Source organism: Emydura macquarii, unplaced genomic scaffold, assembly GCF_026122565.2.
Source record: "Emydura macquarii macquarii isolate MOO-44397 ecotype Brisbane River unplaced genomic scaffold, CSIRO-AGI_Emac_v2 contig_67, whole genome shotgun sequence".
Classification (NCBI taxonomy): Eukaryota; Metazoa; Chordata; order Testudines; family Chelidae; genus Emydura; species Emydura macquarii.
The window spans coordinates 975,576-1,098,937 of record NW_027130204.1 but is presented as its reverse complement, the minus strand read 5'-3'; the positions used below and the strand labels follow the sequence as shown (position 1 = coordinate 1,098,937).

Genomic DNA, 123,362 nt, shown 5'->3' with positions numbered 1-123,362 from the left:
GGGAGCAGGAAGGAGGCAGCTTCCTGTGTTAAATGTACGGGAGCTACCTTGACAGTGCCTCCTGGAACGGGAACCCAGATGACCTTGGATGCTCTGTAATTTCATGGCTGAATCCTACCAGTCAGGTGCCCTACAGGAACATGACTGTCTTCAGGAACCTAGTGCTTCTTTAAAATCAGCTTGACTTCGTTCTGCAGGGGCTACATTTGAAACTTCAGCTTCCAGTAAGCAGGCCTGGGACATATGGACAGGGTGGGGTATCTGGCTTAGCCAAGGGGCTATGCAGATGATGATGGATGTTTGTATGGCTAGCAAGAATATCCTGAGTTCTCAGCATAATTAATTATGACAAACATCCTTGTCTCTCCACAAACATTCTGGCCGGGATATTAAACCTCCCACTTCAGGACTTAAGTCAACTTCAAACTATTAGAGACCAGGATGAGACCTACTGCAAGTGACAGATTATCCCATACCTGCAACTATGGGGCTCTTATTCCTTCCTCTGAAGCATGTGCCGCTCTTGGGATCCTGATGTAGATGGCCGTCTGCATGGAGGGTCCAGTCTGGCTATTCACATGTTCCTACAAAAGTGCCAATTAAAAGCAGCAGAGACTTAGCAACCGCCCTGCTAAGAAGACACAGCTCTGTGTGGGGCAAGCGATGCAGGGTCTGCTCTGTGCCGATCTACAGAGGACAGGTGTTGCTATAGCCACTGCCCACAGAGGCTTGGCTTTTTAGCTCCAGCTAATTCATGCTTTTAGCTCTGGGGTCCCTGGTTCAATCCCCGGTGTGTCAGCCGAGCGGGGTGTCGACATATAAGCTTGAAATAATTCACTTAAAATGGCAAGAGATGTCATTTGGCATTTACCTGATGGTCAAAGGCATATATTTTCAGGTCCCTTCAGACTGAGGGGAGGGGTTGCATAATGGTTAGAGCTGGTGCCTTGGTACCAGCCTCCTGGCTTCTATTCCAAGCTGGCATACTCTTTGACCTTGGCAAGTCATTTAACCCCTCTTTGCCTCAGTTTCCCCATCTGTGCTGCGAGTAGCATTTTCCATTTCAGAGTGGTGTGTTGAGGCTGAATTCTTTTTCAGGAGGCACTTTGGGGACCTGGCTCTCAGAGGGGTGTGGTGTGGAAGCCCCAGTGTTAATGTATTACTAGGAGGTCAGTGCCACACCAGAACAAGTCCCCTTCTTCCCTGAGAGAGAGAGAAGGCGACTGAGAGAGAGCTCAGCAGATGCCCCTGGCTGATAGAACAAGCTTTTTGCCTGGCAGTGAAGTTGGTGGTATTCCCTGTGAGCTTGTCGATGCAAACGTTTAGTCTGCAGCAAGCCAGGGGGTGAATCTACCCTGCATCAGCCTGCTGTGTGCATGCTAACTGGCCACGTGGCTGCTGCTGCCCCATGCAACAGTTCCCTGGTGCTCTTTGACCTATTCCCATTTCAAAACAGCATAGATCAAAGCTAGTGTGAGCAGCAGGGTCCAGGCACCACGTGCTGTATTATTATTATTATGAATTATGTGCATTACAACAACAGCAACTGAGACTAGGGCGCCATGATGCGAGTGGCTGCACAAACAGAGAGTGGGAGACAGCCTTTGCTCCAAGGAGCTTGGTATCTAACTAGGCAACAAGACCAACACACAGTGGGAGGAGAAAATGGGCACCAGAGACCTGAAGTGGCCCAAGGTCACACAGCAGGTCAACGGCAGGGCTGGGACTAGATCCCAGCTCTCCTGACTCCCACTTCAATGTGCAAGCCACTGGCCCCTATTGCCTTAGCTTTGCCCTGTTCCATAGTTGCAGAATCATTAGTAACTGGTACTGTTTTCTTCACGGCTGTGGGAGAGAGATTGACCAGACCCCAGTGTAAACTGAGAGACGCTGAAGTGAAAGGTCAGACGTGAATCCAGCCAGCGTATCAACAGTCAAACATAAAACACTTGCTTCGTGCAAAGCAAAGCTTAAGAAAAGCTTCAGCTGGTTTTCCTAGAGCTGTTATAGTAGGAGGAAGCAGGGCTCAGATGAAGATGGGATGGGCCCTGGATTAGCCAACCCAGCCCGTCATCCTCTCCTCTTTCCTCCCCCCACTTACTCTGTTCCCTGCAGAAATTTCATAAAGGTAGTTGGAGGTAAGCAGGAGTTTTCAAAAGGGGTGCAAGCGCGTTAGTCCCAGAATACTTTTTCCCTTTGCAAGTGTGTGGAGGCAGTGAAGTCAGGACCCCTGGTTTCTATTCCTGGCTATGGGAGTGTAATCTAGAGGTTTAGACAGGGGACTGAGTCAGGACTCCTGGGTTCTATCCAAGACCTGCTGTGTGACTTGCGGTGACTCAATTAACCCCCCTGAGCTTCTTCACTAGTCAGAAAACAGAGGTAACAATGCTCACCTCGCGGGGGACGTAATTAAGGCTGGATGCTGGTCTCAGTGACACCTGTTGCAAAACACCCATTGATGTCAACAGGAGCAGACGCAGCCCTTCACGTTCACCGTTGGCGTTGTGCAGCCAACTAAAGGTGCCATGGGCAAGCCAAGTCCTGACCTTGTTACTCTGCCTGAGGCTCTCCTGCAGCAGTGTGCTGCCCAGGTGGCAGTTTCCAACACCCATGTTCGCCCCAGAGAGCACATTTGCACCTGCTTTCAGAAGATGAGGTCTGTGCTCAGGCAGCAGAGCTTGCCCTGGGAAGGAAAAGATGCGTCGCTGAGTGGGAGGAAGTGTTGAATGGAGTAGAGCTGATGATAGCAAAAGTGCCTTATTCCCATTGGGCAGGCAGGGACGTCAGTGTGTTTCAGCCTCTGCTGCTCAGTGGAGCCTGATGCTGCTGGCAACATTATTTTTAGGCCCAGATCCCCCAAGGTCTTTAGGAACCTAACTCCCATTCAAATCAATAGGTGTCAGGCACCTAAATACCTTTGAGGCTTGGCACCTTAGCGCCTCGTGCCTGGTCCTGTCACATGGCCACAATCCCACCCTTCGAGATGACCCAGCACTTGCCTGGACATTGAGGGGCATTAACAACCAGCTGGGCCGAACTACAAACAATGTAGAACAGGGAGCCACTCGTGTCACAACCCTGCGGGGACTCGTGGGGGTCTTGAGCCGTTACCGAGCAAGCTTAGGCTTCCACGAGAGAAGGAAGCAGCTGGAAACGTCTCCCCTATTCTTGTTGCTCCAGCAGGGGTGAGAGGTGGCAGGCTGAAGCCTCTCTGTATAGATGTAACAGATGCAGGATGGGCAGTGGCAAGGCAAACTCCACACATCAGCCTCCCTCAGACTCTGCCTGGAGGACCCGACTCTGTCTGTGAGCATGTGGTAGTTCTGTCTCCAACCCCAACCCACTCCTGGGCCCCTGGGCCGAAACCCCAAACACGGGGCTCAGTTGTGCCAGGTTTGATTGCGGTCTGCAGTCCACCAGGTGCTGGACCAGCACTCCTCAGCTCTCTTCCCAAAGGCCACACAGCTGTTTCCGTGGCTCCTCTCCTGGGCATCAGCCAGTAACCATTGTCCCCCACACTGTCCCCTAAGCCATCCAGCCCTCTCCCCAGTATTGTCTTTCGTCACAGATATCATGAGGATGCTGTGGCGCTGGGGTTGGTTCTCTGACTGTTTTCCCCAGTCTCGCCCCTGTCCTCTTTCTCTCAGCAAGACTCTTCACCTCTCAAACCTCCCTTCCACAAATGCCATCGACCGGGGACCGACTGGCTAGGCAGCAGTTCTGCAGAAAAGGACCTGGGGGTTACAGTGGACAAGAAGCTGGATATGAGTCAGCAGTGTGTCCTTATTGCCAAGAAGGCTAATAGCATATTGGGCTGCATTAGTAGGAGCATTGCCAGCAGATCGAGGGAAATGATTATTTCCCTCTCTTTGGCCCTGGTGAGGCTGCATCTGGAGGATTGTGTCCAGTTTTGGGCCCCCCCACTACAGAAAGGATGTGGACAAATTGGAAAGAGAGCAGCGGAGGGCAACAAAAATGATTAGGGGGCTGGAGAACATGACTGATGAGGAGAGGCTGAGGGAACTGGGCTTGTTTAGTCTGCAGAAGAGAAGAATGAGGGGGGATTTGATAGCAGCCTTTAACTACCTGAAAGGGGGTTCCAGGGAGGATGGAGCTAGGCTGTTCTCAGTGGTGGTAGATGACAGAACAAGGACCAACGGTCTCAAGTTGCAGTGGGGGAGGTCTAGTTTGGATATTAGGAAAAGGTTTTTCGCTAGCAGGGTGGTAAAGCAATGGAATGGGTTACCTAGAGAGGTGGTGGAATCTCCATCCTTAGAGGTTTTTGAGAAGCGCCTCGACAAAGTCCTGGCTAGGATGATTGAATTGGGGTTGGTCCTGCTTTGAGCAGGGGGTTGGACTAGATGACTTCCTGAGGTCCCTTCCAACCTTCATCTTCTGTGAGTCTATGAATACCTGAAGCTTTTCGCTCCTGGAGACGGATTCTTCCAGTAAATCCCTCTGGGATCAATCTTTCATCCGTGCAGACCTCTGGGGACCTGGGGCTACTGGCGTGGCATCAGTAGGCGTTGGCACCAGAGAGTTAGGCTGTGTATATGCTACAGACTCTGCACTGGCACAGCTACAGCACTGGTGCTGCTGCACCATAATGGAGACGCCTGTTGCAGTGACAGCAGAGGTCTTTCCATCGCTTGCGTAAATCCAGCCCCTGAAGCAGTGGTAGCTAGGGCAACAGAAGAATTCTTCCTTGAACGAGTGCTGTCTCTACCAGGGCCTAGGTTTGCTTAACTACATCTCCCAGGGGTGTGACTTTTTTTCACATGTCTGAGCAACATAGGTAGATCCACGGTGACCTAAGTTTTAGGTGCCATCCAGACCTCAGCCCACATTTTGGTAGGCCACATCATTAAGAAATCACTGGTGTAAGTGACGTCACTGAAGTCAGTGTCATTAAACAGGAACAGATTGAATGTCCTACCCTCACTCCAGCCGCAGAGCACAAATCATGCCAGCTAGCAAACGATTCTCAGGCCCCTGGCATAGCTCTACCCACCAGCCACTGTGGAGAGAGATTTCTTTTGTTCAATAAATATGCTGTCAGAAACCACACTGGAGTGCTGTCCCACCCCCACTCTGCATCCAAAGCGGGATTCTAACACGGGTGGGAAACTTAAGTGCAGTTGCAAATGGGGGGTGGACAGAACGTGGCTGACGACAGGTCACTGAGGCTGTTGAAGTGCCAGGCTTCCTGTTACCATTCCCCGGGGGGCTGCGTGCCTTTTCCTACTCAGGGCTTCGTTCCATCCCCCTTTTCCTCTCCTTCAGCACCTGCTTCTCAGGACATAAAATACTGAGTATGGGCCTGAGCTTGTCAGGTGCTGACAGCTGGGTAATTGTGTATGCCTTCTGTCTGTCTCAGAGGGAAACCTGCTAGCCCATTGCGGGACTGCAGCAGGAAGATTATACCAAAGCAAGCTTTAGTTTCTCTAGGTGCAGATTCTTTGCCACAGTGCCGGGGATCATATAAATACCTCATTACTGCTGCTTCAGAGCTCCCGATACACTGGATCCTGCTGTTAGCCGCTTTCACTAACTTCTCCCCACAATGATCTGAATTTTCCAGGCTGTCAGGCTGGGCTTAAAACAACTTTCTGTGCTGAGTTTAATTTTTAATATTTAAATTGCTGCTTTTAACAGCCAACATCATTTTGTGTCACCTCTGAGGTAACTCAACATACATGCTCTGTCCTTATCTCTCCTATCAGAGCACCACAGTGTGGTACACACACACGAGTCAGTATTATCATCCTATTACAGATGCAGAAACTGAGGCACAGTGAGGGTAAGCCCTGCTTTTCAAAAGGGCCGAGCACCCACTGCTCCCAATTGAACTCCTCTCTGAAAATCTAGCCTTAAGTGACTGGCCAAGGTCACGGAGTGAGTCTGTGGCAGAGCCAGGTCTCCTGACTCCCAGCCCAGTGCATCGCCCACTAGAACCTGGATATTATAGGTAGAAAACTGTGATAATGGAGCATGAAGTTCTGAGATGTGAATGGTCAAAATCCTGAAACTCAGAGCTATCAGGGTGCCCCCACTATGGGGGAATGGGTCTCCCCTCTGCCTGACTCCTGGAGATGTTGAGGTGACCCCATCCTTTCCCAGCATAAGAGCTAGAAAACTTGGGAACCCATTGGCCTGGGAAGCTCCCTGCATCCAGGGGAAAGTACAGGGTGGCACTTTGTAGCCCCAACATCAACGTGGGGGGGGGGGCTCATCTTGAGTTCCCCCTCCATTGTTGAGTGCCCCCTCTCTCTAGCCCATGCACCCCATGCAGCAAAGCCCCTGCATAGGGCACCAGGATCCAGTGGGTGCTGGGAGCTGATTCACATGTGCTCTTCTTCCCACCCTGTGCCGCCGTGGCTCCTGACCACAGAGCAGCTGAGGACCCCTCCGTCTCCCCTTCTGCACTGGCCTGTCTATCCTCAAGAGGGAGGCTGGTGCCTGGCTCCCCTGCAGCAGGAGAAGCGCCCCACTCCAGCCCATTTTCATTAGCATAGATGGAATACCTCTGAAGAGCGATGACTGTGGTGAGGAGGGAAAAGTGCTGCTTTCACCACGCAGGGACCATGTTTGGGCTGCTCCCAAGTAGGCTAGTTTCAGGCTGAGCTTCCATTTCCATCACACCAAAAGTCCCCAGAGTGCTTCACTGCTGACCAAATCCCACCAGCCCACACTGCACACCTGTGGGCCAGAAAACCTGCAGGGAGAGCTGGGGGTGGACTGTGAATTGCCTTCTCTTATCCCAGCTCCACTCCAGATCCTTGATGGTTTGCTTGGCAGTCCCTTGGCTACCAGAGCTGCAGAGAGAGGTCCAGAGCAGAGCTTGAGGGTGGCCCACATGTCCATGCAGAGTCCTGCAATGACAACTGGGCAGGGTCACCCTGTGCAGATTATTCCTGCTGCTAACAACCAGCAGATTATGGACAGAGGTTAATATTGCCTCTATGGCACAGCCCTGCACCAGCTTTGGAGGGAAGGCAGCATTTGGCCAAGTATGTAGAGAAATCACTTTTTATGTGCATCCACCTCTGGGGTGGAACATGGTGACTTTCTAACAGCACATAGCAACATTGAAAAGAGTCCAGGGCAGGAAGTGATGCGTGAAAATGACTAGGTTTGTTTGGGGACTTGAAGGAGGAAGAGTGTGCTGACCCTATTCCTCATCTCTGTTTGCTCAAAGTATGGTGTACAGTGAGATCTGGGGAAGAGTTGGCCAAGAAAGTGTATCTTCACTGTTTATCCATAGCCACCAGACTGGTGGAGGTAACAGATGTGTGTATCATCAGCCCACTAAAGATTTGGTTTACCTAGCAGCCACTTTTTAAATAGACAGCTCGGGTATTTGGTGGTTTCACATGGTCCCGAGAGCAGAAGGGGTTACTCTGAGGTGGGGTCTGAACTGCAGTCAGCTCTCTGCAGTACGGTAACCCACATCAGCCCAGGTTTAGTGCCCGGACTCTGGCAAGATGCTGGAGCTGCCAAAGGCTCTTGATTCCCAACGACTTCAATAGGAGTTGGGGGCACTCAGCATGTTGCGGTGTTTGGCACAGTGGCCTAAGCTAGACAGGAGATGAAAGATCATTAACACGGCGGCTGCCAAAAGATACAGAGCTAAGCTGTTCTCTACCATGTGAGCACAGCTCCGGGTGACTTCAGTAGGAGTCGTGCAGGTGTGTCCAGAGGCAGAATCTGGGCCACAGAGCCTGCTCCATGCATTGACAGCCCCCCTGCCTCCAGACAGAAAAGCACCGTTTGGTCCCCATAAGAAATGACAGATGATCCCCTAGAGGGCGTGAACAGCATCTGTGGCCTCTAGCCCTGAGCTGCATCCTGGCATAGCTGTTCCATGACAAACCAGAGGATGAAAGCAGCCCAGCTGTGGGAGAAGGTGGCTGCGCTGGCGTCTGGGTCAGGCCTGCCCAAGGGAGTGGAGGGGACAGCTGTGTCCATGTTAGTGACAGGCTGTGTGAGGTGGGGAAAGGGCATGGGGCGGAGGGGGCGATTCAGGACTGGAGAAGTGGGAGAGGGGTTCAGCCTAGGACTGCGCCACATTGGCAGAGCTGCGATGAACCTGGGAAATGGAGCAGAGGTCGGCTCCAAGGTCGATTGCCAGGGCAAACCCGGGACTCAGCTTCTCACTTAGCATGAGTTCTAAACCCACTCGCGCTGTGCAGGTGAAACAAATACACAGGGAAGTCGGAAAGCGGGGTGCAGCGGCCAATGATCCGCCAGACAGGCAGGTCCAGACATGGGAAGTGCAGCCTTTTATTTGAATTGAATTAACAGTTCTCTGATCAGTTACGGCTCCTGCTGCGACAGTTCTAAGATCAACAGCGTGAGAATCCCTTTTCTTAGACTGGGGGGCTCTGAACACACAAGGAAAAAGGACAGCGACCACAAGCACAATTACAAGTAAAAAATCTCGTTCATGTTATTGAAGTTACACTGGCAAAAACAGCTCTAACACCGGAGAAAGTCCATGCACTGGCCACATTCACATGCCCAAGATCTCCTGCAGCCAGGGAGCTCTCTCAATAGGTGGTCAGCGATTGGGGAGGGGGGTGTCCTGCTGGGATCTTCCCTTGATGGCTCTTCCCACATTTGCCCAGCCAGGGAATCTTTTTGTATCCTATTGTTCTGACCACACCTAACTGCTTATGCATATGCATGAGGGTTTCCACCCTCCTTTCCTTATCTCTACTTCCACACCCTTGGAACGATGGGGGGGCCCTGGTTTTCATAGGTTGTTTTTTTAATTCCCCTTATTCTCATTAGCATCTATGCACATCATGTATCCATGGCAACCTATGATCAAAGCAGGACATCCCCGGATGTTACAATCAGGTGTCCTATGGTCTAGACAGTCTAGACGGGCACCTTACAACGTATTTCTGGAGCATCACCTATTGATACAGTCTTTGCAGTAATCCGGTAACCTTACAGGCCTACTTATGTCAAACATCCTTAAACCTGTGGCCCAGTGTGGCTAAGGTAAAGTCATAGAGGCCTCAGCCCATAGGGCTTCCATTGTAGCCATGCTCTATTTATATATCTAATACATACTCATCTCTCCTAAATAATTGTTATTCTTACTTCTATCTGTACCTGCAACTTAAATCTATTTATCACACACTGAGCACATCTGAAATAACATTAACAGAGGCCTAGCACGCAAGTCACAGGAGGTGATAGCACTGCTCTGCTCGGCGCTGGCTGGGCCTCAGCTGGAGTACTGGGTCCAGTTTTGGTCAACGCTGTATAGCAAGGATGTAGAGAAACTGGAAATGATCCAGAGGCGAGTGGGAAGGGTGATCAAAGGGATGGAGGAACTGGGTATGTTTAGTTTGGAAAAGAGGAGATTCCGGGGGGGACATGATAGCCGTCTTCAAATAGCTGCCATAAAATAGTGGTCTTGAAAGGCTGCCATAAAAAAGATGGAGAAAAACTTGCCACAGAGAGCAGGACAAGAGGCGATGGGTTCAAGCCACAGCAGAGCAGATTTAGATTAAATCTCAGGAAAGACGTCCCAGCCAGTAGGCCAATGGAACAGACGGCCTAGGGAGGTTATGGAATCTCCTTTACTGCAAGTTTTCAAAAGGAGGCTGGATAGCCATCTGTCCTGGATGGATTAGATGCCACAATCTTGCATCTTGGCTGGAGGGTTAGACTAGATGTACTTTGCGGTCCCTTCTAACCCAGTAGTGCTATGATTCTAGGAGTCTACCATACCACCAGCCAGATAACTTGATAATAAATGAATGAAAAAACTAATAAATTGCCACAGAAGTGTCGGCATCGCGGCATCACGTGTACAGTTAACCCTTCGCGAGCTCCCAGCTTTGTGGTCTGCCTTTCTTCATGCTGGTACCGATGACCCAGCCATTGCAATATATCCAGAGAACCAGCAAAGCCTGTGACCGCAGCGATCCCTGGAGTTTGTTCAAGGGGAGACGGTTCCTTGCTTGCTCCCCTACTCAAGCCAGGGCTGAGGCCAGACATACTGGAAAGATTGAGATAAATGGCAGAGAATTCTGCAAAGAACAACAAAAACGCTGCCGGGCTTGAGGGAGGGGCTGAGAAAGAGAGAGACGGGATTGCATGTGGTTAGGCAGAACTATGAGTAAGAAGGACATAACAGTGTGCAAGGACTGAAAGGGGGTGAATAATGAGGAAGAGGAATCATTTAGTGGAGGTGATTAGGGGAAATGAGATTAAATTGAGCATTACATTTTAGCTGGCTATTACAGCGCTGCAATCACACCTCTCTAGTTAAGATTGTCTCTAGCTTTTCATTCCAAGCCTAATTTTGACTCTCCTTCTTGGTGCAACTTCCTCCATCTATTCTGCAGGATGTTTCGGATGCATGAAGGTTTAATGTGACCCACAAAACACAGCTGTCCACAAAGAGATGGCAGTCTGAAGATGCTAATGCCCTTCCAATCAGAGCTGGGCCAAAGACAAAGGTTGAGGCCTGGAACTTGACCAATACTTATTCAAAGTTCCAGGGGGGTTGGCTCCCATGGGCCAGTGCAGCTCCTCAGTATTCAGGGCTCCTAACTTCCTAAATACCTTTGAAAATCTAAGCCCAAATGTCTGAACTTGGGCACCCAAAATTAGAAGCCACTTTTCAAAATGTTGACCCTAAGTAACTCTCAACATTACACAGCAAGACAATGGCAGAGCCAAGAACAAAGCCTGTGAGTTGTGGAAATTATCAGGCAAATTGTTCAGGAGGCGTCTTACACAAAAGCTCAGCTTGGGGAAATAGGGTCAGAATCAAGGTTGTCTGGAAAGGTCTAACATTTGGATTTGTTTGGTTTGTCTTTTGTGTGTGGGTGGTTTTTTAAGATACTAGGCTTGATTTGTGCTCCCCGTCACTTTGTATCTTCTGTCAGGTGTACTGGTCACATGGCTGGTGATTTAATGATGTGCAGAAGGGTTGGGGTAGGAGAATTTCTGCTGCTTTGGATGGTTTTATGTTAGGTGACCCTTTTAGGGAGACGGCCTCTTTAAGAGGGGGATGGAAGGCTAGAAGCTGATGGTTCAGTGGTGCTATTTGGGTTCCGGGACACCCACCCAGAGCTAAAAGCCCCTCCCCCAGCCTAAGGGGAGGAGCTACTGTGCCCGGGACTCAACTGATTATGGGGGACAACTAATGAGAAACCAGGAGCAGGCATGGGGGTCACAGGTCAAACAGAGGGAACCAGAAAGGGACACCGAGCAGAGAACCCCGGACAGTGCCCACTGCTCCCCGAAGGTGTCTACGGAGCCAGCAGATGCTGTCCAGAGGAACTCTGCCCAGATGCATGAATGGACGGAGGAACGGAAATAGGCCCCACAGTTGCAGAGCGACCCCCCTGCCAACCGCCTCTGTCTGGTGTTGTAGATGGCCACTTTGGCCAGCACTAGGAGGAGGGTGATGAGAAGGTCCCGCAACTTTGTGGGGCCCTGGATGAGGTGTACCGGGAGGGACTCTGACACCTGCACACGGAGTTGAGGGTTGTGTAGCAGCCGCTCTGTGAGGAGATCCATCCCCTCGGCGGCCGTCATGGACCTGGTTGCTGAGACCAGCCTCCAGGCCCGGAGAAGGTCCTGCTAGAAGACTGGCAGCTCGGAGAGGTCTCGCAAAAGACCCCTCAGGTGGAGATAAAGAAGCTGCTGGTTGTATCGGCGCCCTTGAAGGCAGTGAAGGAAGGCGTGCACCAGTGTGCTCCATGCCGGACTACGTGCACTATAAAGGAGTCTCTGCAGGGCCTGGAGGTGGAAGGTGTGGACCTGGCTGTGGAGACAGCACAGGCCCTGCCCTCCTTCCTCCAGGGAGACACTCAGGATCCCTGCAGAGACCCAGTGCAGTCCTGGCCAAAAGAACTCCAGAATTGTCTTCTGGAGGTGGGCCGGGAACCTTGGGGGTGGGACCAGGGTCTTGAGCCGGTGCCAGAGCATGGACAGGACTAGCTGGTTGAGCACTGGTGCCCACCCCCAAAGGGAAAGGCACCAGAGCAGTCCTGTCCATCTTCGCAGCTGTTCAGACACCCCGCTCTCTAAATCATGCCAGTTCTCTGCCGGGGAGGGATGGGTGGCAGAAAGGTAAATGCCCAGATAGAACAGCGGATCCACATTCCACCGGATGGCTTGTAACGCGGGTGGGAGGGAGCTCGTCCGCTACGCGGCCCCTACCATCAGGCCAGAGCTCTTGACCCAGTTGACCCAGGCGGAGGAGGATGCCAAGTAAATGGCCAGGCAGGCCTCCAACCGCACCAGGTCATCCGGGTCCTGGACCACGAGGAGCACATCATCAGCATATGCTGACAGGACCAGCCTCAGCTCTGGCTGGCGGAGGAAACGGAGGAAGGGCTCAATGGCCAGAGCGTATATATACTCCTCCCATATGCTCTGCTGGCCAGGCGGGGAGTGGGATTTACCCCTGGAAATGAAGGTGCTGCCCAGGAGGGAACATAAACTGCAGGCACAGCATGACTGATGGAGGCAAATCCTGGTCAGTGTGTGTGTCTGGGAGGGGTGCCACTTGGGTGATCTAGAGACTGGCCCCAGAAACAAGGGGATTTTGTTTTCCAGCTGGTTGTTTATGGGAGAACCTGAATGATTTAGAAGGGAAGCTGCTTTCCATTGGTTTTACATTACTTTCCCCAGGGGTTGGGGAGGCATTTCAGGAGAGATGGTTCAGGCAAGGCTGCCCCCCTCCCCGTATCAGTGTGGGAGCTCAGTTGCCCAGTGGGCCCCATGCTCTACTTACACACACTCACACCTGCCGCTCTCCTTTCTGTGTATACCCTGAGCAGTGTCTTGAATGTGCCTGCACTTTCCCACTGTTTTGAGTCATGGTACCACTCACCTCTTCCACTTGGTTAAACTTGTCTCTTGGGTTGCAAATTAAAGAAAAGCCCCTCCTGTCTCTCCCCCACCCCACGCCAAGCTTGGAAGCAGCTGAAAAAATCAGCCGTTGATCATGGGGAAACCAGGCCCCCTAATTAATCAAAATCACAAGGGTGTGGTGTGAGACCTGTGAGCACTGGGCAGTTCAGGGAGACATGATCCCAGACACAAGGGGGAGCTTTGCTCCCCATATGGGAGACTGGTGAAAAGGAGAGAAAATGGCATCTCTCCATATGGTGCATTAAAAATGGGCAGATGATCTCAGCCTGTTGCTTTCCTTCCCCATCCATTCTCCCTGGGAGGTGAGGCTCTGCCTGCCCTCCTAGGAGACACCTGGGCTGGAGGGAATGAGCGATTGGGCTGAACTCAAGCAGAGGGGGCAATGGGAAGTGGAAGAGGAAAGCGTTCCTGACTCCCTTCTTAAAGGATTACGTAGGTGCTGGCAGTCTGCTCTCCCCGGCCCCTCCCCCCAGAGATTTACTATCGATTCCTGGGGCTGCACAATAAAACACAGTTTAATTAAGAATTGATTCCAGAGCCTCATGAGGAAGATTGTGGTTTCCCCCTACAAACTAATGCACTGACAGGGAAACATGCTGCAGGGGTTCATTCCTTACCAAAGAGAGATGGTGACCTCCAGGGACATATCCTGGTGCCCAGAGACTGGGGAGTGACAACTAGAAGAGAGCAACTGAATGAGAGAGAGATCCCCACTCTCAAGAGAGCAAAGCATGTTGCCCCCATTCTAGAGAGAGTGACTGAGGGATCATCCCAGTCTAGAGAGGAAAAACCCTAGATCACTCTATGAGATAGGGGTGCAGGGGTGGCATCATTTTATACACGAGAGCAGGAGAGATGGTCCCATCCCAGAATGCACAATGTGAAAAGCGCCCTCATTTAAGCAGTCCTCATGCATGGTACATGATCCTTAGTCAGAGATTTTATAAAACTGTGCCCTACTAGGCTGTGGTGTGCACAAAGAGATAAGTAAACCCTCTAGCAGGGATTGTGTAAGGATCACACTGCATTGCCATCACACAGAAGGTCATTAATACACCGGGCTGCCTGAAATATGTCCAGATTATCAGTCGTTTTACAGGCAGTGGGACTGGTTCACAGCCTAGCCACAGTCAGGTTTCCCAACGTACCAGGATTTCCTGTTAGCCTCATCCAGTAAACACAACTGGCCAAGAGGAAAAAGGTCATTTCTGGGCGCCGTAGAGTACTCCCCTCTGACCCAAGCAGGTGGCCTTCCCTTCTTATATTAGAAACCCCCATCCATGGCAGCACAGGGGTGAGGTCCTGCTCTCCAGAAAAAGAGTGAATCATTCAGTCCCAGGAAAAGACATGCCCAGCCCAGGGTCCCCTCATCCCATTAGTTGACATCAGTGGGGTTTGCATGGGTGCAACTAGATGGAAAGCTGGGGCCCAGGACTTCCCATTTCACTGATAGAAACACATGGTCCCATTCTAGAGACAGATTGTCTGGGTGGGTGGGACAGAGAGCAAATCTGTTCCCCGAAGAGTCTACAAGAGAGAAAATGTCCTCAGACAGCATTTGTGTGAAACACAGAGAGAACCTGTTTCTTAACGTGGGTGTGAGAAGCAGACGCACGCCGGGAACCCAATTCCTGGAGTGTGTGTGAGACACCCAGAGAGAGCCTGTTTCCAAGGGAATGTATGTGAGGCACACACCCAGAGGGACCCTGTTCTCTAGGGGGAGAGAGAGAGAGAGACATTGACACCTGGAGAGACCCTGTTTCCTAGGGATGGTGTGTGTGAGAGAGACACCCGGTTCCCTAGGGACAAGAGAGAGAGAGAGAGAGAGAGAGTGTGTGTGTGTGAGAGAGAGAGAGAGAGAGAGAGAGAGAGAGACTGACACCCATAGGTGCTGGAACTAAGGGTGCTGGGGGTGAGGTAGCACCCTCTGGCTTGAAGTAGTTTCCATCATATCCAGGGTTTACCGTTTCTTCAATGGCTTTCAGCACCCCCACTATGAACTTGTTCCAGCACCTCTGCTGACACCCACAGAGACCCTGTTCCCTAGGGACAGTGTGTGTGTGAGACACTGACACCCGAGAGACCCTGTTCCTAGGGACAGTGTATGTGAGTGTGACACTGACATTCAGAGAGACCCTGTTCCTAGGAATAGAGTGTGTGTGTGCATCTGTGTGTGTGAGAGAGAGAGAAAAAGAGAGAGAGAGAGAGACACTGACATCAAGAAAGACCCCGTTCCCAGGGACAGTGTGTGTGACACTGACACCTGGAGAGACCCTGTTCCTAGGGTCTGTGTGTGTGTGTGTGTGTGTGTGTGTGTGACAGACACCCAGAGAGACCCTGTTCCTAGGGACTCTGTGTGTGTGTGACAGACACCCAGAGAGACCCTGTTCCTAGGGCTAGAGTGTGTGTATGTGAGTGAGAGAGAGAGAGAAAGCCCCTGTTCCCAGGGACAGTGTATGAGACACTGACACTGGGAGAGACCCTGTTCCTTAGGGAGCGGCTGCCCCATGCACCAGTGCAGGAGGACGCCTGTCTCCAGCACAGCGCACCCCTTTCCCGTCGACCCCCTCCCCAGTCCAGCTCGCCCGAAGGGGCCGGGCCAGGACCCCCGCTGTCCCCGGGCCCCCGCCGCATCGGTCCGGGTCCTGCCCCCCCGGCCAGTCCCCGCTGAGCGGCGGCAGCGAGCCCGGAGCTCTGGGGCGGGCCCGGCGCCCAGCCCCGATTGGCTGCCGGCGGTGTCGGGCCGCGGCGCGGAGTGACGGCGGAGGCGGGGGCGCTGGAGGGGCCGCTCCGCGGGGCGCAGGCAGAGCGCTGGGCATCGCCGCCGAGGCTGGGACTGGCCAGGGGAGGGCGAATCGGGGCCCGCCCAGCCAGCCACCTGCTCCCGGAGGGAGCTGTCCCGGGGCTGCGAGGATGCAGGAGCGAGCCAGGCGCGGGTAAGCTGGGCCGGGGGGCAGGCGAAGGGGCTGCGGTCGCGGGCCGGGAGCGCCGCGGTGGGGCGAATAGTCGGTGAGAGCCGGGAGCGTGGGGCAGAGGCAGGGGGGCGCCCGCCGCAGCCTTCTCCGCCCTGGAGCCGCCCTCCCCCCCATTGCTGGTTCTTGCGCTGGGCTTTGTGCAGGGGATCGCTGGAGGATCGCCTGCGCCGGGAGGGGGGGTCGGATCCCCTTTGGCCGCGGCTCTGGAGGGGCGCTGAAGTTTGTCCCGTCCTGGCTGCGGGGGGTGGGGGGTCGTCCGCATCAGCCTCTGCTCCGCCCGGGAGGCTGCTGGTCCGGTGCCGGGGAGCGGGACCCGCGGGCGCTTTGACCAGGGAGCCGGGCGATGAGCCCCCCACGCCGGCTGCTCCCGGCTGGAGGGAACCGGGCGGGAGTGTTGGGCATAAGGACGTTGATCCGGGGCTACTCGGTCTCAACCATCTGCCCCAACAGCCGGTGTGGGAGGGATGGTTTAGAAGCCCTGGCTTCGGAGAATCCCCAGCTGCGCCAGTCCCAGTCTCTACCAGCAGGAGGCGCTGCAGGGGCAATGGGGCAGGAGCACTAGGTATGGGGCGCTCACGGCTGCGCCAGTCCCAGCGGGGTCAGCAGCATTCCTCAGGAGCAGTGAGGCTCCCTTTTTTCCTCTTTGGTCAAGTAGCATAATGAGCTGCTGCTATTTGTTGCCCGGCTCCCTCCCCTCGTGACTCCAGGCAGCTCTTGCCCTGCCACCTCTAGGGGAGAGGTGGGGTGCAGGGAAGGCAGTCTGTTGACGGTCTGGGTGTCCTGAATTCTCTGGGAACTTGCTTCCTCCTGAGCCGGATGGATGTCACTTCCACTCAGTGCTGATCCTGGCTGAGCTGAGGGGAGGCCAGCCAGGCTAGGCAGAGGGCGAGACGGGACTGAGGGGGGCCAGTCTGGCTGGCTGGAGGGATTGGCAGGGCAGAGAGCCCTGTTTGGCTGAATGCAGGACGTGGGAGGATCTGGCAGGAGTGGTTCTCAGCACAGGCTCTGCCCAGGATGGGGACTGGCACATCCCCTTCCATCCAACTTGCCTTGTGAACAAATCCGACTTTAGGGCATACTCAGTGTCTATATGTCCTACATCCTGCAGCCAGACCATCAGCCGGTGCTTCTTAAAGCCCACATCACACCTGCTCCCCGTGTCCTTCAGACACTGGAATGCCCTTCACAACACCACTCCATGCTCCCATCCCTGCCCCCCATTCCCTTCAGATATTCCCTCCCCTCACACCTCGAAACCCCAAGTTCTCCGCCTCCCACATCCCATAGCCAAGCACCACTTTCCCTCTTATACCTGCGGGCACCCCATCTTCCACACTGCACGTGGGCATCACACCCGACAGCACGCTTTCCCCCTGCCACAGCCCGTACCTCTGCCCTGCACTCCTGTAAGTTCTCACCTGTTACCTGAGCTGCCCCGCCTCCTGCATCCCATTCTGGAAGCTGAGCCTGGGCGTGACAGGGCTGGGGTATGTGAGGGCAATGGCTGTGGAAGGGATGGGGTTTGGGGGTGCTTGGGGTTACAGTTCGGTGGGTGGCGCAAATGTAGGGTGCGCAGATGTGTGTGACGAGGCGGGGGTGCTCAGAATGGCCTTAGTTGTGATGGGGGCCTAGGGGTCCCGGCCCAGGAGTTGCAGCCTGAATGTACTTAATGCCTACAGCACTTGAAATCAGTGACTCTGGGCCAAATGGGGAGCTGGGAGCAAAGTGCCTGGACATAATGGAGGCCGGGGACTCTTGGAAGCAACTGGCCTGAATTTCCTGGGCGTAAAGGGCATAGATGTGGTGGAAGCCAAGAGCACTTGATGATCAGGACTGTACACCTGTTGTAACACGTGAGATAAAGGCAACGGATGAGTTGGAGGGTGGTAGGACTGGCTCTGTCATGGGCCTGGCGTGCTGGGAATAAATGCCTGGGCTAGCACAGTAGCTTGAGGGTAACTGTCCCCGCCGCCCCAGACAGGATGCGGCGCTAGCACTGATCAGTGAGGCTCCCATCCTGTTGGGGGCCCAGAATGTGCTAAGGCAATGGACATCTTGCTCGAGAGCTACACCATGTTGGCAGCCTTTGCTTTAGTTCTGCAGGAGCAGGGGTTGCTGCAGAGTTGGACAGCAAAATCTAACCTCTCATTTAAAAACAAAAACCAAAACAAAACAAAACAAACCTCTTTGGAGGACAGAAAACCTTCCTGACGTGAACCAAGGGTAAACTGATGTGGTGGCTTCTGCTTGAGTTTGCAGACAGCCTGAAACAGTAGCTCGGGGAGCAATGGGTGACCTGAGGTGTTAACTTTGAAACGTAATGATGACAACTTAAACATCAATATTATTAACTATGTCACTGCTGTTCACTTTAGGAGAAACTTCCTGCTCCCTCCCACATACCCAAACCCCCATCTGCCCCCTGTCTAACTACTCAAACCTCCAGCTTCCCCCATGGCAACCAGTATGATGTGCTCAGGCATTGCTGGCACCGAAATCTAAAATGAATTGCATTTAATATCAGGTGAAATCACACAAGGAATTCTGTCTTGGTTGTATTATTTGCTTCCTTCTTTAATTCAGTCAAAGCCTCTGTGCTTTCATTTTTCTAAAGCTGTTCCAGAAACTCCTGTCAGCCTGCCCAGAGTGCCTTGGAATCCAGGTGCCTTTGGTTGTGGAGCTTCAGGTTCTTCCCCTTGGAAACACTCTGGTTATTGGGAATTTGTGTAGAAGGAACTGAATGTGAAAATGAAGATGGAGTGCAGGCACTGCCCAGTGGGCCATAGGAGGCCGTGGAGCTGGCCTAATTGGCCATCCTCCACCCCTGCTCAAAGGAAAAGAGCATCGAGGATTTGGGGGCATTTTGGCCCTTGTTAGCAGGGCCTCCTGTACCTCCTGGGTGTGAGACTGTGTGGGATAAACCCCCCGGGATCCCTTCTGAATGTCTGGAAACAGCACGTCCGTCCTGACGTGTGACTAAATCCTGTGTCTGACACCTCTGCTGCCCACAGCCAGTGAATAATACCCAAAGGCCAGTTTCAGACTGCAAACCCTTGCAGTTGTGGTGCTAGTGAGGAACTGGGTGCAGAATCAACAAAGGCCTCCCCAGCAACTCTGTCAAGAAAGCAACTGCATGGTACAAAGAAGGGGAAGCTTCTATCTGGCATCTTCTATCAAACTTAGATTTTGCTGAGTCTGTTGTTGTGGAATCTAAGCAGGGCTTCTTAAAAGCCCTTTAGAAAGGACTTGTTTTCCATAGCCTGCCTAGAAGTTCATAGGTTGGTGGTTCTCTGTCTTCCCGGTGTGCATTGACCAGTTGCTGTGTCTTGGACGTAACATCCCAGGAAGATGGTAGTTTTGCTGTCTTCCATCACAGGGTGACTAGTATGCAGTGTCAAATAGTGTATGTAGGTAATATCCCTGAATGCTGGTTTCTTCCTTTATCTTTCTGGTGCCCAGTGTATGTTTTTTGTTGCCCTGCGGCCTGTGGATAACATCTCTGTAGTCTTTTAATGAGGCAAAGGATTATTTTAAATTGCTTTCTTTGTAGAAGGAGCCATTTCCTCCCATTGTCCCCGTTTCCTTTATTATTTAACATGTGACGTGTGGTCCATGCCCAACATATGCAGATCGGCAGGCATGAGGGGGCTGAGAGAGATGGATTATAGTGGATAGCCGCATGCATCACCCAACACAACATGTGTTCTTCCTAACCAATAAATCCACGTAACTGGAATGTTTCTAGGATGGAGGTAAACAACTCAAGGAACTGTAAACTCAATGGAGAGTTTTGTTGTTGTTTCTTGAAGTGCCCCTGTGAGCTAGAAGGATGTTGGCCCACAGTTTGAAAGTCAATGGACTACGAGCGCTTGCTATTCAGGAATAGCTCCATGTGCAGACAAGCCCTTAGACTCCTCTCATAGTTGACACTGGCAGCCCCATTTTGTGAGCTTCCCAGGCATCTTCAGACCACAGAATCAAGTGGATCAGATCTGGCTTGTCCCCCCAGCGTCTCGGTGGGACATCCTTCGTTATTTTGAATCTCATCCTGATCGATGGGGGGCCGCCGGTGATCATGATTCCTCAACCTCCTTGGCAGCTTGTTCTGTAGCTGAGCGCTGTGCAGAGTTACAGTAGGTCCAGAACAATTCCTCCTGTGACATCAGTGGAGTTTCCCCAAGGATGACCTTGATCCATAAACACGCTTGCTGTCTCACCAAAACTTTTCTGATGCAGCTGGAGCCTATTAGTTCTAGCCTGTTATCTATTGCTTCTTCCATTTTGACTAAGGAGAGTAATTGGCCCCTGTGACATTCCCCAGGGTACAATCTGGACTATTATTGTGTAGCTGTGTCCCCCTGTGCACAGCCTCCAGCATGCAAAATCGCTTCCAGCTATGTTGCACAAATGCTGTGCCAGCCACTAATGAATTGTATTGCAGAGTGACGCCAGCAAGTTCCCAGTCCCAGCCTTGCCCCAGAACTGTGCGGCTTGTATCATCCAGCACTCTACTGGACAATGCAAGCTCATAGGTAGTCCGCCATTTCAGCAAAGGAAAATTCATAGAATCATAGAATATTAGAGTTGGAAGGGACCTCAGGAGGTCATCTAATCCAACCCCCTGCTCAAAGCAGGACTAACCTCAGCTATATCATCCCAGCCAGGGCTTTGTCAAGCCTCAGCTTAAAAACCTCTAAAGATGGAGATTCCACCACCTCCCTAGGTAACCCAGTCCAGTGCTTCACCACCCTCCTAGTGAAAAACATTTTTCCTAATGTCCAACCTAGACCTCCCCAACTGCAACTTGAGACCATTGCTCCTTGTTCTGTCATCTGCCACCACCAAGAACAGCCTAGCCCCATCCTCCCTGGAACCCCCTTTCAGGTAGTTAAAGGCTGCTAGATCCCCCCTCATTCTTCTCTTTTGCAGACTAAACAAGCCCAGTTCCCTTAGCCTCTCCTCATAAGTCCTATGCTCCAGCCCCCTAATCATTTTTGTTGCCCTCCGCTGGACTCTCTCCAACTTGTCTACATCCTTTTTGTAGTGGGGGGCCCAAAACTGGACACAATACTCTAAATGCGGCCTCACCAATGCTGAATAGAGGGAAATAATCACTTCCCGCATCCTGCTGGCAATGCCCCTTCTAATGCAGCCCAATATGCTATTAGCCTTCTTGACAACCAGGGCACACTGCTGACTCATATCCAGCTTTTTATCCACTGTTACCCCCAGGTCCTTTTCTGCAGAACTGCTGCCTAGCTCGTCGGTCCCCAGTCTATAGCTGTGCATGGGATTCTTCCTTCCTAAGTGGAGGACTCTGCACTTTTCTTTGTTGAACCTCATTAGATTTCTTTTGGCCCAATCCTCCAGTTTGTTTAGGTCCTTCTGTATCCTATCCCTACCTTCCAGGGTATCTACCACTCCCCCCAGCTTAGTGTCATCCACGAACTTACTGAGGGTGCAATCTACCCCATCCTCCAGATCATTAATGAAGATGTTGAACAAAACCGGCCCCAGGACTGACCCCTGTGGAACTCCGCTTGTGACTGGTTGCCAGCTAGACATGGAGCCATTGATCACCACTCGTTAGCCCTATGCTCTAGCCAGTTCTCTATCCATTTTATAGTCCATTCATCCAACCCATACTTCTTTAACTTGCTGATAAGAATACTGTGAGAGGCAGTATCAAAAGCTTTGCTAAAGTCAAGGTATCACATCCACCGCCTTCTCTACATCCACAGAGCCAGTCACCTCATCATAGAAAGCAATTATATGCATAGACCCTGTTATCTCAAGTAGTGGTTCCCAAACGTTTCAATCTAAACCCTCACTGGTCTAGGTAAAACAATGAACAAGTTTATTAGCTACAGAAAGAGATTTTAAATGATTACAAGGAGTAAGGCATAAAAGTCAGAACTGGTTACAAAGAAAATAAAAGAAACTGCAAGCTAACACCTAACTTCACAAGCAAAGTGAACATAAAAGCACAGAAGTTTGGTCTCACCGTGTGCTTACGGCAGTCTGGAGTGGCTAAAAAGCCTCCCAGCCAGGACCTCCCTTCTCCCAGTTCAATGATGCTTCCTTTGTCTTTGAGAGACAGGTGATGTGTGGGATCTCTTTTCTCTCCTCATAATTTTCTCCCCTCTTTGAGGATTATCTCCTACTGGGGTGCAGGCAACAGCAGGCCTGGGGAATGGAAACCCCCAAGTGTGTCTTTGCCAATATGTAAAGTTCTTGCTCACGCCCTTCTTCCTCCCAAAGAATTACTGCTTCACTTAGTGGTAGCCCTCTTGACTTTGTTGACACCTGGCATGGGTGTTGGTCTGTCTTTTGTTTCTGAGGAACTGGTTTGTCTCTGTTTTTCTAAACTTGGAGCATGTTACAGCAATGTGGTATAGTAGACTCTTATAACTTTACACACAGTGTTGATACACATATTTTACCAGGCCAATAATATTGAGCAGATTATGAGTTTTCAAATGATACCTCACAAGGCATACTTTGTATAAAATTTATCATAGTATAGCATATAAAAGCAGTGAACATAATGGTATAGACAGACAATCCCTGTCCTCTTTCTAATGTCTCCTCACTTCTGTATGTAGACAGTTCTTATGACTTGTCTTAGATGAAGACCCCATGGTCATTCTCTTGAGTAGGAGTAGAGAGATTATTTTACCTCTGTATTTGGCAGTGGTGAGACCGTTACTGGAATACTGTGTCCAGCTCTGGTATCCACAATTCAGGAAGGATGTTGAAAAATTGGAGTGGATTCAGAGAAGAGCCATGCAAATGTTTAAAGGATTAGAAAACATGCCTTACACTGATAGACTCAAGGAGCTTGATCTATTTGGTTTAATAGAAGATTAAGGGGTGACTTGATTACAGTCTAGAAGCACCTACATGGGGAGCAAATACTTAATAATGGGCTCTTCGGTCTAGCGGAGAGAGGTATAACATGTTCCTATGGCTGGAAGTTGAAGCTAGACCAATTCAGACTGGAAGTAATGTGTAATTTTTTAACAACGAGCGCAATTAACCATTGCAACAATTTACCAAGGGTTGTGCTGGATTCTTTATCATTGACAAATTTTAAATTAAGATTGGAGGGGGGAAAAAAACCTCTGCTCTAGGAATTATTTTGTGGAAGATCTCTGGCCTGTGCTATACAGGAGGTCAGACTAGACGATCACCAGGATTGCTTCTTTGAAGCTGTTTCGAGAGCCGATCATGCAGGCTCTCAAAACCTTCTCTAGAGCTTTAGTGCATGTAGGGGTCCAGAATTCTGCACTTCCAGAATTCACCATCTGTGCCAAAAGGCAGGGTGTTTTGCAATCTCTTTCAAACCCATGTATGGTCCACCTCTTCTCCCCACCACCCTCCTCATATGTGCCAGGCCTGACGATCCCATTCAACACCGAAAAGTGTGGAAGAAACCCTTCAACATATGCTAGAATGGGGAGTGCAGGTTACGGCCTTCCACTGATGGAGTGCTGTTGTATTAATTTAGATGGAATAGATGGGCTAAAGGCATTAACATAACCCAGTCACTAGCCAACATTAAACAGTGTTAAACAAGGTTCAGGGTTTGGTATCTAGAGACCTCGGTCTGCTTAGTACCAAGACGCACATGCCATTTTAACCTTTTATTAACAATATAGAAAAGAGGAAAGCATTTGAAATGTAAAGTATGAAGTAAGACTTTAATTTTAACAACATTCCTTGTTCCCTTTCCCTTTAGCTGGTGACAGTTTTAGAAGGAAAATCCCCCTTGTTTGACAGTCTCTTAGTTGATACCAGTGATGATGATAACTGTCCCTTTGGGGAAAAGAGAAGTAGTTTGTTGAGCTGGTCTGGAGCTGCTGCTGCTGCTGAAGCTAAAGTCTTTTCCTCCCAGGTGGTTGAGATTCAGCTGGAGCTGGTAGGGGTGGTGATACGATCGGAGTCCCTCTCTCTGGCCTGATCTGGTCAGGACAGCCCTCAGGATGAAGACGAAGAGGGTCCGGTATCACAGGAGATGGTGGGGTTGGCAGCCATGGTGGTGAAGCAAACCCCAATAGCCTCTGTTCATTCTCCCTGAGGCTTCTTCCTTTTTGTTCTTTCAGGTGTTCTTCCCTCCCCAAAAATCTCTTTCTATAAGGACTCAGAAAGGGAGTGCTGGGTGGAAGAGACAAGCCCCTCATTATTTTGGTCACCAATTAGGCCTAATATCCGACACCCCTTGGATCATTGCAACATGGCCTTTTTGGTTTAGACTAATTCTGTTTTTCTGTCTGCTTTTCCTGCACTCTTTCCCATTAACGTTTGTTGTTGCAGGTTATTGGGACATCTTATGAACTCTCACTTCGTGCAGTCCAACTCAGGATTCGGGTAAATGAGTAGGCCCTCTTATCACAACAGCACCCAGGTATCCCTGCGTGGGTACTGCTTGGGCAAGTGGGCTTGGTACTTGCTTCTGATTAAGCTGTCAGCACTCAGGATTGCGAAAGCCGTTTCCCACCGTGGGTAGCTCTTTGGGGTGGGATTTGACAGCTTCAGCGGAAGCTGATAGGAAGGTTCTCTTGGCTTATCATACAGCTTCAGCATAGCTTGTAGGAATGTATTCTATTCCATCCTGTCTGTATCAGCCTTTGGTTTCTGCCCTCGGTGCTCGATTTCCCACCCATCTCTTCTCATCAGGCACAGAGTATCAGAAAGCCAAGGAGAGCTGTGTGGGCAATGGGTAGGGATGAAGTCCTTTGGACCAGAGATGACCAATGAGAGTCCTAGGGAGGCACATGGGGAGATGTTTTTGGGCTTCTCAACATATCTGCTGAAATACCCCAGGACGACCCCCCGACACACCATCCATGAGCTCCTTGATAAATCCTTCTGTTTGTGGTGGTCTCTAAATGAGCATAAAATCTGTTAGCTTTGGCTCTGCTTTCTATTGTCAGATGAGTGAACTTGTCTCACCGGAGGCACCTCTCGTGGATTTGAAGTTTGCGGAGAGCCACCTGCTGTCTTGTCCTGTCTGGGTCTGTGATGTACCAAGTATCCCGGGGAGCCCAGGGCTCGCAGTGTCATGTAGGTGTCACAGGCTATCTCGAGTGTTTCATTCCAGAAGAGGTTGCGTATTGTCAGTTGGCAGCTCTTGTGCTGATCAGCATTAATTTGATTCATCTTGCTTTGTGCTTCCTGCTTCTGGTCCATGCCCAGGGAAGGGTCCTGTCATCTGCAATATGGTTTCTTCCATCTGCTTTGTTTCCTAGGAGAACTGTGATAGGTGAGTGGGTCAGTTGTGCAAGGGATTACCTGAGTGGAGCAACGCTTGTCTAGGTTACCAGATGCCATGGGAAGGGCAAGCCTGTTGCATGCCTTCAGGAGCTAGAACCTGGTTGAGTCCTTGGAATGAGTAGAGCTGGATCAGAGTCCGTTCCTGGGGTAGAGGTGATATGCTGGAAGCATGGGGGTATAACAACAACAGAAATAAGTGGCAATAACAACAGGCCGGGTGGAGACCAGCAGAGACGGGAGATATCAGTGGCATTAGGCATCCATTACCTTGAAATAAGCTGCCTGTGTTGTCATGATGCCTGTGTTGCTCTTACCAACTTGTGGAGGGGGGGAGAGTTCGGACTTGAGGGCCACACCTCATTCCTGGCTGAAGGGTAAGTGGTTCTGGCTCTGCAGGCGGTCCCTATAGAGGATCAAGCCGCACCTCCACCTCTCTCTCTCTTTCACACTACCTGCCTTATACACAAAGGGCCACATTCTCCTCTTGATGCCGCTCATGTGCCCGCCCCCCCATGCGTGCCCCTTCCTCGCTGTTTCCTTCCACTCTCCCGCAGCTCACAGCTGCACGTGAAGAGCAGGTAAGTTCTCTCCGGGGTGTCTCCCTGCACATGCAAGTCATGTCTGAGAATGAGACAGGACCCTCGTTGCCGGGCTGATGGGTGCACCTGGTCACGAGTGGGTGCCCAGCTGGCAAATGAAATGGCTACAGCTGAGGCATGCAAGTGTCAGCCCTGCCTGGGGAATACCCCCTCTGATTGGTTGTTTCCCCCAACTCCTGGGGAAGAGCAGCCGATCAGGCTTCCTGCAGCAGGCAGGCAGATCTGTCATGAAGAGCCAGGCACAGTCTCCCAGGAGCCTGACATCTCAAGGCAGCTCCACTCCCTTCTTCCCCCCTTGCTCCTGGGAGCAACCGGGTGCTGCCTCTGCTGCTCCCCGCTTCCCTCTGCAACACCCAGTCTGGGGGGAGAGGCAGCTCCCCTGCAGTTCCCCCAGAGCTGGGTGATGGAGGGAAGGAGGAGCAGAGGTGGGGCTGGGAGAGCAGAGGAGATGGGGGTGGGGGACAGGCAGCTATGATGGCATTTTAATGTATAGGACATGATAGATTCCCACCCCTCCTCCCATGCATGCTTTTTCCAGGCCACGTTCAGCACTGCCTCATTGTGCCATTTCAGTGGCCGGTTCTGAGACTGTAGTCCTGTTTCCTCTCTCTTTACGCCAGCTGGGCCAAATTCTGCCTTCACTTACGCCAGTGTGATGCCGCTGCGGGGAGCTGCGGTGGATCAGGACAATGCTGGGCCCCGGTCCGGCCCATGTCTCTCATTGCATCGTCTCTCTAACTTGCTGCTCTTTCCTTTGTTTCAGGGCCGCTGCGTAAGGATGCGTCTCCCTCTGGCGGAGCTCTTGGCTCACGGGTGTTGGAAAAGCTCCTCCTCCCTGCCCTGCCCCTTTTGGCTTCCAACCTGATTCCTCCTGCGCGATGGCCCAGACTGGGGGAGTTGTCCGCTTCCGCCCCGAAGGCGACTGCGCTGGATCGTCCCCACGGTTGGCCCGTGACCTGGATCGGAGGCCCTGGCTGCCTGCTGCCAAAAGCATGGAGTCCGCTGCCTGCAGCCCACAGCGCTGCCTCACACCCAATCTCAGCCCGGGCAGGGTCCAGTTACTGCGCAAAAGCCTGGTTCCCGACGCCCGGCGGTGCCAGCTGGGCATGTATAACAGCACCGGCTCCCTAATCCGCAAGGCTCCCGACACTGGCCCCTTTGGCGATGGCAACTGCCCAAGCTCTGGGCGGGTGACGGCGCCGTGCACACCGCTGAGAAGCAGGCAAAGCTCCTTGCTTTGCTCCCCCGGCAGCCGCAGCCCGCTGGTGGCACCGATGCCCGAGGGGCAGAGCTCTGTGGTGACGTTCCGCTTCATCGAAAAGGCCAGTGTGAAGACCCTCAATGGCCTCCCACCAGGCGAGCCCAAGAGGGAGAACGGGCCAAGCCCCCATGGCCTGAGCCGCAGCTTAGAGTTCGGGGAGGCCGTCCACTGCGGCTCCAGCAAAGAGGGGAGCTCCTGCCCCACCGTGCAAAGTCAGCCCTCCCCACAGCGCAGAGCCCCGGGACCTGCAGGAGGCGCCAGGCAGGGCATGAGTGAGAGCCCCCGGGTGACAGCCAGGCCGCCCGCGTGCGGCTCCCTGACTGGGCATCCCAGAGGCACACGCCCCCCGCCCACCCAGAACAGCCCGTTCCAGGAGCACCTCAGTCGGAAGCTGAAGCTAGAGGTCTCTGCCTCTGATCCTTTCCTGGCCGGTAGCTGGTCTTCAGTGGGGAAGCAGCTCCCTCTGAGTCCTGGCAATGGAAGGGTAGCAGGACACCCTCACGCCCTGAATGCCAACTGCCTCTTCAGCTCCCTCTCCAATGGACTGGGAACCCCATCAGAGCACCTCTCGGCACTCCTGCACACCCCCTTGTGCACGGAGCCTCCTGATCAGGTACTGCCCCGCATGTGTCTGAGTGAGGGCCGGGCCCTCGCCTCCAGAGACCCTGTCCCCTCTGGGAGGCTCCCAGCTGATCTGCTCTTTCGTTCCTGCAGGGGGGCTCGTGGGCATATTCCCGGGAGAGCTCAGCTCATGCTCAGCGCATCGCCAGGGCCAAGTGGGAATTCTTCTATGGCTCTTTGGACCCTCCGGGGACAGGTAACAAGCCCCTGCGGGTCGGGGTGGGGGTTGGGGCTGAGGACAGACTCACCTTCCACTGTGACTGACAGCTGCTTGCTAAATCCAGCTGACCTTTTCTTTGTGCTGGTCCAACCGAACCCGCCCCAGAACCGAGCCCTCCCACGCCAAGCTTTGTGATGGGGGCGTTCTGCAGCTTGGGCCCTGCTAATAAAATCCAGGCTTGAAATGACCAGGCCTTGCTCCTCGGAGGCCCACGGCTCTGCCGCCATGGAGTCTGCTTGTACAAACCCCTAACCCTGGCTTTGGCGTCTCTGCTGGCTCATATGAGTGCAGGGGGCTTCAGGTTAGAAAGGCCGGTTTGGGTCAATTGAGAGCTAGGTGGGCTGCACCTGTCCAACTCTGGGTACATCTAGCCACCCCAAACACTCAGACTCACTGGCAGAGGTGAATCTCCTTTTGGGCACTGCCCCGATATCTCCTTTCTTACCTCTGTCCCTCTGGTCTCTCTCTTCTTCATGCCTTCTTTCATGTCCCCCCTTTCTGTGTGCAGCCACTCCAGGCTGAACTCAGCGGGAGTGTACGTACGTGTCAGCTGCAAAATGGGTCCCTCTGTGTTTCTCAGACGCAGCTGGGTTGCTCTTAGAAGGTTACAGCTGCCGGCATGTAAATGCTCTGGGATCTCTCTATTCCAGGAACCTCCCCCCAGAAACCTCTTGAGCCTCCTTCACTGGCAAAGCCCCTGCAGAAGCCCAGCCACCTGTTGCCGCCAGAACCGGAGACGCCAATGGCCGAGCGCAGTTTGTGTCACGTCGAGGTGGAGATAGAGATGGCTCCAACAAGCAGCAAGAAGCCAGGATCCTGTGAAACTGGCATCATAAAGAGGACAGTGAAGTATTCGGAGACGGATCTGGACTCAGTGCCTCTGCGATGCTATCGTGAGACCAACATTGACGATATCCTGGCTGAGAAGGACGAGGTGGATTCAGCCATAGAGAGCCAGAAGGACAGCGAGAGCAATCCAAGTTTCACGGGAACCTCGGGGAGAAGGAACAGTGCACCTGAAGACCCCTCTCCCCCATGCATGAGAGAGCAGGATGGCAAGTGTCTGAGGACCAGGGTGCAGGGGGAAGAGGTGGACGAGAATGACGAGGTGTTTGAAACGACGAGGCAGGAGAACGGGAGCAGGTGAGGTTTGCCGAGGTGGGGTGAGATGGTGCGTTGTGGTGGGCTGCTTCTTTTTCCATCATCTCTCACTCGCACTGTGGGCAAGCGCCCAAACCAGACACGTGTGACCTGTCAGCTCTGTCTTTGTGTAGAGTATCTTCACATTAGGTGGGGATCCTGTCCAATATCACAAGCTAAACTAAAACTGGGCTGGCCAGCATTCCTACGAACGGCCAGCCTGGGTCAGCCCAATGGTCTATCTAGCCCAATGTCCTGTCTGCCGACTGTGGCCAATGCCACAGGCCAATGCTGTAGAAGGAGTAAATGGAACAGGGCAATTACCAAGTGATGCACTCAGATGGGAAACTGATAAAGAAAACCAACGGTGCTGGTGTGTCAGCAGGAGGTGCTGTTCTGTGGGAGCTGCTGGGGACAAAGAACTAAGGGCACTGGAGTGACCAGAGACCCTGAGGCACTTTCAGCAAGTAAGGGTCAAATTCCAACCAGGATAACGACATTCTGCCTCCCTAAACTCCCTCGGAGCTTTGTCAGATAAGCGATAGCATTCTTTTCTACCTGTCCTAAACTGTCACGTAGTGTTGCTGTGTGTTATCCAACAGCTGCCATGCTCCCCCTCGGAAGGGACTGCATTTCAGTGGTGGGTGAACAAGTTTCTATGCAAAGCTAGGACAAGAAATTGCTAAATTTTGTGTTATGCTCTGGGATTTTTTTGGGATGGAAGGAGTTCTAAATGCAAACAGCAAGAAGTATAATTGTTTGCCTGTATATGTTATTTATTATCACAAAGCACTTTCTGATGGAAAGGTGTGGAGCAAAAGCGAGTACTGGAGAACAGAGTGAGTAGGGCAATGGTAGAGCAAGGGACAGGAAAGATGCGCTGGGATGAATGCTACCCTGGGGAGGATGGAAGGATGAATCATGAAGTGGCTCGAGTTTGGGGCCTGATCCAAAGGCCACTGAAATCAGTGGGATGCTTCACATTGACTTGAATGGACTTTGCATCGGGCCTGGATCCACCTCTTAGTTCTCACATGGGGCTGATCTAAAGTCTAAGTGCTGTTCACTGGCTTGCGGCTAGTTTAATCCCTCCGGGCTGCAAGGGTAGGTGACTGTGACGTCACCCAGCCAGTCCGAGGTGCCCAACACTCAGACGGCTGAGCGCGTGCAGGACTGTCTCCTTCCCCCAGCTGGGAAACGGACCACCGGCACAGCCAGCAGCTCCTGCAGCTGGGGCTGGGCTAATAAGCATAAGAGCGGTGTCCCGCTGGGTGTGACGTGGAAGATGGATTTTCTCCTACCCCTCAGGCCGAAGTGTGGCTTGCCACATGAATCTAGCTGGTCACTGCGCATTGGGTGAGGAGCCTGGCTGGAACCGCGGGGCCCATTGTGGCGCACACTGGCTCAGGGCTACCCACATTGTCCCATCAGGAGCAGTGCATGCAGTGACTCGCCAGGAGTCCCATGTGATCAGTGGCTGCAGGTCAGACAACAACTGAGGACTTGGAGACTGGAGGCTGCAATGGCCAGGCTCTTCTGGGGGCTTCTGGGCTTGCCCACTCAGTGTCTTAGGTGAGGCCATGTCATGGCCAGTGGATCTTGGGAAGAAACAGGCCAGCTACTCCCTTTATAAAGGAACCCCCTCCTTTCTGGCCACGACGGGGGAGGACAGCCATTCCTCATGCGCTGAGTCATCCCTGTGGAGCATGGCAGCCGAACGGGGCTGAACACCTGGCCCAGGCAGGCTGAGATGCAGCCAGGAGATAGTGATCACTTTGTAAAATCCTGCACAAAGACATGGCTCTTGTAGTGTTTGCTGCAAGGTGGCGAGGCGAGGAGAGAACTATACTCCCACCTGGGATGAGCTCACCTCGTCTACCTTGTGGTAAAACACTGTAGCTTCACACGGGCAGCTCACAGGTTAGTCATCCCTGGGGAAACAGAGCTTTTTTGTCAGTGAATACATCGCCGCGCCCTCTTCTTTCCAGGCCAGCTTTCCGGCCCCAGCCCCTCTCTGCTCCCGACTGTTGAATGGCTCTTCTAACAGTATGGGAGCAGAGTGAATGGTGCCCCCATTGGGCCACTGTGGAATTGTACCACCCAGCTGAATTTTCCCTTGGCCTGATCGCTCCTGGCATGTGGATCTCGCTGTCCCATGCTGATTGCCTTATTCTTCCATGACTACTACATCTCCAGTAACGTACAATAGTACATACATACTACGCCTGCAGTAACGTAACAGTGCTGTAGGACTGAGGGACAGTCTCCAGACCAGAGAGATGGCCAAGACCTCATTCAAGTTGCCAGATCTGCTAGTGCAGTAAGGCCTTGTCTACACACGCAAGTTGTAGTGCTTTAGCTAGACTAGAGTAGCTAATGTGATGCAATCCCTCTATTCCCATAGCGGGGGGGGGATTAGCTCTACCGCTATAATGAACATTTATATTGGGATGAGAGCACCCCCTCTCGGGTGTACTGGGATAACCATAGCAGTAAAAAATAAGTAAATAACCTCCTGGCACAAATGCTATGCAAAACAGGCCTCTGAGTAATTAAAACACCCCTTCAAGTGGGTTATTGGCATGACTGAGAGAAGCAACCTAAGATCTCTCTAGGCCTGTTTTGTAGAGCAGCATGTTTGTAGAATAGCATGTTTTGGAGGCTGCCACTGTGGAAGTTATTGAGCGCCCACTTTTTAAAGGTCTTCAGGCACCTAAAGATGCAGGTGGGCAGCTGGTGGGGTTTTCAGAATGCCTCACCTCAGTATTGAAAGCAATGAGCATTAGGCACCTCCATGCTCTTAGAAACCCCACTAGACACCCATCTGCATCTCTTGGAACCTGGAGAAATCTGGCTGTAGGAATCTGCAGTGGATCTACAAGGGCAGGGAGTTAGTGTGGGTGCTCCCCAGGCATCAGGGAGCATTGCATGGTTACGCTGACTGTCCCAAAGAGTGGATCTTCCTTAGGGGATAGAGGGACGACAAACGCCAGAGCTGGGAGTACATGGCTAACACCAGGCTGGTCAGCAAAAGGAAACGGCAAGCTAACCAGCAAGGAAAAGTGACTGGAGAAAGGGCACCTTCTTACTCAGCAGATTTGATCCCTGAGGAGATTCAGCTCTCCTGTCTGTAATGGCAAACCTAAGGCCTGGTCTACACTTAAAGGTTGTACTGGCACAGCTACATTGGTGAGGGGTGTGGAAAATCCCCCACCCCGGAGCAACACAGCTATGTAGACCAAACCCCCAGTGCAGAAGCAGCCGTGCTGACAAAGAGGGGCAGTGGGTATGTACTTGAGCAGCGAGCCATGCTGCTGCCTGAGCTGCCATGACTTCGCTGCTATTGTTCTTCAGGCTACCTAAATCAAAGCCAGTTTGGCCACACCCTCGTGTGCTGTTGTCACACCTTTGCCTGCACTGCAAACATACCCACAGGTAAGAGGGAGCTGGGTTCTACGCCTCTGTGCGTCGGAAGTGCTTGCTACATTCCAATCGGTTGCAGCTGTGCAAACCCCTCATGGGCAGAATGTGGCCTGCAGAACCATCAGCATTAGTGACGGTGTGTGAAGGAGAGAACCAGCTTGACTCTCAGATCCCAGAGGAGTTTGCCGGACTGGCCGTCAGTGAGGAAACCATCTTTTACTTGTACATGGAGCAGGTTTGCTCTCGAAATCACTGAGACCCGGGACACATGGAGTCCCATAATGCCATGTTCAGAGAGCCACTCTGGGGAGTAGAACCTTTACTTTATGGATGGTAAATAACTACAGGGTGAGAGGCAAAGTTTTGTGCATTAAAAACAGGTGAAAGTGATGATTCAGCAAAACACTTACGCATGTGCTTAATTAGAAATACATGCTTACACGGACTCCAAGGGAACATCAACATTTGCTGAAGTGCTTTGCTGAATCCGAGCCGAAGTGATGGGAAACAGAGTCACAGGGGCCCCGATCCTAAAGGCTAGTTAGGTGCCTAACTGCCATTGACATCAGTACTTGTGAGTACCGGGGCCAGATTTTGGAAACCTTTCCACTGAATTGCACGTTCTCTTGCAAGCGATCCTGGTGATTTTTTTGGCCCATGCTGAATTTGTCCCCTCAGGATGGGGCATGAATATACCAATGAGTTTGCTACCATGTATTTTTAGTAGGGACCTGCCGGCGGAAGAGGACAGCAAATTGGTGAGAATTGCTTACAAAAAATAATTGCTAGGAACATCAAACTCCAGCAGAGTTGTGATTTTGGGGGCAATAAATATGCCCCTAATTAGCCTGGGATCAAGGCTCTGTTCAAGGCATAGGTGTTAATATTGCAGAATTAACCAGCACCATCACTGGCAGGACTGGGGGGCTATTGCGGGGAAAAAATCTGCTGTTGACAGTGATCTAGAGAAGAGCTGCAATAAAAAATGAACCAGGTCCTAGACTGTTGTAGCAGAGGAGCTGTGTCCAGAGCAGGAGGCCATATGGGGTGTGTGTACTGCCCTGGGCCTGTGCTCGACTCCAATGAGAGACTGTGTGCGGCCCGGGAAGGGACATGCCAAGATACAGCAGCTGGGTATTGCTTACAGTGCCGGGAATGCTGAAACCACTGCTCTCCCCCCGCTGCAATGACATACCTCGAAGTGGGTATCATTGGGAAAAGATCACAACAATGAGTTTGCCTCCTGCTAGTCACACAGGCCCGTATCTGTCAGAAAGGACCGCTGACGAGGCTCCTGCTCCAGAAGCAGTGCGGGCCTCTCTATCCTTTACCTCCTTCCCCTCTCCCACGATCCCTTCCCCTTCTGGAAAGGGTTTTGTGTCTCTGGCCATTGCTTATGTGACTGGCACCTGGAGATAGTTTGTTTCTTGTCCGTACTTCTGTGGGCAGGAGCCCAGTTACACTCCGGGCTCTGCTCCCTTCCATCCCCATGTCTGTTACCCTGGACCTGCAGTTCCCTCTTGCTGAGATGGTGCCCCTCTGCTCCGATCCCCAATGGGGTGTGGGAAACATCCCGTCCAGCCCACCGAGGTCCCCTGCCTGCCCCCTCCTTTTCCAGTGAGACTCAGCCCAGCTGCTTTAACACTGCTGGCACTGCCCTATGCTGCATGCCATTCACAGCAATGGTCCTCTGCCTCTGGCACAGCATGTGGTACTCCAGATGGACACGAATGACAAACGATCCAGGCATTGTTAAATTGATTTAATCGCACACTTCCTGAATTATAATGATAGTGAATTTACATTTCTCTGGCCTCTTTCTCGGGGGAAAAGAAGCTCTCCACAAAATGTAACAGACTGATTTTTTTTACCATGTAGTACCGTCAATTCACCCACCACTGAAATGCAGTCACCTCTGAGGTGGAACGTGGTGAGTGTTTGAGCACACAGTAACACTGCACAACAGAAGTGGAGAATAGTTAAGCAGAAAGGCTGGTTACTGATTACTTAGGCAAACTTCCATTGAAATCATGGAGAGGTTGGCCTAGTGAGATTACCAGAGTTGTGTTTTGCACAGAACACACTGGTTAATGAATTGATGACATGCAGGGGTTTAGACAATGAGTTTTCCAAGTTCTTTGTGTGAAGATGTTTGTTCATGGTGTCCAATAATCACTGGCATAGCAGTGGGATAGAACACTTTCTGATTTTCCTGTGCTCTAGCCGATCAGAAATCAGCGTGGCCTGAAAAGTCATTTCCACTTACTTTATTAAACTGATGGCAGCATATCAACTGAGAGGGCTTTTAAGGTTCTGTTTGTACTTTTATGAATGAAGTGAACTTGTGTTCATTTTGCTGGAAAGCTGCTTACTGCCCTGTGCTCAGTTTGATTGGCTGACTGCAACCTACCTCATTTAACAGGTCACGCTGTCAGACGGTAATGACTTCTGATCAGGGCTGGATTCACACCAGTAACACAGAGGAGAAAGGCTTTGTATCCCATTACAAATCTGTTTGGAGGGTACATGGCTGGGTCCTTAGTGGGATCTGAACCCAGGACCTTGGCATCTAAAAGACTGAGCCTTTACTGCCTGAGCCAAAAGGCCAAGCCTGTGTGTAGTAGCTGAGTCATAGGTCTGTGGGGATGAGCCGCTGGAGGAGACAAAGGTCCATTCTGTGTTAATGGGGACATGCATCCAGAGCTCTGAGGTGCTCAGCCATTCACATTCCAGTGTGGGGCACTGTTTGCAATGTCCTATCTGGCTGGCCGGGCTTTTTCCCTGTAACCTGGCTCTCTCAGAGGGTTATGGCCCTGTATGGGTTCCGAGGATACGTTATCCTTCCCAGTTATCAGTCTCAGTAGCAGATGAATTTATAATTGATGGGCTAGCAGACGGTTCTGTGCTCCTTACTGACCAGCTGCTTCTTCTCTCTGCCCCCTGCCAGGATCATGCATAGAGATGAGCAGGGCCTGCTCAAGTCACCAGTGCCCTTCCTCCTGGGACACAGCCTCTCCAAGGATGGCATGGACTCTTTCAGCAGGCATTTTGAAAGCATCATGGAGTCCCATCGAGCCAAGGGGACATCCTACACCAGCCTGGATTCCATTGATGCCCTCTCCTCCCCCGCCCGTACCCATGGCACCTATTTCACCTTTGACCTTCCAACACTCACCCCAGAAATACAGGACCAGATCCGAGACAGCGCCAAGCTGATTGAGCAGAATTTTGCTCCACTGGCCCACCTGGAGCCAGATTCCGGCACCAGCTCTGCCACCGATGCCCCTTGGACTGAGAGGGAAGAGGAACCAGAGAGAAGGGGGAAGAAAGGCTCTCACAGCCCCTGCCGCTCAGAGGACAGCTTTGTGCTGCCCCTGGCCTCCGTAGTAAGGTAAGTGACCCAGGCGACCTCCATCAGAGCCATTGAAGGCGGGTGTGTGTTACAACCCAGCAGAGTCACGTGGCCTTCGGGGGTTAGTCAATCAACTTGGCCCCAAGCCAGAGCATCAGGGACGGGGCGGTAGTCAGAATGCCAACCTTCCACCCAGCGTGAACGTCCTGGGGCTCAGCCAGATGGATCCACGTAGTAAAACAACTCTGGTGAGCGCAAGTTCCTCTGATGGACACAGGCTGTTCCTGACGGGCCAGCACTGGGCTGTGCTCCGTTTGCTGGCTGCTGGTGCCAATCACCACGAGAGGCCTTTGCGACATCACGGCAGCTGTTTGTGTTCTGGATGGGGGTGCTTGTCCTCTCCTCCTCCCTGCAGCATCCCAAGGGCTGCCAGTCTGAGCCCTCACTCATTCCCCTCCCACCCGGTGGCATCCCAGAGATCTATAATGGTGTGCGGGTCCCTTCTCTTCCTGCAGGACACAGCTGGCCTCCCCTCAGAGCACCCTCATCGATCCCCTGTCCATGGTCCCAGCTGATTCCAGCAAGAGTTCAGGTTCCCCAGTTACTTTCCTCTTCTGCCTACTTTAGTTCTGCTTCCTGCTCTAGGAGGAGTGATCGAGGGCAGAGGGGGGACAGAGGCCTTGAATCCACATAAGAAGGCACGTAACAGGCAGCTAGCATGTGCCTGCTGATTTCACTGGGAGCTGGATGCTAGCCAGGTTCTCAGCATGAGGCCCAAAGCAGATGAATTATGGGAGCCTGAAATGACATAGAAACAGGTGCTATTGACAAGCAACTAGTTAATGGGAAGTTCAAGTCACAAGGCAAAGGGAATTGAAATGGGAGGGGGAAATGAAAGCCTAACATCTAAACCCAGCTGTCCACAACAGGGCTAGATCCCTACAGCCATGCCAGAGAGGAGAGGAGAGGTAACTCCTGGCTGAATGAGCTGACTGGTTAATGCACAGCAGACACAGGAGGTGTGATCTTCGGAGACCTGATTTGCCCCCGCGCTGAAGCAGAGGTGGAATGTGTTCCAGCAACCTGCTGGCCTGTCTGATCTGTCCCTCCCTGCTAGAGCAGAGGGTGTTTGGGGGCCAGGAGCACCTCTGAATTAATTCTGGTGCAAAACTAAGCCCTTGCGGTAGATTGGCTCTTCTCTAGAGACCTGCAAGGAATAGGATTTAACCTCTTTTTAGAAAACAACGTTTGGTTACATGGCTGATGGGGACGGAGGTTTCCAAAGGGCACTTATAAATCCATCCTGCTGCTTTGTGGGAGAGTGACTCTCTGTAACAAGGCAGCATCCACAACCCTGCAGGGAGATCCCATAACTCTCACCGGGGGCACGTCTCTTCAGGAGCCAGCCTGGAGCAGCCGGGGGAGCCGTTGGAGACGCGGGTGGAATGTTGGGCCTGATGGGCTCTATGGCAGGCGGCTAACAGCGGGCTCCGTGGCAGGCGGGGAGGATGAGACACATGGCCAGCATGGGGAACCAGGCTTGCATGTTTGCCCCAGCAGCATCTACAGAGGAGGTGGCGCCCCACCATGTTTGGTAAATTACGTCTCCTGGTAGAGACAAGGAGGCGCCGGTGAAACCTAGGAGAGGTGAGTGCCCTGGCCTAAGGGAAACAGGGATGAGTGAGGGAAGCCAGACATGGTGATACTACCCAGGAGGGGGCAGAGAGAACATGGTTGATTGATGTGGTAAACTCCAGGGCAAGTAGAATTGATGGAGGCAAACCCCAGGGATTGTGTGCATTTGGGGCATCCTGAAGGGTCGAGGGGAATGTGTCACGAGAGGTCAGGGCTGAGCTGGGCCAGGAAAGAGAGCAGGGAGGAAGAGTCACTTTTGCTTAAAGCGGGTTATCCAGAATCATTGCAGATGAAAGAACCCATGCTCCCCCGTTTTCCATGCGCTCCCTTTGGTGCTCAGGGAAGGGTCCCATGGGCAATGCTGTTGGGCTGCGGGCACTTTGTAATGGTGACTTGAGGCCAGTGGCGCAATCCCCAGCCCTTCGAGGAGGAAAGTTGAGATCCATTTATGGGTGGAGTGGCTGTTCTTGACCAGGACTTGGTCCTGCGGGCCCAGAGGTTCTGTCCTTGAACCCATCTTTAGGAGATGGTGGAGCTAAATTGTTTTCATTTCAGCTCGTGATGTCAGGTGGCAAGAGGGCAGTTGTTTGAGTCATAGCTTCCTCTTTCCCACTTTCACAGTGTGTTGGAGCATATAATTAAAGCACTGTGCATGTGTTGACCAACACAGCACCCAGTGCCAGTGCCCTCCTCTTTACAACTGGGGAAATAGGCACAGAGAAGAGATTTACCCTCCAAGATCAGGTTGCAAATCAGTGTCAGAGGTGGAAATTCCTGGCTCCCAAGCCTATACTAAAGCCATACACGCTTTAGTTAGTTTGTGTAAGTAAGTGCTGTTTGTTCTCCTAATGGCTATCCAGGAGGTGACGCCCCCACATGTTGAATCAATTCTGCGGTTTGCTCTGCACTGCCTACTTCCCGCAGACAGATGTTGCTCTCTGGGAAGCCCAGGGGATGCGTGAAGCAGGAATTGATTTCCCTTTGCAAAGATCCACCTGTCCATATTGTGCAGCAAGCAAACTCTGCTGTAGGGCTGTGCGTAGAGACACTGGCTCTCAGCTGCGTTCTGGTGCAGCGTCCCTTTGGCCTGGCAAACTCCTGGAGAGCTCTTAGAACTCTGCCTGTGCCTGAGGGTGCGCCGCGGGAGACACTGTGCTGCCTGACCTGCTTCTCTCTAGCGTAACTACGCCTGCACAAGGACATTCTGGGCCTATGCAATTTCGCTGAGGCTCAGTTTTCTGCATCCCTTTGGGATTATCCCCCCTCCGATCTGTTTCCTGCCTTCTCATCTCCATGCAGTTCCTCCCAGTACTTCCTGGGCTCTCTCCCAGCTTTCTGGCTCTCAGGGGTTCTTGGGCCGTCTGGCATCTCACCTGGGCTTGTCTATGCTTGAAACACTGCTGTGCTGCAGGGGTTTTCCACTCAGCGCAGGTGATCCTCCTCCACGAGAGTCGGTAGGTGGGTTGAGGAGAGAATTTTCCCGTCCATCTAGCACCGTCTACACCGGGGGGTCAGGTCGGTTTAATTGCATTACTCAGGGGTGTGGATTTTCACACCCCAGAGCAACATGGTTCTACCAACTTCATTTCCTAGTGTAGACCAGGCCTCAACTGCAGGGCTTTTGATTTTTCTCAGCAGCCTCAAGGCTCTTATTTCCGTCTCCTCACACAGAGATCTCTTCTCCTCTGTGATCCTCAGCGGTGTAGCAGTGCCAGGGCATCTCACTCTCCTGCTTGGAGCTGGTACCCTAGGGCTCCGTTGCCAGCTCTGACACCCAACCTCACACATGGGCAGTTTCATTTTTGTATCCCCACACCCTGTTTTTCCCCACATTTTTGTATCCCCACATCCCCATTTTACATCTCCACACCCTGTTTTTTCCATGGGCATCACAGTGGGTATAGCGAAGAGTGGCAGTGGATCTGCCGTCTCCGCATCACGTTTTACTTCTGGATGGCTCCTACTGCGGAAGCCGTAAGAAATAAGAGGCCCATTGCAGGCATCCCAAACTACATGGAGGCGCCTGGGAGAGTCACTCAGCAAAGTACTTCAAAGTCCTGAGTTACTACAGAGAATTCTTCCCCGGGTGTCTGGCTGGTGGGTCTTGCCCACATACTCAGGGTCATGATCACCAGGTTTAGGGTCAGGAAGAAATTTTCCCCCGGGTCAGATTGCCAGAGACCTTGGGGAGATTTCACCTTCCTCTGCAGGACACAGGTTACTTGCAGGTTTAAACTGGTGTAAATGGTGGATTATCTGTTATTTGACGGCTTTAAATCATGATTTAAGGAGTTCAGTGACTCAGCCAGAGGTCAGGGGTCTGTTACAGGAGCGGGTGGGTGAGGTTCTGTGGCCTGTGATGTGCAGGAGGTCGGAGCAGATGATCACCATGGACCCTTCTGACCTTAAATCTATGAGTCTAAGCAGCCCTGTGCAGGAACCTGAGCAGTATCCAGGACTGTGCTGCAGGGACACAGATAGGGAGGGGTAGAAGTGCTGCCTGCCAAGCTTTCCCTGTGTCCTGGCTAGACCATGCTGAGTGAGGCGTCTGCTGTGCTTTCTGCCAGGGGGAGTGATGGACAGGGCTGCCCACTGGTGACAGGGCGTCTGTCTGTTCTGTGCTCCTAGTTGTAAACAAGGCTCAGATGTCTGTGGAAAATCCAGAAAGCACCGATCATGTGCTGTGCCCAGGCTGCCCTCGGCCCAGCTCCGGAGGGAGGAGGGGTTGCCTACACCATCCTGGGAACCCCGGGATTCTTGTCCTTGGTATGGGTTAAGCAGCCCCAGGAGCAGTGGAAGCACAGAGGTGCCTAGGCCATGCCCCCCACCCTTTCCTCAGGGCCAAGAGTGGGGCAGCTCAAAGAGGTTATACTCTGTATCAGAGAAGCAACTACCCAGCTGCTACACAGCTTTGGAGCAGCCGGAGTCAAGGGCTGTCTGTAGCCCATGGTCACCCCAGGTTTAAGGGGTGCGTTTAATTTTATAATTGGCAGCTCATACCCAGTCGTCTTGCAGCCCATGGCAGTTACAGCCCTGGATACCCCCAGCAGGAAGAGGTGAGAGGAGATGGGAGACAGGCAAGGAAGGCTGGCGGCAGTAATTGGGGGAGTTGGGGTCTGGCTGGCAGAAGTGGCATAGAAGAGATTTTTTTTCAAAGGGACTGATAAACAGCTGGGCACAGGGAGTCCAATCTGATATTAGTCTCTGTGTCCCCAACCCATGCAAACTCTCCAGCCATTTTATCATCAGCAAGGCCTTAAGAGGTTCTGAACTGGGCCAGTCCTAGTTGCACTGACCCCATAATTGTGCAACACCCCCATTAGTTGGGTGTAGTAGGATCTTAACTCCCAAGTGTCTGCTGCCTCAGTTTCCCAATTGCTTCCTATCTGTTGACAGCTTCATCTCTACCTGCACTGTGGGGCTCTTGTGCAGATGCTGTCAGAGCTTTGCTGCCAAGTCACACAACTTGCCCTGTCCACAGCATGAGCTGAAGTCCAGTGGAAAGCCTGGTTGAAGAGGGGGATCTTGCTGGGTGCCCTGCCTCCAAAGTAGGCTGTTCTCCTCTCCAGACTTTTCCACAGCCAAACCCAATTTGACTCCTGCTCTCGTGCTATGAGAGCCGCGTCGGCCGAGAAGAAGCACCTCATTCTGGGTGGGTCGGGAATGGGGATGTGGCTGCAGACATAGCTGGGACGTGGTGTCTTGCCAGCCTTGAAAGTCAGGACTCGAACTGGCAACGGAAACAGACACCAACTGGGAGCCAACGAAGGGAGTGGGGTACAGGCATGGGGAGACTGCCCGTCCCATTCTGCATAGGCTGGAGTCTCCACGTTCGTGTCCCCTGCCGAACAGATACGGACAGTTACACTAACCCGCGTGGAGGTGGAACCTGACTGGATCATTGTGGATGGGCGTTCCTCTGGGAGGAAGGGGCAACATTCCCTAGCAAACTGGAGGGAGAAAAAAGGCTTTTCCCCCCTCAGTGCCATTCCCTTGTTTTCTAGGCCAGGTCAAGTGTTACAGGATGCCACTTTCACGGGGCTTTCATGGCCACTTTAATGAGTGGAGGCAGATGCCGACAGTGGCAGGGGAGGAGAATGTCTGGGCCAGTTCTTCAGAGTGTTTCCCCTTCCATCTTCCCCCCATTGGCTTTGAGCCAGCTGCTTTTCATCTAGATGCTGATCTTTATTGCGATGCCCTTGTTATGCCATTGGTTGGGTCTCTGGAGAAGATGATGTACCGCTGTGCATCATCAGGCAGCCGAATCTTTGGCATCTCACTGCCTCTTTGAATGGTCTCAGGTAGATATTGAAAAGAACCCGGGACAGGCTAAATTCCTGTGGCGCTGTCTGCTGAGGGCTCTATGGGAAGAGAAGTAGTTATCCATTGCTTCTCTTTGTGTCCTGCTGGAGAGGAATGAGGGCAGCATTTACACTAGCTGTGTCAGGCTAACGGATCTGCAGCACGTTGTGGTCAGCTGTGTCCAGAGCTGCAAAGGCCAATTGCCATGAGCACTGGCTTGTAGCCTCCATCCATTGCTCTCCGAAGGTAATCTTTTAGTGCCACTGGGCTTGTTTCTAGGCTGTCTGTTGGCATGAAGCCCACTCGCCAGGCATCTCAGATGTGCTGATGGACCAGTGGGTTCTCTTTGCTCCCATTACAGTAGTGGCAAAATCCTGTAAGGAAATCTCTATGCAGCTGGTGGATAGATTTTTAGTGGGATTTGTGCAAATGATGTTCTGGTATCTGCCTGTTTGGGTCCCTGGCCTAGATCTGTGAACCAGGGTGATCTTCAACAGTGGCAGTCATGAGATGATCATCATCTTGGCCTTGCAGCTGGGAGGCATGCCTGGCTCGCATAAACTGGACACGTAACAGATGATGCTGCTGCATTCACACCTCCAGGCCTTTTCCAGCATCACTGAGAGTTACAAGCCCCTTGGGACATCATGACAGTTTGATCTCAGGTGATCCACAAGAAGAGGAGATGGGCCTCAGCCAACAGCCCTGAAATCTGGAAAAATCCTATTCCCAATCTGGATCCAACCTCTGAAGGTCAGATCTGTTTCTTGGGGCTTGTCTATAGGGCAAGTTAGTTACTGCGCAGCAAGCCAGGATGTGAATCTACAGGGCACCACACTTTGGCTTGGTGCACAGTAACTTGCCCTGTAGACCGGCACTCAGTTTCCTTTACCCTTTCAGCGTTGCATTGAACCAACTTTCGGTCCTGTTCGGCCTCTTCTCCAGTAGGTGGCGCTTCACGTTTGCAAATGTGCAGCCAGCTCTGCAGCCCGGCCAGACTCCAGATCGTAGAGTGAGGTGCTGGTCTCCACTGTTGGCCGCATGCCCTCTTCTCTAAGCGGTGCGGGACCTCTTCCCCTCCCCGGCAGGAGATCCAGTTAACGAGGTTCTCCTGTCACCTGGGCAGAGGCGCTGGTTCCTCCTGCTCATGTTGAGGCTGTCCCAGACTCCCGCCCCTGCATAGGCACGGAGTGCTGCAGGCATCCTGCCCCATGAAGCAGGAGTGTAGGGCGGTACAGGCCTGGCAGGGCCATTCCTCCTTCTGGGGGAGGGAGGGTGAGAGCAGAGCCCTCCTCAGTTTGCAGGGGAGGGGTGGTTTACAGGCTCTTGCCCTGTCCAAGGCAGGAAACAAGGGCATCTGTGCCCCTCCCCAGTGTGGGGTGCTCCCAGATGGGTGCTGAGTTATAGGGTGTCACGCCCCACTGCAGGGTGCTGGTGGGGCATCACTTCCCGCAGAGGGGTGTGGGGTGTCGAGTACAGGGTTTCCCTCTCCGGGATGAGGGGCAGGATACAGTATGGCCCCCTCCCATCCTTGCAGCCAGGGGGCTGGTTGTGGGGAGGACGCTCCAGTTGGAAGGAGCTTCTCACCCAAGGCAGATGTTGTGCTTGAGAGATGGAGAAAAGGGAGCTGTGGCTGCCATGGCAACAGGAGGGGGACTGGGCAAAGCAGTGTTAGCCAGAATTTGCAATTAGTGATCAGGGCTGTGCAGAGCCGCCTGGTGTGACAGGGAGTCTGGGAACTCGGTGGCTTGGATGAGTGGTGCCTGACTCCTTCCATACGCAGGAGATGGTGATCCCTGGGAACTGGACCCACATAGGCAAAACCAGCATGCCACATAAGGGATGCCATCTGGTCCCACACCCTTCAGTTCAGCGTTGTATTACAGGGGCTACCGGCTCTGACCTTCGATGCTTCACCTCCCATGCGGGGCTCAAGCCAATGGCACAGCCATCGCTCTGCCCGAACATACCCGGGGCCCGGTGTTGTGCACTGCTTTCTGGCATGACAGTGAAGAGAAGGGAGAGCTGGCGCTAATCACGCTGATTGCATAATGACACCATGGAAGACGGCGACACAGCCATGCGCCAGAGGGACCTGGTGAATTTGGGGCATCGGCGGAAGTGAGATGAGGCTGCATGTAAAGAAGGGCAGGCGGGATAACGTGCTGGAAGCAGCAGATGTGCAGGGAGAGGCAAGTCAGATGCCGCAGTGATGGGTGCAGTTCTAGAAGCCTAGCTGGGGAGAAACCAGCCACAGACCTGGGAGAGAACGGTCAGGGGATGTCATCAGCTGGGCCTCCCCTGGCAGGGTGCTGGTGGACAGCTGTGGGTGCTGGTAGATCTTCGGGATGCTATGGCCAAGGCCTTGATAAGAAGGCCAAGGATCTCCTGTGGCTGATGCCAGCACCGGTGGGTGCTAGAGATTCGATGCAGAGGAGAACGCAGCCTTTGCTAGTGCAGGTGCCCAATTGCTGGGACATGCTCAAGAAGGGAGAGGGTCGTGGGAGCACTGAGGTCCCTTTAAATATTGGGACAGTTAGGGGATCTGACCTCTCCCGCCCAGAAGCCAGGGCAGGACCATTTTCTCCAGGGCACTCGCCCCTTGGGGCTGCCATCCTTCACAGGGCAGACTGGTTAGCTGGCTCTGTGGGGCGCTGTGCCGAGTGTGGGGCTCGCCGCACTGAAAAATCAGCCCTGAGAAGAGAGAGATTCAAGCCACTGCAGTGATGGGAAGGGCCGTGGGCAAGAGGGCGAAGAGCCAGGGAGCAGAGCGGGATGGGGTGACAGGATGTGGGGGGCAGCCATGTGAGGTGGGAGAGAGGTGAAACAGGCAGGGGGACGGCGTGGGGAGGTGGGCTGAGAGGAGGCAGGAGAGTTTGAGGATGGTGGTGTGGCAGCAATGTTTGCAAGGGGCTGGGATGGGCAGGAGCTGGTGCAAAGGGCACAGGGGTGGGAGGATAAGAGTTGAAGGAGGGTGAGAGAATATGGGGGCCAGGGTGATTGGGACTGGATGGGAGGATATGGGTGCAGGGTTGGCAGGAGGGGGTGGGTGGAAGATTGGGGGTGGCTGGAGGAGGGGGAGATGATGGGGTAGGAGGAGGAGGGGGTGATGGGTCCGGGGGCTGGCTGGAGGAGAAGGAGACAATGGGGTGGTAGGAGAGGTGGTGGGGGCGGCTTGGGGGGTGACTAGAGGAGGGGGGAGATGATGGGGTGATAGGAGGAGGGGGGGTGGCGGGTCGGGGGGTGGCTGGAGGTCGTGGAGATGATGGAGTGGTAGGAGGAGGGGCGGTGATGGGTTGGGGCGTGGCTGGAGGAGGGGAGATGACGGGGTGGGAGGAGGAGGGAGTGGGTTGGGGTGACTAGAGGAGGGTGAGACGATCAGGTGGTAGGAGGAGGGGAGTGAGAGGAGGAGGGGGTGGCAGGTCGGGGAGATAACAGCCCCCAAGTGGGGAATCTACTGGACCACTGACGCAGTTGAGTGAGGGGGAGTTGGCTTCTCGGCGGGTGAGGCAGGCTGTACCGGTCGGGGACTGGAGTCTCTTTGCAGAAGGAGCTGGCCGTGGCATGTGGAATTGGGGGTGCAAGCCCTGTTGTGCTCCAGGACCTCTGATTTCACCCATGGGCTCGGTGCTCGTACTAGAGCAGGGGGCCATGGGCTCCCCACCTCAGCTGGGCTGCACTTGCGCTCTCACTGGGGTGTATCTGGTTTAGGGCACGGGCAGAAAGTGTTGCCTGGAGTTTGGAGGATGGGGAAGGCCCCCGCCCTGTGGGAAGCTCTCCAGGCTCTGAAACCTTTGAGGAGCCGGGGAGAAGAACCTCCTGCCAGCTCCTGCAGCCCAGCTGAAGATCGGGGAGCAGGGGCTTGTGGCTGCGTAAGGGGCCTGTGCTGTAAGGGATCCCAGCGCACAGGCCCAGTCACTGATGTTCCTAGGTCAAGAGCTGAAGGGCAGCAGGAGCTTTCTCTGCAGTGGCGTGGGCTGGAGACAGCAAGCGAAGTCAGAGCATGGCAATTGGATTGCTCAGGAGAGAGTGAGCGTGTGGTTCAGGCTGTCACAACCGGGTGCGTGCTGTGAGTGTGTGAGAAGATGGGGAAGGGAGGGAGCCAAGAGGCAGAGGCAGGGCAGGGAAGCGAAGGGGGGAGCACGGTGATCCCGGGGGAGGCAGGGGGCCATGGCTGCAGGCGGGAGGTGTGAGCAGGGCCTCTGGCACACAGGAGAGCCAGGCTAGAATCAGGGTACCACCCGAGGAGCAGGGAACCATAGCAACGCCCTAGGGCTGGGCTCTGGTGTGGCCTATCTGCTATATATCTAGCCAGGGTGAGGGCCTGGGCTCCCGCCGCCATCTGGCTGCTGCTGCCGCAAGGTTACAGTTTGGATCGGAAAGCTCAGAACTGAACAACTGCTTCAGTGCAAAGAGGACAGTGGCAGAGATCCCCAGAACCGCACTTTCATTTCTGCCCCTCCAACTTTCTCTCCCCCTGGGTCACTCTCCACCCCTTGCTGTCCAGCCCGGCCCCACACTCTGAGAGATCCAGATGTCACTGGGTTCAGATGCCCCCTGCCATGTGCCTCCTGAAAAAGCAGCTTCTCCACCAAAGCTACCCGGTGAGTACGGCTCTCGAAGCCTAGTTGCCCTGGAACTTGTTCTGCGGGGGAAACTCTGATCCCCAGTGTGGCTCCCATGGCACCTCTTGCATGTATGGCCATCTTACAGGAGCTTGCTGTACAGTTGGAGGAGGGGGCTGGGCCGGGGCTCAGAGGAGAAGGGAGGCCTCGCCCCAGGAGAGAGGGGACACCTCTGGTTCAGGTTTTGGGGCAGACACTGAAGAGCGGCTTATTTGTCTCTTGTGCAGACCAGAGGTTTGCTCCCCTCTGGCCCTTTCAATCTTGATGCAAAGAACCTCAACCGGATCTTGGGCTGGTGTAAACCAGCAGCGCTCCCTGGCTGATTTATGCCAGCTGAGGATCTGGCCCCTCACGTTCTTAGCATCAGCACTGGAAGAGCTGGAGGGGAGCTGGCTGGATGCAGCGTGGGCCTGCCCTACCTAGCATCCAGCCAGTCCATGAGAGCTGTGAGCTGCTGTCCCTGCAGGTGTGTCTCCAGCGCCTGCCCCGTGCCAACTGTGTCCCATCACAGGGAGCAGCCCTGCTGTGCTGGAGAGCAAGGGCGGCAGGATTCTCCGATGGGGGCACGGATGGGGAAGGGGAGGTCTGGAGTGGCATCAGCCTTTCTGAACCTCCCTCCGCTGGCATCCTGCTAAGAAATGGCGTGTGTGAGCCGGGCGACATGGGAGCCCAGCCCAGGGTCACAGGCTGAACGCTGGGGTGTTGGCTGAGCCGTGCCCAGGAGAACACCCCCCTTTGGCTGTTCCTGGTGAGAAGAGCCTTGGTAAGTGGACGCGAGCCCATCTGTGGTGGAAGGATGGTCACGTCAGGAGGCCCACAATGCTGCGTTCTAGCTGCAGGGTCTTTCAGAGCCTGGGGAGGCGCCTGATTTCTGAGCAAGTGCTGCTCTGCTGTCTCACCATTTTGATGGACGCAGAGCAGAGCAGATGGCAGCCTGGCCAGCTGAGAGCTCTTGGCAGGAGAAACTGCTGGTGGCAGCGAGTTGGAGAGACAACCTCGGGGCTACGTGAATGCACTGCGCTCTGCCAGCTTGGCTGCCTTTCTGATGGGCCCCACGCGCCAGCACGGGCAGGAGGCATTCATGCAGCTCTTCCCTATCGCTTCTTGCAGACACCGCAGTGAGACTCGGCTGCCTTCATGTGCATGTGCCTCTGACATATGCCCTGTGCCTGGATCCCCACGTGAGCCACTCTGACGTGGGACTTCTGGGGGTGGTCGCTTGGTGCGTGCCTCTATGCGTGCCACTAAACCCATACAACCAGGTCACCTTGCCTGAATTTGACCAGAGCATCTCCTCTCAGTGTAAGCCTGCAGGTGTGCTCCCCTGCCCCCATGGGAGCTCCCCTGGCACCCAGCTCCTCTGCTGTGCGTGTGCTCAGTATGAATCTTCAGGTCCATGACATGTGCCCCTCCCATCGGCAAGCACCTGTTCATTTTTGTGGGCACCTTTAGGGTTGTGATGTATGAACAATACAAAGGGACTCCCAGCCCGGGTGCAGGAAGTCTCACGCAACTGCCCTGGCTCTGCTCATCCTCCAGTGAAACCTCATGACCATCTTTCAGCCAGTTTAAATGGGCCAGATCCTACCCCTCGTGTGTGTGTGTAATTCCACTCTGTGCACACAGCAGCTGGAGGATTGGGCCCTTAACACTGACTGAGTGTTAGGTGTTAGACGAAGCATGGAGTACTCCTGTCCTAGAGATGAACCCTCTTCTATCCTGTGATGGGACCTGGACAGTCCTTCGCCTTTGGGGAATCCAGGCCCAGTTCCAGGCTGTAGATGCTCCCAGCACCAGGCGTGCAGAGTTCTTTGGAAACACCACTCCAGTGCAGCTTGCTCTGTATTTATTTAGCCGAGCACCTTTCTTTTCCCCGAAGTGCCAAGAGCCCTATGTGGTTGGGAGCTGGAGAAGCACATTGGGACCACAGAGAAACCAGGCTCAGTCTGTTCCAGACACACCTAGCGAGTGAGACTCTCCTTCTCCCAGACAGCAAGGGGCAGGGCTTAAATCTGTCGGCGTTCTGGTGTGGACAGAACAGCACGACGGGAAGTCATGCAATTGATAGGAATTATAGCACGAACAAGGCAACTAGTTGGTGCCTTTACACCAGTATAAAGTACTGACTGGTGGCAAGACTCAGAGGCCAAATGTTGTAAGAGATGTCTACAGCTCCCCATCCCAAATCTAGCTACCAGTGATCTTAATTAGAAAACACTGATTACTAACCAAGGCTGGCTGAAGTTAGCTGCTCCCTTCTGCTTGTAACCACCGAAACGGGATGCTATGGCAACAAGGAAAGGGAGGCAGAGGGTGCCTAGCAACTAGAAGGGCCTGACAGCAGGATTTTAAAAGGGACAGTTGGGAAATGGCAGTTGAAGGATTGAATGACTGACTGGGGAATAACTGTCATATGGTCTCTGAGAAGCATGCTGCTGTACGGCATGTACAGCTAACTCCACTCAGACAACACCCTCACCCAGAACAAACAGATAAACTCCCACAGGGTGTGAGCCATGGCCGGTGATTACAATGAGAACAGAAAGCAGCACAACTGGAATCTGTTCCCCAGGTGACGACTGTAACAGGCAACAAGAGAAAGTACAACGTTAGTCCATCCCCGTGACTACAGGAGGAAGAGGTGGCGTGAAATGATTCCTTGTCCCCTGGCGCCAGCTGTAGTGAGTTGAGGAAGTGGAATTACATGAATTGTGTCTCATGATAACAGTTGATCAAAACAACAGGAAGTGGCATTCAACAACCAGTATCCTGGGAACTGACCTATTAGTGAAATGGTGAGGGGTTGTGGCAGATCCAGCTTGAGATGCAGCTACAGAGCTGAGAATACAACCGCAGACAGGAACAGCAGTGTGCTCTGCGGAACATGGGGCTAGGGTAGAAAATAGCATAGCAGGTACTCCCGGTCTGGACTGAGGGGTGTCATGGAAGCTGTGTGGGTGCAGGACTGGAATACTGAGGGGGTTTTGGGTCAGCCTGGAGATGACTCACTCCATACATATAGAAGATGTTTGTACAGTATTAGATTCAATATTAAAAAATAAATCTAGTGTCAGCCAATCTTCCAGTTAAGATTTTATGTTAGACTTAAATTTGAGCTAAATAGTTCTTCAAGCCAAATGGAACTGCTGCTTTAGAAAGTACATTTTTAAAAACTACTTTGAGATGTTTTAGCTCATTAGCAGGGAAACGAGTCACCTTGGTTATTACACACACCTAGATGCACATTTTGTTCTGGTCGCTGCTGGTTCAAGGACTTGGTTATTGGTTTTCGTTCTTTAAGGCACTTTTGTTTAAAAATCAGAGGTGACTTTGACTTGGTGGGGGGTGGATTTTGGGTTGTCATAAATGTAACCAAACTTGAGGACTTAAAAGTCAAGGCTGACTTTTTCCAATTTAAAGTAGTATAGTAACTCTGCCATTAGAAAAAATAGTTAATTGCAAAGCGTGGAGCATGAAGCATTTGATTTTTATCCTAAATTGTTAAGTCCCAGATAGATTATCTTCTGCCCTGGGTTCTGCTGATTTAGAGGCTGAAATCAGAATTGCAGGCTGGAGATGGTGGAATTCAGATACTATGCAGCTTTCAGGAGAGAGCTATCTAATCCATGCATGCCAGTTTAAAGAGGCAAAGTAAGAACCCCAACTATCAATCCAAAGCAGATGGGAGACCCTGGAGGGAGATGTGGATTTTGAGAGAGAAAGAGAGAAATTGTTGTAAAGATCAGTGCAAGATTTTGCCTCCAGCTACAGCTGGGAAATCAGAAGAATCAGAAGAAGACAGTTGAGAGGTCGTTTTGAGAGGCCCAGCAGAATTTGTAGCCCCTCTGAGTTCGTCTTGAAATGTTCTCTCTTATTGGAACGCAGTGGAAATGTTGGTCATCACTAATAGAATGCAACAGCAACATCAAATTGGCAGGGGGTGGACAAAATCTGAAAGAGAGTCATGGGTTTTTAGCAGACTCTGGATGGAAAGAACAAAAAGGGCCTTCAGCTGGGAAGAAGTGGAAATGTGATTTGCAAGCTGCTTGTAGATGCCATCTTAAAAAGAGTCAGGCTACGTTTGCTGTTAGGATCAATTAAGACTTGATTATGTGGAGTCACATGACATGTTTGTGACATGGCTGGCTATGCGCTGTCTGGCTAGGACTTCTAGTGGCTTTTTTTGTGTGCCTCTTCCTCCCTCCCCGCCCCAACCCAGGAATTTGCTCACAAAAAGCAATAGTGGCACAATCTGTGTAACAGGCAGAAGGCTGGCCTACAGTAGATGAGACGGGGGTTGAAAACAAACTCTAATCTATGATATCCATATCCTAGTGCCAAGCAATCGTCAGTGTATTTATCCTTATACCACTCCTGCAAAGGAGGGAAATGCTATTATCTCTGTTTTATAAATGGGGAAACTGAGGCATGGTAACTCAGCCAGGTTCATAAAGGGAGTCTGTGGCAGAGCAGGGAATAGACCCTGGGTATTTCAAGTTGCCGGCTAGTGCCCTAGCTCCTGCGCCATCCTTCCCGTCTTGGTCTGATTGTAATCACAGGCACACATTGTACAAAATTCAGCCCTGGTTTAAGTGGAGTGCAGCTCCCTGTAAAGTCAGTGGAACTCACACCTGCTTACATCAGAGCAGAGCTGAATTTGGCCCACTGTCTCAAGGATCAAAACTACTTACCATGTTCAAACACCAAACTGGGGAGTTGGGGAAAATGGAAGCCAACGGTTTCAGAAACAGAAAAATCCGCCTCTTAATCTTCCTCCCTCCTCCACTTGGGAGAGCTGTCTGCCATCCTCTGCACTTGACCCCAGTGCAGAGCATGCATGGCTGGCTTCCAGAATTCCACACACGCAATATGCACTAGAACCGTGTCGAGCAGAGAGGAGTCTTTGTCCTTTGTGGAAGAAACAGAGTCTGAAGGAGATTTGATTCTGTAACTGGCTCAGGAGAGTAGGCCTCTTAAAAGTCAATTAGAGAACCCTAAAAATAAATCAGACTAGGACATTATGGGGGCTGCCAGAAAATCTGGACGAGGTCAGTGTCACTTAATGTTTGCTGTTGAGTGGATTCTGCGTGTTTTTGATTGGGATAACTTCTCTGCCTCTGAGTCAATCTGAGCTGAAGCTAACCCTAGACTAGCACTTCTAACATGTCAGTCTAAGGCCTAAAGGACTGAAGTAGTACCAGAAGCAGAATACACAGGATTGGGTGCTGAACTGAAGATTAGGAAGGTTAGAGCTCTGTTCCCTTTCTCCCTTCTGGGCCTCGGTTTCCCCATCTGTAAAATGGGGATAATATTGCCCTTCCTTTGTAAAGTGCTTTGAAATCAATGGATGAAAAGTGCTAAGAAAAGAAGTTCGCATACTGGTCTGGATTATAAATTACTGCTTTCATAGGAATGTAGGGAGTTTGTTCTAGTTAAAATGTCAGTTAAGGCATTTAAACTGATGGATGTTGGATGAAGATCCTGCAATCAGCGTGTTGTGTAAATTGGATTCACCAGAGGATGCATGGCACTTTGCTGCATGTTGCATGCCTTCAACATGTGGGGAGGGGAGTGATCGATAGCCGTGCAAGGAGATGTCAGCTCTGTTATGCGTGTATGGGCCTGTCTAAACCCCAGTTAGCTGTGAGAATACACTGGCCCGTGGCTAGATCACTCAGCAATAGCCTTTTGGCTAGGGACAGTATTTTCATAAGCCATAAAGAATTTCAGAGATGAAATAGCAGGGACAATTATAGGAAATATGATTAAGAGCTAGATTGTGCCTTTAAAGCACCAGCCTGCATTGGAGAGGGCAAAGAGGGATTCTGCAATGCCTGGAGGAAGGTCCAGAACCCGTGTGGGTGCTGGGGGAGCCCACGCATCACTGGCAGCTTCCCTGGCTGGTGCATATAGGATTTTGAATGTTCCCAGTAGTCCCCTGGACCTTCTGCACTGCTCCTGGGATCAGCTCTGCCCCCTGCGGAAGGGCGCTTGGGGGGAGGAGGGTGGCTGCTGGCAGAGTTAAGTTTGTACAGTGTTATGGATAGTCCCAAACTTATCCCTAGCATAATCCCACTGAAGTCTGTTCCCGGGGTGAAGGCACCCCCCTCCCCCACTTGCTGCATAAGGCTGAGAGGATACTGCAGTGCTTCTGTTGGTCCAGTAAAAGCTATTACCTCACTCACCTTGTCTCTTGCAAAGCCTGGGACCGACCCGGCTACAACAATACTGCAGACATATAGGAGCTAGGTATGACTATACTATTAGAGCCTCCCTAGGCCAACACGTGGGGTCAGGCTGAGCTGGAGGCCAGGGGGCTGTGATCCAGCAGGGAAAGAGCCAGAGTTCAGAGGGCTAGGGGAACCTCAGTGATTCTCTGTCCTGGGAATCTGAGACCATTTGGCTCTGGGGGTCCAAAAGGATTAAAATTGTCCATCTTGTCTGTCTGCTCCAGAGGATCGGAAGGGGAAATCAGGGGTATTGGGAAAGAAAGGAGAGGGGACAATGGGGGAGTGCATCCTGTGGCTGGCTTTTTTCAAAGGGGGGATGTTTCAGACACTGCACAGCTGGCGAGCAGTGTACATACGCAGAGCAAATCTTCCGTTGAAGTCCTTTCCCTAAAGGTTCTGGCCCCTTGGCTCCAAGGCCCAGCTGCAGAAAAGGACAGATGATGGGTGGCTGTGGGTTACAGCTCTGCCTCCAAACTGTAGGTTGGGCCCAGAACAAAATCAAAGCAGGGAGCAGTACCCCCAGCTGATCCCACCCCCCTTGTACCTGCAGCCTAGTATCAGTGTCTAGACCTGCAGCCTCCTGGAACATCTCTCTTCAGAGGGCTCTGGAGAAACATGCAGCGAACTGTGGTGCGCCTGGGGGCGGGAGCCCAGGTGCCTTGGCAGGATGCAGTTTGAGAAGTTCTGTTGCAAGGCTTACCTGAGGCCTCTGTTTTTGCAGTGACCACCCCCTGAGTCAGCTGGTCTCTGACTCAGACTCCGAGATGGACAGCACGGAGCAGCTGGCGCTGGGCAGCACAGACACTCTGTCCAATGGGCACAAGGCCGACCTAGAGGCTGCCAAGCGCCTGGCGAAGAGGCTCTACAACCTGGACGGATTCAAAAAGGCGGACGTGGCTCGCCACTTGGGGAAGAAGTACGTGTGGGTATTGTGAGGAAAGGCTGTTCATCCAGGCTGCCCCACCGTCACTGAGGGGGCAGCAGCCTGCTGCCTGCATAGGCACTGCCACGTGGGCCTGGGCTGAATGATTTGAAGGAGACGCCCCCAGGACAGCCTGCTCTTCACAGGGGCTCCTGGGAACACTCCCCACAACCCACATATGCCCAAAGTTCATTGCATTGCACCATTGACCCCAAATCAAAACACCTTAAAGCTGGAGAGACTGTACGTGGTGTGTCTACCCCATCACACTCTCCACAATCCAACCTTCATGTCTCCTGGTGCGGTACCACGTGCATTAAAAACTCCTCCGTTCCGCCCCTCCCCTCCATCTCCCTCCCTCTTATGCTGATCTCTCGCTGAGATGCTCTCCCGCTCTCTCTTCCAGTAACGAGTTCAGTAAGATGGTGGCCGGGGAATATCTGAAATTCTTCGTCTTCACTGGGATGAATCTGGACCAAGCTCTCAGGTCAGAATCTTTCATGGGCACACGCACGGTTCTAGGAGCCGGTCCCCATCAGGCTCTACGTGCAGCAACGCAGGCCAGCTGCAGTTCAAGAGCAGAAGCCCCCCACAGGCTGGCCCCAGACCCACAGCCGAAAGGTGGTTGCAAAGCCACTCACATCTCAAGAAGACTTGGCCTCTTTCACAAGAAATTTTCCAAGCACCATCCCGTGGGCTGATATCTAACAGCCTGAGAGGACATACTGAACCTCAATTTACAGCCGAATGGAGGGAGATGTCATGGATTCTGGATCCCCTCCAGCCACAGCTGAGTTTCTACAAGCTCAGTTTCTGAGCCCAGAGAGTGCTGGCCTGGGGTCAGCCTCTGTCCCCATGCAGGCTATCCCATCTGATGTAGTTCTGGGATGTGCAAGTGGGACAGTCTTGTCATGTGCTCGGTGGAGGGGTCCTCCACGTGGATGACAGAGCGATCGATGTAGGAGTTCTGGGGCTTTCTGGTGCGCACACAGTGTTTTTCCTGTAGGTTACAGAAAGGACAATTCTCCTGCTTGTTGACAGGGTGGGGCGGGGGCAGGTGGTGGCTGACTTGATGCTTCACCCACTCTTCTTCTTCAGGTCCTTTCTGAAGGAGCTGGCCCTGATGGGGGAGACACAGGAGAGAGAGCGAGTCCTGGCTCATTTTTCACAACGCTATTACCAGTGCAACCCCAGTGCTGTCTCCTCTGAGGGTGAGCTACCATATGGCTGTGGCTGCGGCTGCGTGTGTGTTTGTAAACCTGGGTGCAGATTCCCAGACGAAAACTAGGTTAAGCTGGAGTTAAGGCAGAGAGCACATACCAGTAACTTAAGGATAAACACATCACAGGGATGTTGTAATTATCCCAAAACTAAGCGTTATAAACCCAGGAAATTCAGAGAGAAAGCTTCACTGTAAAAAAAATCCAGACGTTGTGGCCTAGACATGCACAGTTAAGGCACTCAACACCTGTAACTCCACTCGGTAGTAGATTAGCACAGGGAGAGAAAAAGGAGCTACCCTAAGTGTAACTGTGTCCTTGCATGTAGACCTGTGGCTCAGACCAGCAGGGACTTTTGAAGAGAGGTAGTCAAGGCAACCACCACCAATTGTTGCCCAGACCTCGCTATTTCATCTTGATTTTGTATGTCCTTGTTTCTGTCTTGACTTGATTCACCATGGCATGTCCTTCGGTTGAGTCAGCAACATGTCCATGGGGATTTATGGCTCACGGGGTGTGAAATGCCACATCAGAGGTTACACAGGGCTTTGTTTCCCCACTCAACCATTCTTATGAGCGCTGTGGCCTTAATTCTGGCTTCACCACCTACTGAAGAGGGTGCTGTGCTCGATGGGATTTTTGCACAGCTGGACCACACAATAGAATTAAATGGAATTTCAGCCTGCACAGCTGATCTGAGTGGTGCCGAGAGCCGAATACAGACCGTGCCGTATGTCCTGAGCTGTATGGCAAGGGTCATGGATCGATGTTGGGTTGGGAGTGGTCTCCGAAGCTTTGTCCAGGTCAGCACCTTCTCCATTGGAAGAGGTTTCGTGTGTGGCCCAGCCTGTGTGCCGGTAGGGGGAAACACATGTTAATCAATCAATCAACCATTTATCCATCAATCAGTCGAAACATCTGGAGATGCTAATAAGTGGAACAAACAGCCATGTGCAAAGGGGTGGTTGGGGGCTCTGATCACCTTTCTTGTGCTGCAGATGGAGTCCACACTCTGACCTGCGCCCTGATGCTATTAAACACAGACCTCCATGGACATGTAAGTATCTGCCAGCTCCAACGCGCTGCCTGCTCTGCTGTGCCGCTAGGCATCTTCTCAGTTGGGAGGGTGGAAAGTGGCCATTGTCCAACTGCATGTGAGCAGAAGGCAGATGGGGCACACAGGAGCCAACCCCTTAGCTGTGCGGGACAAACTGCACTTAAAAGGGACATGAAGGAGAAGCAACGAAGAGTGGAGAAGGAGGGCTGAGGGGGTAGAAAAGGAGAGCGGGAAAGGTTGCATGAGGAGCTGGCAAAGCAGCAGCAAGCTGAGGAAGGGCTGAGGAGGAGACAAGAGGGGCTGGAAGGAGGGGTGAGGAAGAGGAGGGAGGCAGATAAGGGAACAGGAGGAGGGGGATGGGAAAGTAAAAGGGGAGAGGAGGGGGCATTGCTGAGTGGGGTTCTGAATTTTGACAGGAACAGCTGTTTAAAGCTTCCGGCCCTTAGCAAAGGGGGCAGTTTTCTCCACATCTCCAAACGGCCTTTCACACGATCCAGGCTTTGTCCCTGGGGAGCCAGTCCTACCGCCAGGGTGCAGGGCCGCTCTCCATCCAGCCGCTGCTTCCTCTCCTCAAAGGTAACCAGCCACAATTCTCTGTCACTGTCTCCCCCAGAACATCGGGAAGAGAATGTCCTGCTCCGACTTCATTGGGAACCTTGAAGGCCTCAACGGAGGCAGTGATTTCCCCAAGGAGCTGCTCAAGGTAACTCAGCTCGATCTCCCCATCTGAGCCACACCAGCAGGAGTTAAGCTGGGACCCCTCTTAGAAAACTGCTCTCATGCTGCTTCCTAGTAAATGATTCCGCCAGGGCTGGCTGGCTCACTCAGGCCCTTGTGGCTGGGGCACTGGGTGGGTGCAGGCTTCCGTTCAGAGCAGACTGCCTAGGCAGCATTATCAGGGGCAGCAACTTTTCCCAGAAATGGGAGGGGCAATGAATTGCCCTGAACTATGGCTGTAAATGGGTGCAAATCAAATTTCTTTCTGTGTGTAACAGCCTGGTGTCCACTAGTGACAGTAACCCTTGTGCAGCCTCTTGCACGTTTGTAGCACACTATGCATCCACACAGGACACCGCAGTGCTCCAAAACCAGTTAAAACAGCCTGTGTCTCAACAGATTGAATAACTGGGTAAAGCTTAGCTGGTCCAGACCGAAGCTTAGTTTAGTGCCTGTGTGGAAAGTCCTGGAAGGGTCCCCCAGGATGCCACTGGCCCCGCTAGGTGCCCCGCATGCACTGCTCCTGGGAGCTGAGCCAGGAATAGTGGCCCGTGCAATGAAAGAGGAGTACGACATCACTAGTGTGGATGTGCGGCCAAAGTTACCCCAGCTCAGCGTGGCTAATGCAAAGGCAGCAACCTGTGCGTGCTCCACCCGTCTGGGACCCGCTCCCTGGCTGTGTGCCGAGGCAGAGCGCTGTGAATCACCCTCTCTAGCGACAAGCTTGCTCCGCTTCTTTGGAAGAGGCACAGGACCCTCCCCTTGCCCCGCTCACCTATGCTCCAGCTGACCTCCTTGGGCCACATCCTCCGCAGCTCTACCCTCCCCTCTGGCCGAGGAGAGCTGGGGGGAGGAACCCCCAGATTTCCCGCATGTGTGTCCTACCTCTTCAACCTGCCCCATGGAGCCAGGCATCCAGCTGGAGTCCAGCTACTGGGATTGTTCTAGGGGTGGCCCAGCTGTCTAGGAATGGCGACGTGGAGGTGAGGGTCCCGGCAGCTGACAACCCCACATGGAGGTGGGGGGAATGCACTCTCTCTCCCAACCCATGAAGTGATGAGAGATGACAGGTAATGCCTCCCCTCTCAGCTAGCTTGGCTGAGCTGCGGCTGCCCTCTCTTTGGTGGGCTCTCCATCCTCCCAAAGAGTGAAAACACAGGGAGCAGCGACAGGGTGCCTAGCAGACTGGAAAGGCCAGACTGCCTAGTAGTTAAAGCAGAGGCGAGGCAACCAGGCGTTCCCAATGCTGACTTGCTAGGTATGTGACTCAAGCAGAGTCTCTGCCGATCTGTGATTCGGGTTCCCCATCTATAACATGCAGCCTCTGACCAAGAGGCTGCAAGGCTGAATTCAGGGACTGTTGTGAAGCACCTTGATGCCACCTGGGGGAGGGCAGCAGCATAAGTGGTGGCAAGCTGCCCTGCAGAGCTCTTGGTGCCCGTGGCAGCGACACCAGACTGCAGCCTGCCTTCCTCCCGTAGGAGGCGAAGAGAAAGGAGGGGGCAGCAGTGGTTTGACAGTGACTGCACCAGGCCATTACAGGGGCGATGGTGACAGCAGCTCGAGATGGCTTCTGCATGGCTGACTCACAGTGTGGAAGGAAGCTGGCTGCCTCCACTTGGGAATAGGGAACGCTCGCGCCGACTCCACAGGGAGTCACTTATCTTGGGTGACGAAGCTCTTGTGTGGGAAAGAACAGCCCCTCCTCCCACCCTCTCATCCTTGGCCCTGAGCCTCCAGTGGCACGCTGACCCTGGCCCATTCGGGTGCTCTGCAGCAAGCTCGGCTCCCCATGGGGCCCTGGATGTGTGTGGGGGGCTGCCCTGGCTGACGCAGCTTTCAGCCCAAGGAAACAAACCAATCCACAGGCTGCCTGCACGGCTCAGCGAGGGCAGGAGTGTGCACACTGCGCTGTACAGACGTTCCCTATGGCAGGGGCAGCTTAGCCTTCTTCTAACCACATCAGCTGCACCAGCACTCCGAGAACTACCACGACAATGGGCGCAGCGCGGGCAGGGGCCAGCACGTCAGCCCGGGGCTGTGTTGTGGAAGTGCTCATGTCTGCCGGCTGCACCGGGCGGTGTCAGACTGCTGAAAGTCTTCCAGTCCACACAGGGCTGGCAGGAGACAGGCTGACCTTGGGACTAACACACCAGCCTGGGAAGCATGAGGTCTGGATTCTATGCCAGTAAGTCAGGGTGGGACCTCAGTGTCCCCGTGCCTCAGTTTCCCCATTGATAAGATGGGGATAACAATACTGCAATGCTTTGAGCACAGCAGATGGAAAGTGCTAGAGAAGCAGCAAGGTCTGACACTGCAGCATTCCTCGGGCACTAGTACAGGTAGATAGATTGCTGAAGGAGGATAAATTGGGGAGGAGATCTTGTCAATTCTCCCCTGGCTCTGTTTCTGGCCTTTCCTGGGTTGCTTGGTGGTTCCAAATTGCACGTGCTCAGTTCCCAGCCCATCCCATGACTCATGGTTTTGGGGTGAATGTGAAGCCAGAAGAGGGCACGCTCTGCAGCTATTGCACTGGAAAACACTCGGTCTTATTCTCCTGGCCCCTCAGGGGCTCCCTGGTGGTGTCGGAGGGTGGGCAGGCAGGGACATTCACCCATGCCAGAGGTTTATTCTGCACTGGGAGCAGGGCCTCAGCCAGCTCCATCAATTGTTACCAGTCTTAGCAAGTCAGAGGAGAGTCTAGCCTCAAAAACCACTGTGACTCCCTGCAAATTAATCTGTGTTTGGATTAACATCCTCATGACAAGCCCTGAACCATCCCTTTGTTTTCTGATCTAGATGATGCTCAGTGCAGATACCAGCAGAGTCAAAAATTCACATACCAGTGGCCCGAAAGCTCGCCGGCCTGTATCTGCTTGCTCATTACCCCTGTGGTAACCAGGCATGTATGTGTCCAAGAAGTTACAGTGGTGTAAACCAGCCCAAGTTAGAGCAGAACCAGGCTAATTTTCTCTTAAAATTGTAATATTAGAGAGAAGCCTCTTTTGGCTTCTCAGTAGATTCTGCGCTGTCCCTCCCGCAAAGCACAGAACATGCTAAGCAGCGATTGGAAAGAACAACCTTGGCAAACACAGCTGCTTGCTAGCTGGGAAAACATGTGAAACGCCAAGATTTCAGAGGCTCAAGCAAGCGAGGATGCAGGAGCAGTGAAAGGTGCAAGGACCTCACGGGACTATGCCCAGTGCAACCGCTAGCCAGAGAGCCCAAGGGGTGACGGCAGCAGGTTTGCTAATAGCAGGGAGTGTCTGCTCCCAGCAAGATCAACCCCTGGTTTCCAGGCTCTGTTCTGCCCAGGACGGTGGTGTGGGTGGCTCTGGGTGTGAAGATCCAATCTAGGAATGGTTGCATAGTCTGGGGGTAACATAATCAGCACACACATGCACACAGGCTGCTCATGCTGGATCATTACTATTTCCATGCCTATAGTAAATGCTAAGCCACTATGTTAAGGCAAAATGCAAACAGCTTTAACACCCTGCGAGCCTGGATCTTTGTTTGCAAAGTGATCTGGCGGGGGGGGGCGCACAGTGAGGCAGCAGACCAGGCACCACGGTGAGAGGTGCAAAGCCAGATGAATGCAGCATTCAGGTCTGGGTAAAAGCAGAAACAAGGGCTGGGGTTTTAAAAGGGAGACTGCTATTCTGAGCTACGTCCACTGGTGTAAATGACAGCAGAGCAACAGAGCAGCAGGTGTCCTGAACAAAACCAGTAGGCACAGCACCGCTAAAAGCCCCTGTTCCTTCCCGCCCCCGCCCTTTTCAGATACTCCACTTTTCACTGAATGTTTCAGCCATGGCAGTACAGCCGTGGAACAAGTGCTGTGCCCTTGTTAGGCTCCCTCTCTCCAAGCCACAAACAAAGAGCCATTCGCCTCAAAAGGGGTAGGTCAGATGGGAAGCCAAGCTAGACTTTTTCTACCAAGTTTGAAGTGATGTGCCCGAGGGGTCCTTGAACTACGACACCCCAGCTACGGAGCTGGCCACCTGCGTGGTATCCTCCAGGTACGGCCCAGCCCACTGTGCCCGGGAGGAGCCCCTTAAACCTTGAATTTTAAAAATCGTTGCAATTTTTAAATAGTCCCGTCACAATGGCTCCTTGGTTCCAGGCATCGAATGTTGGCTGGAGTCTGAGTCTCTCTTTTCAAAATAAAGGGTGGAGCCTCGGCTGTGGTAAACCACGGTCGCTCCCCCAGGGCGTGATGCTGAGTTATAGCTAAAGATCCGGCCCCCCCGGGCTCTTAGGCCTGCTGAGCTCCGCCTGTAACTGGCTGGTGGGGGGGGGAACAGGGGAAGGGGTTGTCGACAATGAAAATCGACTACTTCCACCAAAGCTGAAGGGCCCCAGACCAGCTGCTTCTAAACAGAGGTGTGTTAAAACGTGGCACACAACACTCTGCCACCTTGCTCCCAGCCCCTGGCTTTGGAAGAGAGAACAGAGACAGTGGAAACGGTGTGTGTGTATGGGGGGGGGGTGTGTGTCAGCCAAGCGCTAGTGGAGAGTAGGGAGAATGGCTCATGGCACTGCTGCCCCCACCTCCCTGGTCCCTGCTGATACAAGGACCCTGAACACGCACACGCCCCAGGGACCTCTGAAGGTGCCCACGTCCTGAGGGCACAAGGAGGTTGGCAGGCAGAAGTGTGGGGGAGGGGAGCACGGCGCTGGAGTACAGTGGAGAAGAAGCCACAGAGCAGTGGGGAAAGGAGTGGAGAAGGGGAGTATGTGGGACATTCCACTCCAGCAGACCAGCGCACACCAGTCCCCACAGATTGCTGCAAGCTTTGACGAGGGCATGTTGGGCTGCTGCCCCCACAGGCCCCCTTTGAGCCCCTCGCAATTGCCTCCGCCTCACTGAGAGCGGTGTTAGGCCTGGTAGATCTCAGCTAGCCTACATAATGCTCATCAGCTCGCTGCCAAGCTGGCATAGGGCTGTCTGGAGACCAAGGAGCCTAGTTAGCCTTGACGCACAGCTGCCTGTCTAATTATAGCTCCCCAGGAATACACAGGGTTTGCAGAAGCGGGGAGAGGCTGGCTGACCTCGGAGGAGCTTCCTGAAGCTTGCTAAGGCATTGGTGGTGGGGCCTGACCAGCCATCTAAGGTCTACAGGGCGAGGGTGTTGGGGAACAGCCTCTGATCACACAGCAGGGAGTTGTGGGTGGAGTTCTGCTCCACTTCGTGTGGTGCCTCCCCTCACATGGGTCTCTGGAGGTCTACAAAGATGGGGAGTGCTGCTCCCCCTACCCCATGATCCCCTCTTCTTCCCTATTGCTTCCTTCCCTGGGAAGGGCTCCCCTGTCTTCTGCACACCTCCTCATTATTTGTACAGCAGTAGCACTTTGGGGCTCAGCACCATTGTGTTAGGTGCTGTACGCATGTGATTTCCTGCTCCAAAAGCCAGTAAGGCACAGCTCAATATAGAACTCTCTGTATAGGCAAGTCCTAAATATAAGATGTGAGAGATCGGGTGCAGCCAGCCAGCTGGGGGGAAGGACAGGGTAACAGTGAGATGAGTGTAATCAGCATGACAAACAGCAGTCACCTTCTGTAGTCAGGCGGGAGTGGAGCTTCTGTCCTGCAGTCCCTAGGTAAGGCAGCAGGAAGTGGGCACACGCCCGCCTCAAGCTGTATGCACACCACCCTCCCATCTTAAGGTTCATAAAATTAAGGACATTCCCAGACAAAAACTTGAAGGTGAGGGTTGCAAGATGTAACAGTAACTTCAGAGCTGGAGAGCCATACATGACTGTTAGACAAGAAATTAAAACTCAAAGTTAAACGTATAAGAAACCCAAACATTTGAAAGCATGGAAATTTACAGGTCAGGGACACAAAACCACCTTAATTCTGCCCTTTAGCAATCCTCTGAGAAAATAAACCCAGCCTATGCTATCTATAGAAGAGGACACAAGTATATACCTAACCGCATAAACTCAAATGCTCTACTCTCAACCATACATGTCCATTGCGGTGCCTACCCCAGTCTCCTTTACTGGGACACACACCACCAAAAACTCCTGCTCCACCAATTCCTGCTTCGGCAAGGGGTAGGCAGGTGGCCGTCAGTCCCCACTCCTCTTCCTCATGTACATCACAGGCCACCAACACCACGTCCACAACCACAACTAGACCAATTATAGCAATTCCATCACCCCCTCTTTGTTCCTTTGGTTGTGGTGAATCATCCACTGATATGAGGAGTCACAATGGAGACATGAAACCAGTTATAAACCAATAGACCGCGGTGCCCATGTTTGATACCCTGCCTTCCCAAAATGAAAGCCATCAACTTCAGCCATTGGCCATGCCTTAGGAAAGAGTCAGCAATTGCAAACCAGCACAGCTTACAAAAGAACAAAGCCAGGCTGAAGGAACTGCTAGAATTGGTCTGGTAATGGGCGTGATGTTGGTGGCTGTGATGTACAGGAGGTCAGCCTACATGATCTGTTGGTCCCTTCAGGCTTCCACCTCAATGCTCTCAACCATGTGTTTCCATACTTTGAACCATGTGGGTCTCCTGAATGTTTGACATTAGCCCCGAATTCCCTGGGTTTCCAGTGGCCATTAGTCCAGGAACAAAACATGCTGAGCTGAATTTGCTCCTCCAGTTACAGATCTGCTTGCTCAATCTGAAATGCCCCTTTTCCTAATCCTTTGCTTGTGGTGTACGTGACGCAAGGTGGACATGTCACACCCCAGTACTCCAAACTGAGTGGCCACGTTGTTTAGTGACTGTATGAATGACCATAGTGGCCATAATTCCTTCCGTCTGAGGCACTCAAAGCACCTTACAAAAATGTAACGAATTAAGTCTCATGACCCACTTGCATCCCCTATGGGGGAGGCAAGGATCCACCCCATTGTACAGCTAGGGAATAGAAGCACTGGAAGATAAAGATCTTGAAGTCGCTGAGGAAGTAGGAAGAAAACCTTGATTCCCAGGGCTAAGCCTTAACCAGAAAAGCCTTTCTCCTCCCTCTGGCTAATCCCACCAGCATTTTTGCTCCCACAGTCTATCTATGACTGTGTCTTTGCCCTTTGCCCGCCAAAGCACATCCGTGGACACTGCTTACTTTTGCTGATGTGCTCGATGACATCTGCAGTCAGGTGCTGCCCAGTCCCCCGTCTCCTGCAAGCTTCTCCGGTGTTCATTACACCAAACAAGTACATCTCATTGGGAAATTCCCCCTTCTTGCTGGCCCCATCCTTTTCCCAAACTCTCCAACATATTCAGGCAACAAAGCCCCCTCATACAGCCTCCCAGGAGACCAGCTCTTAGCGTCTCCACACAAGGAGCAGCTGCCCGTTATTGCATCTATTTCCTATCACTTCACCAATGGTTCAGCCATCCCACAAATGTTCCCTTTACCGGTACTTGTTTTCCTTGCCACGGGAGGAAGAGTGGGCTGATGGGTAAGGCCAAGGCAGGAGTCAGGTTTTGAATTCTAATCCTGGCTTGGCCACCCTCAGCATCTCTTGCGTACAACTGACCTGGGGAGCTCTCTGTAGCTCCGCAATCGTGCGGCCAGATAGCAGGCTGGCAGCTACTCCATGGGACCATCTGCCTGCTGAGGGTTGATGGAGTGCCGAAGTGCCTTGGTCATGCTCCTTCTATCCCAGGCATGCCCTAAGCATGCGCCCCATGCTGGGGAGGTTCCCTGCTCCCTTTGCGTGCAGTCAGCTGGACTCAGGCCTGAGGCCACTGTCACCTTGGATACACGCCCTCAGCTCATGCTGAAATCAGTGGCGCTTGCCTGCATGACACCGATGGCGAAATGCGGCCTTTAGGCCCTCTGTGCCTCAGTTTCCTCATCTGCAAAGTGCAGCTGATAAGTTGTCCCTCCCAGGGGTGTGCATGGATGCTGGGGAAGTATTTGTGACCCTTGGCAATGGGAACGCTGGCTCCTGTGCAGAAACATGGCAGGGCTCCGATGGGCTAGGGCAGCGGTTCCCAAACATTGTCCCTGCGGGACCCCATTTCCAGATGTGTTGTTTCCCACTATGCCAGACAGCAGGGAAGTTGTGAGCTCTCACGCACTGTACATGCATGGTCACGCTGCAAGGAGGGGGCCATTTTGCTTTACGAAACAGCATCCTCTGGACTGCATGGCCTCACACACATACGGTGCGTGCGAGGTCACACTGGATGGAGGGCGCCGTTTTGTAGAGCAAACTAGCTTCCCCCATGCAAGGTGCCCTCCTGCATATGGTGTGTGTGAGGTCACGCTGTGCAGGGCAGGCTGTTTTGTAAAATGGTGTCCTCTGCACGCTGGGGATGGCTGTGACCCCATCTGCTGATGAAGCGACCCCAACTGGGGTCACGCCCCACAGTTTGGGGACTGCTGGGCTAGGGGGTGCTGCTGTGCCCTGCTGGACTGGGCTCACATGCTGGTATTTTGGATTCCCAATGCCAACCTGATGTCTAAGGCTTCCCAGTGTAGAATTCCCAAGAGTGCACATGACCCCTTTGGGATTACAGGCTTTCTAACAGGTAATCATACTCATGGCCTCCATCCCTCGTGTCCAGCTAAGTCAGTTCAACTTCTCACACTGAACCCAGAGGGGCCCAGGAGCCTGTCACATGCCACCAGTGCAAAACGCCTAGCAAAGAACAGCGACAGGACAAGCTCCATCTCCTGCAGCAATGATGAGAGCATGCATGTGTGGAGGGTTTGTATCACAGAGCTGGGACCCAAAGCACTTGCAAACGGGACACCCTCCTGGGTACTGTATTTCTCTTTATCTAAAATGAATCATTTCACCCAGCACTGAATGGCAGCTACCTCTGGGGTGGAATGTGGCAGCTGTCTAACCAAAATAACATACAACAGTTTAGGGCAGGAAGTGACGCAGAATAGCTTAGCCAATTAAATCTGAAGGGGAGGTTGTAGGAGCCAGAAAATGTTTGCTCAAATATAAATTTGGCCAGGAAATAGAGCCTAGTGCCATGGGGCCAGTAAGGCCCAGCGCTCCTATCAGAATTAGACACCTAAATACCTTTGAGGACCTAGGACTAAGTGATAAAGGGCTTCAGTCTTATGTCTCACCTGAAAGACAGCCAGCAGCAGTGCGCTGATTGATTGATTTAGTGCTAACTCGGAAGAACATCTCCCCCTACTAAAGCAGCCACCCCCCTTCTGAGGGCACCCTTCATTTTCCCTAGAGAAGTCTCATCCAAGTCTTGTCCTGCCAGCGCTCAGATCAAAGCCCAAGGTAGTGTGGGCTGCAGGTAAAAAGAAGAGAACTTAAGGAGGTTGGTTGCTGCTGAATAAGCTTGCTTAGTGGTTCATGTTAGGGGCAGAAGCTGTGAGCTCTGTAGTGGGACTTGGATTCTCCTTCTCAGAGGTACAGAAATGAGAACCACGTGGCATGAGATCTGGGGCCTGGAGAAGGCATGGTCAGTGCTGAGTTCTAGGCTATGGAACGCCCTGCTAGATGTGATCAGAATGTGTTCGCCTGAGGCCCTTCTGGGCAAAGGCCAGCACTGATCTTCTAGCGATGACAGGAATTGACACCTATAAAGATCAATCCAAGTGATCGAACCTTGGGAAAAGAAATGTGGAATTTGTGTTGGGTTGGAACATTATGCCCCCTTTCTGTCAACATATTGCAGTGCCTAGATTTTGCAGGGACTGATGCAATATAAAAAGCATGGATAGACGTGCTCCGGCTCCAGCTCTGGCCAGGATGTGCAAGCACTCAGATACCTTAAAGAGGCCTGATTTTCAGAAGCCAGGTGCTCAACAAATGCCCTTTTAAGGCACCTCAAGTTGAGCCTGCAAAAATCCCTAGTTCCATCTGACAACCTTGGTCTCCCCATCTCCTCCTGACCCCATTCCTTCGTCTGAGATGCGATACACTCCCTAGCCTTTGCTATTGCCTGTTTCAGTATGGGGTGCCCCCCCCCCCCAGAAGTTAAGGTGGGAGTTTCAAAGGCACCTAAAGGAGTTAGTGGCTCAATTCTTATTGAAATTCAGTGGGAGTTGAATGCTACACTCCCTTTGAAAATCCAAGTATAAATGCTCATGACTGGATCCGCTGTGGCCAGCTGCCATTGTCAGTGCATCGGTCGCCATCTTTGATGGAAAACGCTGACTAATCTCTCAGTGGAGCCGCAGTTGAGAAGAGCAGAAGGGACAGCTGAAAGGGAAGGGACAGGCGTAAGTGCCTATCTGTTGTTGACTTGAGCGCATCGCCAGCCACCAATACGTCATGTCCAAGCCCTTGGGTGCATGAGGGCCTGCCCACATTTCTCAAGGCCTGACCTTTAAGAGTGGAGTGTACGTCAGTGTCATGAATAACGGCTCTGCCTCTGATGGCATCTTTCTCTGTCAAGCTTTGACAATGTGTGACAATCCTCGCCTGCTCTGATCATATAAGAGAGAGAGGGGCTGAGTCCCAGGCTTGCTGGATGCCTTCCCCACAGGGAATCACCTGGAGAAGGATACATTCGTTCACCTATAAGACCCCATGAAAACTCCAGGTCTCCACAAACCTGTGCAACCATTGGGTTTCAGGCCAGGACACAAACACCAGCTGCACCGCTCTGTGGAGGGACATCCCCCTTTCCTAGAGCCTTTCATCCAGAAGGATAGGGCGCTTTCCAGCTTAGGGAGCGCCTCTGCCACCCGTGCTGTGCAGCCACTTCTGGAGTGCGGCACCTCCCTCACTCGCGTCATCTGGCTTCACTGGGGGCCTGGCCCTGTGGCCTAACCTGACATGTTTGTTCCCTTTCAGCTTTTCCGTGCCCTCCTCCTCTCCAGCCACATTGCACCCTTTGCCCCCTTTCCCTCTCTCCTTTTCTTCCCTGCTCCCTGGCTTCTAGCTTCTTTCCTCTCCTCCAGCCCCTGGCTTCCCTCACTCCCTGTCTGCCATCCCAAACTGCCCTCTCCGCCCCAACCCGTAGGAACCCCTCCATCTTCTCTCCCACTCTCCTCTCCCTTCTTCTTCCTCTTCCCCATTCCCTATCACTCGCTCTCCTCCAGCTTCCTCCATCTCCCCCCCCCCCCCGCACACACACACACACTCCCCGTATCTGCCCCCTCCCTCCTCACTCCCTTCCTCCCTCCCTCCCTCTGCCGCTCCCCCTTTCCCCGCCCGGCTCCGCTCTCCCGTGCGTCCGCACCCACCCTCCCTTCGCGGCTCTCCTCTCCTCTCCTCCCCCTTGGCTGTCCGCGCCGCGCTCCCAGTCCCGTCGCCTGCCCTGGCTCCCTCTTTTCCCGCGGCCGGGCTCGCTCCTCGCTCGCTGCGTCCCCGAGCGCGCCGGCCGGCCGGGAGCCATTGGCTGGCGGCGGCGCGGCGAGGGGAATTTCGCTCCCCGCAGCCTAGCCGAGCCGAGCCCCCTCGCCATTGCGCGCACGGCCTGCGGCAGGCAGGAAGCGCGGCCGGTCCGGTCCGGTCCGGTCCTTCGCGGCGCGCAGCCACGCCAGGGCCGCCTCAACAGGCTGCCGGCCAGCCCGGCCCGGTGCCGCCAGCGGCCCGGGGGCGATCGCGGCCGCCAGGATGATCGGCGTGAACAGCATCAACAGCAGCGCCGGGCGCATGCGGTCCCGCTCAATGTGCTCGGTTCGCTACGGCCGCAATTACCGGGGCGTGGAGACCTTCTGCTACGGCTGGCCCCAGCGCTCCCGGACGCTCAAGCCCGTGCTCTACACCGACCTGGTGGTCAGCCGCCTGCAGAGCCGCAGGAAGAAGAAACCGGTAAGGTCTGGGCCCCTCTTCCCCCCGCCGGGCACGGGCACTGGAGAGGCCAGCCACCGCCGCCGCCCCCGGGGAGAGTGGGCGCCGTCGGGCGGCGGTGTCGGAGGGGGCTCGCTCCTCGCCCGGGGCTGAGTGGCAGAGAACGCGATAGAGCCTTCACACTGAAGCCTCCAGTCCCCTGGAGAAAGGGGTGCGCGCTTCGGGACCTGTGCGCGCCTCTCGCCCATCACCGCGGCGTCGGTGCGCACAGGGCTGGGCAGGCAGGAGCCAGAGTGCACCACACCCCCCTTGCTAGTGGAAGAGGGAAACAGGGCTCTTAATTATACGCAGACTTGACAGCGGAGTCCGGCATGCACCGGGGGAGCTGTTATAACCTACGGGCAGTTATTTGCCACGGTAAGATCAAAGCTCTAGTCTTCATTAAATCTGAGACGGGCCTCTTGGGACTCGCCTTCCTTTTCAGCTCCCTTCCCGCGAAGGCTGGGACTGGAGGCCAGCAGAGGGAAGGAGGCTGGAAGCCTCCCAAGTGGCTGCAGGTTGAAGCAGAGGGGCGTGGGGTGCACTTCAACTCCCCACCACCGCCCACGATCCGCAGAGAGGGGGGCTGGGATCGAGGCCTGGCCTCGTGGCATTGACAGTCCCATGGCCACATCACATAAGGGCAGCATGACACTGCACCACTGTGTGCAGCTGCCGGCTCTCTTGACAACCCAGTTCTCTTTAAAATGCCCTGCGAGCAGGGTTGGGGGCAGGGCCAGGTACCCACATGCTCAGGGTCTGACAGGGGTCGGGAAGGAATTTCCCCCATGTCACATTGGCAGAGACCCTGGAGGTTTTTCACCTTCCTCTGCAGCGTGGGGCATGGGTCACTTGCTGGTTTGAACTAGTGTCAATGGTGGATTCTCTGTAATGTGCAGGCTTTAAATCAGGATTTGAGAAGTTCCAAACTCAGCCAGAAGTCAGGGATCTATTACAGGAGTGGGTGGGCGAGGTTCTGGGGCCTGGAATGTGCAGGAGGTCAGAGCAGATGATCACAATGGTCTCTTCTGACCTGAAAGTCTATGAGTCTACGTGGATCCAGCAAAAAGCCACTCTGAGCAGGCTTCTCTGCCAGTCTGCCAGGTGCGTCACATCAGTCAGGACCCCCATGATAGGAAGAATGGAGAGAGAGCCCACAGTGGGCAGGGGCAGATATAGGTTCCAGGTTCCTGTGCAACCAGCAAGTTGGCCTGGAAAGGAAGGTGGTTTTTCTTGGCCCACTAGGGGAGGAAGAGGGGGAGATCCCACCAGTCCAGGCTAAAACTATGAGCACAGCCTGGTAATGACACATTGCAGCGCTGCATCATCTTGTCATAGCACAACACAGCATCGGGGCAGGCTGCGTCAGCCTCACGTTGTGACACATGGAGATGTAACCACGCACTCAGGCCACCTGGCACAGAAATTCCCAGCTCTTTGCCTCCTACACGCTGCTGATGTTGCAGTGTGCAGGATCAGTGCACTAGAAGGGGAAGGGTCCTGGGAACATTGGGATGGGGACGCAATCCCTTGCCCTCTTCAGAAACTGATGCTGGTATGACAACTAGCATTGCAGCCGCTGCAGGCTGGGAGCTATGGATGCAGTGTGGCACAGGGGGCGTGGCAGGATGGGGACATGCTGCTCTCCCAAGCCACATTTACACACAGCTGCTGTGCGTGTGTGTACTCATGGATGTACAGAAGGGGTGGAGGAGGCGTGTACGCCCCCCCTCAAAATGCCAGGAAGAGGGGGAGCAGAGAGGAAATGAGGTTGGAGTAGGGTTAGTGGTTGCCTTGTGATGAGCTGCTGCAGAGGAGAGCTAAGATTTCTCACACATTCAGAGCACTGTTGTATTGCACATGCAAGGCTTTTGGGTGAACATGAGTAAGATAATGGCCTGGAGCTAGAATGAGGTGTAGGGAATTGACCTAGGCCAGGTAGAGATAGGAGAGGCCTCCCCATCTGTGGATGGAAGGTGGCTCACACTGAACCAATCCTGCAGTTCTCTTCCGTTGAGCCACGCCAAGGACAGCATGCAAAGAGATCCTGGTGGCTTGAGGTTCTGACATAGGGAGGGAGGGAGGCACCTTAAGACGTAGTGCGTGGCTGAGTTCAGGCCCTTGCAAAGCCCATGGTTGAGCTCTGGTGATGAGATGGCTCCGGGCACAGAGACCGAGAGGAAGCTCTGCAGGGAGGGTGCTGAGGAACTGGGACATCTCCTTTACACAGTGGTCCATGGCTGTGACTGTCGGTGGGGGTCTGGCCCCAGACAGGCTCAGACACCTGTGACCCACACCTACTGGCATGTCCCTGAGCCCAGAGAGCAGTGCACTAAACAACAGGCTAGTTGAGCCTTCTGCTAGTATGAGACCTGGGTAACCAGTTCTGGGCCCTGGAGGCACTCATAGGCTCTGCAAGGGGTTAATTCTTTCAGTTGCACTGATTCATGCACTAGCTAAGTGTCTGATAGAGGGATTGAAACCCTAGTTTCAGTGCCCCTTTCTGCCAGCGACGTGTGGTGGGGCCAGTTCCCTGTCTGTGAAATGGGGATGCGGACCCCCCGCTCCAGTAAAGCACATTGAGATCTGTGGCTGAATACTGCCTTATGGGAGCTCACTGTTACTGTGGAGGGATGCCTTTTCCCTGGGCCACTTGCAGCAAAAAATCTTCCCACAGCTGTGGGCCAGTGATAGGAATAAGAAGAAAGGTGGGGCAAATCAGCCAGCTTCTGCTACCCCACGCGTATGTGTGTCAGGCTGAGAGCTGTCTCCCTCCCAGCCCACGTTCCCCCCCATACCTTATACTGATGCCAATGCACCCTGTAACCACAGGGCAGGGCTATTTCTGCAGGGGCAGGGTGAAGAGGAATGTGAGCCGAAAACCAGCAGTGTCTTGTTTATAGCACAGCAGCACATCCTCACACACCCCCTTCCATCCAGTGCATAAAGCAAAGCAGAATTCAGCCCAGCTCTGATTGATAGCACCTGCTGGGAGGCAAGAACCTTGAGGCCCCAACTTGTTAAAGGGCCAGTGTGTGAATGTAGAGCTGGTGAAAGGCCCCTGGGGACTGGGGCCCTCTATCTATCCAAAGAACAGGTACAGCAGGGCAAGTCCCCCTTGCCATCTCATCCCTGTCCTGAAGGGACCCAGGCTCCCTGTGCTCTGCTGAGACAGCCAACACAGGGACTGCTGGGATTGATTCTTTAGGCCCCAACAAAGGGCTTCACCCTGCCCAAGATAAGTATAGACAGTCCTTGCTGGAAAGAACAAACAGCCTGATGGGCCAGGCAGGATCCACTGGGAAAGCAGGTAACCCAGGACACCAGTTGTGGTCCACCATGACACCACCTTTGTCATCTAGGGGTTGGACTGAGACCACAGATTCATTTCCTCCTGGGCATCAGGCTGCGATCAGATGGGGGCAGCTCATGGCAGGATTTCAGTGTAGGTGAAAAGCTCTAAATTCCCTTCCCTTTGCTCCAAGTTCTCTTGTTTGTTAATATTCCCTAACTGCATGGGATGGCCATGCTGTGTCCCTTTCCATCCCACCTGCATGCAGCTCGTTGTCCTCATCAGCCCAGTTCACCAGGCTGCCATGCCTCCCCTATCATGCACTTACTCCGGCTCAGCAGGTCCTTGTGATGCACGCAGTGTATGTAACAGAGACATTCCCTTTGAAGCCACAGAGCTGTTAGTGCTTTGAAGTGTTCACAGCCTGGCCCGGAGGCCTGACTTTTACACACTGCAGCTCTGCTGGGCTGTTCTCCAGAGCTGTGCAGAGGGCCCTCTCATTCTAAGTTTTAGTTGATCCAGATCTCACTTCCCAGGATTAGGGGACATCATGGAGGAGACCCTCTTCCTCCAGCTCACACCCTCACTGAATCAGGTTGAATCTGAGCCACACGCATGCTCTCGGCATTGCTCTGCCATCAGCCTCCCGAGTTCAGCTCCCACTCAATGCGCCTTTCTTGCCCATGTGACAATTTCCTACCCCTCATGGAGCTTTGCAGGCACTTCCTGCACACCTGGTCTCCTGTTTGTGCTTTTCCCAAATCTCGTCTCTGTTTCTATCCAGGGATTTTAGCCGCTCTCAACTCAGCCCTGCTCCATTGAACAAGATGCCCTTCCTATGGCAGATTCAGTACCATCAGCTCTTCTCCTCAGATGGCTAGGTCTGCTTCTCCATATCCCTCCATGACTGGATTATCATTAGGAGTCTGTTTTGCACTCCTTTAGTTGTCCTGATACTGAAATTCCAGCAGATGCCTACTTATCGTACCTTGGTTTCTCAATCTCTTGGCACTAGGGATGAGCCAGGGCTGCAAAGGGTGGGCCCGGATCTGAACTTCTCTAGAGTGCTGAGGATGATTGGACCCAGGTCCATCTGTATATGGGTCTAGTTTCTTCTGAGGGAATGGCTTGCCTACTGGGGAATGGCTTGCGGGGTCCAATTCTTGGCCTACATAGAGCTTCTCAGCTGCAATAGGGAGTGGCTTCTTACCTCCTCAAAAAAAAAAAAAATCAGATCTGCATTGATTGCACCAGCAAATCAATTGGTCTGTGAATAATGGACTTCAAGGCTGGTCCTTCCTGGATGAACTTCTGTGAGCTCAGTGCACCTTGCCTGGCAGGCACGGCTTTGACCTGACTCCGAAAGGATGTCCGTGGGGACAGAGCCCCAGACAGGTGTTCCAGGTGCCTGTCCATGGTAGTGCAGCTCGGTCAGACAAAGGCAGGATCTTTCCCCACCATTCTCCTGCCACACAAATGGCTATGGCTGCCTGAATGCTGTCAGATGTTCAGGCTGCATGAAGATGATCATGATCTTCTGAGGACTGGCAGGACTATGACATACTTTCCTATAGAGCCCTTCATCCCCAAGGCTCCCAAAGTGCTTTTCAAACAGCAGCCCAAACCCTGAAATCAGATTTTAGCTGACTCAGTGGGGCTCATACCTGAGCAAAAGCTGAAGGAAGACTTGAGGGATTGGCCTTGTAGAAATTAATCTCTCCCCTATCCCACATGGGCCTGCCAGGCTGGGGGGGAGCCGCTTCTTGCCCTGACTGTTGCTGTGTTTCCTCGCTAACCTCTGCAAATTCCCAATAACGTATTAGTCATACTTTGTATTGCTGGGGCACCTACGACCCCTGTCATGGCACAGGATCCACTGTGCTGGATGCTGGTAAAGCACAGACCAAAGAGATGGCTCCTGCCCCAAAGATCATGCCATCTTCCCAAAGGCATCCCCTTGCTCCATGCACTCGGTGCTAGGGTTCAAGTGGAGTCAAACCTTCCTCCCCTGCAGACTAGGCCACCCAAAAGCTGGCTATTGCTGACTGTGCTAATTTATAACCTGATTGCAATGCGGTGCTGCTGGGACTGTTACAAGGGCGCACAGAGCCCTCGATGTTCACACAGGGCCGTGCACTTTGCTGACTGTGTACGTGCACACTTGGTATGTTAGGAGGCCTGGCTCATGATTCTGCAAAATTTGGGACTGGCACAAGTGCCTGCAGGCAGGATTCAGGTCTTTTCGGTTTGTACAGTGCCTAGCGCGCCGGGGATTCCAGTTCCACTCAGGAACTCGGAGTATGGCCAGGACACCTATGTCCTGGATGGCTGCTCACCTAGGGATGCCTTTCCCACCAATCCCCCCCCCCACCCCCCATGTGCATGCAAATGTGAGCCCCTGACTTTGAAAATCTGGGCCCACGGGTTTTGAGACGAACACGGGCCCAGTGAGGGAGGGCAAGCCCAGTGTAATCGTCCTTGGCACATCTGTAGTGGTTTTCATCTTCAAAGCGCTTCCAAAATACTAATTAGACCTCACCACCACCCTCCCACTCAGGCCAGTGTTACCATGTTACACATGAGGATGTGCAGAGGATCATCCTGGGGGCGGGGGGAAGGGCTGCCACCCTTGCAGTAACTTGCAGCCACAGAGAAGGTGCCTGTTCCACTGAAACCAACAGGGGGAGGGGAGGGGCTATGCTGCCCCTGCTCACAGCACACTAGGAATACAGCTGCAGCACACACGCCAAGCAGAGGGTGCAGCTTACCAAAAGGAGCTGTGTCCAGCGGGAATCAACCTGTGTGCGTAATCTACCCCTGCAATGTACTGTAGCTGCCCCCACCTCTGAGCCTGCCACATGTTCCTCTTCTTTCCAGGAAGCAATGCCGCCCCTGCCCTCCAGTTCTCTGCCAGGCTCCTTCCCAGCGGGATTCAGGCAGCTTCACTAGCTGCATTTTCCCCAGAGGTTTCGTTCCTCCCGGTCCCACATCACCTACCAGCCCCCCTGTTATTAGAACACCCTGCGGTGCTGGGAATATGGGGAGGGGAGGGGGTGGCAGAGGCATCACAGAACATCGGCTGCCGTTGCTTGGGATGCTGTTTTCTCTCTCCCCCACCCCCCTTGCTGGGGTGTGCTGCCCAGTGGCTGCCAGCACTGTGCAACGTGTGGTTTTCCCAGCTGTATGTGCGGGGGTGCAAGCCGTGCCCTGCTGCACCATGCTGTTCTGGTTGTACCCTTTGCCTGTGCAATTGCAGCTGCCTCCCATTTCCTAGCCTGCCACAGCTCAGCTACCCTTCTGCATGGGATTTCTGCCTCCTCCTCCTCGCTTACCCTGGCCCTGCTGGTCCCCAGCTGTCACAGAGATGCCCACCTGCCCCCATGCTGCTCAGGGGGCCCAGGCCCTATGCTCCCTCTCAGCCACCACCCCGCTTCTGGCCTGAGACGCAGAGCTGCCCAGCGCAGCTCCCAGCATCCCAGCGAGCGACAGACACCCCCTGTCTCACGCATTCAGGAGGGTAATGTGGCTGCTTTGGCCTATGAAGCAAACACACAATCCCTCATCCTCATCCATCTCCCTCCCGGCCTCAGGGACGTCTACACACCTATCCCCCGACTGCCCCACCCCTCTTGTTGCGGGGCGGGAGGGAGCGATGGCTCTGGCTCAGGGAAGCATAGCAAGCGTTTGCCCCACTGAGCATTGGTCTCTTGTCTCTCCAGGCTCTGTACGGTGCCATCAAGACTGAGAAGTTGCAGTGGGCCATGTGAGTAGCGCCCCAGCCGTGGGCCAGCCTCGCTTACTGGTGCAAAAGGGCGGGTGGGCAGGGGAAGGGGGCGCTCCATGCAGCACAGCCACACAGCCTCCATCAGATGAACCCTTTCTGTGCTAGTTTCCTCTCCTCCTCCTTGCTTTGCTTGTAGGCTCAGAACCATCCATGCCTGTCCCTGCTGGCCAGGCTGGAGGGGGCAGCCGCGGGTGGGGCCTAGAGGGCAATTTGCCTCCAAGAGGGGCCAAAAGCTCAGCAGTCCATGGCGCTTGCGCTATTTGGGCGCTGGCTGATGCTTCGGTGAGGCAGAATGTAGCTGCAGCGTGGGCTGCACAGCTGGGAACAGGAGTGATGTGCGGAGGGGCCAATAGGGCAGCCCGCATGGGAGGGAATGGAATAGAGACTAGAGCTGGGCTGTCCAAAGGGGAGCTAGGAAGGGGCACAGCTTTTCGCCCAGGTGTAACTCCCAGGGTTAGCAGCTGTATAGCAGAGCAAGGCAGCCTAGCCCCAGCTAACAGCTGGGAGGCCTCGCTCAGGGGTTGGAGAGCCATGTGAAGGCCCAAAGAGGGAAATAACCGCGGCAGGATCTGGGCAGGCCGGAGGACCCGAGGCAAGATTTACACAGCGCTAAGCAGGGTGAGGGAACAGTCTGCCCAGACGTCGGGGGGTGAAGTGCGATGCAGGTGTAGCTGGGAGTAGGCCGGGTGGACGGTGTGTCTGGGGGCAGGGGACTGCCACCAGGGAGCTCCAGCGGGTCATTCATGGGAGAGAAATACTGGACCAGGCTAGGAGGGATGAGAGCCATGGAGGGGCTGCTCGGGCATAACTGGGGAAAGAGGACTCGTTCAAGCCTAAAGGGGGGACTAGCCCTGGCAAGGTCTGCACAGTGTAGCCTGGGGGGCTCTGGTTCAGCGCGGGTGGAGAACCAGGCAGTCTCCATAGACTGAACAGGAAACAGCTGGAGCCAGATCCTCAGAGCTACCCCCTGGGGGTCTGAGCAGCCGCGGCAGGGGGCCTGGCACTTTCAGGACTGGCCTGTGCCTGAGGTTTGGGGTGGCCTGGAGCGGGTGTTGGGGGAGCAGCAGGGGATGGGCAGGGGCTGCTCAGGGCCAGGGCTATAGCATTGGGGGAGGGGCCAAGTCATACCAGGGCGCCATGGCTGGGACAGGGAGGTGGCGGTGGCACCCTGCCCCAGGGCCCGGGCAGCCAGTTCAACGGAGGTGCCACACCCTGGGCCTGACTCTCGCCCACAGCTGCCGGCCCCAGAACCACATTGCTGGGCTTAATGAGCCTGCCACATAATCCCGGCTCAGAGCCGATGCGGCTGCCATGGAGACAACCAGCAGCTGCTGAGGGGTTTAATTAGTAGCGTGGTGTTTGCGAGGAGGAGGGGAGGTTGCAGATCTAGGCTCCCACATCTTTGCACTGGGGGAGCGGCCCCAAGGAGACCAGAGCTCAAGTCACAGGCTTCAAGCATGTGAGCAAAGGCCCACCTTCTCCCTCGCCAGCTGGCTGCCGGCTGCCTGCCACCCGCACGTGCCATGCCCTTCCTGCTCCTCGCCCCGTGCCTGCCGCACGCAGGGCTGAAGGGATATGTGGGCTGGCTCAGGCTATCCTTCAGTCCCTCCCCATGGCTGTGCCTGTTCCTAGCCAGGAGCCATCCCTCTGGGGACAAAATGCCACCTCATCACCCCCCAGTGGCCAGGGGCCTGAGGGCATCAGAGCCAGGGCTGGGGTTTCTCTCTGGGGACCTGTCCCCCTCCTTACCGTTCTTGCTGTCAGAGGGGAGCGTGAGCTGTCACCACCGGCCAAGATGATCTCTTGCGGTGCTGGGCACCAAGGCCCCAGCCTGGCCCCGTGGTCAGCGAGTTCTCCTGTCTTAGCCAAAGTCGAGCGCTGGCTGCCAAGGGCCACCCCAGGCATCCCCCCTCCCTGGGCCGAGCTCGACTAGCCTAACCGGCTCCCCACCTGGGAGAGACGTGGGCCAAGAGCCACCAGTCGGGCAGGGCAGTGAAGGGGCCTGGGGCTGGGCTCCCAGGGGCATGGAGGGGGCTGCTGGAAGGATTTGAATGGCCTTCCCCTCTCCCTGTGTTGTCTTCACCCCCATTTGACCTGGCTGGCCCTGGTGACACTAAACCCTGCAATGTCTGTGTCTCACAGTGATGAGGAGGAGCTGAGGAAATCCCTGTCTGAGCTGGCCGACCCCAACCCCAAATCCATCAAGCGAATCAGCAGCTGCAGTAACCCCTTCCTAGACTTCTCGCAGGACCCCACCATCGCCACCTACAAGTACGGCCCGCTGGTGCGCAAGAGTCACGCGGACTCCGACTGCAAGAAGAGTAGGTGCCTGGGGTCCCAGCCGGGGAGGGCAGCGGGGCTGGGGTGCTCAAAGGGCAGGACCGGTTCTCAAGCCGGCATCCATCGGGAGCTGTGACCTTGCAGTCAACGGGCACAGTGGGGTGAGTGAAGCATTAACACCAAAGGGATGGAGGTGAGGGTTCTGACCCCGCTGCAGGGTCCTGGGCACAGTGCTTAGTCCTCTTCTCCTCTCGGAGACACTCAGCCCCCTCGGGGCGAAGGGGCTTCAATCGGGACAAGGCCTGGCTCACAGCCCACAGTGAGGCTCCGGCCCCATTTTATTGCCCTCCCACCTTTCAGTGGTTGCCGTTTTAAAAGCTACCTTCATGTAAAACTACAGCTGAGCCGACAAACACACCAGCCAGGACATTCACATCTCTGCTTCCCACAGCACCATTGTCTGCAGATCCTGCACACACCCACGTGCAGTGCTCCCAGGGGACAGAGGCCGTTCAGCTATTAAGGAATCCGTTTGTTATTAATTTTTGTCCCTGCGCTTCCAGCTTCTCGGCTGAGCGCCCCCGAGCCCTGCCAATGGGGACCTCGCTTCCTCTGAGTGGCTAAAGCAGCAGCGGCGGTAACCCAACAGCCAGCAAGGGCAGCTGTGGTACCTGCGCTGGGCGGAGCAGAGCTGGGGATCCTGACCTCCGGCTCCGACTCCCTGCCCAGGTGCTGGGGCTGACTGGCTCTCTTCCATGGGGAGCTACCATTGGTGCGCTGCACGCTAACCATTGCCGCCCTGGGGGTGGGGAATGACAACGAGGTGCGAGCCCCTTCCCCCATTCTGCCTTTAGCAGCTCTGTGCCAAAAGAGGAGGAGGCAGGCAGATAGCTGGGGCTATAGTGACTAGCTCAGTTCTTCCCCCAACAGGAACGTGCTGTGCCTCTGTCCGAGCTGCACAAGAGCCCCGTAACCTGGGGCTGGGGCGGGTGAAGCAATCAGAGAGGGGGGCTCCCGCACTGGTGCAGCCCGCTCTCTTGTGGCAATGATAATTAAATCTAGTCGGGGGAGAGGGGCCAGCAAAAGGTTCAGCCTCGTTTTGTAGCGACCAAGCTACCCCGCGAGCGCCAGTTGGCTGGGAGCCAGGAGCCTGCTACCTTCCCTCTGCCAAATCCTCCCTAATCCCAGGCCGGTTGATGCCTCCTTGATCTGATTAGAAGCTGTCCATATTTTAGACGTGCCTGGCAGGAAATGCTGCCTGCCTCTGCTTCCTCTGAGCAGCTAGCGCCGTGATTAAACCCAGCAAGAAGCACACTGAAGCATGGAACGGCTGCCTGGCAGTACGCAGCACCCTGCCCCCACGGCAGTGCCAGCTGCTGCCCCTCCTGGAAGGAGCAGCTCAGGTGTGCTGCCCGGGTGTGGCTGCGCCTGGAGAGCTGCCTATCCCTGGGGCAGGCTGACATTTGCATGGGCACAGCTTGCCGTGCCACATGGCACTTGGTGCTGACTCTGTTTCTCTCCTCCTCGCCAGCCCCCAGGGGTAAGAGAGGCTGGAAGACTTTCCACGCCATCCTGAAGGGAATGATCCTCTATCTGCAGAAGGTACGGCCTGGTGAGACCTCCACCCTACTGGCCCCCCCCCCCAGGCTGGTCTTGATCTCAGGCCAGGCAGCCGAATCACAGGGCTCGTCTGGCCTTCTGCCCCCGCTACCCTGGTGGGTTGTGGGGCCCTGCCCCAATGATAGCTGGATCAGGGGGCGGGATCCTGCACTGCTGCCCAGAGCGTGGCAGCCATTTACACAACGTGACACTGGGCCCTAGCTGGAAGCCGGCCCTTGGCGAGACAGCAATGCTGTGTCCCCAGCGCAGTCTTTAGAGCCGTGGGCTCCAACCTGGCCCTTGGAGAGCAGGACCCTAGAATGACACGCCAGCCTCCATGCTGGCCTCAGAGTGCTACGTTTGATTACAGCAGCAGTGCCTCCCCTCCCCGCATAAGGACTGGGCCCATAGGCTATCCCTCCATGCAGTCCTCCCCCACGAGACCACTCGGACCCAGCCACTTCACGGCAGGCTGGTCTGCATCCAGTGCGAGCCGTGGGCAGCCCTGATGTCCTAGCACATGGTGCGCTGGGTGGCGGTGATCTCCTTGGAGGCATAGCAAGGGCCCCAGTCACTCCCAATGCCCGCTACAGCAGGACCCCAGAACACACAGGCTGTGGGGAGCGGGACTCGTTTGTAATCGTGGCCTTGTCTTGCAGGAGGAATATAAGCCTGGGAAGCCCCTGGCAGAGGAGGAGCTAAAGAATGCCATCAGCATTCACCACGCACTAGCCACGCGGGCATCTGACTACAGCAAGAGACCTAATGTCTTCTACCTCAGGACAGCCGAGTGGAGGGTCTTCCTGTTCCAGGCCCAGTGAGTAACCGGGCGTTGATGTGGGCACACTGGTCAGGCAGGCTGTGTTGATGGGTGCCAGTTACAGACATAACATTGGGCAAGAGGGACCGACCTAGTACCACCACCGGGCATGGGAAGGGGCCTGTGGACCGCCTCCATCCATTTGGTGCCCCAGCCTGGGCTGAGGGCCAGGGGAGCATGATGCTTTCCAGTTGCACGACTGCTTCTCCTGGAAGAAAGGGAGAATGGAAGCGAGCCACCATTCCTTTGCCATGGCACGCCCTCGCCCCCATGCTGTAGGGAGTGCGCCAGGGAGTGCCTCTGCCACTTGGCCACTCTCACCCATCACGCGAGAAGCCAAATGCTGGCTGGGATGAGGTGCGCCATCTGCCCCATTGCCACGGTCAATGGGAAGACACTGGCCAAGGACAGTGGTTCTAAACCAGGGGTACACGTACCCTGGGGATACCCAGCGGTCTTCCAGGCATACATCAACTCATCTAGATCTTTGCCTAGTTTTACAACAGGCTACATAAAAAGCACTAGCAAAGTCGGTACAAACTAAAATGTCAGACAGACGCTGACTTGTTTATGCTGCTGTATGTACTATACACTGAACTGGAAGGACAGTATTTATATTCCAGTTGATTTATTTTACAATGATATAGTAAAAATGAGAAAGTCAGCCATTTTCAGCACTCTAGTGTGCTGTGACACTTGTATTTTTATGTCTGATTTTTGTAAGCAAGTAGTTTTTAAGTGAGGTGAAACTTGAGGTACGCAAGACAAATCAGCCTCCTGAAAGGGGCAGAGCAGTCTGGAAAGGTTGAGAGCCCCATTGGTCTGTTCTGGTATGGCACGTATCTATTTCCAGGGCTCCAGCCTTGGCCTATACAGGTGGGGTGGAGGCTGGCACCGTCACTGGAGGGGAGGTAGGATACATCTCTGGGCCCATGGCTCAGTGCTTTGGCATTTCCCCACAGGAATACAGAACAGATGCATTCCTGGATCACACGCATCAACGTGGTGGCAGCCATGTTCTCTGCTCCCCCGTTCCCCGCGGCCATTGGGTCCCAGAAGAAGTTCAGCCGGCCCCTGCTGCCCAGCTCTACCACCAGGCTGTCCCAGGTACAGAGGCATGTGCTAGGGGTGGGGGCTGCAGGCGGCAGGAGCACTAAGGGCCAGGCTCGGCCTTGTTGAATGTTTATGAATGGGCTGGGGATGGGAGGAGATAGTGCCTCAAGGCTGGAGAAGACAGGCACTGCTGAGGGGCCTACGTAAGCTAGGGGAACAGGCACCACAACAGCAGGTGAAATTCGATGATGCCATCCCAAATGCTGCACCTTGGAGGATTTGTTCAAATTAACTGTCAGACCAGGAAAGGGACCTGGCTGTGAGAGAATAGCTCAGTGCAGGCCTCTGCTCGCTGCACAGCTGTGCTCCAGAAGCTGGGCAGCGTGGTACAGAAAATATTATAGTGCCACTCCCCAGAGCAGCTGTGCAGCACTGAGGGCGGCTCAGACGAGGAGCAGGGGCCTGGAAACTCTCATGGAGGAGGCCTGGGAGTTACCTTAGGGGAGGCCTATAAGCATCAAGAACGCTCTAGCCAAGGCTCCACCCAGCTTATGACACAGGAACAAGGGGCACAATGAAACTAAGGTGGGGGAGTCAAAACGGATCCCAGGCTATTAAAAGGACCTAGTTTTGGAAGGGGTCTAGACGTGGACTATTGGGGCTAGGAGGAAGCTTTCCCTGGGCAGGGTATCCCAACAGAGGTTCTGGTACCACAGCCTGTGAGAGACAGGACCCAGGCCTTGCTGGGTCTAGCCAGCAGGCCAGTCACCGTGCCCAGCCACAGCCTGGGGGGGCTGTGCAGAGAGCGCCATGGGGCTGAGGCCACGGCTCGCCCAGCAGGGTGTAGATAGGTGCAGCGAGCAGGGGCACTCACAGGGTACTGCTCTGCCCCCAGGAGGAGCAGTTGAAGAGCCACGAGTCCAAGTTCAAGGCCATGTCTGCGGAGCTGGTGGAGCATCGCTCCTCACTGCCCGAGAAGAAGGTGAAGAGCAAGGAGTATGAGGAGCTGAAGCAGAAGGAGGAGTACCTGGAGTTCGAGGTGAGCTGGGCGCACGGCTGGCCCCGTCCCCTCAGCGGTAGTCCCGCTCGCTAGCTCTGCCTGCTGTGCATGGCTGCTGTTCCCACTCCGGCCTGCCCCGAGCGGCTGCTGAGATGGCTGAGCAATGGGAACGGCTGCGTAGGAGCAGGGAACATGCTATGGGGCTGAGCCACAGCCCTCCTTGCCCACACAAGCACCTACCAGCTAGCGCTGTCCACCCCCCCAAGGGGGAGAATTGGCTCCACACAAGCAACACTCAAACTCGTGGGCACCTGTTACTGGTATGGCCCTGCCCCATCCCATGCCTCGGGCTGGCAGCCAGCCCCTCTGCAGTGCAGTTTCAATCCAGTGTGAAATGCTGAAGAGAAGCACCCGGAGGCATTGGCAAGCCAACTCCAGGCCCTAGCAGCACGGCTGGCTTCTGGGGCAGTGCCACTTCCCAGCTGGGGGGGGGGGGGAGGGGGGGAGAAAGGTGGCAGATAGGCCAGGGATGCACTCAGTGCCCTATGCCCCACGCCTCTCGCTCACTCCCCTCCACTTGCCTGCAGAAGACACGCTATGGCACCTACGCCATGCTGCTGCGCGCCAAGCTGAAAGCCGGCTCCAACGACCTGGCGGCCTTTGAGGCCACGCTGTTCGACGCGGCCATCAGCGAGGAGGAGAGCCTCAAGAAATCCCGCTCCAGCCCCTCCCTCAACCTGGAGCCAGCTAGCACAGGCACCAAGGTCAAGCGCAACGTCTCGGAGCGCAGCACCCGCCCACCTGCCAGCAACCTGCAGAAATCCTAGAGGGGCAGCGCATTTCCATTCCAGCCCGCAGGGGCGGCTGTGCCCCCGCCAGCGAGAACCTGCATGACTTCATCCTTCGTGGGCACAAGCCAGGGTCTGATAGCTCTCACCTAGCCCATGCCACCTCAGCATGGAACCAGAGCCCTCCATGCCTCCATTGGAAACAGACGCCATGTGGGGCCGTCTCCAGCCCCTGCCCACCAGCAAACGCCCGTGGAGCTCACATGACAACACTTAACCCCCTCACTCTAACTGCACTGGAACCGGGTGCAGGTTCCCCGTGTGTGTGGGGAAATAACCAAAAACCAACGACTGAGCTCAGCTATTCAGTGTCAAAAGCAAAGCAACGCCCCTTCCTGGCCAGGACCCCGGCCCCGGTTTCTGGGACAGATGGACTCCGGGGGAGAGAACTGCCGTGGGGCCATTTTTTACAGCGTCGCCACAGACCTGGCCCCCCCAGCAGCCAGTGTCTTGAAGGCCAGCAGACGGGCAGAGCCCTGGCCGCACCCCCAGCTGCTGGTTTCTTACCGTTTTGAATGTTTTTGTGATACAGTTTTGCACTTTTTAGTACCTGACTGAACTGACTTACATGGAGTTTTGGGAACTGTAAAAACAACCCTTTCAGGCGTTTGTTTCCTAGAGATGCTGCAGGTTTTCTGCACTGCTGGGGGGCTAAGACCCACCTGACCCGCAGCAGCTACCCCAGCCCTAGTTTTCTATGGTGCACACAGGAGCTGGCTCATTCTGCACAGCCTCGCTCGACACACTCGACTGGCTCGTGACCCTTTGGCACCAGCAGCCAGCTGCAGCCTGCCATGCCACCGCATGTGTGATATCACCCACAGACACGGGAAATGACAACCAGCAGGAGTCAGGATCTGCAGGCCTGGATGCAGCTCTAGGGGTGGGGGAATGAGGATGCTAGTGGGTGGCAAGCCCTGGCTCACCGATGAGAGGCCAGGCTGATGTCTCATGAGCACACTGCACAGAGACCATTGGTTCATCTTAGCACGGCTCCCTGTGGACAGGTGACATAGGCGGCTTTACCCAGTGCCCTTCTGGGCTAGCTTGGGGCATGGCGAGGAGGGGAGGAAACGATCAGGGCTGATTTCCAGCCCTAGGCTGGGTTGGCCAAGGACCATCTGGGCCCCAGCTGGCATTCAAGGAGCTGCTATGGAAGAGGATTGTTTTGAGTCTGCCAGAAGGGAGCAAACCACTCCATTGAGAGCTGGATTATGCCCGCTGGCCTAGACCAGTTCTGCCCCTCTTACTCACACTGAAAGGGCTCTTGGGCTGGTGCCCCTGAACATCAGGCCCAGACCCTCCCTCTCACATGCCTTTTCCAGGGTTGAGAAACATCCCCTCAGGTGCCCAGGGGAAAGGGTGGGACAGCATGGGAATGAAGCTGGGGCTGAGATTTGACCCAAGCTTTTTTTGATGATGGAGGGTCCTCTCCCACCCAGAAGGGGAGCAGCGGGTGCTAGCCTGGCATGTTCGTGCCCCAGGCTGCAGCATGCCTATGGGTGGGACAAGGGGATGGATCACACAGATTCAGCTGCAGGTCAGGGCTGAGAGCCAAGCTATAGGGCAAGGACCCTGGCTCAGCCAGCCAGCAGCCCAGGGGAGACCAGGGATGCACAGAAGCAGAGACCTCGTTCAATGGCAGCGGGGCAGTCACTGTCCCCGGCCCCCTCAGTCCTGACTGCGAATGTGTCACTCTTTTTAGTCTGCTCTTTCGAGTCTATTGCAAAAAATCTTTGTACAGCTTCTTCCATCAGTTACTGAAGTAAAACCTGCTCTGATGCACCTGGAGGCGGTACTTCCCCCCGCCCTGGGGGCGAGGGCTACAGGGTCTGGGGGCGGGAAGCAGCTGAGTCACTCCCTGTTAGAGAAGTTCCCAAGGACCCCCTCCTGCTGAGAAGCACTGTGACTTGGCCAGGAGTCCCCCCCTGTGATGGCGGAGGTGCCCCATGGGTAGGCCCCTATCATCTCCATGACCAGTGGGGAAACTCAGGTCGGGGCAAAGTGATTTGACCAGAGTGAGAGAGAGTCACTAGCAGAGCTACACTAACCCCAGCACTGGAGCAGAGACCCTGCTTAAAGGAAGGGAATAAGGAGGGGTGGCTCAGAACGAAGGGGGAGCCCAAAGGACACAGGTAGGGCTGATCCCGACCCTAGCAGCATGCATCCCGCAACTCCTGCTTGGACACCCACTAAGCAGTAGCAGTGGGTCAGGGTCTCTCAGCAGGACGCTGGCGACGCTAGGTACAAATATTCTGGGAGTCACACCCTTTATTCACCTAAACCAAGAAACCTGACGAGGGATCGTTAAATAAGAGCAGAAAGGGGGCTGGGTCCACTGCAAGGCCTGCCGGGCTATGGCCAGCCCTGCCAGAGGAGAGACGGACAGGCACATGCGCGTGGCCCATTGGGGGGCCAAGAGGCACTTATATTCAATCCGTGGGTGGTGCGGGGGCATGGAGCCTCCTGCAGCTCCGCCCCTCCCAAGTGTCAGTCACAGCCGGGCTACCCCGGGACCAGAGGGAGGCGCCCAGTCGCTCAGTGCACCTGCTGTTGCTGGCTGTGGGGGGGCTGGCCGGGCAGCTCTGCAGGGGGCAGCTTCAGAGGTTCCTCTTCCACCGACTGGCTCCCGTAGGCGCTGTCCTCCTTCAGCTCTGGGAAGTGAAGAGCCAGCATAGTCAGGAGGGAGGCATGAGCCCCTCCTGTGAGAGGTGGAGATGGGGCTGGCGGCTGAGGGCTGGCCCTACTGGGCACCCTCCACTGCCACCCAGGCCCTGCCCCTGCCCCAAACCTTACCTGTGCTTTGCAGCTTGTTGGCCATCTCTGCTTGGCGAAGCATCTTCACTCCCTCGCTGAGCCCCATGGAGTCCAGCGCCTCCAGCAACCCCCCCAGGCTGCCGCCAGCGAGCTGGGGAGAGAAGGCAGTGAGAGCAAGCTCTGCAGGGGTGGGGGGGCAGGGGAAAGGGGGACTCCCTGCAGCAGGGACTCACCTCATAACTGAGTAGGAGGCTCCCGCTGGGGGAGTCCGTGTCCTTGTACGTCTCCACCAGGCTGCACAGGCCCAGTCTCTGGGCCAGGGCGGTCCAGCCCAAGCCCCTGCGCTCCTGGTTCAGGAGCTGCTCCAGGCCCTGCAGGGTGTTGCTGTCGAGTGACAGGATGGTCCCTGGATGGGGGAAGACATGTCAGCCCGTGGACATGACCAGACACCTCCCTCAGCCCTAGGGACAAGCTGCAGCGGCTGCTGCTGCCATCCCTGCGTGCCCAGCACCCAGCAGGAAGGGAGTGATGGGAGGAGCCAGCGAGAGTGGACAGCTACTCACCTGGCCGGGGGGTGGCAGGCTGCTCCAGCTCTGGGCCCTGCAGCGAGACGCGCAGCAAGATCTCCCGCACCTGGGAGAAAAGCACACAAGACTCCTGGGCAGCAGCCAGGGTGCACCCACATAGCCTGTGCCCCCAATTCCCCTCACCACAGCCTCCCTTGCCAGCACGCCCCAGAGAACGTGCAGGGAGCAGAGCAGAGCAGAAGCCCACCGGCCCCTGCTGCTCTGCTGGCCCGACAGCCGCACTGGCCCAGGAGAAGCTCCAAGGACCCGCCCTGCCAGAGCTGCAGGTTCCAGAGCTGCAGCACAGAGGAGCCTGGAGACAAACACAGCCCTGCCCATGGCTGCTCTGGGGCCATGGGCTCGGCAGGGCTCCCAGGCCTGGGTGACGGGAACCTGCACAGGAGGCAGCACCAGCTTTCGAGGGGGTGGGGATGGGGGTGAGGAGGAAGCAGCCACTGACTGGGAACCTGGCACTGGGCTTGACAAAGCCTCCAGTCAGACCATTCCCAGTGCCTGCCATGGCCACCTGATCCTGGTCCAGCTCTTCCTACAGTGCCCCACATCCCAGGAGTGTCTCTGGGACACAGCACCACACCTGCCATGGGAGTTTGTCCTTTCTCCGGCTGTTGAGTCCCATGAAATTGAACTGAGAGATGGCAGAGCGTACAGGCCCACGTGCCCAGCCACTGCTTCCGTCCCGTCCAGGGCAGCGCCCTCCCCAGCGCTCTTAGGGCACCAGTTCCCCTGGTTTACCCCTTATGCTCTGTACCTTCTGACTCCTGGTTAAGTCAAGCGGCGTATGTCTCCGGCGTTGCTTTGCACTCCGGGTGCCAGGCTCCCTGCTTCTGTGCTCAGCAGCTGTGCCGGTATCTGTGTGGCCTGGGTCCTGCCACACGGCTGTGTCCGACGCTCCCAGCTCCATGCCCATCTCTTGCTCCTCCGCCTCGCTGTCCGCATCGCTGCTCGCTTCGGACGAAGAGGATCCCACCGGCTCATTGTTCTCACACAGGACGTCCGCTCCTGGGGAGGGGGGAGGTCTGAGCACACACAGCCTGGGCCATGGCTGGCTCAGATCCCAGCATGCGCTCCCCTGGAGTCGCCCGGCTCTGGTGCGGGACAGGGACTCACTCCAGGGGGGCTGGGTCATTCACACCCCTCCAGCACTCCCCGGCTTAGCCAGCTTGGCTTTGCAGGCCTTGGCTTTCATTTTGCAGCCCTCTCCTTGGGCCAGCCCGGCACACATTGTGTGTGTGTGTTGGGGGGGGGGGAGGGAGGGAGGGAGGGAGAGAGAAGAAGAAGGCGGCTACTGCATCGCTTCAGATATCACTAGCCCTCGAGGCCACCTCCAGCCCTGCCGACAGAGCACCCACTGCTGGAGTTACCACTGTCTGTACCTCAGCTAGCCTCGGTTCACCTGCCACCTCCCACTGACAGGGCCAGCACTGCAAGCATAGTCCACCCACTAGCCCTACACCCTCCCTTGGAGGCCAGTGCCTGGGGGGGAGGGCCGGGCACCGGGGCACCTGCAGGAAGCTGGCCAGCATGGTTGGGCTGCGAAGCACCTAGCGCAGCTCAGGTGCTACGGGCACAGCAGGCAGCAGCAAGGGGTGCTGGGATTGCCAGCCCCAGGGGGAGTGGAGAGGAGTTACCTGCTTTGATGAGCATTTTGGTGAGGGTGGGGGAGCCCAGGCCTGCAGCCAAGTGCAGAGGGGTGTTGCCAGCAAACGTCCGAGCGTTGACATCAGCTCCCAGCTAGAGAGAGATGCGAGAGCCAGTGAGAACCGGGCAGCAGCAATGGCCCAAGAACAGACTCATCCCCTGCACACCAGGCCCTGCACCATGCGGTGCACAGGCTGCCACCCACACCCAGTCACAGCAGCGGCCGGGCACCTGCTCTCCGGGCAGCAGAGAAGCACAAGGACAGGCACAAGTCTGCATTACACGGCAGGGATAGTCAGTCACACACCCCCAGGGCAGGACTGTCTGCATGCTGCAGCCACCTCTGAGCCCTGAGGGCACCCAACAGAGCCAGCGCGAGGCTGGGGCAGAGAGAGGACGGCACTTCTGAACCCCCACTCAAACCCACGCCAACACGATGGGCCCCCCAGCTGTCCCACGGAGGAACCTGCCCTTCCCAGCCCCAAAGCAGACCAAAGCTGGGACACTTAACTCCCCCAGACAGCCCCCTGGAGCCGGAGGGCTCCCAGCCCTGTACCTTCTTCACCAGGTGGGTGGCCACGTTGAGATTCTCCATCTCTACAGCCAGGTGCAGGGGCGTCCGCCCACCCTGCCGCTCCACGGCATTCACGTCCGCGCCCATCTTCACCAGCAGGTCCAGGCAGGTCAGGCTCTTCAGCTTCACAGCCAGGTGCACGGGGAGCAGGCCTGGCATGGGGAGCAGGCTTCAGCACCAACAGGGGCATCACCCACCAAACCCATCCCGCTAGGAGCACGTGCAGGGATCCCCAGCCCTGCCCCGGAGGGAAGTTCAGACTATGGCCCACGCCGGCGAGGGCCTTCCGTGACGCAGACAAGTGGCCATTGCCAAGGGCTTAGAGGCTCAGGGCAGGCAACTCCTGCGAGGTGGGGGTGAGCTGCAGGACCCTCCTGGTCTCCTTTCACACAGGCCACCACGCCTGGATTTGAACCCATGACCTAGAGGATCCAGGCCAGCTTTTGGGATTCCGGCCCTTCTCCGGAAGTCCAGCCCGCAGGGAGGCAAAGCCCTGCTGAGAGCCAGTCTCCAACCCCTGGAGCGCGCCATGGCCAGGGCTCTCCCTCACCGTGGTAGTTGGGCGTGCTGAGCAGGCAGGGAGCAGAGGAGCCCAGGTGCCCCAGCAGCATCCGCAGCATGGCCTCATCGTCCGCATGGAGCGCCAGGTGCAGCAGCGAGTTGCCATAGCGATCCAGGAGGGTGGGATCCGCCTGGGCCTGCAGCAGTAACCCCACCACCTGGTGCTGCTTGGTGATCACGGCCAGGTGCAAGGGCGTCTGGGAGGGAGACAGGAGGCAGCCAGCTCACCAGGGGGCAGAGAGCCAGCACACAGCCCTGCTCACAGCAGGAGCCCCTGACCTGCCCACGCAGGCCCTGCCGGGGCTCAGGGACACACCGGACACACCCCAGAGATGGAGGAATGGGGCTCCTGGCACTGGCAAGCCAGGCTCTGGCAGGGAGCACAGGGGGTCACTCTACCTGCTGCAAGTGGTTGGTCATGTTGATGATAAGCTGGTTGGGGATGCTGAGGATGACCTGGATCAGCTGCTCAGTCACAGCCGGCTGCTCATGGATGATGGTAAGATGCAAAGGCCTGCGGGCAGGGAGGAGATGGCGAGCTCAGAGCCGCATCTCAGCTACCGCCCACCATGGCGAGCCGGCACTTCACTGCCCCAGCCCGGCTGCATGTGCCTCGGATCCTCCCCCTGCCCAAGCCCTACACTCCCTTCCATTGTCCCTCAGTGCCGGTGCTCCCAGCAGATCCCTGCTCCGAGACAATCAGTGTGAGACACCCTACGGAGCCTGACCCACCATCCGGGACCCTAGCCAGCTCCAGGGGGGAATTCCACACGACCTGGCCCCACACCCTGCGTGGAAGGAGCACTGGCTTCCTCAGCCAAAAGGGGAGCTGGCAGAGCAGCAGGGATCTTGTGGGCAGGCAGGAGGCAGCACAGGTCTGCGGAGGTGCTGAGAGACGTCTGCTGAGCTCGTGGGGGAGAGAGAGCAGGCAGGTCAGCCCAGACCCCATGTGCCCAGGGCTCACGTGCTGGACCAGGGCTCTGCAAAGTCCTGGCTAGAGCCAGGTCTACCCATCCCCGTCCCCAGGAGCAGGTCCATATGGGAACTTCCAGGGACCTAGTAAGGGCACACGTCCAGCACAAGCTCTACCCCCCACAAAACCTGAGCCCCCCACTGCTGGTGCTGTCCTGAAGCCACACAGGTCTACCCCGGGCTCACCCTCTCACTCCCGGAAACTCACGTGTCTCCGTTCTCATCCTGGGAGGCTGCCAGGTGCCGCTGCACGGCCAGCAGCATGCGTGGGTCGGCGGTGACCGAGTAGTCCAACAGGGCGCGGGCGCTGCGCTGCGCCAGAGCCAGCATCCCCAGGCTGCAGAGCTGGACTGGAAAGCAAAGCAGGGAGTCAGCACCTGGCCAGACAGCTCAGGGACCAGCAATAGCCTCCCACCTACCTGGAATGACTGACTCCATTCTGCCAACAGCCCCTCATCTGCAGGTGCGGAAGGCACCCAGCCTGCCACCCAACGCCACAGTTCCTTCCTGACCCTGACTGCCCTTCATGGCTACTGGGGCAACACAGGGCCATGCTGTGGCTTTGTGAGGAGTTCCACATCCCCTTTCTGTGACCCACCCCCACACACACCCCAGTGTGTCTCAGACCCCTCATTCAATCCAGCACTGGTATCCCTTCCCTAGCGCTCCCTGGGGGTCTCCCCACGCCCCATACCGTGGTGCTGCAGATCCTGGCAGTGGCTCTCCTTCTTCTCAGCCCCCACAGGAAGACACTTGCCATCCCCCTCCTCTTCCATCTTGGTGGCCCTGGTCATCTGCACCCCCCCCTGGTAGCTGCCCACGGGGTGGGGGCCGGATGGGTAGATGTTGTTGTAAGTCAGCCCCGAGTATGGGTAGTTCAGATTCCCACCTGTAGAGCGAGCCGGAAAGACAGCTGTGATAAAGGCAGGATCGGGAGGACTCTGCTACAGCTTAAGAGGGTTGGGGTCCCCCAGGCCAGCCTGGGATGGGTAACTTGCCAGCAAATCACCGTTCCCTGCCAGAGCCCCTCCCCCCCCCCACACAGCAGGGAACAGCTCAACTCACCTCCACCAGAGCCGAAGCCACTGCTTCCTCCACCGGCCCCTCCCATGTGTGAACCCCCACCAAAGTGCTGGGGGAACTGAGGCAGCACCTTCTTCCGCTTCCTCTCCACTTCCTCCTTATCTGCAGGCAAGACACAGGGGAGGATCAGAGCCAGGGCCCAGCCCACCTGCTGGAACCACGTGTCCCTGGCAGCTGCAAGGTCCTCGCCGGGGCTCAGTGCAGGCAGATCATGGCTCCGAGCCCAGCCAAGTCAGCAGGGGGAACCTGCACCGGGCACCACTCACCTTCCACCACTGGGTAGTAGGTGAACTGCTTGGAGTCGCTCACATCGCCCCCTCGCTTCCGCTTCAGCTGCAGGAAGACAGTGACGGGGCGGTCGATCTTGGGCTTGTGGTAGGGCGGCGTGCGGAAGACGATGGCGTACTGCAGGCAACCCAGGAGAGGGAGTTATGCACTGGTGCCACCTTCAGAGCCCCATGCTCCCCACAGCAACCCCACCACCATAGCCTGGCCACCCCGATCCCACCCCCAGGCCTCTCGCACATTCCCAACACAGCAGGCAGAACGAGGTGACCCCACCCCACTCAGATAGCACAGGGCCCTTCCCCCACTATCCACCCACACAGCAGCCCGGCGCCCAGCCTGCTCACTGTACCTGCTTGTGAACATCTGTGGGGGAGAAGTCCCCGAAAGCCTGCCAGCCGTTTTCATCATCCTCGTAGAACCGCACCTCGATGTCATCTGGGGAGAGAGTGGGGCATTTACCACAGGGGCTCCTCCTCTCCCACGGGGGCCTTAGAGCCAGAGCAATTGCATTCCCAGCCAGAACCTCCTATCCCCCCAGCTTGACACACTCACTGCCCAGCCCAGCCCAGCCCCTCCCCTCCTCCTACGCGCCTGCTACACCATTGCCTCTTTGCCTCCAGACGCAGCCGAAGACTGGTCTCCCTCTTCCCACGGCGCGGCCCTGGGTTCCCTGTTCTAGATGAAGCCACCACAGCCAGGCAGCTGACTAGAGTGACCAGATGTCCCGATTTTATAGAGACAGTCCCAATATTCAGGGCTTTCTCTTGGTCCTGCTTTGAGCAGGGGTTGGACTAGATGACCTTCTGAGGTCCCTTTCAACCCTCATCTTCTATGATTCTAAACAGGCACCTACTACCCCTCACCACTGTCCCGATTTTTCACACTTGCTATCTGGTCACCCTACAGCTGACCTAAGACAAGTTCAAACATACCTGCCTAGAGTTCTCTGTGCAGAAGGAAAACAGCCACTGTCCTTATCCTCCTCTATCCTCCCCAGGCGTGAGGCACCACACAGCCCTGACCCCAAACGCCAGTCCCAGAGCACCTCAGTCTAGGAGGCAGGCTAAGAGCAGGTTTCGGAAAGGATGAATGAAGAGTAATCGCATGCCTTGGAGACGTGGTGCTCACAGGGGCATGGGACAGAGGTATGGCCCTATTTCAATCTGCAGACCATCGTGGGGCTGTGTTAAATAACTACACAGTTTGGACAGGTTTTTCCTTGCAGCCCGATTCATCCTAGGCTGCACCCCCTCTGCCCAGGAGGCCGGGCCAGAGACACATGCATCTTCCCTCACCTCTCCCTCTGGCTTCTCTTAGCTCGCTCACCCCACACAGGACCCTCAACCTCCAACCTTCCATCCACCTCTTAACGGGGCCTTCAAACTAAAACTCAGCCTGCTGTTCAGCCAGTCTGGGCCCAGAAAAGGCTTGCCTGGATGGGAAGGATGGAGTTCCTGCTAACCCCCAGAGCATCCTACAGACATGGGGGTCTGAGAGAGCCCAAGACCCCACACGAGAATTCACTCCTCACCCCCAAAAGGAACACATAAGCAGGCCCAGGTGGGTTTTGGCCAGGTTTGTGTCAGGCAAAGGATCCAGCTGGCTGCTGGCAGGCTCCTTACCTTTCTGAACTTTATCACACAGCAAATAGACCTCGTCCCCTCCCCGCACTGAGCCAGCTGTCTTATCCATTCGGGAGATCTTCAGGTTGGAAGCCCCAGGTGACTCTGTGGAGCAGGAAAACATTTAGAGCTCAGCCACAGAGGCACTGCTCAGTTCTGGGGATGCATGGGTTCTGCAGAGGGGAGGGGTGGGAATGGGGACAGTGTCAGGGGAGTCTCCAAAGAATCACACCTGATTCATGGCAAAGTCCCTGATCTGTGACTCATCCCTGCACATCCACCACCCTCCCTTCCCCCCAGCATGTCCTACGGTGAGCAGCTCCTTGCTCCCGGCAGGAGTCTGAGGAGAGCAAGCACCCACGGAATCTGCGCCCACTTGGCACAATCAAGCCCACCCACTGGCAACTCCACCCAGGGGAAACACCCTGTGGTTCAAATCCGTGGGTCCAATGGAAACGCCCCACCAAGCTACCAGATGAGGGTTCTCAACAAGGAGGCACCCTTTCCTGGCCACCCACCCAATGGGCAAGACCAGTGTCCAGCAAGGACGTTCCTGAGAAGCCCCGGCCTGAGTGCAGCTCCCTGTAAGGCGAAGGAGGGGCACTGGACACATCCCCTGCACTGTGACGGGGAGCTGGGCCGAGCAGAGACCAGCCAGCCAGACCTCACACACAGCCCACCCCCCAGCCACAGGGCTTCCAGGGACAAGTGCCAAATCTGGACACATGCAGCACCTTGCCCTTCCCAGGAAAACTGGCCAGCGTCTGCACTTACTGCTGTCGTGGATTGGGTCCGAGATGACAGGGTTCAGGGCCAACGTGAAGTTCCCATTGCTGTCACGGAGGTAGGCAGTGAAGCGGAGGCGCACAATGCTCAGATCCATCACCTTCTTCAGCTCCTTTGCCTCCAGCTCAATCTCCCGCAGCTCAGGCTCTGCAAGAGAAAGGGGGTGGAAGTCTGGGTTACAGACTGCCTGGCAACAGGAAAGAGTTCTGGCTCAGAGCCCCCCAATCCCTCCTTCCCCCACACCAACACATAGCCTCCACCAAAGCACCCCTCCTGCAGGCTCTATCAGCCCACTCGTGAGTCTGTGCAGCTCCCCCGCACATCCCCTGAAGACTGTCCAAGGGGCCAGCCCCACTCTAGATCCCACCGATCACTAGATCCTCATTCTCATATCAGGGCCCCCTCCATCTTGATTCCCTAGCCCTTCCCTCCCTGCAACACAGGCCAGACCGAGCCCCCATCCCAACTGTCTGCCGCTGTCCCAGGGCTCTCAGTCCTACAGGGCACCCTTCCTTGCTGCTTGTGCCCAGAGCACCTGGCTCCAACATTGAAAAGATCTCACCTGTCAGCGCCTGATTTCTGTTGCGCATCTTCTGCTGCTTCAGCTTGTCCTTTATGATCTCCATCATGTTCTTCTTGGTCACGTGGAGCACCCCAAGGTTGTTGAATCTGAGAGAGAGAAACCCAATGTCCAATCAGAGAAAGCGCACCAGAGCAGCTGCCCACCAGCTATAGCATGGGGTGGGGGGTGGATGACAATCATTGAAACAAAGCTAAAAAAGACAAAGGGAGGTAAAGCACTGGGTAGCAAGGAGGTTAAAACTGCAGGGCAAGGTGGGGGATGAGGGGGCAAGGAGTTGGCTATTTAAGGGAGCTTCGATACAGAAGCTATCCCAAGCATTTGGGAAAGAGTCAGTCTGACTCCAGTGTACAGAGAGCTGCATTCTAGGGAAAGGCCAGACGGTCAGTAGCTTTACCTGGTATGGAGATTAGGCACCAGATCTGTGAGTGACACTCCTGGCAAGCGCAAGGACACAGCCGTGACCCAGGGAACACAAATCGGATTGGAGGAAGGCATCTGAATCTAACCCCCATGAGCCTGCTGCAGAACTAACTGTCCATGTCCACCCTGCTGTCACCCATTAACAGTTCACTACTGTGCTTGGATTGAATCCTGATTCAAAGAGGAGCAGATCAAAGCACTCCAACAAACTGTGACCCTGCGTGCAAGGCGCACGCAACAGTTAGCCAGGGCAGGCTAGGTGAGGTAGACTGTAGACAAGCCCTGGATTTGTAACGGGAGCTGCTAGGACTAGAGTTTAATATCTGGGAGAAGCACACATATAGCACCCTGCCTGGGCCTAGTGATGAGGAAAGACTCTGCAACAGAGTCCACCCACGTTACTGAGAACTTCACTACTTTTACAGGACTTTCACTAGTGCCCTGTGATTCACCTGCTGATCAAAACAAAATTGCTGCTGTCAGAGGAACATAGCCCCCCCGGATTTTCAGATGCATTAGTTCCCTCGTTCACGGAATCTCCCAGTCACTACAGCCAGCTACGAGCACCAGCTGCCTCTGCAATGGCACAAGGCTTGCCAGAGAGTTTCATGCAATGGATTAGCAGATAAGCCCTTTCTACGTGGGCTAGTCATTTGTGACGGTGGATAAGGCACGGGCTAGAAAGCAGAGGGCTGGGACTCAAGGGGAGGGGGGCAGCTGAGGCAAAACATGAGAAGTCAAGTCCATTATAGTCACTGCTAGCGATCAGATCACCTGCAGAGGATGCTAAGCTAAGAGCCAGAGGAGATCTCAGGGGGCTGGAGCATTACTGAAGACAGCTGCTCCTGCTCAGCACAACAGCTTAACAGAGACAACCACAGTAACACCACCATCACCCAGTACCCACTCTGGTGCAGACAGGCCTCTGGCCCAGTTCCTGAGCAAGCCTTCCCCAGCCCTAGGCACTAGTACGTACTGTGCCGTCATGTCCTTCGGTCCCACGTTCACGATGCAATTGCCAGCTTCGTTGCACTGCTTCCCCACCAGGCTGTGGGCATGCACTCGTGGAGGGTCACTGTGGGTCACCAAGTCTACCTCGATTCTTGCCAGGCTTCCGTAATTGCAGATCTGATGGGAGAAGGGAGATGAGAGGTAGCCAGAGCTTTGCTTCCTGAGGTGGTCTCCAGGCAGGTGTGGGTGCACGGGCCTACAGCCTCCATCCATCCACCCCATGGCATTCTATCCCTGGGGTCACTGCACCTCTCTGTTGCATCACTGCCTACATCTCCCCTGGGGTCACACTCCCCCTCAGCTCCTCCCCGAACCCTTGCAAGCTACTTGGGGGGCAGGAACAAGTCCTGTCCTGAGCACCACGAACACACAGGGCTTTATTAATATCTCCACAGAGACTCACATGTCTCTTCATGGCCACAGGGCAGTCACCCCTGCATGTGCAGAACAAGGTGCTGCAGGTAATCCCAGGGACCCATTGCCGCACAGAGCAGCACCATCTCCTGCATGCATGATGCTCACCTTGACAGTGGGGTAAGTCTTGCGACCCTTTTCGCTGGATGCGCCAGGCAGCCCACCATGCGAGGGGCCTTCACAGCCGTACCGGAACCGAAACCCACGCTGCAGAACCAGAACATCACGTCACTGCACTGCAGAGCCTCTTAGCCAAATAGCCCCAACAAGGTGGGCAATCAGGGGGAAAACCCACATTTGATGCTGCAGACAGTCGAGTTACCAACCTAATACACACATTACCGACCACTGCGGGGACGGAGTGAAAGCACTAGCCAGGGGAACTCACATCTACTCCAACCCCAGCTTCTCCTAGCAGGAGGCACTTTGGGGAATAGGTTAGGAGATGCTGCCTGTGGGGAGCTCACAGCTACTCCAGCGAGAGATGGCCTGCAGAGTCCTCACCTGTTTTGGCTGCTCGATGATGATGAGATACGGACCTTCAGCTGGAAAAGAAAAAGGGAAGACACCAAGTGAAGAATGCATGCCTGTGTGTGGTGCCATGGTTTAAAACCCACCGCCGGTGGCCCGAGGGGAAGGCAGGGTCAGTGTCAGTGGTGAAGTCAGTTCACCCTAGCCCTGTAGCAGAGGCAGGGAGGGATCCCATGGCATCTGTGCTGGTAACTGTGTTTCTGGGAGCAGCATTAAAGGGAGGCAAGGTCAGAGCTTAGAGGGAAGGAGACAGAACAGACCTTCACACTCATGAGCTTAAGATCACATAAGATGGGAATCCCAGGAACCGATCATAGACAGACCCCATGCGTGAGACAGTAGCCAGTCAAGCAGGATAGGCTCCCCACTGCTGAGTGGGGAATTCCTGCCAGTCCCACCAGGATTCACACCCGCCACTGTGACCCAGGATCATGATCAGCCTGAGAAACAATCTGAGGTGAGCCAGCATCTCAGAAATTCCCCTCTCCCTGAGCTCCATGTCTGAGGGTCAGGAGCCTGACACACATACACACACCCCGACCCTGAGCGAGGGCTCAGCAAGGGCCTTACCGGTCTCCATCAGTGGCTCCTTCTGCTCCATCATGTGGGAACTGAATTGGAAGTCGTCATAATCAATGCCATCCAGACACTAAAAGGAGAAGGCGAGGGGGAGAGTGAGACCCTGCCAGCACCGGGGGGAGGGTGTGCCCCCACAATGCAGGGCAGGGGGCCCTCCCCTGAGCCAGACACAGATTGAGTGGAGACCCCGGGACCCAAGCAGGGCCACCGCAACCCAGACACAGCCCATCTGGGGAAACAACCCCAACCCCACCGCAGAGGCAGCTCAAGCGCCCGACCAGCCCTACCCTCAGCCCCCCAACCCGGGACCGGCCCAAGCGGGGCTGAGCAGTCCCCAGCGCGGCAGGCCGGGCAGGGAGAGACTCACCGGGTTGTAGTGCTCGTCCATGGCGGAGCCGGGCTGCGCGGCGGCGGCGGCGGCACCTGGGCCGGGCCTGCGAGAGAGGCGAGGCTGAGCGGGGCCGGCGCGGCGAGCAGGAAAGTTGGGCCCGGGCCGCGCCGCCCGGAAAGTCCCTAGAAACCCAGCCCGGGGCTGGAAATGACGGGCCCGCGCGTCACCGCCCCGCCCGGCCCGGCCCGGCCCCCGCTCCCCGCCTCCCCGCACCGCTAACTCCCCCCGCGCCTCCCCGCGCCCCGCTAACTCCCCACCCCACAAACCTCCCCACTAGCTCCCCCCGCCAGACCCCCCTTACCCCACTAACTCACCACAGCCGCGGGGCGTCCCGGCACCTGTCCCCAGCCAGACCCCCAGCACCTCTCGGCACCCTGCCAGCTTCCCCCACACTCCCAGCCCGACCCCCCTGGTACTCCCAAGACCCTGCTAACTCCCCCATCCAGACACCCACCTCCCCAGACTGCCCGCTGCCTGCCCCCGATCGAAGGGGTGACTCCCCAGTATCCCCCAAACTCCTCCCACCCCCCACTAACTCCCCTCTCCCCAGACAGCAAGACACCCCTCAAACACACACGCACTCTGACTCGCCCAAGCCCCCAACACACCCCTACCCACTAACCCCTGTACACACACTGACTCCTCTAACCCCAACACATACACACACACACACACACACACACACACTCACTGCATGCCACCCCCCCTACCTTAGTCGCGTTCCAGTCGGGAACATTGCTTCTGCTGCACACATCCCATAGTCTGTGAGCCCCTCCACACACACACACCCCTTAGGTGTCAGTCTAGAACGCTGACCCGGCACACACCTACACCCCTTAGGTGTCAGTCTAGAACGCTGACCGGGCACACACCTCACAATCTCTAAGCCCGTCCCTAAACATACACACACACTCGTCAGGTGCCTGTCCAAAAAGCAGTGAGTTCGCAGCAATGCTGCCAGGCTGGCTGTGAGACCCTGGGGGGCGGTGCTGGGGAGAGCTATGCAAACCATTTCCTACCCTTCTGAAACAGAGGGAGTTTTCACCTTGAGTGCAAAAGATTCACAATCACTCAGTCACTGCCAGGGCACTGCAGAGAGACAGAGATGGGGGTGGCCCTGCCCTAGGCCGGAAACTCCAGCAGGCTGGCTGCTTTCCCCACAGCCAGCTCTTGCTTCTGCTCTGAGTAGCTATCCTGGCAGCCGGCACTGCCGAAGAGCCCAGCAAAGATTCCATGGCCCTTTCTATAGTGTCAGGGGTTTGCCCCCTGCCTCCTCCACCCACTTCCCCCCCGCTGGTGTGCAACATGCTCCGTTCCAGCTGGTGGGCCCTTCCACCCAGAAGTGGCTGCATTTCAGAGCTGGAGTGCTTGCCAAGTGTTGGGATCCTTGGCAATGAAAGGCAGCAGGGATGACACCTTCTCACACCCAGCTACATGCAGCTCCACAGGCCCCTTCCCCATGAACTCCCGCCCCCCAAGGACTCAAGGTTACGCAACAGCAGGCTGCTACCAACACATCTCAAACCAGCCTTGTGTACATGCAGCTGACCCCGAGCCAGAGCTCCAGGAGAGTGCAGCTCAATCCCCCTCCCACTCCCGCGACCTGCTGCCCATAGCTTCACATGGATAGAACACCTCTGTGCTCCGAGCTAATTGCCCCCGCTCCCACCTCCGCCACAAAGTGGCCTGGCTCCAAGGCCACCCCCCCAACCTTCACACCACTGCCATTGTTTTCCCCCCCACACACACAATTCAAGCACTGTCAGTCAGTCAGTCAACTCTTCCAAGCCAGGTCCTGGCTGTCCTTCCCCCGCAGACATATCCCTCTTAATAGCTCCTGCTCCCCCTCCCCCCCCCCATTCACAGAGGGTCAAATGTTAACCCCCAGTACCCACTGCTGCCTCCTTTTCCCTCATCCAGGGATCAGAGCACACATCTCCGCAGCTGCTCGGAGCCCCCCTGCAAGCGCTGATGTTCTGACCCAGCCAGACACCTCCCCCCCCCAGAGCAGTGAAAGGAGAGGGGGCACTTTCCCAGCTCACTCCACCCGCCAGAGATGGCAGCAGAATGGCTTCTGTGGGGATGTGCCCAGCCTGCACTGAGGTGCCTCTCCCCTGCTGATCTGGGAAGCTCAGCACCCGGCTACAGAACAGGACAGCTGCAGTCGAGATGTTCACAACTGGTCACGCCTAGTCCAATTAGGGAGGAGGAGTGTTAACGGCAAGTCGGACTGCTGAAGAGTGCAGGACTGGAGATGTGGGCCAGGATCAAAGTGGAGCCCCCCTGCCCAGCACCATCTAGTCATTTTCCAGATTGTTTTCTCCCCATTATTAAGCAACAGCAGCATGCGTCAAGTTCTTCAGAGTTCTCATACCATGAATTTCTGAATCACCAGCTTCTGGCAGGTCCCACTCTGGGGATTTCGGGTGCGTGGGGGAGAGTGAGGGGAAGGAAGGGGATTGCACAGTCAGTGACTCATTTTCTTCAAAAGTCAAAAGGAGGAAAAACTTTTCAAGGAGATTTCCCTTCTGCTCAAGATCTAGCCAGGGGCTGCCTTGCATGCATGGCCATGTGGTGGGATGGGGGCCTGCAGCTGCACCATCAAACTCTTCCATCGTCTCATTCCAACCAACCAGCCTTGTCTTGGTGGAAGCACTAACACAGGGAGGGGAGCTCTGTAGAAACCTCTGGGGATGCAATTAGGAGTCTGAGAAGGATCTGGGCTATTTGGCTGCAGCAGAGAATCTGGCATCACAAAGCAAGCCTGGGCCTCTCAGCCATAGCACAACAGTAGCTTACAAACGCCACAGAGCATGGACAGAATATTATGGCACCCCCTTGCATTGCCCTGGAGTTGGGGGACAATCTCCAGCAAGTCAGATCTAGGCCAGCCCATCACAACAGGCACGACTGTCTTATCCATAGACCCTCTCTGCTAGGTTGTCTGCTCTGCACCAACATTAAAGGACCACTGGCACTTTTCAGACAGGATAGTGGGGCTTGCCCCAACGTCCTTGGGCAAAATGGGTTTCCCCCATCCATTGTTTTACTCTATAGAGTTTATTATACCACACTCTGAGCACCTTCCAGCAGTGCCTTAAGCGACATGACTAACATCTGTCATGTGGCTGTGCGCCATGCAGTGTTCCTTTGGAATATTTAAACTAGGTTCGATGGGGGACGGAGACCTAAGCCTGAAGGTAAGTGGGGAAGAGGGACACCACAAGGAAGCAGAAGTAGGAGGGTGCAGCAGGGGAGGCCTCCCGATTCATACTGTGAAAGTAGGCCAATCGGCTACTTATCTCAAGTGCCTGTACACAAATGCAAGAAGCCTGGGAAACAAGCAGGAGGAACTGGAAGTCCTGGCACAGTCAAGAAACTACGACATGATTGGAATAACTGAGACTTGGTGGAGTAACTCACATGATTGGAGCACTGTCATGGATGGGTATAAACTGTTCAGGAAGGACAGGCAGGGGCGAAAGGGTGGAGGAGTTGCACTGCATGTAAGAGAGCACTATGATTGCTCTGAGCTCCAGTATAAAACTGGAGATAAGCCAGTTGAGAGTCTCGGTTAAGCTTAGAAGCAAGAACAATAAGGGTGATGTCGTGGTGGATGTCTGTTATAGACCACCAGACCAGGAGGACTAAGTCTTCAGTCAACTAGGAAAAGTTTCCAGTTCACAGGACCTGATTCTCATGGGGGACTTCAATCACCCTGACATCTGCTGGAAGAGCAATACAGCAGAGCACAGACAATCCAGGAAGTTTTTGGAGAGTGTTGCGGACAACTTCCTGGTGCAAGTGTTGGAGCAACTAACTAGGGGCTGTGCTTCTCTTGACCTGTTGCTCACAAACAGGGAAGATTTGATAGGGGAAATAGAAGTGGGTGGCAACCTAGGCAGCAGTGACCATGAGATGGTCGAGTTCAGGATCCTGACAAAAGGAAGAAAGAACAGCAGGATACGGACTATGGACTTCAGAAAAGCAGACTTTGGCTCCCTCAGGGAGCTGATGGGCAGGATCCCCTGGGAGGCTAATATGAGGGGGAAAGGAATCCAAGAGAGCTGGCTGTATTTTAAAGAAACCCTATTGAGGGCACAGGAACAGACCATCCCGATGTGCAGAAAGAATAGCAAATATGGTAGGCAAGACTGGGGTAAGCACCTAGGCGTGGAGGATGCTGGCAGCAAGGGGCCCAGCTACTGAGTTCTGGGTGCGACGCACGTGTGGATAGCTACAACATCAAACTCACCTGAAGAATTTCATTTCCCTGGCCTATTTTGCACAGGGCAACTGAGAGCAGGACAGCCACACAGCGCCCTCTGCAAGATAGCTCAGCAACTGCTGATCTGACTGTCTGAAACCAACCAGGCTGCCCCAATTCAGGGCTTGCCTGTGCCAAGAAAAGCCGATGAACTCTGTCGTTGCACACTTGCAGCTCCTACGAAAATGACACTTCAGCCATGTGGAATACCATCTAGAATCCATCCTACGTGCTACAAGCCCTCTGCTCTCCTAGTGACTGCCATTGGGAAGGCTACTTTCAAGGAGAGATGAAGAAGGGAGCAGGAGGCCAACGGGTCAAATGACAGATTCCTAAGAGTCAGCAGCAGCTAGGAGCTGGTCCCAGTACTGAAGAGAAGGGTCCGACCAGACCTCTCAGAAATCTCAGTTACAGGATGGGTGAATATCCAGCAGTTCACTGCCACTGTACATGCAACAAGCGAATGGGTAAATCCAAAGATTTCAGGGAGAGGAGATAATCCCCGAAGGTAGAAAGGTCAGAGACCAGTGAAGCTTTGTGGCAGTGCTGGCACCAGATTGAGAATCTCTTCCACTCGACAGCAGAGCATTTTCTTGCGCAAGGCTTTCTGCTTTTATTGAGGGCGGACTGGACTTCCTTCGAGCTCTCTCTCTCTCTGCTATCGCCCTTCGAGCTCTCTCTCTCTCTGCTATTGCCCATGCAAACACCAGGCGGGGAGGAGGCACGAATGCTAGCGAAGTTGTGGAGAGTGTTGGGAGTTCCAAGTCGAGCTATCCCCGGCAGAAAATGAACTGGAGAGGCAGTTGGTCCGCACCACCCCTTATGCCTTTGGTTTGGTGCATGAGAAGGTTCAGAGCACAGGCACGGACCCGCAAACACTGCTAGTGATGAAACTTCCAGTCGTGGGTGCATGGCGCACACATGCAACCGCACTGTGAATGCCCATAGAACCAGCACTCAAAGAAGAATATTGTTTTAACTTGAAATCATAGCAAGGAAAGATCCCCTGGCCCTGACAAAGAGGAGATGAAAACCCTCATCTGCAGAGCAGCCTAACCCTCCCCTCTCCCTGGGCGCACCCAAGGGACCTGATCACAGCCGAGATTCACTGTGCCTAAAGCATTTCCTTTATGCAGTAAGTTCTCCCTCCCATCACAGACAAAAGTTACAGTTGTTCTGGCAAATACATGCCACCTACTATTTTAATCCTCCAATTATTTTATTTATAAATCAACAGCTTTGTTCACTGCATTATTAAAACAGTGTGTTCCATTACCTGTTCTGCCCTCTCCCCCACTTTCCATCTCTAAACACACCCAAATTTGTCTTACCAATGGCTCTGTTTGCCCTTTCCCCATCCCCAGAACTTCACCCATCCTCCACGTGTTCTGGCATTAATGATACCTGATCTAGACCCTGCGGCCCTCCAGGCTGAACCCATCTGAGCCCGCTGACTGGCATACATTCCTGGGAACTGGGGCAGTACCTTTACTATTAGAGTTTAGCAAGTAGACAGCCCTCTCCAGATTCAAGGCACGTTACAAACGGAATCAACTCTTAGCCCTCCTGTGGGACAGGGCAGCATTTAAACCCTTTGAGTGGACAGGGAAGTTGAGGCCCAGAGAGGCAAAGTGACTTGCCAAAGGCTACAGAGGGAGCAGGTGTTAGACCACGTTGAGAATTCAGGCTCCCAGCACCATGCACAAGCCTACACCTCTGTCTCAGATCAGCTGGCTTCTTCCTTGATTCCTCTCTCTTTCCTTCTCACACTCAGTGCATTAACCTTGCTAGTGTCCAGCAAAGGCTGCAGCACGTTGCTGTTAGGAATCTCCTCCTTTGCCCTGTTGTCTAGCTGGAATCTACAAAACCTCTGGCAGAGGTGTAATTTGTAACCCTCAGTGAACCCTAGCCCATGTCTCCTGGGCGGAGTAACAGCCCCCAGCACAGTAACTCCACAGCTCTTTCACAACCTCCCCCAAGCAGTAACGGATGCATGGACCAGCCTCAGTGCAGCCACAGACCCTCCCCGTCATGTCCTATGCTAACCAAGGCCATGGCACAAGTCTCATCTCCCCGAAACACCACCAGTGAGCTCCACAAAGCAAGTGGCTGTTCGTCAGTGGAGCTGCACACCCAAGGAAGCTTGCACAGCTTTTTTGGGGGGGAAAGAGGCTCTAGAGAGGGGAGAGCACCAAGAACTCATTTTGCAAACAATGTTTCCCTCATAGAATCATAGAATCATAGAATATTAGAGTTGGAAGGGACCTCAGGAGGTCATCTAGTCCAACCCCCTGCTCAAAGCAGGACTAACCTCAGCTATATCATCCCAACCAGGGCTTTGTCAAGCCTCAGCTTAAAAACCTCTAAGGATGGAGATTCCACCACCTCCCTAGGTAACCCATTCCAGTGCTTCACCACCCTCCTAGTAAAAAACTTTTTCCTAATGTCCAACCTAGACCTCCCACCCTGCAACTTGAGACCGTTGCTCCTTGTTCTGTCATCTGCCACCACCGAGAATAGCCTAGCCCCATCCTCTCTGGAACCCCCTTTCAGGTAGTTAAAGGCCGCTATCAAATCCCCCCTCAATCTTCTGTTTTGCAGACTAAACAAGCCCAGTTCCCTCAGCCTCTCCTCATAAGTCCTGTGCTCCAGCCCCCTAATCATTTTGGTTGCCCTCCGCTGCACTCTCTCTAACTTGTCCACATCCTTTTTGTAGGGGGGCCCAAAACTGGACACAATACTCTAAATGCGGCCTCACCAATGCCGAATAGAGGGGAATAATCACTTCCCGTGACCTGCTGGCAATGACCCTCCTAATGCAGCCCAATATGCCATTAGCCTTCTTGACAACCAGGACACACTGCTGACTCATATCCAGCTTTTTATCCACTGTTACCCCCAGGTCCTTTTCTGCAGAGCTGCTGCCCAGCTCGTCGGTCCCCAGTCTATAGCTGTGCATGGGATTCTTCCTTCCTAAGTGGAGGACTCTGCACTTGTCCTTGTTGAACTTCATTAGATTTCTTTTGGCCCAATCCTCCAGTTTGTTTAGGTCACTCATCTCCTCCTACTTCAAATCTGCCTCCCGGATAATCCCAATGGCACATGCGTGATGCATTTACCCCACGCCCACCCTCCCACATGTACATCACCAGGGTTTGCCACCATCAGTCATGCCCTCCCTGGAATTTATCAAAGCTCTCCCTGCCCCATCCTGGGCAGCTCCTTCATTTCCCTAGATCCAGCATCCTGCAACATTACCACCTGTCCCAGATTCTCCAGGACAGTTCCATTCTCAGGTCTTCCCTTCCACAGCCCCCTGCTACCAGCCACAAGATATCCCAATCTCAAATTTCAGCCACCCACCAACGGCATTGCATGCCCCCCAACCCTTCTGCCCCAACCAGTGTGGTTACAAAGCAACTCACTTGAAGAGAAGGGAGGACGTTCTACCCCTTTACAGCAAGGATAGAACCTTCTAGCTTCAAAAACCTGGTGCAAGTCATGAGCTCAGATTCTCCTCCCCTTGCAAACCACAGGCTCAGAGACCTAAGAAGCAGTCTGGCACTCCAGGCTATACTCTAAACTGTTACAACAGGATCAGAGACAAATCACAGGGCCATAATTAAACCCGTGTACCCATCCATCAGTTGCAGGACTGCTAGAGGCAGACACCAGGCATTATAGACGCCTTGCAACCAGGGGAGAGAGGGGAACAGAGCCTCAAACTTTCTCAAGCCAGGCCACCAGCGGCCTCTCAAACCCCTTTCTTAATCCCAAATTCAAGCCCACCACAGAGATAAAAGAGCCTTCTATACACCCTGCTTTGTCACACCAGCCTACCCAGGGTGGTCTGACAAGGGTTACCTGCATGTCCCAGAGCTACGGTGCAGAGCAAGACCAAAAGCCCCAACCACAAGATCAAGTTCTACTTTCCCAGAACAAACCCAGGCCAGATGATGAACTACACCTCACCTCAGCCTCCTAGTGAGGCCGTAGGAAGCTTCACAATGGCAGTACAAAGCAACGGGGCCTCCCTGCTCCGAGGAGATCACTAGACACCTACAACCAGCCCTACAAAGGTCCTCGTAAGACTAGCTGATAGGGTCATTCACCCCATTCCACTTCTGGGCCCCAACCTTGACTGAATGGGACAAGCCCCCCTTTTTACATGTGCAGTTCTGCAGCTCCTTGGCACGTTGGAACCCTTCCAGCAAGGGCAGAACCAGGGAGTGTTGTGCTTCTGGGGCAATCACACCCAAAGCATCACATGCACCCCCTGCTGCAGAGCACAGCGCTGCGGGCCACAAGAAGTCTGTCTTTGCTGCCTTCCCTGCAGAGCCAAGACAGCTACAGGAGGAAGAACTAAGTGCCCCTCCTTGTGCACCATTAACAGATCTGAGTGCTGAGCTCCAGTTAGCTGGACCTGTGCTTGTCCTTCGAGCCCAACAGGGCGGCACAGATGTCATGGCAGAACCTTTTGATAGATGAGATGGAGAGATCCCCGCCTGGCTCTCAGAGCCCTGGCTGAGTTTGCAAGGCTGGCAGTTGGGAAAACGTGATTTCTACTTGTAACCTGTGCACATTTGGCCTGGAATCACTAACAGAATCAATGCAGGACCCCACCCTGGCATTTCAGCAGACACAGGGCACAGCCATGCTTGAATAATACCAACCTCCAGCACAGAGGAGCATGCAACCCCACTCAAAGCCAGACAGGACTCAGAACCAGAGACAAAATCACAGCAGAGCTAAGCCCAAGGAACCAACCCCCTACACGGTACTGCTGGGGCCAGGGAAAGGCCCCCATTCTGGACTGACAGGCACGACCCAGAAGTTAACCCTAGCCAATACCTTAGCGCAGCGGAACAAGCAGGACACAGGCAGATCTTCAGCAAACAGAGACTCCCTCCCTGCACAGGAACACAGCCAGGGCAAACCGGGAGAGGGAGGAGCTTGCACCGAGTGAGGAAAGAGAGGGAGAAAAACGCTTCTGACTCCGCCACAGCGAGGGGACTCCGGGAGGAAGGAGATTTCGCTAGAACGGGGAACAGACTCGGGCATGACAGCAGGGGAGGAGAAAGGACGGGCCGCGGGACACCAGCAGAAGGGGCCCAGGACACAAGTCGGGATTTGTTTCGCGCTTTGACGATAGCGGGGAATGAAAGAAAGAATCCAAAAGTAATCGGAGCCCCGCCCCCGGGTGCCAGACTAGACCCTGGCCCCCAGACCCACCCCCAACACCCGATCCACTCCCGCCGCCCAACACCACCCTCCACACACAACCCCGCCTCAGCTGCTGGGCCTCACCCTCCGGCTCCAGCCGCTCCTCGCTCCCGCTGGCCCAGGAAAGTCCCGTCTCTGCCCCCGCCTCCCGGGGCTTCCCGAGCCCGGCCCTCTGCGCCACGGGACCAGCCGTCCCGCCCCGCCTCGCCCCGCGGAGTCGGGCCAGGGCTACCCCGGGGCGGGGGCCAGGACACCCCCCCAGCACAGGGACGCCTTCCGGGCTGGGAGCGGCCCCCACCCGCCGCTTTGGGTCTCTCAGTGCCGGGGAGAGGCACCGCCCCGGGAACCCCGTGAAGGCTCCTGTCACACAGACACGGCCCCTTCCCGTCACAATCCACGGGCCGCGGCCATCAGAGCACGCCCCGGCCCTGGTACCTGCGGCGACACCCTGGGAACGGAGTCGGAGGAAAGCGGCGCAGTTTGGAGGGGGGTATTCAGTGACTGACAGACTTGCCTTGGGGCTGGTGCCCTCAGTCAATGAGGTGCTTTAGAAAAACCCCTTAAATGCTACCGAATAGCTGGGAACAAGGCAGCAAAGGCGTGGTGGGCCAGTGCCCAGAGGGTAGGAACTACTGCCACAGAGATCTGGGGACCTGCTACGTTAAGACGGCCATGCTGATCCTCCTGGGAAGGAAGTGAACTCGTCGCAGCCGGCTGATTTTTCATTTTATTATTGCAATTTCATTTCCCTACATATTACATATAAAATATTTCTCCACCTCCTCTCTGGACCACAGGCAGTGGTGAATTTACAGACCAATGCCCTTTGAAAGGTAGGCACAGCAGGAAGCAGAGACCCATCAACATGCAACAGCAGCAGCAAATTCCCCTGTTAAGGGACAAGGGGAAAAAATACACATCTGCTACATTCATTCTTGTGCGCCTCTGAGGCTAACTCCCACCAGGCCCTCCTCCCCTGGTCTTGCAAGGATCAGCCTCAGGAGACCAGATGACATACACCTTGGTCTACTGTAATGAAGGGCAGAAAGCATTCCTGTAGGCAGCATGCAGTTTCCAATCACAACTGCCGTGTTCCTACGCATTTTACAATGTGTCCAAGGCACTTTATAGGCATAGGCAGGAAAGGAAGATGGGTCATGTGCTGAGTCACAGCTGGATCTGCCATGTCATCTTTCTCTGCCTCCACGTCCCTCATGTATAACATGGCAATAATGACGATAACCTACGTTCCCAGGGGCTGGGAGTGCCCTGAACTTCTCTAACGAGAGGCCAGGCACAGGAGAACCAGTGCTTACACAGCACTACAGAAGGGTAAAGTCGTTCTCTTCTCTGAGCACTACGAGGAGCGTGAAGTTTTTAATGTCAGACCTAGCCCAAAGCGCTGTCAGCTTTTCAGGACCGAGCTTTTGTATGGGCACAGCCCCTAGCACGCCGGGTCTCGGGGCACTATTTACTACAAAGAACTATGTTTGAATCTAGGCAGACTTGAGGGAAGATGGGGAAGATTGGAGGAAGATTTCCAGCATGGCCACACAGCAGATTAAAACCTTTCTCTAACTTATTATTTATCGGACGACAGGAGCTCCACTCACAGCCCAGGACTGTACAAACATAGGGCAAAAAGTGGGTCCATGCCTCAAAAAGCATTTGACCGAAGTCACCCCTGGGCTGAGAACAAGCAGGAAGCATGTCAGTACAAGAGGGGTGTTCCTGAGAAGAGCCCACGGAAGTAGGGACCCCCTAAAATGAAAGTACTGCATCAGCCCAAACTCCAGAGGAGGTGGCACAAGCCCGTAACCCCAGAAGGATTGCTTTCTCCAAGACACTCCTGTGGAGCCATCAAGCACAGGCCACATGGACCCACGGGACAGGGCCTGCTGTAAAAGACCCAGACTGCTACAGATTTCACTCTCACCACAGACATGGAGCCTTTGTGCCAGCATGATTTAAACACTGCCGGGAGAAGAAACGTACCTTGCTTTTTGGCTCCAACCATCTGGTCACCCTTCATCAGCCTGGCCAGATCAGGTACTGGTCTCCCATTGCTCCTGGTCTAGCCAAGCCAGGGTGGGGGAGTTGCAGGCTCTCAAATAGGCCTAGCTGTATCTCAGGACTCAGGTATCTCAGCAGACAAACTGCCTGATTCCTCATCTCGTACCAGCTGTGGTCCCAGATGGCGGCCCCTCTCTCTGCTGCCACCTCTCCCACCTTTCTCCCTACAGAACAAGCCCTTTTCAATTCCCCCCCTCTTCCCCCAATGGAGTAATCATCTCTGCCTCATCTCTCCTCCCCTGGTGGACAAGGTGCCTTCTCCCAGGGCAGACTCCCCTCCCCAAATCCGGCCCGGAGGCAATGACAAACCTCTTTGCAAGAGCAGCTCATGCTCTGATTGTCTCTGTGTCTCACCATCAAGGAAGGATAACCTTGGAGCTGCTAGAGCATCAAATACCTTAATCCTACTTTCACCTAGGAGTCCAATATACTCCCACCCTCCCCACTGCCTCCTTTTAGCACCTCTCCGCTCCGGTAGGGAGATCTCTTTGGTAGGAGAAGATCTGATGGGAAATAAAAGGTCCCTCTTCTTCCCGGTGAAGGGCACTGGTGATGCTGGGGGGTGGGCACATATGTCCTTAGTGCATTGTCTGCATGAGTCAGAAGAGGAGGTGAAGTCAGGGTCAGGATCAGCCCCCCCTCACCGCCCAAAAACTGGAGGCGCTTTGGTTCCTGGACACGTTCCTGGTTCAAGGCAAGAGTTCCTGGTTCAAGGCAAGAGTTCCTGGTTCAAGGCAAGAGTTCACTGGCACCGTCTGGGCTTTTGGTGTTGCCGATTTGCCCATCCCAGCTCTCCAGGGACGAGGCCCTATCCCCTCAGACCATGGCCAGGCCCTCGGAGTGGCTGTGGGCATGCGGCGAGCTGGCTGTGCTGCTGTCGGATTTGTAGCTCTTCGGAGCCCGGCTGGCTTTCAGGAGGACCAAGAAGGTGTCTGTGGAGATGGCCCCGAACTCAAAAGCAAAGGTGCCGTAGAAGACCAGGACGTTGATGATGAATATCCACTCGCACAGGGCAGCCACGTGCTGAAGCACAAAACTCTCCTGGATGAAGAACACACCACCGGGGGGCGACGCAGTCAAGGAAACCCACAACCCACAGCAAGAGGCCCCAGCATCTCTCCCCAGAGGTCAGGTGGCCCAGGCAGCTGCAGGAGGCCACCCAGGAAGCGGGGGGGGGCCGCCTGTCAACTCCTCCAGACATGTGAGGCCAGGCTGGGTGAGCGCGAGATGTACTGAGAGCCTCTGTAGGAAACAGAGCATCGCTTCTGGAATCGGACACAGGGGAATGCCCAACCCCCAAGTGCCCGGCTTGCCTCCCGGAGGGGTCTGCCGACAACGGGCCCGATCCTGCTCCCACTGAGCTGAGAGGCAGAACTGCCATTTCATGTCAGTGGGAGCCGAAGCAGGCACTGGACTGGGTGCAGCTGCTGGTAAGCGTGAGAGTAACACAGCCACTGCGACCCTCAGCTTCTCCAGTCCCGTTGAGGGGCTGCTGACGGGCTGTGGCTCTGGCAGCTCCTCTCAATCTGTCCTTGCTCGCTTCGCTATTGCTGGGGCGGCTTCCTGAGACACTGAACAGGAACCAGAACGCTGCCTTTTGGAGTGAATTTGCAGAGCGGGGTCCTGGTGGGTTGAATATAAACCCACGAGCTGCAGGGCCAGGCCCCATGCAAACGGTGTCCAGAGCGGAATGGGACTTGCATGGGAGGTGTGGGGAGCTAATGATCATCCCAGCTTGATCCTTCCAGCACTAAGTCTGTTCTGGTCAAGAAGGCACCTCGGGATGCAAGGAGCAACCATGGGCCCGGTCCCAGCAGTCCAGAATCTCAGCCGTTTCAGGGCATACTGCCCAGTCCTCACGCCGTCTCTACCGCCAGTTACCCACTGCCGGCTGGCAATGCCCTCCTTCTCCATCAAGGCTTTGCCACATCTCCGCCTGGCCCCAGCCTGGGATTTTCAAAAGAGCCTATGGGAATCAGACACCCACATCCCATTGCGTTTCAGGGGCAGCTGGGTGCCTAACACCCTGAGGCCCTATTGAAAACTCCAGCCTCTAGTTCTTGTCCACATGCTGGCACGTGAGCCCCTCATTACAGCCTTCAGTCTCCTGCCTTGGGCCCCTCTTCTCCTTGTTAATTACCCTGGGCCTGCAGAGCTCCTTGGCTACCCATCAGGCACTAAAGCAATTCCAGTCTCACCCAGGTGCGGCTTGAACCCACAACGTTCAGAGTGAGAGTCTCATGCCCTAGTGACTGGAGTAGTCAGGGTGCCCAAATCCCCTCTCTTGCCCCCATTCATTGAACTGGGCGTGTCCTGATGCTCCCCTCCCCGTCATTGTCCCCACTGAGAATTTCCACCCCAGAGGCGGGAAACTCATTGGTCTCTAAAACCCTGGTTCCTCTGTGGCGCTTTCCACTCAACAACAGCGCTCAGCTGCCACTTCAGAGCCCTCCTGATGCCGGGCACATCCGTCTCAGCATGCGCCTTGCTCCCTTCCATGGGTTACCAAGGCACAGAGCTTTCACTCCCTCTAACACCTTTACCTGCATCTAACCTTGTTATCATCAGCTCTGCCAGTCTCTTTATGCTACTCAGCCACTGGCTTTTCATCTGCTTTGGACAGATCTGCACCTGCTGGGATATCAAACAGAAGAGACTTCCCAGAAAGTGCTTCCCACTTCTCCTCCTCACTCATTTCCTTCTGTGATGTGCAATCCTAGGGAAACCCCTTACTGCTATCTGAGACCACTTCTCCAAGCTGCAGCTGCCTCGTTCCTGTGTCGTTCCTTCTAGCTCCAATGCAAGAGTCCCTCAGAATATCTCCCATGTGCTGCAACTTTGCTGTTAAGGGACCAACCCCTAGGATGGGAAGAGAGTATGATCTGGACAGCCTGCTCCAGCTGTGGACAGCTGGGATGGGGGCCTCAGTCATGTCAGTTTTATACTTTTTGGACACAGAGGCCCACAGAGCTCACCAATCAGCCAGCGGGGTAATGACCCAGGTCACTCGCACCAGGGCCTGTACCCCACAAGCCTCTCCAGCTGTGTTTGCCATTTCTCTTTGCTTTACCACTTGCTGCTCTCCTCTCGGCCAGGTATCTATAGAGAATGATAGCCATCACAGTGCCCGATGCTGACTCCAACCCTCCTCTCCTGTCCTCGTATGCCCTGCCTGTTCCTTCCAATCCTTGGCACCTCCCTGTTCAGCCACATTGGTTTCCGTTGCCCTTTAGCCGTCCTGGGATTTACTGACACGGAGCTTGGATCCCAGCCTCCCCCTGGTATTGGGAGTGCATCCCATTTACCTGCCCAACATTCTTCCAGCCTGCTTCACAGCCCCCAACATTCAGTATTCTGTGTCCCTTCCCTTGGTATGGACCCTCCTCTGCGTTTCCAACCCCACAGAATGATCACTGCATCCTAGGTGCCCCCAGCTCACACTGCCTCCTTTCCATCCATCCCATCTACAGCAGCTTCTGAAGCCATAGGCTGTCTCCAGCGTGTTGTGTCTCCTAGTCGGTGCATTACCCTCTGACCTCTTGTATCTGCACTGGAGTCTCTTGATCTCCCTTCCCATCCCACCCAAGGGCTCTGGAGCTGCACCGAACCATCACCTTGGTTCCTATTTTGTCCATGACCTACGTCCAAATAACCCTCTTCCGTGTCAGCCTAGACATGAATGGCCTTTCTTCCAGCTAACACAACATTCCCTTCTTCTCCCCCAGACAGCCCTCCTGCTGCTTTTTTTGTCAATCCCAACGCCTGCTAATTTAGCTGCCCACTAAGTGCCTTAGTTTAACCAACTCCACCTCACTTTTCCCCTCACTGCACAGCTCTGATTCAGCGACCCTGCTGGGTTTTCGCCTGTGTTTGCACAGAACACATTTATAGCTCTGTCCATCTCCCTTTTTTAAACCTGGATGTTCAGTAAATAACATTGCAGCTGGCTGGCTTATCCTGGGCTGAAGGCTCAAAATACTGCAACTGCCTGTTGTTTGTGTCACAGAAGCAGGTAGGATTCGTAGTCATGGATCAGGACCACTTGGTGCTAGGCACTGTACAAACACAGAACCAAAGGACAGTCCCTGCCTCCAAGAGCTTACCGAATGCCATAAAAAAAAGGTTGTGACGCGGCAGGATTTGAACCTACACCTTAAGGAGCCTGGAACCTAAATCCAGCCCCTTAGATGCCTGCCCCTGCAACCAGCTAGATGGGCTCACAAGGCTGTTTGCCAGTGCAGCTACAATCTGCCAGCAGTAGGGCAAGGGTTGCCCTTTACAGGAGTGTTGAAACATCCCATTGAATCCCACTGCTCCAGGGGTGAGCACCATTCCCCAGCAAAGCTCGAGGCTGCCTTCAACCAGTAAACTTTAGTGTGTGACCACAGACTTCTGCCTTCCCTCCACGCCCCCTCCCCTCCGCTCCTCTGCTTCGCTCAACCTCACCGTCATCGAGAGAGCCTTCTATGCTGGAACGCCCGCCCCGGATCAGGGCCCTTCCATCCCATTTCTCAGCCCAGTAGCCAAGGTCCCTGCCCAGGCCCAGGCCCCCTTCTGCTATTATTTCTCCCGGCACCTGGACTAAAAGCTGTTTGGCAGTTGGAGGATGGCGTGTGTGTAACAGACACGGAGCTAAGTCAAACTGGGCTACTCTGTGCAGCGCACACGTGAGCAAGTACGTTCCATGGGTCCCGTCTGAGCTGTTGGATTTTTTGCCCAGCTCGCAGCGCTCCAGCTGCCAACGTTTGCACGCCCCCCAGCTGCAGATTTCTTAGCCACACACCATTGCCAGGGAAAGGATACTGAAGATGAGGGTGATGAAGGCCAGAGCGGTGAGGAGGCTGCGCAAGTGGCCGGCCCAGTAATGGCCCCTGCTTCTTGCCATGCGGTAAGTCAGAACCGACTGCAGGAACACAAAGAGCATGCTGGTAGGAAAGGCCACACCTGCGCCAATGTAGTGCAGCACCTTGGCATAGTCCACCTGGGAGACAGAAACAACCGGGTCAGGGCACACGCAGTGTCCCGCTCCGAGACACCAGCCAGATGCTACAGTTCACAGCACTCTGGTTCTAACCTTCTGCAGGCCCTGAGTCCCCCAATCAGATCTCTCTCTCTCTCTCTCTCTCTCTCACACACACACACACACACACACACACACCCCTCCTCCCCCCCATCTGGGAGCGTGGGGCTCCCTGCATCCGACGTCACTTGCATGCATGCTTGAGATTCTGCATCCCAGGTCCGCAACATGAGCAGAACCCAGAGTTCCCAGCAGCAGGTTTCAGACACATTCTCTCCCCTGCTCTAATGTGAGGCTTGAAGTCTAAGGCGCCCTGGGATCTGATTTCCCAAGGTGCGGGAGGGAGAGCTCTCCCTCTCCAGGGAGTCCCCAGCATCTGGGAGTGGGTCTCGCATGCAGAGCTGTCTGGCTCCCCACGTTCAGGTGCCAGGATTTCCCCAGAGAGCGCTTGCAGCTGAGTCCAGCCTGACAATGGATTCAGCAGGGAGTTGTGGGACAGGTTGGGGCAACAAACACGTCTCTCTCAGATCTGGCTAAGGTGCCTTTCACTGTCCTCTGTACTGGGTGGAGATCCATGTTTGCACAGATTCGTCGGGTTAGCCATTGCAGTGGCAACACCACCAGAGAAGCAGGGCAGCGTTCCCGACGGCAGGGGGCACCCTGCCACTGCACGTTCCCAGCTGCAATGGGCTGGCTGCACGGCTCAGACACACACAGTGTGTTTGGCTGGCTTGTGGCAAGGAGCAAGTCAGGGCAAGGCTGGGTCGGGGGATTGCAGACAGCTGAGCTGTGCCCTCGGGATACAGCCACCCGAGCATCCTCCTGGGCAGTGAAGCGGGAACCTATGGCACAAGGCAAAGGAGAGAAGCCAGTTGCTCTGGGCAGGCGACTGGTTATGAGCCGCCCATCGCAGGGCTGGGTGTGCCCAGAGACCTAGTGCCAGGCCATCATCCCCAAGAGCTTTTGGGGGGTTGCCAAGGCAAGCATTTTCCTTCCTTTAAGTAAATGTCCCCCTCCCCCATGATGGCTTGATCGCAGGCACCGAAAAGCAGCATCTGCCCAGACACATTTTCTGGCATTGCCTTGGGAGGAGCAAACATCCACCCTTGGCAGGCGCTGGATGGAAAACACACACATCCGTGATTCATCTGCTCTGCTCCTCTGGGGGGAGGGAGAGAAAGAGCCGCTTACAGAGCCCAGAGGGTTGGCACCCCCTCCATGTGCACAGCCAGGAGCACCAGTGACATCCAGCCAGGATGTGAAGCTGCGGGAGAATCTCAGCTCCCCACCCACAGTTCCTCCCAGCCCTTGTCCCCCTCTTGCACCCATTCATCCAACCTCACAGCTCCCCTGGGAAGCAGGGCAGTGCCATTCCCACCACATTACAGATGGAGAAACTGAAGCACAGGGAGGCTAAGTGACTTGCCCAAGGTCACACGCAGAGTTTGTGGCAAAGCAGGGAACTGAACTCGAAACCCAGTGGCTCATCCCCTAGGCCACCTTCCCTTCTCTGATGGGCCATTAACCCCCCAGCACCTGAGGAGAACACCTCCCCTCAGACTGGAATACGTGGCACTGGGTCCCGTTATTGAGGTAGAAGGAAATTCCTTCATTTCATCCCATTTTCCTTGTCCCCAACTAAAGCTCTACATAGCTCTGCCCAGGGGACAGCGAGACAGGGCGCAGATGGCCCGGCCATGGTTGGGTTCTGGCAGGACGTGGAAGGGGCTGCCCACTCCAAGAATCGGGCACATTGCCTCTGCAGCCTTCCCGCCCCCTGCCGGGCCCTGGTCTGTGAGCCAGGGCACTGGCTGGCACTCAGTCCCCAGGCTGATTTTGATGCATTCTGCCCCCCCGTCGCCTGCAACTCCTGAATACCTGCATGGAGCAAGTGCAACCATGCAGCTGAGTGCAGAGGGCTCCGAGCAGCCTGGCCTCCTGCCGAGTCCAGGGACAGGGCTTATCCCCGCCCAAAGCCAGAGGGAGCAGATCCCATCGCACCCCAGCCACGCCTGACATGCTAGAAGAGCGCCCTGCACCTAAGATCTGAGTCATGATTCAGAGCCATTTCCTAGACGTGTGCTGAGCGCTCCCAACTCCCATTGGCTCAGCTCCTCACAGGATCAGGCCCTCCGGGAGCTGTCTGCTTTGCCCAGTGATTTTCAGGGTCCTGCACAGAGCTGCCCTTTCAAGCCCTTCCTAGCCAACCGCACAGAACTCCTTCTGCCCCATTCCCCTGGCACCGGCCTCCTCTGACCAGTGCAAGAGTCTCCTGATGTCTGGCAGAGCCATCAGCTGAAGAGAGGCACTCTCTTTCCTGCTTTGCCTGTGCCCCACTCCCTCTGCTGGCTTTCAACTTCAGAGCACACTGTGGGGAAGCAGTCTCCCCTACAATGGAGATTGCACAGGCCCATCACGCGGAGGGAAGTGGAAGAGCACAGTGGGGTAATCCCTGCTGACCTGACAGCCCCAAAGGGCAGGACAGCGTCCACTCACCCAGGTCATCTTATCAGCCCTGCATCTCTGATGAAAACACACAGAGGAAAAAACCCAGAGTCCAGAGCACCAAATATTGTGTTAGTGACACAATCCAATGGGAAGGAACCTTGGACTGTGCCTTTGCTAACATCCCTAGTGCAAAGCAATTCAGCCAAGGGGCAAGGGAGGGGCCGTCTTCCCCTCGCTCCCTGCAGGACCTCAGCTGAGTTTGTGACAAAAGCCAGGATACAGGCCATAAGCACCAGGTTACATGGGCCTGTGAGGCTCAGACTCCACCACTGTCCTGGAAATTGGGCCCAGCCCCGCCCACGTTTGAGCCACGAGTGCAACCAGGATTTTGCTACAGAGGGAGCCCAAGGTACCTGCCCAGCTGCCCCAGATTTGAGTGGCATTGCACGGGGTGCCAGGGCCACTCAAATTGGCCCAGTTGCCCCTCTGCCATGCCTGCATACCTGGAAGGATCCACCCTCCAGGCCCTCAGCACAGGAGGCTCTCCCCATTATACCCCCACTAGGGACTTTGCCCCAAGACTCCTGGGACCCCTCACAAATTTTACATACTTCCACCTACGGGTACACCCCTGGGGCCGAGAGGAATCTGCTCCCCTCAAGATCAACCCCTGGTTTCTAGGATCTAGATTCCCAGCCGGGATGGGCGGCCTGTGTGGATCTGGAGGTCAACGTCCCATCTGGCAATGCTTGCATTCACAGCGAGATGGCGTCTCCCAGGACCTGCTCCTCCAGCCCGCTCAGCCTAGACGCGGCATCGCTCCTGCCATGCCTATAGTAAATGCTAAGCCAGCCTGCTAATACAACATGCAGGCTGAAACTCGACCCCCCTGAGAGCTGGGAAACGCAGCCCCTGGCTGGCTCCCCTGCTTTGCTAGATGGGTGGGTTTTGGTGACGAGCAGAGAGAACTGAGCAGTGTTACTCCGCAAATATTTACTTTACGAGAGAAGAGTCAAGCTGAGACTGGCAGCTTAGTCTGGGCCTCGAACGAGGAGTGAGCAAACGAAGGCGAATTCCAGAGCCGAAGAAGAAAGGAAATACTTTCAGGGCTGAAAAGATACATGAAAATGGGGAGCGGTGGGGGTTGGATCCTAGATACTCCCCGGGCTGCTGGAAACACCAAATACAAGCGCTGGGACACCGCTTGGCAAGCGGGGAGTAACCCTGAGCAGCCTGCTTTCAGCACCTAGAGCGGCATGAGCAGACAGCAAGTGAGCGAGCAGCAGGGGGGATGAGCAGAGCCTGCAGCTTCAACACCTCTGGGGTTATTGGTACCCCAGGGAGGGGAATGCCCCATTCATCCCCATAGGCAGGATGCAACCGACTTGTGCATGGATCAAATTGCCCCAAGAGTTCCAGTAAGGAGGCTTGTGGCACACGGCTGGGCCAGTGGGCTGGGCGGCTGGGCTAGATGCCTGCGCTGGCTTCTCCGAACACTCGTCTGCCCCCCCTCACCCGAGGAGGTGTCTTACCTGGAAGTTGCCAACCATAGTGAGGCCGGCAGCACAGATCCAGCCAGCCGCCAGCCCCAGGGTGTTGAGGAGGGACGGCCCGCAGCACTCGATGACATGGGCGTATCTCAGCAGGCCAACGAGCATCACTAGGTGATGGAAAGGAGCCGCACCGTCAAACACACCCTCCCCTGCTGGAACATCTCCCCTCCCAGAGCCCACTGGAGGGCAGGAGACAAGGATCTCTTCACCCCGGTGCCCCCGCCCTGCACCCCCAGGAGAGGCTGTGGGTGCAGGGTGGCCGTTGGGACCCCTTTGGCCATTCGTGCCTGGAGATCCTGGCAGTCAGCACTCGCCATTAAGGATGACCCGGAGAAACCCTCGCTTCTGCCAAAGGAAACGCTGCAGATGGAGCAGGCCCCGCGAGTCCATGTGCTTCACTCGCCCCAACAGGGGACTAAGCCCCGCCAGCTGCTCTCCCAGGGCCACTAGGGCTCTGATGGGCTGCAAGGGCGGGGGGCAGGGACACTGATGCCAGCCTGCAGAAGTTACTTGACCTGGACTTCAACTCAGAGAGCAAAACCACATGACTCAGCCGCAAGGGATCAAGGGCCAGAGACCCCTCAATGTCCCCCGCCCCCCACTGACTTCCCAGGAGCAGCGGGGTCCTGCACAGCCCTGGGGGATATGTCTCTAAGGCCAGGACAGCTGGGCAGTAGCCCCGCTGCCCCCCTTTCCCCGAAGGCAGCACAGCCCCCCGCAAGCCCCCAGCTGGAGGACCCTCTCACGAACGGCATGCCTGGGTCCGGTTAGCTTGACATGCAAACAGGCCCTTCCCAGCCACTCCCCACATGTCCCCTCCCTACATGGACGGTTGTGCCCTGCCAGGCTCTCTCCCCCTAGCCCGCCCCCTCTCCCTGCAGGCCCCATCACAGTCCCTGCCCACCCCCACCCTCCCCAGTGGGCTGTCCCATGTCTGAGCTCCGTGAGACGCCCCGGGCTGGGGTTCTGACCCCACAGGACCACGCTCTGCATCAGGTGCATCTGGGTCTGATCAACTCAGTCGACTCCCCCGTGCTGCACAAGCAAAGCAAGCAGCTGCTGTGGGGAAGGAGGCCATGTGGCCCCATCCAGCAGCTCAGCACCCTCCCCCACCAGCCGTCAGGGAGAGTCTGGCGGCTCAGCCCCTCTCCCCTCCGGCCACCAGACGGGGCCCTGCAGATGGGACGGGGGCTGGCAGAGCAACTGCAGCACTGCATCCCCGCCTGCCAGCAGCAGAGACTTACCCATGAAGGAGCCCAGGCTGCATATCAGGCTGAAGAAGCAGCTCTCCGGAGGGAAGGTGCCGCACTTGCTGTGGAGAAGAGACAGAGCCTGTTAGACATGCCGCAGGTCACCGGGCCTTGTGTAGGCCACTAGCCCAGGCGTGCCAAGGGAACCAGGCCTGCTGGCAGTACTGCCATTAGCTGGGGCAGCTGCCCGCCCAGCTCTGGCCCTGCTGTCTCAGTGGCATGTTTCTGGGGCTGGACCAAGGATCACTCCCTCCATCCCCCCAGCTGAGCCGTGGCCGTTTGCCCTGTACGTAGCATGGTGCTCCTGGCTGTCTAGGGGCTGTGGTGCTGGCAGGGCACAGGGCGCAGTCTCATCGGGACACACTGGGGCTGGAGTGGGATGGGCTGCTCGCAGCTAGCACACCCCACACTGCACGGGTACCATGCGGGGGCCAGGCTGGATTCACAGGGGAGCACTTGGTGGAGGCTCTAGGCACTGGCCAGCACCCCTCCCTCTAGACAGCAGCGTCCCCCCTCCCCCCGATCAGGACTAGCTGTGAGGCATGGCAGGGGCCGGCACAAAGACTCCCTGGGCAGCAGCCTGGCCTAGCAGAGGCCCTGGGGCATGCGGGATGTCAGGGGCTGTGTCTGGCTGGGAGCCCGGAGTGAAGAACCGAAGGGGAAACCACTTTGCACAAGCCAGCCTCCTGCCCGCCCTGTCCCGCATCACAGCCCAACAAGCACACAGACGCTACTCACCTCCAGCGTGCCACCAACACACGCTCGGGGGCCCTTTCTACAGGCACTCCAGCCACTCCAGAAATGCCTGAGACACCCTCCCAGCGACCCCCACTCCATGCATCCAGCACGCCCACCCCGCCCCCCCAGATGTGCACCCCATCCAGGCCACAAGCCCTGCACAAAGCCCATCGACCCCACACACAGACACTTCCACCAGACACCCTCGGACCAGCTCCATGCAGACCGTTCACCACGCACACACCGCCGCAGAAAAGCTGGGGGCGCTCACACTCCTCCCTCGGCTAACTGCATTTAGGATTTCATTCCCTGGAGCCCCATTTCCTCTGCTTGCCCCATTCCAGACCCTCTGGCACAACTGGGCCCTGCTCTGCCTGCTGCCTGGTGCCCAGGCAATGCCAATCCCAGTCATCGCCAGCACACAGGTGGAGGCAGGTCGCAGCCCCCTCCCCAAATGCAGCAGGGACGCACAAGGATTCCCTGGATCCCCCACTGAATAAAGCAGGGGTGGAGTTTGTGGAGGGAGAGCAGAGCCCCAGGGAGGCATCTCCAGTCTTCAGCCTGACCCTACCACCTGTCCTGGAGTGTTTCCCTTCCGGCTCCTCGATAAAGACCCTGTTTGTGACCAGGAGGAATCCAGCCTGGATTCGTGTCTGGGGTGACGCCCGTGGCCCACGCAACGCAGATTCTGCCAGCTGCCCGCTCCCCTCCCCCTGCTTTGGAGACCTGACCATCACCCCCCCTTGCAGCACAGGGCTCGCCCAACTGATGTGCGACCTCTCCAGCATCAGAGCCCATGGCGCCAGCACCCCCAGGCACCCACGCGGAAGCACCTCCGATCTTGAGTGCCAGTCTTTGCTCCCGAGTCACATGAGCAGCAGAGCACCTTCAGCTTAGACTCTGCACACCGGGTCAGTTCCTTCCAGCCCCTTCCTGCTCTCCCTGCCCAGCTACGCTCCATTCTCAGCACCCCCTCCGGGCTGTTCTCCGGGCCCCAGCAGAGGCAAGGGGTGGCATCAGCACCCAGGCAAAGCTGAGCCATTCCCCTCCCACCCACTGGCTCCTGTCTCACTCCCTTTCCATGCCCCATGTGCTGGCAGGGCACACAGGGCTGGGAGCTCATGGCTAATGAGCGCTTGGCACTCCCGGCCACAGACGAGGCAGCTGAGCTCTGCCACCTTGGGCAAAAGAGAAAGTCGTCAGTCACGTGCGCCAAGCCACGGAGGCGCTGCTCCTGGCAGTCCCAGGAACAACCCACCCACATGTGCACAGGCCCGCTTCGCAGGCACAGGTAAGCACGGCAGTTGCCCTGACTGCCAACATCCAGGGGGCTGCACCAGTGGGGGGGAGGGGCAGGCAGCTTGTTTGCTCTTCCCTGACTGCCTGGCTGGTTTTGCTCCACTGATGATTGGCTGGCCGTTTTTTGCTTGGCAGGGATGTGCAAACACACAGCCACGGACACCCACTCCTCCCTTCACAGCAAGCAGCGTGGGCTCTTACCTGACAAGAGGAATGTGATCCAGCGTGCAGCAGGAAATGGGGCCGTCCAGCCCACAGGACTGGTTATAACTCCTGGGGAGAAGGGAACAATGCATGTTAGATAAGGGCTCAGTGCATGTCTGGGTGCCGCATTTGCTGAGCCCACCAGTTTGTGCAGATTTTAAGCCTTCATTAAAAGACGTTTCCCAGCCCCTCTGGCTGCAGAAAGAATCAGTCCAACCTGACCCTCGTGCAGGGCTGTGTGTCTGTCTGAGTCTGAGGCGCAGAACTGGGTCCTGAACTCATTTGGCTCAATGGGTCGGCCAGCTGAAGCTCCCTGGTGACATGTCAGCGCTGCTAACGATGATGTTGTGAATTGTTTTAGCAAAACTCTTCTTGCTACTTTGGGATTGTGGGGGAGCCCCCCGTCCACTTTCCTCAGGATCACTACAGACAGCAACATGCAGAACTCAAGCAAGCTCCAGGTTCAAACAATCAGAAGCTCTTGGAGCCACTAAACAGAGCTGACAAGCTCCCAGGGGAAACTGCTGCCCCCGAGCAGGCTGGAAACGCCACCGCCTAGCTGGCGGGGTGAGCACCTCTGCTCCCAGCAGGAATCTGGCAGCTTAGAAGCCACCGGGAGAGTTTACAGATTGACCGAACCGAGTGCCCCCTCGCTAAAGGCTCAGTCTCTGTCCTGGCTGACGCTGCAGGGCAGGTCGAGTCTAGGGCTGATGCTCAGATCAGGTCTCCTTGTATCCAAGGATATGCCCACAATCCTGTGCCAAGGAGTGGCTCACGGAGCAATGCCCCTTTGGAGCCGGGATGAGTTTCCTGCAGCCAAGTGGCCAGAGAAAGGAGGCGTAACACTTTCCTACCTTGGAAAATGTCATCCAAACACAGAGAGACGTCACACCCACGAAAGCCACCAACCCCCACACATCAGAGAAGTGGCTTTGGAGCCACACAGCTACGTGCTGGGCTCCCAATGGAGCCCTGAAGAAGCAGGAAGGCAGACTGAAGAGGCAGCACGCCTGGTGGGATGCACGGCCTTGTCCCAGAGCTGCCAGCCAGCAAACAGCCGCACACGGCCCCTTTGGCAGCGGCTGCTCGCGCCCTGGAACCACCACGCGTTCTGTGCCTGGACAGATGAGTCAATCTCATGGCCCATCCTCAGATGCCCATGGAGAGAGGCGGCTGTCACTAACATTCAAAGGATTCACAGCGACAGCCTTTCTGGGCAGGCAGGGACGAATCACACACGCCTCTCTGCAGCCAGTGGCGATTGCCCCTCGATGGAAACCACAGCAAGAAGCCAGGACAGGGAAGGGGGACCAAGGATGACTCCTGGGCCCAGCTCTGCATCGGGAGACAGGAGAGGCTGGGAGAGCAGGACACGAGCAGAGGGAGCTGTGGGGAAGAGTCAGGATGGGATACAAACCAAGCTCTCCAGCCAAACCCAGGGCAAGGATTATAGCTTTTGAAACCTGCCTCCCTCTCATCTTCCAGCTGACAGCGATTGCTGATTAGCAAGGGACCACTTTGTCACAATCCCAGAACAGCCAGGTCAACGTGCGGTGCCTGGAAAGCCCTGCAACACTGGGCCAGAAGAGACCT

General features: G+C 55.2%; 2 protein-coding genes across 4 annotated transcripts; one reads left to right on the top strand and one right to left on the bottom strand.

The window, feature by feature from the left end:
- Positions 1-26,640: 26,640 nt before the first annotated feature.
- PSD (pleckstrin and Sec7 domain containing) lies at positions 26,641-84,941 on the top strand. Its single transcript, XM_067536697.1, has 16 exons — positions 26,641-27,636; positions 27,738-27,840; positions 28,515-29,007; positions 35,375-35,818; positions 53,293-53,487; positions 53,900-53,980; positions 54,592-54,704; positions 55,712-55,770; positions 56,384-56,473; positions 75,233-75,276; positions 77,440-77,618; positions 79,109-79,179; positions 79,836-79,993; positions 80,959-81,103; positions 81,945-82,088; positions 82,637-84,941. Exons 1-16 carry the CDS (start codon positions 26,641-26,643, stop codon positions 82,874-82,876), a joined length of 3,555 nt encoding a protein of 1,184 aa, XP_067392798.1. The 3' UTR covers positions 82,877-84,941.
- Positions 84,942-85,142: 201 nt separating this feature from the next.
- On the bottom strand, positions 85,143-122,970 carry NFKB2 (nuclear factor kappa B subunit 2). Of its 3 annotated transcripts, XM_067536950.1 has the most exons (28): positions 122,954-122,970; positions 121,767-121,838; positions 119,523-119,590; positions 118,258-118,385; positions 114,041-114,238; positions 98,522-98,529; positions 97,671-97,737; positions 97,295-97,373; positions 96,698-96,738; positions 96,302-96,400; positions 95,745-95,896; positions 94,328-94,434; positions 93,754-93,912; positions 92,980-93,084; positions 91,707-91,792; positions 91,336-91,474; positions 91,052-91,171; positions 90,681-90,875; positions 90,195-90,336; positions 89,414-89,528; positions 89,004-89,211; positions 88,436-88,605; positions 87,870-87,972; positions 86,990-87,240; positions 86,218-86,287; positions 85,888-86,060; positions 85,694-85,805; positions 85,143-85,551 (listed from the first exon to the last, which is right to left on the bottom strand). In XM_067536950.1, coding segments are annotated over exons 1-28 (3,285 nt in total). In that variant the 5' UTR covers positions 122,956-122,970; the 3' UTR covers positions 85,143-85,435. The 3 variants fall into 3 exon arrangements, with proteins under 3 accessions (XP_067393051.1, XP_067392974.1, XP_067392900.1); XM_067536873.1 differs by lacking the exons at positions 98,522-98,529; positions 114,041-114,238; positions 118,258-118,385; ... (1 more) ...; positions 121,767-121,838; positions 122,954-122,970 and adding an exon at positions 107,269-107,326; XM_067536799.1 differs by lacking the exons at positions 98,522-98,529; positions 114,041-114,238; positions 118,258-118,385; ... (1 more) ...; positions 121,767-121,838; positions 122,954-122,970 and adding an exon at positions 106,813-106,880.
- Between the last annotated feature and the right edge of the window lie 392 nt (positions 122,971-123,362).

What these genes read in the sequence shown, in the direction of transcription:
- NFKB2 (XM_067536950.1), bottom strand. An exon ending in TCATCGAGCAGCCAAAACAG is followed by an intron (nt 96,401 to 96,697) that starts GTGAGGACTCTG and finishes CTGGTTCTGCAG; the next exon opens with CGTGGGTTTCGGTTCCGGTA. An exon ending in CAAAATGCTCATCAAAGCAG is followed by an intron (nt 87,241 to 87,869) that starts GTAACTCCTCTC and finishes CCCCCTCCCCAG; the next exon opens with GAGCGGACGTCCTGTGTGAG.
- PSD (XM_067536697.1), top strand. Translation starts at nt 26,641, where the DNA reads ATGGCCCAGACTGGGGGAGTTGTCCGCTTCCGCCCCGAAGGCGACTGC. An exon ending in AATCTGGACCAAGCTCTCAG is followed by an intron (nt 53,981 to 54,591) that starts GTCAGAATCTTT and finishes CTTCTTCTTCAG; the next exon opens with GTCCTTTCTGAAGGAGCTGG. An exon ending in AGGAGTACCTGGAGTTCGAG is followed by an intron (nt 82,089 to 82,636) that starts GTGAGCTGGGCG and finishes ACTTGCCTGCAG; the next exon opens with AAGACACGCTATGGCACCTA.